The sequence below is a fragment of the Sorex araneus genome, chromosome 5, assembly GCF_027595985.1.
Source record: "Sorex araneus isolate mSorAra2 chromosome 5, mSorAra2.pri, whole genome shotgun sequence".
Lineage (NCBI taxonomy): Eukaryota > Metazoa > Chordata > Mammalia > Eulipotyphla > Soricidae > Sorex > Sorex araneus.
This window is the reverse complement of record NC_073306.1, coordinates 131,684,271-131,826,142: the sequence shown is the minus strand read 5'-3', so window position 1 is coordinate 131,826,142 and position 141,872 is coordinate 131,684,271. Positions and strand designations below refer to the sequence as shown.

General features: G+C 49.7%; 2 protein-coding genes across 14 annotated transcripts; one reads left to right on the top strand and one right to left on the bottom strand.

Annotated features, from left to right (window-relative positions):
• Nucleotides 1–27,842: 27,842 nt before the first annotated feature.
• STAU1 (staufen double-stranded RNA binding protein 1) lies at nucleotides 27,843–84,182 on the top strand. 11 transcript variants are annotated; one of them, XM_055140289.1, is made up of 16 exons: nucleotides 27,843–27,961; nucleotides 43,794–43,855; nucleotides 53,165–53,453; nucleotides 55,598–55,722; nucleotides 60,206–60,362; nucleotides 62,218–62,356; nucleotides 64,174–64,339; nucleotides 71,125–71,223; nucleotides 75,942–76,154; nucleotides 76,273–76,410; nucleotides 77,744–77,890; nucleotides 79,354–79,429; nucleotides 79,573–79,892; nucleotides 80,528–80,650; nucleotides 81,720–81,805; nucleotides 82,910–84,182. In XM_055140289.1, exons 3-16 carry the CDS (start codon nucleotides 53,249–53,251, stop codon nucleotides 82,923–82,925), a joined length of 2,010 nt encoding a protein of 669 aa, XP_054996264.1. In that variant the 5' UTR covers nucleotides 27,843–27,961; nucleotides 43,794–43,855; nucleotides 53,165–53,248; the 3' UTR covers nucleotides 82,926–84,182. The 11 variants fall into 11 exon arrangements, 10 of the variants coding, with proteins under 10 accessions (XP_054996264.1, XP_054996263.1, XP_054996262.1 ...); XM_055140288.1 differs by having other exon boundaries at nucleotides 75,924–76,154; XM_055140287.1 differs by having other exon boundaries at nucleotides 60,206–60,410.
• A 4,003-nt stretch (nucleotides 84,183–88,185) lies between these two features.
• Nucleotides 88,186–137,911, bottom strand: CSE1L (chromosome segregation 1 like). 3 transcript variants are annotated; one of them, XM_055140281.1, is made up of 25 exons: nucleotides 137,776–137,911; nucleotides 125,556–125,651; nucleotides 120,071–120,213; nucleotides 117,575–117,676; nucleotides 117,354–117,499; nucleotides 116,706–116,796; nucleotides 115,736–115,843; nucleotides 112,957–113,049; nucleotides 111,012–111,179; nucleotides 110,599–110,728; nucleotides 108,637–108,702; nucleotides 107,783–107,985; nucleotides 107,057–107,141; nucleotides 105,946–106,007; nucleotides 103,658–103,794; nucleotides 102,133–102,236; nucleotides 100,411–100,508; nucleotides 98,478–98,628; nucleotides 98,165–98,373; nucleotides 96,412–96,509; nucleotides 96,235–96,320; nucleotides 94,926–95,007; nucleotides 92,077–92,223; nucleotides 90,307–90,538; nucleotides 88,186–89,713 (listed from the first exon to the last, which is right to left on the bottom strand). In XM_055140281.1, the coding sequence occupies exons 2-25, from the start codon at nucleotides 125,638–125,640 to the stop codon at nucleotides 89,624–89,626; spliced, it is 2,916 nt and encodes a 971-aa protein (XP_054996256.1). In that variant the 5' UTR covers nucleotides 125,641–125,651; nucleotides 137,776–137,911; the 3' UTR covers nucleotides 88,186–89,623. The 3 variants fall into 3 exon arrangements, with proteins under 3 accessions (XP_054996256.1, XP_054996257.1, XP_054996258.1); XM_055140282.1 differs by lacking the exon at nucleotides 137,776–137,911 and adding an exon at nucleotides 121,133–121,295; XM_055140283.1 differs by lacking the exons at nucleotides 125,556–125,651; nucleotides 137,776–137,911 and adding an exon at nucleotides 124,814–124,870.
• Nucleotides 137,912–141,872: the final 3,961 nt, after the last annotated feature.

Genomic DNA, 141,872 nt, shown 5'->3' with positions numbered 1-141,872 from the left:
ATCCCAGCATCCCATATGGTCCCCTGAGCACCGCCAGGGGTAATTCCTGAGTGAAGAGCCAGGAGTAACCCCTGTGCATCGCCGGGTGTGACCCAAAAAAACAAACAAACAAAAAAAGGAAATGAAACATATATGTATTATACAAAGCTCAACCCAGACTTTGTTTATATCAGCATTTTCCCCCAAGTGACTTGCATAGGTACAATCTGGTAAGATTTGAAGAGGGAAAATTTTTTAAAAAATTTTTTTATTTGGGGGCTGGAGCGATAGCACAGCGGGTAGGGTGTTTGCCTTGCACACGGCCGACCCGTTTTTGATTCCCAGCATCCCCTATTACCCTGAGCACTGCCAGGAGTAATTCCTGAGCTCAGAGCCAGGAGTAACCCCTGTGCATCGCCAGGTGAGACCCAAAAAGAAAAATAAATTTGTTTCGTTAAAATAAAACTAAAACTGGGGCTGGAGTGATAGCACAGCGCATAGGGCATTTGCCTTGCACGTGGCCGACCTGGGTTCGAATCCCAGCATCCCATATGGTCCTCTGAGCATCGCCAGGAGTAATTCTTGAGTGCGCAGCCAGGAGTAACCCCTGTGCATCGCTGGGTGTGACCCAAAAAGCAAAATAAATAAATAAAAATAAAAATAAAATATTTTTATTTTATTTTATTTTAATAAAATTTTATTTTAATAAAAGTATTAAAATATTTAAAATATTCTCCCGGAAGAGAGCGACGCAGAGTCTCTTGCCCCCGCACCTGGCTGTCTTCGCCGGGGCCCCTTGGCGGGGGGCTGGTTGAGTTTCCCTCCCCGTCCCAAGCAGAGCCCCGGCAGCCAAAGCCCTCTGGAACCCAGCTACAGCCATGCTCAAGGCCCCTCTTCACATGTTCGGATGAGCCTCACGCATGAAGAAACTGGCAGAGGAACCCAGGTGTGCGGGACCTGGGCTGAGATCTCCAAGCCTGCTCAGATCAGGACTTGGCCTCCTCCACCCAGACCCCCCATTTTCCAGTAGCTTGGCTGTTACACCCACAAAGTGCCCCCGGCACCGTGAAATCCCATTAATGGCTAAGATCCAGAGACTATAAAATAAAGCTCCTAGAAGCACCGCAAGACCTCTTATAGCCTAGTTCTTCCTCTCAGAGAACCTGACAAGGTACCGAGAGCATCCTGCCCACACGGCAGAGCTTGGCAAGCTCTCCATGGCTGTATTTGATACGCCAAGTACAGTAACAATGATGGGTCTCATTGCCCTGACCCTGAAAGAGCCTCCAATGCAGCACTGCTGGGAAGAATAAGTAAAGAGAAGCTGCTAAAATCTCAGGGCTAGGACGAATGGAGCCGTTACTGGCACCCGCTCAAGCAAATTGATAATCAACTGGATGACAGTGATACAGTGAATAAAATAAATAAGATCACTCCTGACAGGACTCTGGGGGCTGGAGATGGAACCTGGTTTGGCTGAGTGTAGGACAAGAGCCTTACCTGCTACACCATATCTCCAGCCCTGGATATGGAAATCTGGACTGCTCTGAGCCAGCTTTCTGAGGCTCTCAGAGGCCAGTGATGGGAGGAACTTGGAGACCAGCTTCCCTTGCCTGTAAAATACATCTTAGGGGCCAAAAAGACGGTACAGTGGGAAGGGGCTTGCTTTTTTCATTTCTTTTTCTTTTTCCTTTTTTTTTCTTTTTTTTTTTGCTTTTTGGGTCACACCCGGCGATGCACAGGGGTTACTCCTGGCTCTGCACTCAGGAATTACCCCTGGCGGTGCTCAGGGGACCATATGGGATGCTGGGATTCAAACCCGGGTTGGCCACATGCAAGGCAAATGCCCTCCCCGCTGTGCTATGGCTCCAGCCCCAAGGAAGGGGCTTGCTTTACATGCAGCTCCCTCGTTTAATAGCTAGCATTGCGTATGGTCCCTGAGGTACTGCCAAGAATGACCCCTGAGCATTTAGCTAGGAGTAAGCCCTGAGCACTGCCAGGACTGGACCTCCCCCCCAACAAAGATCATCATCATCATCATCATCATCATCATCATCATCATCATCATCATCATCCCGTTGATCGTCGATTTTCTCGAGCAGCCTCAGTACCGTCTCCATTCGTCCTAGCCCTGAGATTTTAGAAGCCTCTCTTTACTCATCCTTCTCAGTGGTGCTGCATTGGAGGCTCTTTCATGGTAAAGAGCCCATTTTCCAGTAGCTAGGGGGTCACACCCAGAAACTTCCCCCAGCGTTGTGTAATCCCATCAACAGCCAACATTCAGAGACTATAACTCCCACATAGTCTAACTCTCCCCTTCGAGAACCTGGCAAGCTACTGAGTGTTTCCCCCAAAAGATAAACAGATAAAACCCGTCTTGTCTAGCTTCCACCCTCTCTTCTCCTCCCCCACATAATTTTTTTTATCTGCTCTTCATACTTAGGTCTGGAAAACAGTTGTTTATTGTTTTGTTTGGACGTCACACCTGGCAGTACTCAGAGCCTGCTCCTAGCTCTGTGCTCAGGGCTTACACCTGGAAGGGCTCTGGACACTGGACACCATCTGGGACAGTCACATGCAACACAAGTGTGTAAGGTGCTCTACTCTCTCTCCAGCCACCTTGTAGTTCTTTCTGGGTTTGGGGTCACATCTGGTGATGCTCAGGGGTTACTCCTGGCAGTACTTGAGGGACCATATGAGATGCTGGGGTTCAAACCCAGATCAGGCATGTGCAAAGTAAGCGCCTTACCAGCTGTATAATCTCTCCAGCCCCAACTACTCCTTTTTGTTTGTTTGGGGGGCTTACCCAGTGGTATTCAGGGCTTGGCGCGGGGGGAGGGTGCGCCAGGCTGTCTCCACTAGGGTCCCTCGGAGGGGGGCGGGTTGAGTTTCCCTCCTCGCCCCAAGTGTGCCCTGGCAGCTGGAAACCTCCAGAACCCAGCCACAGCCATGCCTAAGGCCACTCTCCACACACTCGGACGAGCCTCACCCATGAAGAAACCGTCAGAAGAACCCAGGTATGCGGGACCCGTGGCTGAGATCTCCAAGTCTGCTCTGATCGAGCCTGGGCCTCCTTCACCCAGATCCCCAGTTTTCCAGTAGCTTGGCAGTCACACCTACAAACTGCCCCTGGCGCCCCCATGTAATCTCATCAATGGCCAAGATCCAGAGACTATAAAACAAAGCTCCTGGAAGAGAGCAACTCAGGATCTCCTGGAGATCTCTCCCTCTCGGAGAGCCCGGCAAGCTGCTGAGAGTATTCTGCCCCTACAGCAGAGCCTGGCAAGCTACCCGTAGCATATTCAGTATGCCAAAAACAGTAACAATAACATGCCTCATTCCCCTGACCCTGAAAGAGCCCCCAATGCAACAGCATTGGGAAGGACGAGTAAGGAGAGGCTGCTAAAATGGTTTGATGCTCTTCGTGTTCCTGGAGCAAGCAGACACCATTGGGCTACACTAGCATGCGACAGGGACGAATGGAGACGTTACTGGCACCCACTCAAGCAAATCGATGAGCAACGGGACGACAGGTGATACAGGTGATGCAGGGCTTACTCCTGGCTCTGTGCTCAGGGATCACTCCTGGCAGGCCTCAGGGGACCACAGGGAGTGCTGGGGATTCAGCCCAGGTCAGGTGTGTAAAAGGACCCTGCCCACTAGACCATCTCTCCAGGCCCTGCAATTCTTTTTTCTTTTTAAAAACTTTTTGGGTCATACCTGTAGATGCTCAGCCATGTATTTGGCATCAAATCCTGTCTGCTTATGTGACAGCACGCATGAAAGACCCTGAAATGTTGGTGCCAGAGCAATAGAACAGTGGGTAGGGTTCTTAACTTGCAGATGCCCAACTCATGTTCAATCTCTGGCATCCCAAATGGTCCCCCAAGCACTGCCAGGAGTGATGAGAGCAGTAGATCCAGGAGTAACCCTAAGCATCACTAGATGCACCCCCGACACACACACACACACACACACACACACACACACACACACAAAGACCCTGAAATGTATTGCATCACTCAGAGTTCTTTGGCTGCAGGCAGCAGGAACTGCCCCTGGGAAAAGACGCAGGGAAAGACAGGAACTGAGACAGGAACTGGAAGCGTGTGAGACCCGAGGCAGGCTCGTGGCAATAGCTCATGCACACAATCAGTCAATGTGACTGACTGACCCCTATGGCTCAGAGGGAGAGATGCCACCGCAAAGTGTGCCAGAGGCACCACTGACCCCACTGCCCCCCACCCCCACAGCCCCTGGCATCACGGCAAACCTCAAAGGAAGGGGAAGGGGGACATTATATTTAAAATTAAATGTATGTTCATCTCGGGCAAGCCACTAGAACACTCTGCCTCAGTTTCTGCATCCATAAAATAGAGGAAATGACAGTACTTACTTCATCAGATTGTTGTGGGGTTAAATTAATGCAGGCAAAGCACTTAAAAACAGGGCCCAGCCTATAGTTAGTGCTCCGGAAATGGGGTTTATTATCGGCAACTGACTGGAAGAAGTCAGGGAGTGGCCCGTGCAGAATTTAAACGCAAGTCCACTGCACGCCGAAGCCCGGTTCCTTGCCCTGACGCCCCTGGCAGTAGTGGCTTCCTCTCTGCCTGCCCGCGGCGTGGATGGGCAGCAGGCCATGGCCGGCTCCCGCCTCATCACCACCAGGGACTTCCTTTTGCTTTCTCAGACAACTCGGAGCAGAAACTCGTCCGGCCGGCTCGTCCCCGTGAGAAATGCAGTTCAGGCCGACACCCTCCCCGAGCCCATGCTGCCCCGGTGAACTGGGTTTGCTCTGGGCGATGTTATTCTTTTAAGTATAGAGGACACTGGCCGTGAGTAATGCTGTCCCTGGGTTTTAATCTCTGCCGCTGCACCTGGGCTGTCCCGAGTTCGATTCAACCCCGACGTGATCCTCCATTATCTCAGTGGATGGAAACTGTCGAGCCAGCATTTGGAGGTAGGAGGCGGTTCCTGGGAAAGTGGTATTCACCGTGTTGCTTGGATGGTGTGTATTTCAGGATGTTTGGGCATCTTTCGTTTTTGGAGGGAGGGGGGGCAGACCCACCAGTGTCAGGGGTTACTCTTGGCTCAGGAAACCCCTGCTGGTGCTCAGGGGACCCTATGGGATGCCGAGGATCGAACCTGGGCCCACCGCATGCAAAACAATTGCCCTTCCTGCTGTCTTATGGCTCCGGCCCTCTGTTTGGACATTTCAGACAGCGGGAGAGAGGACCAGGGAGATAGATCGGGCATGAGGGGCTCAGGCCTTCACGTGAGAGGCCTACGCTCAATCCCTCACACTGTTGGCTCCCCAAGATTCAGCAGGGGCCGCCCTGGAGGGCCCTTGAGCACTGTGAGGTGGGAGACGAAGCCTTGTACACCTGTAAATCTTTTTTTTTTTTCTTTTTGGGTAACACCCGGCGATGCACAGGTGTTCCTCCTGGCTCCGCACTCAGGAATTACTCCTGGCGGTGCTCAGGGGACCATATGGGATGCTGGGAATCGAACCCAGGTTGCCCGAGTGCAAGGCAAACGCCCTACCCACTGTGCTATTGCTCCAGCCCCCTGTTTGTTTGGGGGCTCAGAGCTCGCCCCTACCTCTGCACTCAGGAATCAACTCTTGACTGACATCGGGACCAAGCGGGGTGGCAGGAATCAAACCTGAGTCAGCCTCACGCAGGGCAAGCGCCCTCCCTGCTGGACTGTCTCTTTGGTCCTGTTACTGAAGTGTCAGGAACCGTTGGCCAGAGGCCACCGGGAGTGTCCCTGGATCTGCTAGGCACTGCTTGGAGAGTACCTTCCCCCCAAAATAGACAGTTGGGAGAAGCCACACAGACACACACGCCGATACACACACAGACACATACACAGATACATACACACATACACACACGCAGACACACACACAGAGACACACGCAGTCACACACACACACACACACACACACACACACACACACACACACACACACACACACACACACCAGAGTTGCTCAGTTCTTAGAGCTAGCCAAGAGCTAGGAGTGTGTTGTTCAAGGGCAGCCCCCACCCCCGACCCGCCTCTAGCCCCAGCCACCTCCTTATTTAACTCCCATGCCATGCCCACATGGCCCCTGCTCTAAATCCTTCCAGGACTAGGTGCCAAGCAACTAGAGGTCGCCCCTCACTTGGCGCTCCCTCTGTCATTATTCAAACATGCCCCCCTTGCTTCCTTCACAGAGCGCCCCCACCCCCCAAAAGGCTCGCCTTGGGGCTTCCCCTGGCACTGGTTTTCTTTACCTGGACAGCTCCTGGTGCTACCCCAGTGGCCCTGCATGGTGCAGTGACCCCCTCCGGGGAGCCTGTGAGTACGACCAACTTTGCCCTTCTTCTCATTTTCTCCCGTGGCAGCACTAACCTTGCTACAGACGAGGCTATATCTATGTATTCACGTGTGTAAGCCATCCATCCACATCGTCTTACGTTTTTCATTTTGTTTTCTTTTGTTTTGTTTCGTTTGCTTTTGGGGTCATACCCTGCGATGCTCAGGGGTTACTCCTGGCTCTGCACTCAGGAATTACTCCTGGTGGTGCTCAGGGGACCCTATGGGATGCTGGAAATGGAACTCGAGTCAGCTGAGTGCAAGGCAAACGCCCTACCCTCTGTGCTATCACTCCAGCCCCCTTCTTAAGTTTTAGGAAGGGTGGAGGGAGGGTTTGGGCCATACATGGTGATGCTCAGTGGTTACTCCTGGCTCTGTGCTCAGGGAGCAATTTTGGTAGGCCCAGGGAACCATACAGAGTGCTAGAGAGAGGCAAACAACTTTCTTTTTTTCCTCTTTTTTTTTGGGGGGGGGGTCACACCCAGCAATGCACAGAGGTTACTCCTGGCTCTGCACTCAGGAATCACCCCTGGCGGTGCTCAGGGGACCATATGGGATGCTGGGAATCGAACCCGGGTCGGCCGCGTGCAAGGCAAATGCCCTCCCCGCTGTGCTATTGCTCCAGCCCCATTTTTCCCTCTTTTTCCCTTTTAGGCACTGTGGTTTGCAATACTGCTACTGAAAGGGTGTCATGTGTATCACTTTACTTCCTTCCAGCACTCACTTCTTGTCCAGAGTGATTGTTTCCAACAATCATTATCACAATGGTCCCTTCTCTGTCCTAACCATACTCTGTCCCTCCCCCGCCACCCCAACAAGCTTCCTTCTGTGAACCAGTCCCCCTGTCCTTCACTTCCACTGTCTTTGGGTAAACCCTCATATCTTTTCTTCTTCTTGGTGGGGTTGCATTTTGGGTCACACACGATGATGCTCAGGAGTTGCTCCTGGCTCTGCACTCAATAATTACTCCTGGCAGTGGTCGGGGAACCCTGTGGAATGCCGGGGGGATCGAACCTGGGTTGGCTGCATGCAAGGCAAATACCCTCCCCGCTGTTCTATCACTCTAGCCCTCTGATACTGTTTTCTTTCCTTTAAGCTGAGATGCAGTGAGATCCACCGGTGCCTTCTTACATCCCATGATGCAGTGCTTCATTCTCTGTGTGTTCTTCTCCCTCCACCTCATTTCACTAGAGGCTCACACTTTTCACTGTGTCATACCGGGTCTCGGAGCAAGGAAGAGGGACCACTCTCGTGATGCAGAAGCAAGGGATTTTATTGCTAGGGTTCAAGTCCATACCTACCCCACAGCTCCAAGACAAGGACTCTCGTTTCAGGGGACATTATACAGCACATGGCCACAGAAGCTACTCATTCTTGGCGGTTGACAAAAGACTGGCACGAGCATTGGTGATTGGCTGAGCCCACTTGCCGGGCTGAAGACTTTCCCAGGGGGGTCTTGGTTGGCTAGCTACCCATTGTTTCATTTCTGGGAAACCGAAATTGTTTCCGTTCCAGGAACTGAACCTGAGGCCTCGCTGATGTCTCTCATTTCTGCCGCCCGTCGTGGCGTTGCCCTGGCTTATGGGGCGGCTCATCCCTTCAGTGTGACAACATGCTCTCTGGCTGAGGCACTTGCCAAGATCACACACTTAGTTGTGGCAACGCACACACAGCTGGTTGTGTTACCCCAGAGATTGTGATTTCATCGTGGGGCAGGAGAGCCCGGACAGCAAAGCCGCGTGTGGAATGGTGCCAGATGGCGCTCGCCCATGCGCCGACTCACTCCTGCGTGTGTTGTTTCCTTTTGCCACACCCAGCTGTGCTCAGGGCTCACCCCTGCCTCTGTGCTCAGAGACCACTCCTGGTGGTCTTAGGGGACCCTATGGAGTGCCAAGAATGGAACCTGTGTTGGCCCCGTGCAATGCAAGTGCCCTGCCCACTGCTCCATCTTTCCGGCCCTTCGTGCATTCACTGTTGAAGGTACGCGCTTACCTGCTGTGCCCTCCCACGACGACAACGTTTTCGTTCTTAGGACACACATTACATATTGATTTGTTTTCTTAGTTTCTTTTTGTTTGAGGGTCACCCCTGGTGATGCTCAGGGGTGGACTCCTGGCTTTTTACTCAGGAATCAATCCTGGTGGTAGTTGGGGGACCCTATGGGATGCTGGAACTCGAACCGAGGTCAGCTGTGTGCGAGTCAAATGCCCTCCTCGCTGTGCTATCACTCTGGCCCCTGCATTGATTTATTTTCTTTAAAAATGTCTCATTTAGGGGGCTGGAGCGATAGCACAGCAGGGAGGGCATTTGCCTTGCATGCGGCCAACCCGGGTTCCATTCCCAGCATCCCATAGGGTTCCCTGAGCATCACCAGGAGTAATTCCTGAGTGCGGAGCCAGGAGTAACCCCTGTGCATCGTCAGGTATGACCCAAAAAGCGAATAAACAAATAAATGAATAAATAAATAAATAAAAATGTCTCATTTAGGGGGCTGGAGCCATAGCACAGCGGGGCGGGCGTTTGCCTTGCACGAGGCCGACCTGGGTTCCATTCCCAGCATCCCATAGGGTCTCCTAGCACCACCAAGAGTAATTCCTGAGTGCAGAGCCAGGAGTAACCCCTGTGCCTTGCCAGGTGTGACCCAAAAATAAATAAATAAATAAATAAAAATGTCTCATTTATAATTTTTTGTTAATGTTTAAAACATTTCCAATTTTTATCAATCATGCCTAACCAACAATATGTAGCGACCAGAGAGAGAGAGAGACTCGTGGGCAGGCCCTTGCGTGTGGCCAACCCGCGCCCATTCCACAGTGCGGCATGCGGTCCCCAGGCACCACTAGGAATGACCCCTGAGCACAGAGCCAGGAATAAGCAGTGAGCACAGCTGGGCGTGCCCTCCCCTACACCCCCCAAAAAATAATAAAAATGAAGTGTGAGGGGTAGGGGCTATGGCTCATGGTGGAACTTACATTTTGTATGCACGAGGCACCAGGTTCTATCCACAGCACTGCAAAAGAGTGTTCATATGCATGCATATATGCGTGTATCTATATTGTATATATGTTTGTGTATCTACATTTGTATAGCACAGCGGGTAGGGGATTTACCTTGCACACGGCCAACCAGGGTTCGATTTCTCCGCTCCTCTCAGAGAGCCCGGCAAGCTACCAAGAGTATCCCGCCCGCACGGCAGAGCCTGGCAAGCTCCCCGTGGCATATTCAATATGCCAAAAACAGTCACAATAAGTCTCACAATGGAGACGTTACTGGTGCCCGCTCGAGCAGATTGATGAACAACGGGATGACAGTGATAGTGACATATATATATATACATATATATATACATATATATAATACATATATACATATATACACACATATTTGAGAACGACAAGGGTAACTTGTGCAAACACCAGCCCTCGCCCCTCTCAGTGGGCTGAGCATTGGCCCTGCATGCTGGAGGCGCAGATTCAGTCCCTGACGTTGCCCAGTCTCCTCGATAGCCCCGCGCCCAGCCAGAAGTATCCCACGAGCAGCGTTGACTGTCGCCAAACTAAGAGGTCACGTGAGACTGTCGGGAAGAGGGAATGAATCACAGCTGAGAGATCCCCGTGAAGGGGAGGTAGAGATAGGCGCCACTGGGCGGGAGAGACACCAGCCACTCCTATTAGCAGGAAGAAGATGTGGGCAGATTGTGGCTTTGTTTGGGAAGACGGCTGATTTCTCCAGAATCTACGGTGACAAAGCAGAGAGCAAGGGCTTTGATAAACGAGTATAACCAACGTGCAAACTGTCATAGGGGTTTTTTTTCTTTCTTTTTTTTTTTTATTTTATCACCATGTGGAAAGTTACAAAGTTCTCAGGTTTATGTCTCTGTTATACCGTATTCAAACACCATCCCTTCACCAGTGCCCATATTCCACCACCAAAATACCCCCCGCCCCCAACCCCAACTGTATAACTGATGAATTTCACTTTGTCATAGGGTTTTTGAGGATTGAAGCGCCCTCTTGAAATGATGGACCACAGGGGCTGGAGCGATAGCATGGCGGGGAGGGTGTTTGCCTTGCATGTGGCCAACCTGGGTTCAATTTCCAGCATCCCATAGGGTCCCCTGAGCACCGCCAGGGGTAATTCCTGAGTGTAGAGCCAGGAGGAACCCCTGTGCATCGCCGGATGTGACCCAAAAAGCCAAAACAAAGGAAAAAAAAAAGATGGACCGCAGGGGCCGGAGTGATAGTATAGCATTTGCCTTGCACGAAGCTGACCTGGGTTCGATTCCCAGCATCCCATATGGTTGCCCAAGCACTGCCAGGAGTAATTCCTGAGTGCAGAGCCAGGAGCAACCCCTGAGCATCGCTGGGTGTGACCGAAAAAGCAAAACCAGAACAAAACAAAACAAACAAACAAAAATGATGGACCACAGGGGCTGGGGAGAGAGTGCAGCGGGCAGGGCACTTGCCTTGCATTCGGCAGAAGGGGTTTGATCCCTGGAATTTGTAAACCCCACAAAGAATGACCCCTGAGTGCAGAACCAGGAGTAAGCCCTGATCATTGTCAGCTGTAGCACCCCCCCCCCACAAATAAGACACAACCAAAAACGGATGGGCCATAAAAATCCTTGCTGAATAAAGAAGGGCACGAGGTGAGGAAACTGTCGATGGAAGGGTCAGATCTAGATTGGCAAATCCGCTGCCTAAGCACTGGGTCCTGAGTGCAGAGCCAGGTTGGTACCTGACCCGCTATCTATCTAGTTGTACCCTGATAAACTAGAAGTCTGAATCCTGGAATAAGGAAACTGGAAGCATTAGGGTCAGAATGTAGAACAGTATCTAGGTCAAATTTATTTTTTAGGACAAGCCCTAGTATATGGCCACGAGGATGTGTGACTATGGCAAATAGGGGAGAAAGTCTCTGGGGATGAGTCAGTTCTTCAACTGAGCAGCCAGGGGCCTGGAGAGTTTATCCGGGGTGGGGATGCTGGGGCCACCAGGATAGTGAGTTGACAGGATTTACATGAGCCAGTTACTTGGGTCAGCCACATGCAAGGCAAGTGTACTATTGTTCCAGCCTAGATACACACTTCCTTCAAAGGAAATCTTTTTTTTTTTTTTTTTTTTTTTTGCTTTTTGGGTCACACCCAGCGATGCTCAGGGGTTACTCCTGGCTTTGCACTCAGAAATTACTCCTGGCAGTGAGGAAATCTTTTTTTTTTGGACCATTTTTAGAGAATTATTTATAACAAGCAATACAAAATAATTATTTAGGGTCTGCTAATGGGGTAGGCTTTGGTGGTGGTTGGGAAAATTTGAAATAATGGTGGTGGGAAGGTGTAATGATGGTAGAATTGGTGTTGGAATGTTGAATGTAATAAATTACTGTGAATAACCTTATAAAAATAAAATAAAAAATTTTAAAAGAGAAAAAAAATAGCTGAGGCCCCGGGATTGTGCTAGGCACATGTGGGACCCCAGACATTTGTACTTATGACCACACACATACCAGGTACTCTAAGCTTCTGTGCGATTGCTCCGGGCCCTGGTTTCTTTGTTTATTTCAATAGGAATCACACTGGGTGGCCCAAAGTCACTCCTGGTGATGCTTGAGACGGTGCTGGGAATCGAACTCAGGGTTTTGTTTTGTTTTGTTTTTTTGCTTTTTGGGTCATATCTGGCAATGCACAGGGGTTACTCCTGACTCTGCACTCAGGAATTACTCCTGGCAGTGCTCAGGGGACCCTATGGGATGCTGGGAATCGAACCTGGGTTGGCTGCGTGCAAGGCAAACGCCCTCCCCGCTGTGCTATTGCTCCAGCCCCTTTTTTGGTATTGTTTAACAAATTATTGTTTATTGTTGTTACTGCTATTGTTGTTATTATTATTGTTTAATCAAATTCATGGTCAACATGCAGTCTGCCAATCCCCAGTCCTGCATTCTCGCTCTTACAGCAACACAAACACAACTCAAGACGGAAGTGCCCGATCTCTTTTCTGCTATGTAAATACAAATCTATGTTAAGAAACTGTGTGTGCTTTGGATAACTCTGGGGTTTAAAAACCCAGTGATGGGAAATTTTTAAATGCCACCATGAATTCCAAGAAGTGGAGCAGGGGGCAGATAAGGAGAGAAAAGGGAAAAGGATAAAAGAATGGCAGAGAAAGGCTGAGTGATAGTACAGCAGGGAGGGCATTTGCCTTGCACGCGGTCAACCTGGGTTTGATCCCCAGCATCCCATAGGGTCCCCTGAGTACCACCAGAAGTAATTCCCGAGTGCATGAGCCAGGAGTAGCCCCTGAGCATTGCAGGTGCTGGGTGTGACACAAAAAGCAATAGGTAAATAAATAAAATTAAGAAATATTCACTTTCAAATTAAAACATACAAGCAAACAAAAGAATGGCAAAGAAGAGTTGGAGTGATAGTACAGCAGGGAGGGCATTTACCTTGCATGCAGCAGACCCGTGTTCGACCTGTGTCAGTCCCTGGAATCCCATATGATCCCCTGAGCACCCCCAGGAGTAAATCTTTTTTTGGGGGGGTCACACCCGGTGATGCACAGAGGTTACTCCTGGCTCATGCACTCAGAATTTACTCCTGGCAGTGCTGGGGGACCCTATGGGCTGCTGGGAATCAAACCTGGGTCAGCTGTGTGCAAGGCAATCGCCCTACCCGCGTGCTATGGCTCCAGCCCCCAGGAATAATTCTTTTTTTAATTTTTTTTTATTTTTTGCTTTTTGGGTCACACCTGGCTCTGCACAGGGGTTACTCCTGGCTCTGCACTCAGGAATTATCCCTGGCAGTGCTCAGGGGACCATATGGGATGCTGGGAATCGAACCCGGGTCGGTCGCGTGCAAGACATACGCCCTACCCGCTGTGCTATTGCTCCAGCCCCAGGAATAATTCTTGAGTGCAGAGCCAGGAGTAACCCTTTGAGCATTGCTGAGCACTACTTTTGGAAAAGTGAAAACAAAGAATAACAACAAAAAAAATGGCAGAGAACTTATCCTGAATATTTTTCCTTCAACATTTTTAGTTTTCTCTCCCCCTCTTTCTTTCTGTTAAAGCTCGATGTTCCTATACTAAAACTGGTAGCCGGGGCTGGAGCAATAGCACAGCAGGTAGGGCGTTTGCCTTACACGCAGCCGACCCGGGTTCGATTCCCAGCATCCCCTACGGTCCCCCGAGCACCGCCAGGAATAATTCCTGAGTGCATGAGCCAGGAGTAACCCCTGTGCATCGCTGGGTGTGACCCAAAAAGAAAAAAAGAAAATAAAACTAGTAGCCGTGTAATTATCAGAATGAAACACTAACTTAACTTTGAATACATAATCAATTCTCTCCAAAAAAACACTTGTTCTTTTTAATTTGCACTGCAAACTTAATTTGTATTTGCAACTAAGAAGAGAGAAATGTTTTACTAAAAAATACTCTCATTTTAAAAAAAAAAAAAACAAAAACGGGGGGCTAGGGTGATAGTACGTATCTTACATGCAGCCAACCTGGATTTGATCCCTAGCACCACATATGGTCTACCAAGCCTTGCCAAGAATGATCCCCAAGGGGCCGAGAGATAGTATAGTGGATAAGGCACTTGCCTTGCATGTGGCTGACCCAGGTTCAATCCCTGGAGCCCTAGATAGTCCCCTGAACTGACAGGAGTGATCCCTCAGTGCAGAGTCAAGAGTAAGCCCTGAGTAATGCCAGGTATGGCCCCAAATCAAAAACAATCAAATATTTTAAACAGTGAGAGGCCAGAATGAGATGGTGTGTGGGCCAGAGGGAATCCAGGCGGTGGGGGGGGGGGCACTTGCCTTGCACGTGGCTGACCCAGCTTCTTTCGATCCACTGGCATCCCATATTGACGTCAGTGGGCCCCACGGATGGCTCATGGGAAGCGGGGAGGAGAAAGACGGTCACTTGCTCCCCATCTGTCTCTGCCACCCAGGACCCGGGGTTACTGGGTTCTTGTCTCGCTCACAGAAAGGAATTTCATGAGTAGACAAGAAATGAAGTAAAATAGATTTTATTTGGAGGGTTTTTGAGGGGGAGAGTGTGAGAGAGAAAGAGAGAGTGATGTTCTCAAGAGAGAACGCGGGCTTCTCCAAGGGTGGAGAGAGAGCCCCGAGACACATCCCAGCATTGGATAGGAAAGCATGAAAACACACATCTAAAGAGGGGAGATTCGGGTGACACATGTGCTCGGGCGACACATGTGCTCGGGTGACACGTGCTCGGGCACCTCGGCCACATGGGCGTAAGCAGCGCATGGGCTCGGGCAGCATCTGCACGCCCTTCCTTTGTTCAGGGTGTCTTTTATAGGCTCTTCCCGGGTTGTCTTCATCAGGAAGTTCTGGAGTCTTCTCGGGGCTGGGTCACATTTTAATCAGATTAAGGGAGAGGTCCAAGGGTTTGAGGAACTTCCTGGGGAGGGTCCAACCTCCTCAGGGTTGGCTGAAGGTCTCATCAGGTCTGTTTTCTGTACCCACAGGGAGGATCCGTTTTAGGATTTTCCTCCCAGAAGTTCTGTTGACCTAAGTTTCGTTGCCCAGGGCCTTTCCCTGCCTACCTGCCTACATCAGAGCACCACCAGGAGTAATTCCTGAGTGCAGAGCCAGGAGTAACCCCTGAGCATCACCTGGAGTATGGATGGCCCAAAAAACAACAACGGGAAAAAAAAAAAAGAAAAAGAAAAGGAAAAAAAAATCCATAAATAGGCAATGCAGGCCAGGAAAGGGGCCAAGGAAGTCTAGTCCCACAACCGCTGGCAGGTCCCGAGCTGAGTCAGGCTGATGAGAGCGGGACATGAGAGTGGCAGGAGCCGGCTGAGCTTCAAGGAAAGAGACAGATGGGCCGCCTGGTGCGTCTGAAGGCACGGAGAGGAGATTTCTATTTCCGTCCAGGTCTTGCAGATCAACTGGTGATAGATACATAGAAAACCTAGTGTTGAGTCAATTTGTGGAACAGATGGGAACGATTGGGTGTAGGCAGAAAACAAGTTTATTCTTGGAAACAGTTTATTCTTTGCCTGTTCAAAGAGTCCCCGGGAAGGCAGTTGTCCCTCTCCACCCCTGTTTGGATTCTAGGGCAGGTCCGGGACTGTTTTTGTTTTTTCTTAAATTGAGACTTAAATTGCCTGGGGAGGGCTCTTCATGCAGCTGACCCAGGTTCGATCCCAGCATCCCATATGGTCCCCAAGACCGCCAGGATTGATCACTGAGTGCCGAGACAGGAAAAAGCCCTGGGCACAGTCCAGTACGGCCCCAAACAAAACAAAGGAATCTCCACGTTTTAAAGAGTTGATAGTTCTACCGAAAAGGTCCTTGCCTTGCACGCAGCTGAGCTGAGTTGGATCCTGGCACCTTATATGGTTTCTGAGTCCCACCAGGAGTGATCCTGGAGCCCCTGAAAGAAGAACCAGGAGTAATCCAAGAGCACTGCCAGGTGTGGTCCCCAAAGAAACAAGAACCAACAAGATCATTTCTTTAAGGTGGAATTTCGCCCACAAGGCAGAGCCTGGCAAGCTCCCTGTGGCGTATTCGATATGCCAAAAACAGTAACAACAAGTCTCACAATGGAGACGTTACTGGTGCCCGCTCGAGCAAATCGATGAGCGATAACAGTGGGATAACAGTGACAGTGACAGTGACACCTCCCCTTGTCCTTAGACCTGCTTCAGAGGAGACCTGGAGGCCAGGGAGGTGTCTGGGAAGCTCCTTCCCCACCCCTTCCTGGAGTGAGACTGGACAGGACCAGCGTGGGCCCTGAGGCCTGGACGGGCCGCCCAGGGGGAACTCCACTCCATGTGCTCTAGACTTTTGTGACTTTCTTTGTGCGTGTCTGTATGGCCTTTTGGGTCACTTCCGGCGATGCTCAGGGGTTCCGCCTGGCTCTGCACTCCGGAATCACTCCTGGTGGTGCTCGGGGAACCCTATGGGATGCTAGGGATGGAACCCGGGTCAGCCATGTGCAAGGCAAACGCCCTCCCCACTGTACTATCACTCCAGCCCCAACTTTTGTAATTTTTTTTTTTTTCAGAAACAGAGTCCCACATCCTCATCCCCATATGCTGTCTGTTGAGTGGCACCAGACCTGATGCTTCCTTGTTTTGTTTTGTTTTGGGGTCTCACAAAGCAATGCTCACGGGCTGCTGCATGCAAGGCAAGTGCAGAACTACAGTGCCATCACTCTGCGGAGTAGAGCCCCATTGACAATCCCATCTTTTTTTTTAATTATTTTTTTATTGAATCACTGTGAAATACAGTTACAAAGTTTTCATATTTGATCCACCACCAAACCCCCGCATACCCCACCTCCCACTCCCCCTCTGCCTGTGTGGCAGACATTTTTCACTTTACTCTTTCCTTACTTTGATTACATTCAATTTTCAACAGGAATCTCACTATTATTATTTGGAGGTTTTTCTCCAACAGTCAGACATGCTAGATGGCATCAATAGATTGTATGTTTTCATTTTTCAGAAAAGGTCGTGGCTGCGCGATTTGGAGATGTCCCAGTCCCGCATCCCGGAACCGTGTTAGTAGCTGCTCAGTGTCGCTGGGGCTCCATCTGGAGAAGGCGTACCGGCTGTACCTCCTCCATCTGGCTCCCCAGTGTTGCTGGCCCGGTCTGGGGTCCAGAGCATTCTCTGGCCTGCGTGGCTTACTGGAATGCCCGGATTCTTCTTGACAATCCCATCTTTAGTACCCTGGAGTTCAGCCTCTTTCTTCCTCGTTTTTTTTGGGGCCACACCCTGCCTGGCCTGAGGGGCTACTCCCAGTTTGCTGCTTGGCGGGTTCTGTCCAGCACTTCTGTCCCACTACTTGTGGGACCTGGGCTCTGACTCCCGGACCCTTGCATGTTCTCCACCCTTTGGGCTCTCTCTCCAACCCCAATTCAACTTTTTGTTTTGTTTTGTATTTATTATTGTTTAGGGTCACAGCCAGCGATGCTCAAGGCTTACTCCTGCCTCTGCACTCAGGTTCACTCCTGGCAGTGCTCAGAGGACCATACGGGTTGCCAGGAATCGAATTTGCATGCAGGTTTGCTGCATGCAAGGCAAATGCTCTACTGCTGTATTATCACTCTGGCTTAACCGGGGATCTCCTCGCATCTCTGGGCAAACCTGTTCTTGGAGATCCAGTCTGGGTTGAAATGGGGCTTGAGCCCGGCACCACATATGGTCCCATATGCATCTTCAGGAGTTGCCCCTGATCACTGCCGGGTGTGGTCCCAAAAACCAAGATGGCAGGGGCCAGAGAGAGAGAGAGAGAATACAGGGGTTAAGATGCTTGCCCTAGGGGCTAGAGCCATAGCACAGCGGGTACAACGTTTGCCTTGCACATGGCCAACCCAGACTCAATCCCCAGCATCCCATATGGTCCCCTGAGCACTGCCAGGAGTAATTCCTGAGCACAGAGCCAGGAGTAACCTCTGAGCACTGCTGGGTGTGACCCCAAAACAAAAAAAGATAAGGACGCTGTACTTGGCTGTTCCTGTGATACAGCATATGGTACCCTGAGCATGGGGCCAGGGTGTAAGTCCTGAGTACCATCGGGTGTGGCCCCAAATCAAAACAAGCAAACAAACAAATGGCCCAAGTATCTTTCTCCACCTCTGCACATTCAGACTGGCTCCAGTTTGTGGACTGGTGGTTAAGACCACTGGTTTATACTGCAGCTTGGACAAAAGTCTAGTGACATTATCAACCATCGTAGGATGATGTGGGGCCATTTCACTGCCCTGAATATCCCTGTGGGCTTCCTCTTCATTCTTCTCTCCCACCCAACTCCTGGCAGCCACTGATCTTAGAAGTAGTCTCTATGGTTTTGCCATTTTCAGAATTTCCTTACATTTACACACATTCTATGTAGCTTTTTAATTAATTTTTTTGGGGGGGTTTGGGCTGGAGTGATAGCACAGTGGGTAGGGCATTTGCCTTGCATGCGGCCAACCTGGGATTGATTCCTCTGTCCCTCTCGTAGAGCCCGGCAAACTACCAAGAGTATCCTGCCTGCACGGCAGAGCCTGGCAAGCTTCCCATGGCGTATTCGATATGCTAAGAACAGTAACAATAAGTCTCACAATGGAGACATTACTGGTGCCCTCTTGAGCAAATTGATGAACAACGGGACAACAGTGCTACAGTGCAATGCTATTTCAGGGTTTGGGACCGCACCCAGCAGTGCTCGGGGGCTACTCCTGGCTCTGTGCTCAGGGATCACTCTTGGCAGTGCTCTAAGGACCGTATGTGGTGTCAGGGATTGAACTCAAGTCAGCCACATGCAAAATAAGTGCCTTATTTTCTGTACCAGCCCTGCTATATAGCCTTTAAAAAAAAATTTTTTTTTTTTGGTTTTTTTGGGGACACAAGCTAGCAATGGTCAGGGCTTACTCCTGGCCCTGCGCTCAGGAATTACTCCTGGCAGTGCTCGGGGGACCATACGAGATGCCGGGGATCCAACCCAGGTCAGTCCATGGAAAGCAAATGCCCTCCCCTCTATACTATCGCTCCAGCCAAACATTTTTTTTTTTTTAAATGAAACCTGCCTACGAAGATGTGAGGGGAGAAGAGAGATACGTGTTCAAGAGAGAACATGTGCTTCTCCGGAGTACAAAGAAGCAAGCAGACAAGCCAGCAAGATAGTGTTCTAAGGAGAACGTGGACTTGAAAAGCAAGCCCTTGCAACCTTTTTAAATTTATTTTTGTTTGGGGGCCACACCCAGTGATGCTCAGGGGTTACTCCTGGCTCTGCACTCAGGAATCACTCCTGGCGGTGCTTGAACAACCACTGGGATGCCGGCTACCATATGAGATACCGAAGATCAAACCCAGATTGGCTACGTGCAAAACAGATGCCCAGAGTGGAGGAGGGAACTTGGGGCCATGGGTGGTGGGAAACATACACTGGTGGAGGGACGGGTGTTGGAACACTGGATGACCGAAACTGGACCATGAACAGCTTTGTAACTCTGTATCTCAGGGCAATTCACTGAGAAACAAACCAACAAACAGCCTTACCCACTGTACTATTGTTCCTGCCCCAGGCAAGTCTTTTAGAATTTGAAGAACAAGGGTCGGGAGCTAGAGTGCAGTGGGTTGGGAGGGAGCAGTTGACCTGATTGGATCCCCAGACCCGATATGGTCCCTTAAGTCCGGCTAGGAGTGACGTCTAAGCACAGAGCCAGCACTCAGCCCTAATTACCACTGGGTGTGCCCCAAATCCTCCTCCCAATATAGACATAGTCTAGAGTTAGTAATATTTGAATATAACAAGAGTACTGCGTTGTTTTTTTTTTTTCAATCTTATTGAATCACCGTTGGGTCTCATTCCCTTGACCCTGAAAGAGCCTCCAATGCGGCATCGTTGGGAAGGATGAATAGAGGCTTCTAAAATCTCAGGGCTAGGACAAATGGAGACGTTACTGAGACCGCTCGAGAAATTCGACAATCAACGGGATGATGATGATGATGATGATGATGATGATGATGATGATGATTGAATCACTGTGAGATATAGTTACAAGCTCTCATGTTTGGGTTACAATCTCACAATGATCAAACACCCATCCCTCCACCAGTGCACATTCCCCACCACCAATATTCCCGGCATACCCCCCTTTCCCACCCTCCCCCTGCCTCCGTGGCAGACAGTATTCCCTATACTCTCTCTCTACTTTTGGGCATTATGGTTTGTAATACAGACACTGAGAGGTCATCATGTTTGGTCCATTATCTACTTCCAGCACACATCTCCCATCCTGACCGATTCCTCCAGCCATCATTTTCTTAGTGATCCCTTCTCTATTCCATCTGCCTTCTCCCCTCCGCTCATGAAGCAGGCTTCCAGCTATGGGGCAATCCTCCTGACCCTTGTATCTACTGTCCTTGGGTGTCAGCCTCAAGTGATGTTATTCTGTACTCCACAAATGAGTGCAGTCCCTCTATGTCTGTCCCTCTCTTTCTGACTCATTTCACTTAGCATGACACTCTCCACGTCTATCCATTTATAAGCAAATTTCATGACTTCATCTCACCAAACAGGAGCACGGAGATCTTAATGACAAATCCTTTGCTCAAAGTCTAAAATAATGATGCGAGCAGCCGAAGGAGCATTCCAATATCGCCAGGAGAAGGAGCCCTGGGGCTGGCTCCCTTGGAGTGTGGAAACACAGCTCCTGGTTCCACATAAACTGTACTGAGCTGTAAGTGCCCCGACCAGGTCAAATTTTTTTTTTTTTTTATTCTGACCAGGTCAATTTAAACTGCTATCTCAAGAGACTTCATTTTTCCTACATGTTTTATTTTTCTTTTTGGGTCACACCGGTGATGCCCAGGAGTTACTCCTGGCTCTGCACTCAGGAATTACTCCTGGCGGTGCTCATCCCATACGGGATGCCGAGGATTGAACCCAGGCCAGCAGTATGCAAAGCAAACGCCCTTCCCGCTGTACTATCGCTCCATGGTTTTCAATTTGAGAGAGAACCAGGTCAGCTAAACCAACAGGGGTTACCTTCTGGGCCTGGAATGATGCTTGATCATTTCTAATCTCACCCTGGAGCCCATAGACTCCGCATTTAAAATTCAGTCAACAGCGTTTTAGGGCTGTAGGTGAGAGAGAAAAACAAAACAAAACAAAACAAAACAAAACAAAACAAAACAGCACAGGGGCGTACAGCCTGTCCTTTAGCCCTATAATCTCTGAGAGGGCAGGGCCTGTTGGTCCCGCTCATTCCAGTCTTGGTGCCCGGCGCAGGTGTAATGCTTGGTAGCTGCCTAAGTTTTTCTCTTAAATGAATGAATGAGTACGTGATTCTGTGGCCCCCACTTTCCCAAGGTAAATGAGCCTTAGAATAAAATTCTCACGGGGGCCAGAGCTATAGTACAGTGGGAAAGGCGTTTTGCCTTGCACGCGGCCGACCCAAGTTTGATCTCTGGCATCCCATAAAGTTCCCTGCCAGTAGTGATTCCTGAGTGCAGGAACAGGAGTAACCCCTGAGCACTGCCAGCTGTGGCCCCTCCAAAAAGTATCATAAGTTATACCTATATTTTATGGATCTTTAAAAGCCAACAGCTGGGATAATCCTTTGCAAAAATAAAAAATAAAAAAGGTAAAGAGACTGGAGCGGTAGTACAGCTGGGAGGGCATTTGCCTTGCACGTGGTTCCACATCCAAACTGGGTTCGACCCCTGGCATCCCATTTGGTCCCCCAAGCACCGCCAGGAGTGGTTCCTGAATGCAGAGCCAGGAGTAACTCATGAGCATCGCTGGGTGTGACCCCCCCCCCCCGCCCTGCGCCAAAAAAGCCACGCCCCCTACCCCCCCAGCATAAAACAATGTATGTGTACCAGACAGTGTGTTAGGGGCGAGGGGTCTCTGGTCCCAGTCCTGAACTATGGTTGTTGACCACTTAGTCCTAGCCAAGAGGAACAAATTCAGCAAGAACATTCAATGACATCCCAAGTTCTAAGGGGCTATTAGAGTGAAGATCATTAATCCGGCGGCAACATCCCTACCCGAGGCTTCCCTGAGCCCCGGGACTAGTCAACTCACACATTGGCCCTCTCGCCCTAACTCTCAGAATTCCACACCCTCCCTTCCCACACCCGCATCAGGACCAGTGTCGGATTCTCCCGCCTTGGCAGATGGATAGGCTTGGGTCTCATGGGCAGCGAGTACCCCACAATGGAGGGCCTACGTCCCACCAAGTGCCCAGCACTGCACTGCTCTTGGGGATACTCACTCCTTTTTTTTTTTGGCAGCGTGGAGGAGGAGGTCTGCACACTGGTGGTGCTCAAGGGCTGCTCTTGACTCTGCTCAGGGTCACTCCTGCTGGTGTGTGCAGGATCACGTGATTCCAGGGTTCAAACTGGAGTCAGCCACATGCAAGACAAACTTCTGAACTCCTTTACTATCTCTCTACCCCCTCACTCTTTTGTTTGGTTTTAATTTTTGTTTTTGTGATACACTGGCTACTCCTGGTGGTAATTAGGAGATCAAAGGTGTGTGTGTGTGTGCGCGCGTGTGTGTGTGTGTGTGTGTGTGTGTCTGTGCTTTTTGGGGGGACCACACTCTATGATGCTCAGGGATTACTTCCTTTTTTTTTTTCTTTTTGGGTCACACTCAGCGATGCACAGGGGTTACTCCTGGCTCTGCACTCAGGAATTACTCCTAGGGATGCTCAGGGGACCATATGGGATGGTGGGAATCGAACCTGGGTTGGCCGTGTGCAAGGCAAATGCCCTACCTGCTGTGCTATTGCTCCAGCCCCTCAGGGGTTACTTCTGAATCTGCTTTCAGGAATCACTCCTAGCTGTGCTTGGGGGCACCATACTGGATGCTGAGAACTGAACCCAGGTTGGCCATGAGCAAGGTTACTGTCACTGTCACTGTCATCCCGCTGGTCATCAGTTTGCTCCAGTGGGCACCAGTAACGTCTCCATTGTGAGACTTGTTACTGTTTTTGGCATATCGAATACACCATGGGTAGTTTGCCAGGCTCTGTCGTGCGGGCGGGATACTCTTAGTAGCTTGCCGGGCTCTCCGAGAGGGACTGAGGAATTGAACCCGGGTCAGCCGCATGCAAGGCAAACACCCTACCCGCTGTGCTATTGCTCCAGTCCACGTGCAAGGTACATTTCATTATTAAGTTTCAGACATACCGTGTTCCAACACCAATACCTTGACTACTGTCCACATCCCTCCACCAATGTCCCCAGTTTCCCTCCCGTTCCACAGCTTGTCTCAGGAACAGGCACTTTCCCTTCACCATTGTCCTTGTATTCACTTCCCTAATCTATCCATCCCCTCTTGCCCACTCTCCCCCACTCCAACCCAGGGGAAGTTTAGGCAAGCTTCCTGAGGGACGGTTCTGTTTTTCTCTTCTATTGCCTCTGGGGTTTTGTTATTCCCCTCCTAGGCTTTTCATATCCCACATATGAGAGAGACCATTCTGTATCTGTCCCTTTCCCTCTAATTTTGCAACATGACACTTTCTAAATCTCTCCACAGAGCAGCACATGGCAAGGCTATCTTTTCTTACTGCCACGTACTATTCCATTGTGTATACTGACCATAGTTTCTTTACCCAGTCATCTGTTCTCGGGCACTCGGGTTGTTTCCAGATTCTGGCTATTGTGATTAGTGCTGCAATGAACGTAGAAGTGCAGATGGCTTTTCTGCATTACATTTTTGGACCCCTGGTGTATGTTCTGAGCAGTGCATTGCTGGGCTGTAGGGAAGCTCAATTGCTAATTTTTTGAGTAATGGCTAGATTGATTTCGCAAAAGACTGGATCGTTGTCATATTCCCACCAACAGTGAATTCCACACATCCTCAACAACTCTTATTGTTGTTCTTTTTGATGAATACTGGTCTCTGTGGTGTAAGCTGACATGTCATTGTTGTCTTGATTTGCATTTCCCTGATGATTAGTGATATAGCATTTTTCCTTCCCTCCCTCCCTCCCTCCCTCCCTCCCTCCCTCCCTCCCTCCCTCCTCTCTCTCTCTCTCTCTTTCTTTCTTTCTTTCTTTCTTTCTTTCTTTCTTTCTTTCTTTCTTTCTTTCTTTCTTTCTTTCTTTCTTTTTCTTTTTGGGTCACACCTGGCAATACATAGGGGTTACTCCTGGCTTTGCTTTGCAGTCAGGAATCGGGGGAGCATATGGGATGCTGGGAATTGAACCCAGGTGGGCCGCGTGCAAGGCAAATGCCCTTCCCGGTGCCTTTCTTTCTTTCTTTCTTTCTTTCTTTCTTTCTTTCTTTCTTTCTTTCTTTCTTTCTTTCTTTCTTTCTTTCTCTCTTTCTTTCTCTCTCTTTCTTTCTTTCTCTCTTTCTTTCTTTCTTTCTTTCTTTCTTTCTTTCTTTCTTTCTTTCTTTCTCTCTTTTCCCTTCTCTCCTTTCTATTTTCTTTTGCTCTACACTCAAGAATTACTCTGGTGGTGCTCAGGGGCCATATCGAATGCTGGCAATCAAACTCAAGTAGGCCACTTGCAAGGTAAGCACCTTACCTGCTAAACTATCTCTCCAGCATGCTCTGCCCTCCCCTCCCCTCCCCTTCTCTCTCCTCTCCTCTCCTCTCCTCTCCTCTTCTCTCCTCTCCTCTCCTCATTTTCTTTCCCACCAGTGGTACTCAGAGTATTGCTCAGCTTACTCCTGGCTCTGTGCTCAGAGATCACCCCTAATGGTGCCAGGGATTGAACTCAGATAGACTGCCTGCAAGGTAAGCACCCAATAGACTGTACTGCCTCTCTGGCCCCATATTTATTTATTTATTTATTTATTTTTTTGGTGCCACACCCAGTGGTATTGGAATCACTCCTGGTGAGCTTGGGGGACCATATGGGATGCCGGGGACCGAACCCAGGTTGGTTGTGTGCCAAAGCCAATGCTCTTCCTCCTGTACTATTCTTCTGGCCCCTTGACCTCATTAAAAAAGATATGATATGATATCATATAGCATTTGATTGAACATATGATATGATATATGATATATATATGATATAAGATATGATACAGGGGCTGGAGCAATAGCACAGTGGGTAGGGTGTTTGCCTTGCACATCGCCCTAGTGCATCGCTGGGTGTGACGCAAAAAAAAAAAAAAGATGAAAAAACCCATATTAGGAAATGCTGGAACAATAGCAAAGTGAAAAACAGACAAGAAAACAAAACGAAAGAGAAACCTCCAGGCCGCTAGCTTTATTAGAATGACTCCGAACTCTCACTTGGTTCAACCAAGGAATTTCATTGACCTGAGTCATAGGGTAGCCTGAGATTGGCTATTGGTCATTGAGATTAGTTTTTCTCTACTTGTACCTAGAGATTGTCAGTTAAAATTTCTTTCAAGGGGGCTGGAGCTATATAGCACAGTGGGTAGGGCATTTGCCTTGCATGCGGCCAACCCGGGTTCGATTCCCAGCATCCCATAGCACTGCCAGGGGTAATTCCTGAGTGCAGAGCCAGGAATAGCCTTGAGCATTGCCAGGTGTGACCCGAAAAGAAAAAAAAAATTTCTTTCAAGGACTTGAAGACTTCTAGAGTCCTGGAAAATAATTGAGAGACATTACTGGTGCCCGCTCGAACAAATTGATGAGCAATGGGATGACAGTGACTGTGACAGTTTTTTATAAATAAAATGGAATAAGAAAGTGTGGTCATTAAGTTAAATTCTGTGGGTTTTTTTTGGGTCACACCCGGCGACGCACAGGGGTTACTCCTGGCTCATGCACTCAGGAATTACTCCTGGTGGTGCTCGGGGGACCATATGGGATGTTGGGAATCAACCCGGGGCGGCCGAGTGCAAGGCAAACGCCCTACCCGCTGTGCTATTGCTCCAGTCCAAATTCTGTGTGTTTTTTTCCTGAAGATAAATGATATGTAAGAGTCTTAAGGAAGGGGAACATTACAAAGCTCCTAAAGCTACTCTGAATAATTATTTTTTTTATTTTTAATTTTTTTGCTTTTTTGGGTCATACCCGGCGATGCATAGGGGTTACGCCTGGTTCTACACTCAGGAATTACTCCTGGCGGTGCTCAGGGGACCATATGGGATGCTGAGATTCGAACCCGGGTCAGCACGTGCAAGGCAAACGCCCTACCTGCTGTGCTATCGCTCCAGACCCGTAATTGTTTTTTTGATCTAAAAATGATATTTTTTTATTATATAAGGTACTTATTACAAATTAGAAAATTAGGGGCTGGAGTGACAATACAGCAGGTAAGTCACCTGCTTTCAAGTGACAGGCCCAGGTTTGGGTCCCATCATCTTTCCGAGTACAGCCAAGAATGGCTTCTGAGCACAGAGCCAGGAGTAAGCCCTGAGCACAGACTGTTGTGGCCTAGAAAGTAAACAAACAAAAATTTAGAAAATGAAATGAACCATCAAACCATACAAAAATAGAGGCTAAAACTTGGATGATTTTTCTTAAGTGAAAGAGCCCAGTAGGAACGGCTCCATGGCCTTGTAACCACAGTCTGGAAAAGGCAAACTCTGGACATAATGAAAAATCAGTGTTTGCCTGGGGATTTGGAGACAGAGGACTGGAAGAATGTGTGACCCTGGGGGACAGGGAGAAGGCTGGAGTGCTTGCACAAGAGATCCAACCTGGGACATGCAGATTCCGTATCCCGTATGCTACATGGGCTCCTGAGTGACCACCAAATGCTGCCCCCGACACAAACAATAGCTAAAGGAACTTCCGGGGGCCAGAGTGAGAGTACAGCGGGTCGGGCGTTTGCCTTGCATGTGGTGGCTGACCCTGGTTCCATCCTCGGCATCTCATATGGTCCCTCAAGCACTGCCTGGATAATTTCTGAGCACAGAGCCAGGAGTAACCCCGGAGTATCACTGTGTGTGGCCCCCGAGCCCCCCCCCAAAGAAATTTTAACTGATCAGAATCCCTCCACCCCCAACATTTGTTTACACCTTTACTCTGAAGATTGTGTGTGAGTCCACAGCCTCAGTTTGGGGTTTAGGGAAAACCTTTCAGTTTGGATCCAATAACTCCCTTGTCTCCTTGGAAATTAAGGAGGGAAAAAACCCATTTTCAGCCAAGGGCTGAACAGCATCTGTAAGTTGCTTTGCACGGTCTTGGGTAAACACAGCAGGGAGAGGGAACGCCCTTTGTTTTTGGTATCCTGAGATTCAGTTTTATTGCATTTTACAAAAAGTAAAGGAGGCCGGTGCGGAGAAAGATCTCCGAGGTTGGCTGGGGCAGTGTCCCCAGACGCTGTTTGGAGAGGCCCTTTGGAATCAAACCTCAGGGCCAGCTGTCGGCCAGTGGGGAAGTGTTCAGAGCTGGCCCTGAGCGGGGCCTGGCGGTCTCGGGGCTCGGACTCCCAGCTCCAGACCCCACCCTGTCCTGTGTGAGGGCTGCTGGAAAACCACCCGCTGCTTCACGGAGAGCTGGGTGAGAGCAACGTGGGATGGTCATATCTTGACCCTCACCAGGTCCAGGTGCCACGAGGCCAGTGATGCATGCCACCGCCCGCACATTCCTCTTGGAGCTTTAGAGCTCACTTGGCACTCCACATAACAGACACTTATGGAAGGAGAAAGCGACATCGGTAGCAGAGAAAAAGAGGCTAGGAGGGAGATGGGAAAAAGGGGAAGGAGAAAAAGGCCCAACGCGGCCTTGGGTGTGTGTGTGTGGGGGGGGGGGGTGGGAACAGCTGAAACTACAAGTCCCAGCAGGCCCCGCGGGCCAGGGCGGGCGGGCCTCCGGCGTGACCCGGCGCGCGCCTGCCGGGCTTCCTGCGTGCCCCGCGCGCAGCGCCCCGGTGCCCGCCGGGAGTTGTGGTCCGGGCGCGGGCCGGGGGGTGGGGCCGGCATGGAGGCGGGCGGCGGCCGGGGGCGGGCGCAGGCCCCTCCCCCGTCACTTCCTGCCGGGCTGCGGGCGCCGGAGCGGCTGCTCAGCGTTTGCGCCGGCGGCTGCCGCGTCGGGCTCGGCCACCCTCCCCCGTGACCCCCGGCCCGGCGGCGCCCGCCTCCCGCGCCGCCGCCGTCCGCCGCCGCCGCCGCCCTCCCGCCGCCCCCCGCGCGGCGCCGCGCTTCCTGCCGCTCGCCCCGCCTCGCCGCCGCCCAGGACCGCCGGCCGGGACGCGCCGGCAGCAGCAGGCAGGTGAGGCGGCCGGGCCGGGCCTGCGGGGCCGCGCGGGCGGGGGGCGGCGGGTGGGGCCTAGGCCGCGGGCCCGCGCCCCGCCGGCCCGGCGCCCCCGCCCCGGCCCGCTCCCGGCGGGGGCCCGCGCCCCCCGCAAACAGGTGCCGCGCCGCGCGCCCGCGGCCCAGGTCCGCCCCCTCGGGCCGGGGTCCGGCGCGGGGCTCGACGCCCGGCGGCGCCCGAAACTCTTTGTGTGTGCGCGGGGGGTGGGGACGGCGGGGAGGGGCGGGCGCAGGGCCGGCGGGGAGTGCCCCCCCGCGAGTGTCCCCCCCGATTGCCACCCCCGGAGCGCCCCCCGGCGAGTTCCCCCCGGAGCGCCCCCTCCGTGTGTGTCCCCTCCCGGAGTGCCCCCCGCGAAGTCGCCCCCCACCGCGAGTGTGCCCCCCAAGAGTGTCTCTCGCAGAGGGTCCCCCGCGAGGTCCCCCCAAGAGTGCCACCACGGGAGTGTCTCCCCAAGAGCGCCCCCCTGCGAGTGTCGCCCTCGGAGTGGCCCCCGCGAATGTCCCCCCCGCGAGTGTATCCCGCGAGTGTCCCTCCCAGAGGGTCCTCAGAGAGTGTCCCCCCGAGTGTCCCCCCCGCGAGTGTCCCCCCCCGCGTGCCACCCCCAGGAATGTCACCCCCGCGAGTGTTCCCCCCGGAGGATCCCCCACGAGTGTTCCCCCCGGTAGTGTCCCGCAGAGTGTCCTCCAGCGAGTGTCTGCCCCCCAGAGTGTCTCCCCCCGCTAGTGCCCCAACGGGATTTTCCTCCCCAGGGAGTGTCCCCCCGGGAGAGTGTCCCCCCACGGGAGTGTCCCTCCCCAGCGAGTGTCCCCCCGGGAGAGTGTCCCCCCCGTCCCCTCGGAGTGTCCCCCCACGGGAGTGTCCCTCCCTAGCGAGTGTCCCCCCCCACGGGAGTGTTCCTCCCCAGCGAGTGTCCCCCCGGGGAGAGTGTCCCCCCACGGGAGTGTCCCTCCCCAGCGAGTGTCCCCCGGGAGAGTGTCCCCCCACGGGAGTGACCCTCCCCAGCGAGTGTCCTCCCCGTCCCCCCGGGGTGTCCCCCCACGGGAGTGTCCCTCCCCAGCGAGTGTCCCCCCGAGTGTCCCCCCCGCGAGTGCCCGGCGTTGCCGAGCGCGGGCCGGGGGCAGCGGGAGCGGACGCCGCGAGTGGACCGCCGAACTGTTGCGCGTCGCTGCCCACCGCGGCGCCGGGCAGTGTCGGGCGGGCGCGGGCGCGGGGGTCGCCTGGCCGCGGTGGGTCGGAGCCGTGCGCGACCCTGCGGAGAAATGACACCGGGCGCCACCCGGGAGCGTCCGGGCGGCCTGGCCTGGTTTTGTTTTTCTTTCTTTCTTCCCTTCCTTTCTCTTCTCCCTTCTCCCTTCCCTGCCGCCGCGCGGGCCTGTGGTCTCTGGGTTCCTGGGGAAGTGCCCGGCGGAAACGCCCCTGGAGCTGCGGGGCCGCCCCCGCGGGGGGCGTCGGGGGCGGGGGGCGCCGGGGGCCCCGCCCGCCGCGTCCCTGGGCCCGCGCCCGGCCCCGCCCCGCGCCCCCGGCCCCGCGGCCCGGCCCCCCCTCCGCGGCCCGCTTGCTTATGTGGAAGTTTTCCGCGGTTCCGGCCCAGACGCGCGCCCCGGGACGCCGCTGAGGTCACACGCCGCCCCGCGGGGGCCGGGCAGGAGGCGTGCCACCCGGCTGGGGGGCCCGTGCAGTTGGGCCTTTTAGGAATAAGCCTGCCGCTTGCCAAGTGTAAATTGCTGCTTGTTGGAGTTTAAAAACTTAAAAAAAAAAAAAAAAAAAAAAAAAGCAAAGCACAATCCAGTTGGACGGTAGAGGAAGCGAGTTTCAGGCGTCCCGGCCACAGGTGAGAGTTTTCAAACGGCTATTGGGTTGGGAACAGGATGACAGAACAGCGCAGCAGTTTCGGCATGTTGTTTTCCTTTGCTTCTGAGTAAATCCTTTGTTAAATTGAGTCTTGAGTTTAGATACGTTAGGAGTGTGTGCTATTGGATAATCCACGTGTCAATAAATCAGCTCACAAGACCAATACCTTTCCTTACGGAATGTAACTGTTACGATTTACACCTAAGGATTTCCTGATAAGTCCTTTTTTTTTGGGGGGGGCCCACACTGGGCAATGCTCAGGGGTTACTCCTACGGCTGTACACCCAGTAGTTATCCTGCTGGTGTTTGGGGGACCATATGGGACGCTGAGGATGGCACCGGGTGACCCTACCCATCGCTGTTCTGTCTCCATTCAGCCCTTCCTGATTCTTTATCGTCATTTCATTTCCAGTTTTATTTTATTTATTTATTTTGCTTTTTTTTTTTTTTTTGGGTCACACCCAGCATGCACAGGGGTTTACTCCTGGCTCATGCACTCAGGAATTCCTCCTGGCCGTGCTCAGGGCACCATATGGGATGCTGGAATCGAACCCGGGTCGGCCGAGTGCAAGGCAAACGCCCTCCCCGCTGTGCTGTCGCTCCAGCCCCTCATTTCCAGTTTTAAAATATTTGGATGAGTAATTAAAAACCATCCTAAACAAGCCTCACAAGCAGTTCCAGCCATATCTTTGTACGCAGAGTACTGGGAGTACTGTAGTGTTAGAGAAGTGGTATTTTAGTGTAACCATTTTTTTTTTTTAATTGGCCGCACCCAGCCACGCTTGGGGCTTATGGGTGGCTCTGTGTTTAGGGATCCCTCCTGGCAGCCTGGGGATTGAACCAGGCTCTGTCATCTACAGGTCACGAACCTTAACCCCTGTCTTATTTCTCTGGCCCTGGAAATGGTGGTTTACTACTGTAGTAGATAGCCTAAATTCAGAACGAAACAAACTTTTTATTTATTTTTTTTTTTAGCGGCTGAGAGTACTCAGGATTGAAGTGAGGGCTTTGTGCTTGTGTGGAGCCTCGGGCCGCCCTTGGCTGGTGGTCAGGGCTTGCCGGGGATCGAACTCCGGCCTTCTGCGTGCAAAGAAAGCACGCACCCCAGCCCTGGGAGCTGGTTCTGAGGACCTCGGTGAAGCATATGGTTTGCCACTGAGCTACATCCTCAGCCTTAGAAACCTTAACTCAGCACAGCGGGAAGGGCGTTTGACTTGCACTCTACGGACCCGGGTTCGATTTCCAGCATCTCATATGGTCCCCTGAGCCAGGAGTAACCCCTGTGCATCGCTGGGTGTGACCCAAAAAAAGGTTTTGTTAAAAAAAAAACCTTACTGTGCAAAACATAGAAAAGTCAAACTGCATAAAGAAACCCCAGGTGTTGGTCGTTTGGCTTTGAGAATCATTAACTCATAGCCAAGGTCAGTCTTGTTTCATTAGTACCCTCTCCCTCAAACTAGTTCTTTGAAAAAAAAAATTCCCAACATTTGATTTTACCAGCTTGCCCCAGACTGTTCATGTGTTTAATTCACTTGCTAACTGGGAGTTCTTATTTTGCTTCTTGGCTTTCCTCATCTCTCGGTTTGCACAAGATCACAGCATAAAAGCAGTGCAGCCACATTGGCTCTTGATCCAGTGCTTAACCCCCTCCCTCAGTGTCAAATTTAAAATATTGTTTTTCTTTGTGTGCAAAAGTAATACCTTTTTGGGGCGTGTGTGTGTGTGTGTGTGTGTGTGTGTGTGTGACTACCGTGACAGTGCTCACGGGTAGTGCTCCTGGGACCGAGGGGGGTTGGGCTCGTGCAGGGCATGTGCCTTACCTACAGTAGTCTCTCCCCAGTCCTGCCTTTTTTTTTTTTTTTTTAAATTTTGTCCCACACCAGACAGTGTTCCAGGCTTATCTGTGGTGTGCTCGGGGGCTCGTATGTGGTGCCGGGACTCCAGCTGGTGTCTGCCGTGTGCAAACACCTCGACCCTGTTCTTTCTCTCTAGTCCTAAAAGTATCAAAAAAGGCACGCATTGGGGCTGGAGTGATAGCGCAGTGGGTAGGGCTTTTTGCCTTGCCCGCGGCCGACCCGGGTTCGACTCCCAGCATCCCATATAGTCCCCCAAGCACCGCCAGGAATAATTCCTGAGTGCAGAGCCAGGAGTAACCCCTGAGCATCGCCGGGTATGACAAAAAAAAAAAAAAAAAAAAAAAAAGGCTTGCATTGGCACTGAGCTACACCCCTGGCCTATTACTGTTTTTTTCCCCCCTAGCCGTACCCTGCTTGGTGTGGGGCCTTGCCTGGCTGTGCCCGGGCACCCAATGCCATGCCAGGTTGAACTGCCACAGCCGCACGCTCGTCAAGCACCTTAACCTTTGTACCATCGTTGCTCTGGCCCCAAAGCAACAATTTTTCAGCTATTAGTGACTGTCATCGGAAAGCAATCACAAATAAAGATATCCCTGATCCTGTTTAGATGGGACCTACCTGTTAAGCCACTTAAATAGAGAATAACTCTATGTCAACGTTAAACGATAGTTAATAATTCATGATGAAACTTGCAAAGTTTCTTTGTAGTGGTTGTGTAAATATGCTATCACCTTGGTTAAGAATTAAACAAAGAATATTTGATTTCAAAACCCTCTGTTGGAAGTTGTTTTCCAAAGCCTCTCCCCACCCCACCATCTGCTGTATTGACAAACAATTCAGTAAGGATAGATGAATTGACAGCATGCTATTCATGTTTTTCTTGCTTACAAAAAAAAAGGGGGGGTGGTGGCTGGAGCAATAGCCCAGCGGGTAGGGCGTTTGCCTTATTTGTCTTGCACACGGCTGACCGGGGTTCGATTACTCTGCCCTTCTCGGAGAGCCCGGCAAGCTACCCGTGGTGTATTCAATATGCCAAAAACAGTAACAACAAGTCTCTCAACTGAGATGTTACTGGTGCCCGCTCGAGCAAATCCATGAGCAATGGGATGACAGTGATGGTGATAGAAAAAAAAAATCCTAGAGGCAGGGGGATTCATAGAACTGGAGAGAGCAGTGCTTTGCATGCTGAACTCCCCTGGCACATCAGGGTGCTCACTCCTCCAGTGCTCAGAAGCGAGAAGAGCTGGGAGCGTGGAAGGTGACAGTGGCATTGTGTCTTGTCACTTTCCACGGGTCAGGTCCTGGCTCCTTTGCAGCTTGTAGTCCTATAATCTCGTCATTTGAATTTTGTAGGTTTACTTTCAAGCTTTATCAGGTACAAAGAAAAACTATAAAAAAACAAAACAAACCTTGAGCACGTATCGTGAAAACGCAGGTTACCTGTCAGCCACTGGAGGGATCTGCACAGTCCTTTACAGTTAGCTTAGGGGAAGAACAACCGGGTGTTTAGGAAAGGATACAAAATGTTCTTTATATAAAGACTGCTTGGTTCTTTGCAATGGACCTCCAGTAAAACTTATCAGTACTTGGAATTACTATTAAAATAGTTTGCTCAAGGCTAAGTTGCACTCTTAAGGTTCCGTCTAAAATTTCATTTATAAACAGATCATGGACAGTTTAGAAATGGGTATGACTCTGGCAGCTCTCCGGCCCCCAATTCTGAAGTTGAAACCCATTATTATTACCGCATGAGGCTTTGTCTTCATCCACTATCTCCGCAGACATCCTGTGTCCTGTGGGAGAGAAAGAGTGGTCCCAGTCGGTGGGGTAGTGTCACTGGTGCAGTGGGTGAAATTCACCCGCAAAAAAATGGAAGTTTCAGGAGAAAGGATCCTTGTGTTTTGTTTTAGGGTTACTGGCAGCTTAGGGCTTACTCCTGGCTGGCCCAGAGGACCTTACATGGTGCCGAGGATCAAACTCACGTTTGCTGTGTGCAAGGCAAGCGCCCTTCCCGCTGTACTGTCACTGCGACCCAAGGTGGAAGGTATCTGAGTTGTCAGGAATGAGTTGATGCTAATTAGGGCCTTGTTTGTATGAACTTCCAAACTGGGTCATTTTATTGGATGTCATCTTCAGTGATACAGAACGGAAAATGGCTTCATTGGGGCAAATGTAAATTTCTCCCTCTCAGAGGAGCATTTTGGCTTAGTTTTCTTTCAGAATGAGGATTTTTTTTTTCTTTTTCGGGTCACATCTAGTGATGCTCAAGGGTTGCTCCTGGCTCTGTGCTCAGGAAGGTTATTCTTGGCTCTGCACTCAGGAATTACTCCTGGGGGTGCTTGGGGGACCATATGGGATGCTGGGGATCGAACCTGGGTCAGCCGCATGCAAGGCAAACGCCCTGTCCAGCCCACGAGATTTATTTTTTTGGTGGTGCTGGGGATAGAACCCAGGGACTTACACTTAAGGCATATATGTTGTCAGGAGGTACATTCCCTCAGAGCCAACACAGGTTGGCCTGCAGTGGTATTTAAGACAGTTGCCCTCCTGGCGGTACAGTCACTCCACAGTCTGTCACTGTCACCCCGTTGCTCATCGATTTGTTTGAGCGGGCACCAGTAACGTCTCTCATTGAGAGACTTACTGTTACTGTTTTTGGCATATCCAGTACGCACTGGTAGCTTGCCAGGCTCTGCTGTGCGGGCTCGAAACTCTTGGTAGCTTTCCGGGCTCTCCGAGAGGGGCAGAGGAATCGAACACGGGTCGACCACGTGAAAGGCGAATGCCAAACTGCTGTGCTATCGCTCCAGCCTATTTAATTCAATTATTTTATTTTATTTTATTAATTTTTTTCTTTTTGTGTCACACCCAGCAATGCACAGGGGTTATACCTGGCTCATGCACTCAGGAATCACCCCTGGCGGTGCTCAGGGGACCATATGGGATGCTGGGATTTGAACCTGGGTTGGCCGCGTGCAAGGCAAACGCCCTACCCGCTGTGCTATCACTCCAGCCCCTTAATTCAATTTTTTTAAAACCATACCCAGCTGTAGTCAGGGCTTACTTTTGGCTCCGTGCTCAGGGCTCAGTCCTGAAATATGCTCAGGGTATCGTATGATGTTCAGGGATTGAAACCAGGTTGAACATGTACCATGCAAGTCACCTACTCTGTCCTATTGCTCGCACCCTCCAGACCCTGTTTTTTTTTTTTTTTGCCTTTTGGGTCACACCTGGCGATGCACAGGGGTTACTCCTGGCTCTGCGCTCAGGAATTACTCCTGGTGGTGCTCAGGGGACCCTATGGGATGCTGGGGATCGAACCCAGGTCGGCTGTGTGCAAGGCAAATGTCCTCCCCGCTGTGCTATCGCTCCAGCCTAGACCCTTTTTTTTTTACCTTTTGGGTCACACCTGGCGATGCACAGGGGTCACTCCTGGCTCTGCACTCAGGAATTAGTCCTGGCAGTGCTCAGGGGACCATATAGGATGCTGGGATTTGAACCCGGGTCGGCCGCGTTCACACGCCCTACCCGCTGTGCTATCGCTCCAGCCCCTAGACCCTCTTTTTTAAGGAAATTGTTTTACATCAGTGTGTGCCTACTTGTAAATAAAATATTATGGACTCTTTGTTCTTGTTAAGGAAATAATAGAATTAGAAGGGTCTAGTGTCGTTGCTGTAGGACAGGAGTTCTTGCTTATCTTTTGCTGGTAACTAAATTTTTTGGCCCTAAAAACAAAGAAAACTGTTATTTAAAAAAAATGGTAAAGTAGGGCTGGAGAGAGAGTAGGGGGGTCAGGGGCTTGCCTTGAAAGTGGCCAACTCCATTTTGGTCCCTCCCAGGCACTGCCGACGTGAGCCTCTGGCAAGGAGGAGCCCCTGGGCACTGCTGCACCCACCAAAAACCAGAAAGAAGAAAACAAAATGTTAAAATGGAAAATTACTGAAGATAGCTTAATTTAAGGATACTTACCTTCACTTACTTGCGGACAAAGTTGATAGAAAAGTGATTCATGGTGGCTGGAGAGGCCGTATGACAGGCAGGGCACTTGTCTTGGCACGCGGCTGACCCAGATGGGCCTGAGTGCCCCTCCAGGAGTGATCCCTGGCACAAAGGCGGCAGCCAGCCCTGAGCACTGCTGGGTGTGCCACTGCACTTCCCCTCCCCCGCACCCCGCTCCCGTGAAACAAGGAATTTATGGTACAGAGAGATAGTAGATAACACCTGGTGTTTGCCTTGCATGCAGCTGACCTGGATTCGAATCCTGGCACCCCAGTTGGTCCTAAACACAGAGCCAGGAGTAAACCCTGAGCACAGCCAAGCAGGTGTGACCTAAAACCAAAACAAAATGGAAAAGATTTATGGGAGTTTGATTCCCAGCATTACATGGTCCCCCAGTGCAGACTCGGGGGTAGCCCCCACGTACTAATGGGGTGAGTCCCCAGAACCTAAATAGATCTGGTAAGAGCACTGAGTTATGCTGCCAGCGGGAGGTGGAAACATTCTGTGCAGACTCTGAACATTTTCTGGGATTACCCATCTTTCCGAAAGAAGTCTGTTGAGGCTAGAGAGACAGTACAGAGGGGCGGGGCGTTTGCCTTGCACATGTCTGACCTGTGTTCTGTCCCTGGCAGCCCGTATGGTCTCTTAAGCACCACCAGGGGTGATCCTTGAACACAGCTGGACCAAACACATCTGGGTGTGGTTCAAAAACAAAACAAACGGGGCCGGAGCGATAGCACAGCGGGTAGAGCGTTTGCCTTGCGCACGGCCGACCCGGGTTCGATCCCCAGCATCCCATATGGTCCTCCAAGCACCACCAGGAGTAATTCCTGAGTGCAAAGCCAGGAGTAACCCCTGAGCATCGCTGGGTGTGACCCAAAAACAAAACAAAACAAACATATATGGAAGGGCGCTCCCTCAGCATATATTTACGGAAAGCAAAGTAGAAAAATCCATCCAAGAAAGTACTTGCTTTCGATTAAACATTTGTCTTCTGTAAAATCTGTAGCCCATCTGCTGCTCTTTAATCTCCAGTCTAATTCGGGAGGGAAGTGTGGCGATGGTCTGTAGTAGTAATGGAAGCAAAACAGGATTTTTTGTTACAACACAGGTCAGAATTGTAGGAGATTTTGTCATGTGTCACCAGATTCTCAAGTTGAAGAAAACCAAACTAAGTGCCTGAAGGTCTTTCTCCCCTAAAGAAACAGCGACTGCTCAGCAGGTTATTATTGCGATTATTTTGGTTTTGGGGCCACCCTTTGGTGCTGCTGAGGGCTCGCCCCTGGCTAAGGGGCCCCTGTGGGTGCCGGGGATTGAGCTTGGGTCGGCTGCGTGCAAGGCCAGCTCCTTGCATGCTGTCCTATTGCTCTGGCCCCCGTCATTTCTATTCTTGATGTCGCTTTAGAAGTGGTTGTCCGTGAGTGGGTTGACTTCATCCGCATGTTCTGTTTCCTTGTAACCTAACAGCAGTTCTTTGGGGACTCGGGGATGGTCAAAGGGCTGGAGTGCAGGCGGGTGCCCAGGGTCTGACCGTTGGCCCTGCCCTGAATGGCCTTCGAGGCACACAGGGATCACCCCCGTGGGAACCACAGCTTTGCCACTAATCGTTTATTTTTCCTCTCCTTTGTTGTGATGATGACACGAGGTGCCCTGCAGATGACGGACTCTGTGGGGAAGCCAGGGCCCACGCTTGGGCAGGCACTGAGCTCATGGCCCCGTGCTGGTGCGGAGCTGTCCCTCTGTTAACTTTGAACACTGCATTTAAGGACGTAGATGATTGTATGACAGCATGGAATGGGTGCGTTTGCTGGACGCTGTGCACTGGGGTTTTGTGACTGAAAGCGTCTGGGTAGGGCAGGGAGGGCGCTTATCTCTCCTGCTGCCAGCCCGGGTCCGACTCCTGGCTTCACAGAGTAAGCCCTGAGCTCGGCAGCTCGGGGAGTCGCCCCCAGACCAGACCAGACCAACACCCCGTGCAGATGGGATGCCTTGAGTTGTTCAGCCCTGTCAGTGCCGTGCGCATGCCCTGAGCCTGGCTCTTTCACTGAGGTGTATCACACCTGGCGGTGCCCAGGGGATGCTGCCAGCAATGTTCAGGGCCCCCTGACGGGCTGGCCATCTAGCCAGGGCCTCCCCCCCTCACACAGCGCACGGGCTCAGCCTTCGGAGCATTCTCCAGCCCTGGGCATCACTCTTTACTGGGGCCCCCGCGTGCTGGCCCCAGTGCCCCGCACTGGCCGGGTGAGCCCTGTGATCCGGAAGCATTACCCTGGCCAGCGTGTGTCCAGCGTGGCAACTCAGGTGTCTCACCCTGCTCCGGGTTGCGTGTTACTTTACATCACCCCAACCAGTGTGGGGGTGGCAGGCCCACCTCCCGCCCTCAGGACAGCAGCAGCGCCAGAGGGGAGGGGGACGGAACCGGGCAGGACACATTTGCTGTTAGTTCCTGACCCCCGACCGCGGGCCAGGTGGGATCGCAGTGGGAGCGTTACTCGGCGCAGGTGAGGAATCGGAAAGCGGATTGAACTCGTCCAGCGCTCAAAGAAAACTGCTGTTTTTTTTTTTTTTCTTTTTGGGTCGCACCTGGTGATGCACAGAGATTACTCCTGGCTGTCACTCAGGAATTACCCCTGGCGGTGCTCAGGGGACCCTATGGGATGCTGGGTGTCGAACCCGGGTCGGTTGCATGCAAGGCAAACACCCTCCCCGCTGTGCTATTGCTCCAGCCCCAAGAAAACTGCTGTTTTTGAGCTCTATGCCCAGGCTTGAGGTGGATGACCCGGGGAGGGGCGGAGGGCACCGAGGGCACCGAGGCCTGTCCGGAGGCCTCAGAAGGAGTGGTGCCCGCAGCCCCTCTGCGCCACGCTGCGTCCCTAGCCCTGTGCAGGACGTGGGGCTGGGCACACGCTGGCAGCCTGGGTCTGCTGGCCCCGCCGGGAGGCTGTGTGTGTGAGGCTGTGCGGTGCGCGGACAGAACCCGGGCTGGGAATTCCCTCCGCACGCAAGGCTCCGGCCCTGAGTGCTCGCGCCCCGTCTCCCCTTCTCGTCCTGTCTCTCTCTTCTTTTGGTGTTGGGGAGCCGTCAGGAATTGAACTCGGGCCTCACACTTCCAAGGCAAGTGCTCTGCCGTGGAGCCACCCCTCAGCCCGTGGTGCTTTGGTTTAGGATAATTGCATCATCTGTGCAGCCTCACTGCTCCCACCCACAGAGGGAGGATGGATTTTGTGTCTTAGAACTTGAGACAAGTTGGAGTAATCGTTGGTTCAGGGAGCTTTTTTTTTTTTGCAGTGCCAGGAATAGAACCCAGGGCATCACCCCTGCAGACCGTGCCCTCTGTGTTGAGCCACATCTCTGGCCTGGGTTCAGTGACACTTAAAACTTTTAATTTTTTAATTTTGGGCCACACCTAGCCGTACTCAGGGCTTACTCCTTACTCTTATGCAGTGCTTGGGAGACCACTCAGTGCCAGGGTGCGAACATGAGCTGGCAACATCCAGGACAGGCTCCTTAGCTTGTTTAATTTCTCTAGCCCCTGTATGATAGTTTAAAAAAATGAACATTATTTACTATTCCTTTGAAATGGTTTGATGATTTCTGGTTTCCTTTTGTTGTGGCAAATGACTGTAGTCAAACTAAAATTTTAATTTTATTGTGTGTATCCAATCCATATCCAATACGCACGGGTAGCTTGCCAGGCTATGCCGCGTGGGCTCGATACTCTCAGTAGCTTGCCAGGCTCTCCGAGAGGGGCGGAGGAATCGAACTCGGGTCGGCCGTGTGAAAGGCGGACCCAATCGCTGTGCTATCACTCCCAAAAACAGTAACAATAAGTTTCTCAATGAGAGATGTTACTGGTGCCTGCTCGAACAAATTGATGAACAACGGGATGACAGTGACAGTGATTGTGTGTATCCATGGGGATTTGGGCGTATCTGGTGGTGCTTCAGGGCTGGCGTCTGGCTCTGTGCTTCGGACCCCTCCTGGCGGGGCCCAGGGACATATGGCCGGCAAGTGCCTTACCTGCTGTACTATTCACTCTGGCCCCATTTAATTTTTTGGGGTTGTTCTTGGATATAAATGAGCCCAAGACCTTATTTATAGAAGACAAGTGCTCTACCAATGGTGGCATCCCTGGCCAAACTAAAATTTTAAATTGACTCAATGGTTTCTGAGGGCTTTGAGTCAACTTAAAACTTGTGGTGTTTAATAAGATGGGGCAGAGGATATTTTTAATACCTTTTGAGTTGAAGGAGACTGTCTCCTCAATTACTGCTGTGATCCTTGGCATTTGTTAAAACTGATTTATTAACTATAGGAAAGGTTCTTGCAAAGGAAAAATTAATTTCTTTAGAGAATTTTACTATTCTGCTGTATTGTAAAGGAGTTACTCAAGTTTCCAGTTAACTCGAACAAGGTTAGGTTGTGGTTTTCTACTTTTCTTCTCAGCCTCTTTTATTTAGTGTGTGTGTCTGTGTGTCTGTGTGTCTGTGTTGTCTGTGTGTGTTTATGTAGAGTTTGGGCCGCACTTGGCTGTGCTTAGGATTTGCTCCTGGTGCCATCAAGGATCAAACTCCCCCCATCCCCCCTTCCCCCTTCCCCCAAGTCATTTCTTCATATTTTGTTTTTTGGGTTACATCCAGCAGTGCTCAGGGCTTACTCCTGCCTCTGTGCTCAGGGATAACTCCTGGCAGGCTTGGGACCATATGGGGTGCCGGGGGATAGCCGTGTAAGGGTCCGTGTTCTGCGCACCAGAGTGTCAGCCATTTCCGGTATCCATTCCCTGGCTACGGTTCTGGCAGTACTGGCAATATTTAGCGAGACTTTCTGCTTGGTACTGAGTTGCCTCCTGCAGCCTCTTTCCCCTGTGAAGTGGGGTCCCTCGAGCAAGAGGCCTCTGGCTCCCCCCGCAGACAGTGCTCAGCGCTCTGTGGCTAGTTTTGAATGGAAGAAATGAAATCTGATTTTGGATCTGGAGTTTTAGTAGTGTGATGAGGCATGAATTGCCATTCTGTTTCACCTCAACCACGGTGACCTAGTCTGTGGGTCATAGAATCACACATACAGGCCTAGACGTGGGTCTGTAGAATCACACATGTAGGCCTAGCCTGTGGGTCTGTGAGTCTGTAATGTCCGACACGTAGGCCTACATGTAAGCCTAGTCTGTGAATCTTGACTGTCACAAAAGTTACTCATTAACTATAAAAAAGTATTCAAAATGAAATTTTTCTAGGGGTGAAGTAAGCTGATGGTGCTTCTTAAATTGTTATTCTAGTGACTGCTGTTAGGCATGACCTGAGTAGATCTTGCCCGATTGTTGCGGGTGGTGGTGGTGGTGGTGTGTGTATGTGTGTTTGTGTGTGTGTGTGTGTGTGTGTGTGTGTGTGTACACGCACATGCATGTGCGCACTGGCTTTTGAACTTTGTACTTTCTCCAGATTAAAGTGAATACTGGGACTGGAGTGACGGTGCATTGGGTAAGGCAGGTGCCTTGCACACGGCTGACCCCAGCTGTGTTTGATTCCAGGCACCTCATCTGGTCCCTGAGCACTGCCGGGAGTGACCCGTTGAATAGCAGGCCCTGCCCCATGTCCCGCAGGAGCGACCCTCAGCGATCACAGCCCGGCACACTCCCCCAACACAGCAGGGCCGTTGGCTTTGTGCAGAATTCCAGGCAGTTCTTCTCTGTCAGAGAGAGAGAATTTTGTGTTGTATTCACTGTATCACTGTAGCACTGTCATCCCATTGCTCGAGCGGGCACCAGTAACGTCTCCATGGTGAGACTTGTTACTGTTTTTGGCATATCCGATACGCCACGGGGAGCTTGCCAGGCTCTGCCGTGCGGGTGGGATACTCTCCATACCTTGCTGGGATTGAACCTGGGTCGGCTGCGTGCAAGGCAAGCGCCTACCCGCTGTGCTATCGTATGAACCCAGGTGACTTGTTTATAGTCTTGGCTGCAGTTGTCGGGCCTGCTCATTGAGGTTCCAGATCTTTTACTAGCTGACAGTCAGATGTAATTAGAGGAGTTGCCTTCTGGCTCACAGGAAAGTAACCCTTTACGGCGTGCGGTCAGTGTAGCTGTCGGTGTGACAGGGCGCTGAATTTCCCATGAACTGAGGATGGTTTTAAAGTCCAAACGTTAAAAGGGTAAATCGAGGGACTGGAGGAATGGTATGGGGCAGGTGCTTGCCTTTCATGTCACTTCCCGGGTTTGATCCTTGGCACCTGGATGGTCCCCCCCCCCCGAGTTCCTCCAGCAATGACCCTGGAGTGCAGAGGCGGGAGGAAGCCCGGAGCACTGCTGCGTGTGTCCTCAGAGCCGAAACCCAGACCCAGGAAAAGGGTCAGTTGAGAGCAGGGGTGAGCTCCCCTGTGGGGTTCGGCCTTGCATCACAGAGGCTCTGGGTTCCATTCCTGCCGTCTCTGTCCCCCCAACTCCAGATCCGGGATGCTGCCCCCACAACAGTACTGGCCCCCCAAAAGGTTTAAAAAGTTTTCCGGAAGGTTCTCTCTGAATTGGCCACGACTTTTCCTTCCTCAGTGGGATTGGAGTGTCGCTGGTGAATGTTGTTTCATGACACAGTGAAGTGATGTGTTGCAGTGCACCGTGACTTCCGGGCCTCTGACCCAGGCTGTGCTCTCAGGCCCGAATGTGGTCCTGGGACTGGGCCAAGGTTGACAGGTGTAGGGCACGTGCCATCCCGGCTCTGCCGCTCCCCGACTTCAGGAGCCCAGGATTCCTTCTGGAATCATCGGACACTGACTTGTTTCCGTCTGTTAAGCCATAACAGTAGTGAGAACTCAAAAAGGATATAGTCAGAATATAGTCAATATTATGTGACAGAAACTCTTATCACAAAAGCTTTGTAACTCTCTCATGATGATTCATTTTAAAAGATAAGTAAAAAGAAAGTATAATTACTTTATGTTGTGAAAACACAAAGTGTACCAAGTCAAGGAAGTGGAAGTTTTTACTGACTGCAGCCATTTAAATGGGGAGGAAATATAAGAGCTGTGAGCTGAGAATGATGTCACCTGAAATTTAATCCTGGGAATGAGGATGATTTGGATTTACTAGAGGTAATGTGTTTTTCCCTAGTTTGCAGTTTGATATGTGTTTATGCGCAGATTGACTTTGAAATTTTCCTTTTAAATAAAGTTTCTTATGTAATAGCCTTTGCATTGCCAAGCATATAGTAAGTATATTTACGAGTAAAAATTATGTAGTGGGGCCGGAGCGATAGCACAGCGGGTAGGGTGTTTGCCTTGCACGTGGCCGACCTGGGTTCAATTCCCGGCATCCCATAGGGTCCCCCAAGCACTGCCAGGGGTAATTCCTGAGTGCAGAGCCAGGAGTAACCCCTGTGCATCGCCGGGTGTGACCCAAAAAGAAAAAAAAAATTATGTAGCCTCTGTTTAAAAGAGAAAAAATATACCCATAAATTTGAAAACTGGGATTATGCAGTTAGGAAATATGTCTCGTTTTCTTTTTTGTCCACATACCTGGGTGTGCTGTGGGTTCTGACGGGCGGTTATTGCGGTCACGGCGGGTCATGGGCTCCGCCGAGGGGGAGCACGGCCCTGCACTCGGCGTCAGTCCCCACGTCTCAGACACTCCCCAGGCACAGGGGGACTTCCTGAGTGCAGAGCCAGGAGGGGTCAGCCCCGAGCTCGGTGGCCCCCCAAACTGGGGAAAAAAACCCCAAAATCCAAGAAACCTAAAACACACCTGACTGGGATTCAACCCGGATTTACTCCAGGCAGGGAAGCAGGAGCAGCCCTGCGTGTCACCGGGCGTGGCTTCAAAATAAGAAATAAATTAATTCCCAAAAACTCACAGCTGTCTGTTCATGAACTGAGACTGGAAAAGGAACTTTCTGTTGTCCTCTGTGTTAGTGTCGCTGCAAGACACACCTTGGGCGGTGTGTCTCCTGGGGTCTGTCCTGCTCCTTCACGCTTGACACGTGCTCTCAGAAGCTTGCTCTCCTGTACGTTTTAGGTTGCTCCAGAACTTTCGCAGCGTATACTATGCCTTCAGATAAAGATCTACTTTAATAAATTGTCAATGCTTTTTTATTTTCTAGGGGTTTCCTAGCCACTCAGCACGGAGCCAGAACTGCCTTGATCCAGGAGCCTCTCGTTTAAGGTACACCCGGTTAGACTGTATGGTCCGCAGGCCCTGTTCAGAATCTGGTCCAGTGACTTGCATGGAGAATGGCTCTTAGCTTCTAGTTGTAATAGCAGAGAAACAAGTTTTACATGGTGTAAGTTTCTCTCTCTCTCTCTCTCTCTCTCTCCCTCCCTCCCTCCCTCCCTCCCTCCCTCCCTCTCTCTTCTTTCTTTCTTTCTTTCTTTCTTTCTTTCTTTCTTTCTTTCTTTCTTTCTTTCTTTCTTTCTTTCTTTCTTTCTTTCTCTCTCTCTCTTTCTTTCTTTCTTTTTCTTTCTTTCTCTTTCTTTCTTTCTTTCTTTCTTTCTTTCTTTCTTTCTTTCTTTCTTTCTTTCTTTCTTTCTTTCTTTCTTTCTTTCTTTCTTTCTTTCTTTCCCTCCCTCCCTTCTTTCCTTCCTTCTTCCTTCCTTCTATTGGGATTTCATTAGAAAGTTAGTGAGGGGAACCTGGTCGGTGAGAATGTAACACAAGGCCACACACTTCCACACTTCCGGGGCAGACGTGATGGTCACCCAGTGAAGTTGTCTTAACCGAGACGTGGTCAGAAGCATTGGAGCCACACAGACTTTCATGCTTGGAACTTTCAGGTGACGGGAAACTTGGTTTTCAAACTGATGAGCATGCAACTTTGTTTTTTGGGTTATTTTGTAACAAAGAACTTTTATGAATCTAGTTCCTTTTAGTGCTGGCCACTTAAGATCTTCTAGACCAGAGGTTCCGGAACTGATTTGGCCTGCCACCCCTGTCAGGAGAAAAATCAGTTTCCCCTAGGACATCAGTTTTCTTTAAGGGAACAGTGTGACTCCTAGTGCTGTAGCCCCTGGATGGACTGTCGGGAATCTCCCCGACCCCCAGTCACCCACTTTGGGAAATACTGGGCTAGACAGTGAAGTTTTATTAAGAGTATTAAGGATTTTATAGTCTTTCATCAGGGAAACCATACTACCTGTGTTGACATTGCGCTGTGTGTGTGTGTGTGTGTGTGTGTGTGTGTCTAGCACTTCTAAGAATTAAAAGCACATTTTCATGTCTCTGAGGTGGTAATTATTGGCTCAGTTAACCCAGCTTTCCTTGGGCTTGAGGAAATGGAAGTATAAGGAATTAGGGAAGTTGCACAGACTCAATGGGTGGAGTCTCCCTCACTGCACTGAATTTGTGTAATGCTTTTCTCTCCCAAGGACCAGTCACATCACCGTGCCTCAGAAGTTCTTCAGTGCTGTGATTCTTAAGTGTACTGCAACAGAAGCTTTGGCAAACACCCTGGCTCGGGGTGTTTTGGGGGGTCCTAAGGCACTGCAGTGGCCTTGCTAGAGCTGAGTGTACAGTTTGTCCATGAGTTTGGGCTAGAAGTGAAAGTCGGAAGATTCATCTGATTTAGTGTGATGGGATTAACGTTGGTGGCTGCTCCTTGGCGTTGGGCTGGTTTCTAAGGAACAGGGGTTTGGACATTGGTGGTTTTGCGTGGAGATGATGGTAAATGCAGTCGTGTGTTTAGTAAAAGGCACATGGCTCAAATTCTGTTTCCTGAAAGGAAAAAGGCTTGTTCGCTTATGCTGACTGAAGGCCTCCCTTCTTATTCGAGAACATGTCACGAAGTACAACTCTAAAAATTCCCCAGGTGGGGCCTGATGGTAGTAGAGCCTGTAGGGTGTATGTTTGCCTTGCCCACGGCCAGCCTGATCCGGGTTCGAGCCCCAGCACCACATATGGTTCCCCAAACACCACCAGGAATAAACCCTGAGGACCACTGGGTGTGACCCAAAGACAGAACCCCCAGTAAATAATGAAAATTTTGTTTTGGTTGGTTTTAAGGCATATGTCTATGTTTTCATACGCTTAGCTTTTAAATGTACTTAATTATAAAAATAAATGCTTGAGGTTATTTAGTTTTATTACTTTATTTTGAGTCACACCCAAAGCTCAGGGGTTCCTTCTGGCTCTGCACTCAGGAATTGCTCCTGGCGGTGCTCGGGGGACCCTATGGTTTGCTGGGGTCAGACCCTGGTCGTCTGCGTGCAAGGAAAACGCCCTCCGCACTATACTATTGCTCCAGCCCCTTGAAGTTATTTTAAAGAATTTCTTCCAGGGAAGGGAAAGACAGGAAAATAAAATTTGCTGCTTTTTACGCTGTGTAGGCAGTGTGGTTTTTTTTTTTTTTAACTTCCTTTCAGAATATGTGAAGAATTTTTTTTTTTTTTAGGATGAACAGTAATCAGTACGGAAGTATTTCATTTTATTGTCTTCTGTTCCCAGCAGTGTTCAGGGCTTTCTCCTGGTCCTGTGGTCAGGGGACTCTGTGGAACCAGGGATTGAACTGGGGTTGGCCGTGTGCAAGGCAGGCGCCTTCCCTGCTTTATTATCTCTTTGGCTTCCCGGAAAGAAAGATCCACCATCGCTCGCTTGGCATTGGACCCTGTGTGCACCGGGGCACGCTAGGTGACCGGCGCCGAGTGCGAGATCACAGACTCCCTGCTTTCCAGGCTCTCCTTCTGTCACGCCGTCTGGCACATGATCCTGTTTTCTTCAGGGCTGCGTGTCGTGTCTTTCCCTTCTGTGTCGGCTGCAGAGTTATGCTCTGTGTCTTTCTTCCCTTGACGTAGCCGGGCCTTCTCTTGAACCCTGCACTGTGTGGTGGTGGGTGGGCCTTCCGGCGAGTTCGGCCTGCTTGGCTTCATCTTTTTGGAGGTAACTGTGTCGGATGACCGTGTCTGACAGTGTCTGTGTGCGTGGCCGCGTGGTGCTTGGACAAGGTTTGGAGTCGTCGGTGTATCAGCTGTTTCCGGGGCCGTGGCTCGGCACAGAGGTGTGTGGGATGGTAGTGGGGATTGTTTACACCGTCACATTGCAATCAGGAAGATTTGTTAAGGGCCCAAGGGAGAGCTCAGAGAACTGCAGAACATGTGCTTTGCGTGCACCAGATGCTCACTAAGTTTCACTGTACCATTCGACTAAATGCCTGGCTCTGCACTCAGGAATTACCCCGGCCATGCTCAGGGGACCATATGGGATGCTGGGAATCGAACCCGGTTTGGCCTCGTGCAAGGCAAATGCCCTACTCGCTGTGCTATCGCTCCAGCCCCTCCCCCATAAGCATTTTTTTTTATGGGGGGTGTTTGGGTTTTGGGTCACCCAGACAGTGCTCAGGGGTTACTCCTTGCTCTTTGCTCAGGAACCACATGGGGCAAGTTTGGGGGACCAGATGGGGTGCTGGGGATTGAACCCATGTCAGCTGTGTATAAAGGCAGATGCCATCGTCCTATTGCTTTGGCCCCTAAATATTAAAAAGCTGTTTTAGGGGCCAGAGCAATAGTACAGTGGGGAAGGGTGTTTGCCTTGCATGTGGCCGACCTGGATTCGATCCTTGGCATCCTTTATGGACCCCTGAGCACTGTCTGGAGTCATTCCTGAGTCCAGAGCCAGGAGTAATCGCTGAGCTTTGCTGGGTGTGACCCAAGAAGACACACACACACACACACACACACACACAGAGCTGTGTTAGAAAAAGAACTGGGAAATAACTTGGATATAAGAGTGCAGAGGTGTAAGTGTCTCAGGTGTATTTCCGGACTGTTGTAAGATAGGTAGTTTTTCTGTAAACTTTTTGTTGAAATTTCTCTGAAGGTGGAACCTCCCATCTACAGAGAACAAATGAACAGATTCAAGTTGGTTGCGTAAAGACTCGTGTCTTTGTGGGAAAGTCTAAGGAGTAGATTCTTCCCACCTTTGAGACTGTATGTAGTACACAGGGTTGACACATGCATTCTCATTCAGTGTCGAGTGACCAGCCCCTGTCATTGCTGCGATACTGCTGACACTCTGACACGGCAGGGAAATGTAATGCCCGTTTGTACGTGTGTGCCCCCGTGACAGAAGATTTAATGAAGGACTTATGTTTTATTTTCTATTTGGGGGCCACTCCCACCTGTTGTCTGGGGCGGTTGGTGGTTTGGTGGGCGGCCGTCAGCCCTGGACGTCCCGGGTTCTGGCACGCAGGTTGTGTGTCCGTCCCTTCGCTCCCTGCCCCTGATGCTCCCAAAGGATTTGGAGGGGAGGTACTGGGTGCAAGGCCACTGTCTGAAACACTCGTCCGGGGACCCGAGTGATAGTGCGGTGGGAGGGGGACTCGCCTTGCACGTCGCCAACCCAGGATGGACCCCTGGAATCCCATCAAGCCCCCCGAGCCCCACCGGGAGGAACGCCTCAGCACACCTGCTGTGGTCCCGAAGCAGAATAAACAAAACCAAAGCTAGCCCAGAAAATTGCCATCTCTCTCTCTTTCATGGTCGAGTTTCAGACAAGTGTCCGGCACCCGGGCCTTCGCCAGCGTCCACTTGCGCCACTGCCCACCGTTTTCCCGAGTTGACCTCCTTTTTTTTTTTTTTTTTGTGCCACATCCAGCTTTGCTCAGGAAATCTCTCCTGGGGGGAGTTAGGGTCACGCCCAGCGTGGCTGTGTGCAAGGCGTCTTCCAGCTCTACGTTGCCCTGGCCACGATGCAGATGTCAAAAATGTTTAAAGTTCGTGTGCCTGTATTTCCCCCTTGAACTTCCTTGTGACTCGGTGGGAAACTCTGGACTCAGTAACATGGAAGCTGCCAGCTAAGATACTTTTTCATTTAAGAAAGAAGATTTTATGACTTTTTTTGGCTTAGATTTTGGGCCCTACCTGGCTGTGCTCAGGGATTGCTCCTGTTTGGGGGCCGCACACAGTGCCGAGGATTGAACCTGGGGAGGTCGCACACAGTCACGTGCCTTCCCGGTACACTGTGTCTCTGGTCCTCAAAAATACCCATTTTATTTTTATGGAGGGTGTACTCAGTGTGCTTGGGGCTGTTTGGCTCTGCCCAGGAGTGCCCCGTGGCCGTGTTTGGGGGGTCAGGGCGCGTGTGTGCCAGGGGTTCTGGCTGGGGTCAGTTGCATGCAAGGGTTTGTAGCTCTTGTATTCTCTCTCTCAGGCCACTCCTGGTTCTGTGCTTGGTAGCGGTGGTGCCTTGGTGGCCTTACGTGGTGCTGGGGAACCAGACGAGGGCAGCTTGCAAGGCAAGTGTCTGAGCGCCCGTCCTCTCGGCAGTTGGTTGGGGCTACGTCTGGCGTTCCTGGAGGTGGGCAGTGCGGATATCCGGTGGCAGGACTGAAGCCAGACTTTGTACTGGCTTTGCTTGTCGCTATAACGTGAGCCACCTTTTTTCCCCCCCCCCCTTTTCTTAGGCTTTTGGGCTCACACCCAGCGATGCTCAGGGGTTAACCCTGTTCTGCACTCAGGGGTCATTCCTGGTGGTGCCGAGGGACCGAGTAGGATGTGGGGGACGTGCAGGGCGAGCGCCCTACCTGCCGTACTGATCTCGCCAGCTTTGTCACTTTGTTTTCCTGAGAGCTTTATGTCACCCAGCCAGTAGTAGGATCTCAGTGGGCTTGGAGTTTGTAATCGGTTAAGAGCCACCTGGAACTGTCCATTAGCTAGTGGCGCTGTTCTGTGTTGCCGTAAGCCTAGGGTTAGAGTGTCAGATGAGCGTGTTTCCCTTCTCTGAGTCCTTGTGCTGGAGATGGGTGTCAGGAAAATAGCCGCACGGTGAGCCAGACTTGGTCATCCAGGCGGCTCCTGCCCTGGGAGGAAGGCAGGATGCCTGCTTCAAGCTTTTCCTTTGGCTGGTGGGGAGGGTTGGGTCACACTGAGGGGCTTGGGGCTGCGTCTTTGTACCCTGGAGCCCTGACTCTCCGGGAGCAACCAGGGTGACACTTGGGGGGACGAGGTCTGGCTGGGGTTTGAAACGGGGTCAGCCTCCTGCCAGGCAAGAGCCTCCCTACTTATTGCCCATCCTTAATTCTTTCATTTTTTTTTTCCTTTTTGCTGTGCTGGGGGCTGAACTCAGGTCTCATGTCCCTGCTACTCGGGTCTGTCTGCAGCCCTTGGGTGCCTTGAGACTCAGGGCCAGCTTGCTGCGAGCCCTAATCCCTCGACTGCCTCCTTAGCCCCCAGCTAGGCGGTTAAATCTCCCCCAGCTAGGCGTTTAAATCTCCCGTGTTCCCAATTCATCTGATGAAAACACCCCTAGAGGCTGGTTAAAGAGAAAAGTTCCCACTTACGGATTTGCACTTCATGGCAGAGCACTGTGGAGCTGCTCAGGTTCGAGTCCTACTTGCTGTTTTGGCCGTGGTTGGTGCAGGGGCTTCCCAGCAGCGCTGGGGCCCACCAGACCACGCTGGTGCTATGGGGGCCACGTGGTGCCTGGGACCGGACTCAGAACTGTGTTTGCCACGCGCGAGCTCCAGGCCTTTGGACTGTACCTGTGGCCCCCAGAGCTTACTCTGAGATAATGCCAGAATTTCGTGAGTCCCCTGAATGCCGCTATGATCTCTGTGAATAATAATAGTGAAAAGCTTTCATGTTTAAGAATTCTGTGGGTAAACAGTTTATTTCTCCTATTTTCCTAACTGCGATGGCTGCTTTTTCTTTGGGGGGAAAAAAACCCCAAACGTCTGTTTTGGTAAAATGTAAGTGTAATCCAGGGACTGAGAGTCTTACCTTGCACGTGGCCGACACTGGTTCAGTTCCTGGCACTCTCGTCCTCTGGCATTGCCAGGAGTGACCGAGCACACACGGTCCCAAAAAAAACAAAAAAGGGCTGGAACTGATTGTACAGCTGATGGTACAGGTCAGGCTCTTGTTTAGCATGTGGCCAACCCGGGTTCAGTCGCAGGCTTCCCACGTGGACCCCCGAGCCCGGAGAGGAGCACTCCCAGGTGTGATCAGAACACCAAAACAAATAACACAGACCCCAAGTCCCACACGACACCACGACCAGCCAGAGCGGGGGAGGGGGCGTGTGAGCCTTCTCAGGGGAAAGGGGCTTTTCTCCTCCTGCCGCACAGCGTCACAGTAGTGAGTTTCAGTCTGTGGGTTGGTCGGTGGGTGTGTTCCAAACAGTCTCGCTGGACCATCTGCCCTCGGGATGCCGAGAGAGCGTGCCCCCTCTTCGGCTCCAGACGTTACCCACCGCCCTTCTGGGTCGGCTCACCTGCTTTTGAGAACCACTACTTTAGATTCTTCCCAGAATCTTTCAGGTTGCTTTCAGACACATATGAAACTGTTAAAATTTGCAAATGATTTTATTCATGCATCCTTTTTAATTTTAATTAAAAATTTTAATATTAGGTTGGACATTTAAAGATTTTTGCGAAGTGCACAGCTATGTTAGGAGAGTTCAAGTATTTTATCTCTAGGCTCAGGAGACGGTTCAAAGGGCTGGAGCACGTGCTCGCATTCGCGCCTCGGGTTCAGTCTCGGGCACCCCTGCGAGCAGCCCCTGGCCACAGGCACCTTTCACTGACAGTCAGGAACGTAGAACTGCTCCGGATAAACTCGAGGTTAGCATTTGGGGGGCTTCTTGCTTAGAAGCCGGCTTGTTCTCTTCCTCGACTTTTGGAAACTCTGTATTTGGGTCTCAGGCCGGAGGCCCTGGCACGGGGCCTGCCGGAAACAGCAGCCAGCAGCCAGCTGTGCCCGCCCTTTCTAAGTTTAGGCCAGTCGCTGGCGTCTGACTCTCCGCGCCGGGGCGGGCGCGGGTGGCTCCTTCTGGGACGGGCAACAGACACTTGGCTTTGGGTCATGGTTTCACTTTATGACCTGTGGTCCGGGTGAGGGTTTGAGTGTGGTGAAATGTCTCTCAGGGGCCGGAGGAGGCGTAGGAGAATGCCCTCGAGACAGTTCAGAAAAAAGGAAGGAGTCAGATGGGGAGGAGATTGAGAGAAAAAGACTTGGATTTTGGTAGCTGAAGGAAATAAAAAGGAAGAAGTAAGTTCGTAATCAGGCTTGTGAGTGTTTCTGAACTTGCTTCCGAGCACCAAAACCTGCCCAGTAAGGCCCTTCTTGTGGTCTTCAGGGAATCTCCCTTTAGTCTGATTCTAGACGTGAGCAGGGAGCAGCGGCAGTCGTGCGGGTGTTGTTGAACGAGGTGAGACTTGGCGTCTAGTCCACGGGCAGGTTTCACAGTGAGCCGGGTGTTGTGTGTGTGTTTTGTCTTTCGAGGTTTACGATCCTTGTTTTGCTCTTGGCAAGAGAGGATGTGAGTGTTCTGGTCATTCATCTCTTTCTAGTTGATCTCTAAAAAATAATTTTAGTGGAGACTTAACAATTTTTTGTTTGTTTGTTTTGGGGCTACACATGTCAGTACTCAGGGCTTCCACCTGGCTCTGCTCTCAGGAGTCACCCTGCAGACTCAAGGGGTACCACATGGGATGGCAGGGATCGAACCGGGGTTGGCTGCACGCAAGGCAAAGGCGCTGTCTGCGCAGTCCTGTCACTCTGCCGAGACGTAAACATTTCCTCTAACCGTGTGTTACAGAATTTATGCTGTTTGCTGATTTTTGCCTTGGTTGGCTATTTCTGGTCTTAGTTGTTCTTGGTTATTTTTTTTAGTACTTCTGACTTGCTTGAACACTTGGAGATTTTGAAAATGAGCAGAACTGTTCTTATTTTTGACGTGTGACAAAATGTAAACGTGTTTAGAAGTAATGCCATCGGGACGTACAAGATGAAGTGAGCGATCTCTCCTGCCTCAGTCCACACCAGCTGCGGCCAGTCTGGGTCCAATCTCTCTTTCCATCTCCCCGTCTTACTTTAATGGTACAAACATCTTACTCTGTCCTTTGTCACTCAGATGGTTTCTCAGGACTGTGCGCTGTGCTAGGAGTGCAGCAGTTTTCTTGTTGGGTTCTCTACAGTGCTCCGTGAGCTGTGGAAACAAAACTGAAAGGGCAGTAGATCTTTCATCATCCTCAGGGGAAGGATGCCCAGGAGCGAGAAAGCCCCCAGCTTAACGGGCGGCTTTAGCGGTTCCAGTCTGGCCCTTCATTGGCGTCTGTGTTCACGTTCACCCGTGAACGCTGTGAGGGACTTAGCTTACGTTCAGCCTCTTCGGAACGAGAGATCAGAAACCTTTACAGTCTCCTATATACTATAGGAACCTTCTCCATATTTTCAAGTTTCCATTTTGGGGCATACAGTACGATTTTCAGTTCTCAGTATTCAACAATAAACGTAATTATGCCCATGAATTTTCTTAAACATGCGGAGCATGTGAGCCGTGAGTCAGTGAAGAACACGGAGCCAGTCAGAGGCCTCGAGAGGAACTGGCTGTCGCAGAGGGCAAGGCCCGTCCCGGGGCTCCACACAGGCTGTGCCCCGCACGGCAGCTTCCCGGGAGCACGTGACACCTGAGTGACTGAATATCGGCAATTACGTATCTCCTCTATAATTCACCTTTTTATTTTCTTTCCCTCGCAACTTTTAGGTAGCGCTTTAGACTTCATAGCACTGAATTAACCTGCACTGAAAGCTGTTTACCTGCAGTTGTTCACTTTTGTTGAAAGTGACCATGTCTCAAGTTCAAGTGCAAGTTCAGAACCCATCCGCTGCTCTCTCAGGGAGCCCAGTACTGAACAGGAACCAGTCTCTTCTCTCCCAGCCTTTGATGAGTATTCCTCCTCCTGCTAGCTCTCTGCCCTCTGAGAATGCAGGTAGACCTATCCAAACCTCTGCTTTACCCTCTGCATCTGTTACCTCCACCAGTGCAGCTGCAGGTAAGCACCGGAAACCAAGTGTCCTCTGTTTGGAATGTTTGCTGCGCTTGTTTCTGAGCGGACAGGTGACAGCTGCAGGGAGACGGCACGCGGCCGCGCGCGAGGGAGCGCCTGGTTGTATATTAACGGTGACGGAGGCCTCAGTGGACAGGCCGTTTCACGGTGTAAGGAAGGGAATTGAAAACCAAACCGTAAAACTGTTAAAAAGTGGTGGCTCGATGAAAGAGTTAAACAGTAAAGCCACTTTGGAAATTTTTTTTTATGTGGGAAAATTCTGCCAGATTTACTGGAAAGCAAAAAAAAAAAAATACATGGGCATTTAAATTTTTTTTATTTTGAACGAGTAAGTTTGAGATTTTAGAAGTAGTATAGCTGTTATATGAGGGACAGTTAGAAACTGAACAAGGCAGAGGTTCCCCGCCCCACAAACCCACATCCAGCTGTGCTCAGGATTCACTACTGGCGGCGCTCAGAGAACCACACAGGGTGCCCCAGGCGGGCCATGTGCAGGGCCAGCGCCTTCCCTGACCTTGTGTTATCTCTCTGGCCCCATAAAGCAGAGATTTTTGGAAGAGAAAATCAGTTGTTTTTTTTTTTTTTAAAAAAAACTGTTACTGTCATTGTCATCCTTGCTCATTGATTTGTTTGAGCGGGCACCAGTAACGTCTCCAATTGTGAGACTTGTTACTGTTTTTGGCATATCGAATACGCCACAGGGAGCTTGCCAGGCTCTGCTGTGCGGGCGGGATACTCTCGGTAGCTTGCCGGGCTCTCCGAGAGGGACGGAGGAATTGAACACAGGTCAAAAGCCCTACGGCTGTTCAAATATGATTTCTCCGAAAATGAGTTGAAGGTACTTGATTGGAAAAGACTCGAAACATTTTGGGTGGGGGGAGCGGAAAAAAAGACTAAATTCCACCAGCACTAGCACCAAAACTTCTTTCCCTCGATATACCCAAAGTGGCACAGCCAGTGCAAAGCCCTGGGGGTCCGCTGGGCGGCTGTGTGTCCATCACCTCAACGGTCTCTTCTCGCCCTTCCTTATGCCTCCCCTTTCCCTGCACTTCTCCTTGGTCCTCCTTTTCTTTCCTCTGTGAGTCGGGTCAGAGTGTGGCTGCTGGGCCCAGTCCCTGCGCCGTGCAGGGGCCCCTGGTGTCGGCACCTTCCCCAGCAGCTGGGGTGTGCAAGCCGGCTCCCTCGGCCCGGGGGAGCCCGTGTTCTTTGCTGCGCACGTGTCTCAAGCTGCCTCCGTTTCTCTCCCTCTTCATCCCCAGGAAACCTTTTAAAAAAATTTTTTTTGTGTGTGTCTGAAACTGTTCCCCTCTCACACTGCCAGCTGCCCGGCTTCCGCACCCCTCGACCCCCTGGCCTGAGTTCTTGTGTTTTGTTTTGGGGCCACATCCTGCGGTACTCAGGAGCTCTTCCCGGCTCTGTGCTCAGGAGTGAGCCCCGGGGGCGCTCTGGGGATCACAGGTGCTGCCGGGTTGAGGTTGGGGTACGAGACACGCAAGGCAAGCCCCTGACCTCCTGCACTCTCTCTTGACTTGGTGTGCTAGGGACTCAGTGTCCCCCAAATTTCCCATTCGAGACTGTCAGGAGAAGACAGCGGCAGAGACTATTTGGGTTCTTTGGGATTTATTGCTTTTTCCTCTGTCCCCATCCTCCTGCCTCCCACCCGCCCGCCAAGCCCAGTTTATTATTCATACTCACACAGTTGTCAGAAGTAGGTGGGCCGAGGGCCGTGGCCTCTGGAGAGACCCCGGGGGAGCCCAGGGGGAGAACCAGCTCACTGTGCGGGAAAGGGCGATTCCGTTGGAGTTGGTGTGAGAAGTGGGCGGCGTGTGCGGTCGTGTGAGCGGCCGGCTCAGACCGGGTGGGTCCCAGCACAGAGCCTCACCGGACTCCAGGTGTCGTTCGTTCGCCTGCCGTGGCTTGGTTTTATTTCTCTTCGGGAGACACATCCCCCGGCCTCCGCGGGGCAGGACGGGCCTGAGTTTTCTCCCCCGAGTGGCTGCAGTTTTGTTTCTCTGTTGCACTAAGTCTCTCGACCCTCCTTTTTGTCGTCTTTATTTTTACCCCCGTCGCCGGGAGAGCAGCAGACTCGTGCTTCTAGTTGACTTCAATGCTCTTGCATTATTTTTCAGTTCCTTCTAACACGGCACACCCCAAAGAGAAAACCCCAATGTGTCTTGTGAATGAGTTAGCCCGTTTCAACAAGATTCAGCCCGAGTATAAGCTTTTGCGTGAGCAAGGTCCAGCTCACTGTAAGGTAAATATTGTCCATACTGCTTGTGCATTTCTACCCACTAGGAATGTTCTCTGTCTTTTTATATGTTGACAGTGGTGCCGTCAGTCAGAATCTGTATTTTCAAACTCCTGAGGTGGTCTTAGGAAGCGAAGCCAAAGCATTGATTTGACTAGTTGCTTCCTTTTTTCCCTCATCTTTACTGAATGGGTCGGAGAAAAGATAAGCTTCGTGGAGGGGTCGGGGGGTGGGCTATTTGACTCTTTAGACTTCAGTTAGTGTGTGGTTGTTCAGGATTTTGAGTAGAAACAGTTTCCCCCAGTATCTGTGAGTTATGCCCCCTGAATTTTCCAGGCTCCGGGCCTCCTGGCCCAGCCTGCCTCTGGATCCTTCCTGCTTGTGGCGGGCTCAGCAGAGGGGCTCGATGGGAAATCAGTGTTGCCACTTGCTACTGGTCCAGGTTTGAACATGAGAGATTCGTTTCAAAAGTATTTTAAGATTTTCTCTGATTCTGGTTACCCTTGTCTTTCCCCTTATCTTAGATTAAAAGACTGTAATTTGAAATTTTGCTATTCCTTATTCAGGAATTTAGTCTTGTTTGGTATGTGCTAATGTGTATCTTGGAATTTAAATATTTGCATATGTAGCCTTATCTTTTGCAATTGTGCTATGAGAGATAGGAATTGAACCTTCTATTTCTGAGTCTAGCCTTGCAGTAAAGATAATAACATTAAGAATGAATGGTCTTTTTTTTTTTTTTTTTTTTTGGCTTTTTGGGTCACACCTGGTGATGCACAGAAGTTACTCCTGGCTCTGCACTCAGGAATTACCCCTGGCGGTGCTCAGGGGACCATATGGGATGCTGGGAATCGAACCCGGGTCGGCCGCATGCAAGGCAAACGCCCTACCTGCTGTGCTATTGCTCCAGCCCCTGAATGGTCTCTTTGGGGGGGGGGCAGGGGACAGCTTTTGGGCCACACCTGATGGTGCTCGGGGCTTACTCCTGGTTCTGTGCTCCAGGATCACCCCTGGGGGAGTTTGGGGGACCGTGTAGGATGCCTCAAGAAGTGCCAGCACCTGCCTGCGCTGCACTGTAGCTCTGGCCCCAGTGGCCGCTCCTAAGCCTTACTTTGTTTGACCTGCAAACCTCAAGCCTTGAATGATGACAGTTTTTTTTTTTTTCCCCCTTGTGGATCAAAGACACTTAAACCAATTGTGAGTGGCATTATAGTGTAGCAGCAGTTGAGGGAGCCTTTGGGGACAGATTCCGAGTTGGAAGCTCTTTTACTAGCTGTGTGACCTTGGGCAAGTTGTTGCTTTCTCAGCCTCAGTTTCCTCGTCTGTAAAACAGGATAATAAAGCCTACCACATGTCTAGTAAGAATTCAAGAGACTATACGTTGACATATGAGTGTACAGAGCCTGGCGCCGGCTGATGTTTCAGAAGTGGCAGCTGTCATGGTCACAGAACAGGGGCTGGAGAGCAAGGGGAGTGGGGCAGGGCTGGCCTTGCAGTAGGTGACCCGGGTCCCACCTCGCATCCTGTACACTTCCTGAGCAGGGCCTGCATGCAGAGCCACGAGTAAGCCCGAAGAATTGCCCCTAACGCCCCCCCCCAAAAAAAAAAAAAAAGTAACAAAAAAAACAAAACAACCAATCAACAAAAAACATAGATAAGAAAACCGTTTCTCGGGGCCGGAGCGATAGCACAGCGGGTAGGGCGTTTGCCTTGCACGCAGCCAACTCGGGTTCGATCCCCGGCATCCCATATGGTCCCCTGAGCACCGCCAGGGGTAATTCCTGAGTGCAAGAGCCAGGAGTAACCCCTGTGCATCGCCGGGTGTGACCCAAAAAGCAAAAAAATAAATAAATAAATAAAATTAAAAAAAAAAAAAAGAAAACCGTTTCTCACTTGAAAGTAGTTTTAATATTTGGAAGTATGAATATACCTGAGATTTGGCCAGCAGCTGGTCATTTTCTATAACTCTTTAAGCTTGTTTTCTACAGGATTGTCTTTTTCAGACCTTAACTTGGGGATTCCCTTTATTGACTGTTTTTGGTATTTACAATATGTACTTCCTTATTTAAATGTTGGTGCTTTGGGACATTGGCTGGCTGTATGTTCAGTCCTTTTTTGTTTGTTTGTTTGATTTTGGGCCACACCCGGCAGTGCTCAGGGCTTACTCCTGGCTGTCTGCTCAGGGGTCATTCCTGGTGGGGTTCGGGGCCATCTGGGGTGCTGGGGACTGACCCTGGGCTGGGTGGGAGGAAGGCAGGCGGCCCTGCCTGCTGTTGTGCTCCCTCAGCCCCTCGACAGTTGAGTCTGTGCCCAAGTTTATTTGGGTTTAATTTGCAAGGGAAAAGTTATTTCCCTTAGGTGATTTTTATCCATTTATTTAAGGCGTTGAGGCAGATTAAAAGAGTGCTGGTGTGCTTTGAATTGGATCAAGACCAAGGCTCTCTCTTGGCCCACGCCCTTGGGCACAGAGGCAGTAGCGGAACAGCATGGGGGGAAGAGCCTCTGAGGGAAGCGTTTGTCCAAGTGAAGTCAGTGCCTGCTTAAAAGGAAAGAGCATCACTCGCATTTCCCCTGCAGTGTCTTTTAACTGAGGGGCCCCGACCAAGACGAGGGGTCGAGGAGCATGGCAGTCTCTGCTCTTGGCGTCTCGGGCCCAACAGGGTTTGGTGTGGGGCGTCACTGAGTCAGTTCGGGAGCTGTGGCAGGGTCCTAGGAGACCCTTCGTGTTCGCAGAGGGACCCTGGCCTTGACATCTCCCCTCTGGCTCACGGAGGGAATCCTGAGGCTGAGACCCACGAGAAAACCCAGCTCAGAAGGCGGTTGTCCGTCCCCTCAGCCACCAAATTTAAGTGACTCAGATATGCTTCCTGGTTTCTCATGAAAGTTACTTGTAAATGAAATAAAGGGATATGGATTGGTAAAATCAGAAAAGTTAGTCAAATTGCCCTTGCTAAATTCCGAGTGGCGCGTCTGAGACTTGGGAGCATGTGGCACTCTCTCCGGGAGCCTGGTAGGACCCCGAGGTTGCGGGTCACTGTCTGGTGGGGGTCCGCCCCTGGGCGAGGGTGCTTGGCAGCCCGCGGGACTTGGGGCTGGTCTGCTGTGCTGAGGAGTGACCACAGGCGGTGCTCAGGGGACTGAAAGGGACATCAGGTGGGGGTGGCCGCATGCCAGGCAGACGCCTCACTTCCTGTACTCTCTGTTGTTCATTTGTTAGGCTTGAGGTTTTTTTTTTTGATCACACCCAGAGATGCACAGGGGTCACTCCTGACTCTGCACTCAGGAATTAACCCCTGCCAGTGCTCAGAGGACCATATGGGATGCTGGGAATTGAACCCGGGTCAGCCGAGTGCAAGGCAAACCCCCTACCCAGCTGTGCTATCGATCCAGCCCCCATTGTTTGTTTGTTTGGTTTTGGACCACACCTGGCAATGCTCAGAGCTTCCTTATTCCTGGCCCTGCACTCAGGAATCACACCTGGTAAGGCTCAGTGGACCAGTTGGGATGCTGGGGATTGAACAAGGGTCGGCCGGTGCAAGGCAAGCACCCTTCCCACTGTACTGTCACCTTGCCCCCCCATTTGTTAATTTAATACGGATAGTATTAAGTGATCTAATTTTAAGAATGAATGTGGTCTTGGGTTGCCTTCTATGTCTTATAAAGGAAAAGGAGAGGTAGTCCAGGGGGTGAGGTGCTTGCTTTGCGCATTGCCGACTTGGGTTCGATCCCTGGCATTCAGTTTGGTTCCCTGACTGCCAGGACTGGTTCTTGAGTGTGGAGGCAGGAGTCACCCCTGAGCATTTCCAGATTTGACCCCAAAACAGAAGAAGAAGGAAAGCAGGCTTGCCATCACAGCGCTCATCAAGGCCAAAAGTAGCTGTGTTGTACCTATTCAGAGCTCGAGCATTTTTAGATCTTTGATTGCTGTGGATCTGGCTTTTTTTTCCCCCTCTCCCTTTCTGTACAGTGGAGGCAGTGTCTAGTACAGTCTTAGGACAGTCGAAAGCAGCATTTCAGAATCTGTATGTCATTCCCAATTTTTTTCTGTTTTCTTAATGATGGTGTTTTCAGATAAAGAATCTACAGACACATGACAACATTAGAACAAATACTTTAGTTTGTGTAAGAAACTACTGTGTATCCAAATCAAGTTTGTTAACTACCTTTCATGAGAAATAATTGGAATAGAATTTCTGTTTGGTTGACTTCTAAATAATCTGTACCTAATATTTTAATTGATAAAAAGATACTTAAAAGTTTCAGTAGGTTTCTCCTGTCTTTCAAGGCATAGGTTTTCCATGGAGTGCTGTGCAGTGCTCATCAATGGTGTGTCTTGGTGTTTGTGAAAACCACAAACAGTGGGTGGAAGGAGAAATCACGAAGAGAATGACAAGGCCTTTTAAATCAGGACCGTAACCTCACGGTCCGAGTGACGTGTGACGCCAACGCCAGGTTTCCTGAATTGAGAGCTCACCATTTTCATTTGTAGGTGTTTACAGTACAGCTAACACTTGGCGATCAGAACTGGGAAGCGGAAGGAACTAGTATTAAAAAAGCCCAGCACACAGCTGCTGCCAAAGCTTTGGAAGGAACAAAATTTCCCAAACCTATAGTCCGCCCTTTCCGTAGCGAAGGAAGGAATCCAGGTATTACGCGTGGGCCCAGCCAGGTTCCTTTGCAGAGTGTGTCTAGAGGTACCTTCAGTATGTCTGAGTTCACCGACTGGCCGGTTCTGAATCACGGACTCCGCACTACCAGTGGCAAACGCGTCTCTCTCGCGCCCCACACCGCCCCCTTCCCAGTGGTTCCCAACCCCAGGGCCCCGCCCTCCGCACCCCACAGGCTCAGGAGCTGGTCCCGGGACGAAGACTTAGCGGGAAGGCATTTCCCCCTTGACAAGGTGGTCCAGAGAACACGAATGCGGGTCTTGGGGGGGATTTACTCCAACGCAGTGCGAGCAGACTGACCAGAGACCGTGACGGTCAGTCCCGCATCTCCTGATCACTGAAAAAGAACTAACAAATCTGTCGCTGACGCCTCTCGGATCCACACAGGGGACTGCAGCAGGGACAGTGCTCGTCCCCGAGAGCCTGGCGGAAGGTTGGGAACCACTGGCGGGGCAGGGCGAGGCTGGCAGGCTTTCCCGGCAGCGGGCCCAGCCCTGCGGGGCGCAGGGGTGAGTCTGGGGAGACCGGGTCACACCTCTCGGCCCCTTTCCTTTTCTCGCTGGTGATCCTCCTCCAGGTCTGTCTGTGCCTTCTGCAGAGACGCTGTCGCTGCAGACACCGTGCAGACACCTGGACGGGTCACAGCTGCTCTGAAAGTGACTCCGGTTGTATTTTAAAACGCAGCGATAGGAATTAAGTAAAAATCTGACTCCGAGGTGAGCAGGAGAGGCCGGTTCCTCGCTGACCCTCTGATTTTGCAGGCCCGAAGATGCTCTCAGAAAACTGATTCTTGCACTAAATTTAGGCCGACTAGTTACGATACAGAATTCAGTTATTTCTATTTTCCTCCGCATACACCCTTGAGAGGCATTTGAAAGTGTTCGTTTTTGTTTTTTTAAACTTCTGTGTGCGTGTATTTGAGCCCAACTTTGCCATTGCTAGTGCTGTTCTGTGTTTGATACAAAAGTGTTGTCTGTAAACGTCACTGTGTGCCCACTCCCGGTCTTGCCAGGCGGGCTTCGTAAAGGATTCTCGAGGGTTCATAATTGGGTAAACTGAGAGGGAAAATTTTGGAAAATGAAAAGCCTGTGTCACTTTCTAAAGCCGAACATTTTGGTATGTGACCCCAACTGTGCTTGCTCCCGCGGCAGGCTCTTTGCCCAGTGAGTCTTCCTGGAGGCCAGACAGCCTCACTCCAGAGACCAAGACCGGAAGTAAATCAGTACCTTGTGAACCTTGCCTGCGTTTTCCAGAATTTACTCGTCTCAGCCCCCTGGTCCTGCACGCGCTCTGCTTACGGTACACGTCTATCGTGGTGTCCTTGGTTGAGCTTGCTCGGAGCCCCTGGCCAAGAACTGTCCCTCTCGAGAGCTTCGCTTTGTGTCATGCATCTTGTTACTGGTTAATAAATGCAGTCTTAGGAAGTAGTTTGTACAGGCACACGTGGGCGTGTGCGCCAGTAACATACACCAGAAGGCGGTACAGCTTCCCTTACATTGGTTAAGTATTTCCCTAGAGAATTCGGGTAGGCTCGTGGGATTTTGTAGTCACAGCATTTGGGATGCCCCAGGACGCCTGACGGAGTGTATTGCTTTCACCGACAGCATCTGTGTGAAATGGTTGCTCCCTCTAAACTGGAACTCTTGACTAGAAGTCACAGCAAATTGTCGGGTGTCCTGATCTGATGCCTTATCGATGAGACCCGTAGGCCCTTTCATGGAGTGTGTCGTGAATCCATTAAGTAAAGAGCATGTTATTTTTTAATTTTAATAATGGTCACTTACATGTCAGAAAAAAAAAAAAAAAACAAGTTCTTTGTGTTTCTGTGTTGCAGAAAGCATAACTCCTACCGTAGAGCTCAATGCACTGTGCATGAAACTTGGAAAAAAACCAATGTATAAGCCTGTTGACCCCTACTCCCGGATGCAGTCCACCTTCAGCTACAACATGAGAGGAGGTGCCTACCCCCCCAGGTAAGGACGCTGGGAAGAGAGGCACGCTCTCGTGAGGAGCGATGGACTTGAGAGGTTGTGGAGGGGGACTTACGTGGCTTTCTTTGGGCCTGCCAAAAGTTCAAGTTAACTGTTCCGGGCACTTTGGAATCAAGTCTTGATGTATTTTTAATTCTCGTGACTGGAACCAGGGCATATTTCTCATTCATCAGTGTGCTGCGTTTTTCTGCCCCCAGTCATTGGGCCAAAGATCACCCTTTAAAAGGAAAAAAAAAGTGAAATAAAATAGTTTTATTTAAAGAAATTTACAAAAAAAAAAGGGGGGGGCTGGAGTGATAGCACAGCAGGTAGGGCGTTTGCCTTGCACGCAGCCGACCCGGGTTTGAATCCCAGCATCCCATAGGGTCCCCTGAGCACCGCCAGGAGTAATTCCTGAGTGCAGAGCCAGGAGTAACCCCTGTGCATTGCCGGGTGTGACCCAAAAAGCAAAAAAAAAAAAAAAAAAAGGAAATTTACTTAGAAATGTGGGGCCAGGGAGAGAGAGCAGTGGGTAGGGTACCTATCTTGTACAAGGTTGACCCGGGTTCGAGCCCTGGCATCACATATGGTCCCTGAGCACCACCAGGACTGTTTCCTGAGTGCAGAGCCAGGAGGAAGCCCGGAGCGTTGCCTGATGCGGCTCAGAAACCAAACCAGATGAAAGCCATGGGGCTGGGGGGTGGGGGGAGACTGGAGAGAGACCCCAGCAGGTCGGGAGCTTGCCTTGCTCGTGGTTGACCTGAGTTTGATTCCTGGCATCCCGTGTGGTCCCCTGAACACTTCAGGAGTGACTCCCGAGCATTGCTGGGTGTGGGGGCCAACCGCCCGCCTCCATACGCACGCACAGAGATGTGCGGAGGGTTCGGAGAGACAGCGCATATTAGGGCGCTGGCCGTGCATGCTGGGGACCCGTGGGTGGTGCCGTAAGCCCTGGACACCACCAGCCGCAGCCCAGAGCCAAAAAAAAAAAAAAAAGAAAAGGAAAAGAAAAAGTGAACATGTGCGGTGGGGGGAGAAGTGAGGAGAGACTTTTGGTTTTTGAGTGTCTGTGCTTTGCGGTGCAGAGTAAAGGATGGGCCGGAACCTAAGGGTGCCGTGCGTTACGGCCTGCTGGCGGCAGGAGATTTTTGATTGGGGTGTATGTCGTCATTTCCTTTCCCTGGGGGAGGCGGAGGGCCCTTTTGGAAACAGACTGCGGGGCGTAGGCCGGCAGGCTCCCAGAGCCCAGGGTCCTTTCTCTTTCTAAGATTCCCAGCCACTGCGGTGGGACTGGAGGAGGGCACCGTGGCTCGGGCTCTTCCCTCGCACGCCATACGGTCTCCCGAGCACTGCCGGGAGTGAACCCTGAGCACGGCTGGGTTCACTGCATTCCCTGTCCTGCGTCCACCTCATCCCCCCCAAAACATCCCGAACTTTGGGCTGGGGATGTGGCCCAAGTGGTGGAGCACAAGCCTTGCCTGTGCGTGACGCGGATGCAGTCATCAGTGCTGGTGACCCCCCCCACACACACACACTGCCGAGCAGGGGCCCGCAGCAGCAGTGAATGTGTAAACTCAGACTCCTATAGAGACTCGCAGGCACAGTGCTCAGGAGGAACCGCAGGCGAGCCTGTCCATTTGGGGTTTTGTTGAGCAGCTCGCGGAATCTAAGCGGTTCTCGGGTTTGTCAGTTTGAGTCGCTCAACAGTGCAAATCCAGTGTCGCTGGACCGACTCTGAGTCTGTTGGTCGGGACCCTGGCGCGGAGGCGTTTGCCCAGATGGTCCGTCTGACCGGAGTCTCCTCCTCTCCCGGCCTCCAGGTACTTCTACCCGTTCCCAGTGCCGCCCATCCTTTACCAGGTCGAGCTCTCCGTGGGCGGGCAGCAGTTCAACGGCAAGGGCAAGACGCGGCAGGCCGCCAAGCACGACGCCGCCGCGAAGGCGCTGCGGATCCTGCAGAACGAGCCGCCGCCAGAGCGGCTGGAGGTGGGTCTGGGGGACAGTGTTCCCCCCTCTTCCTCCCTCCTTCCCCTCCCCCTCCTTCCTCCTTCCCCTCCCTCCTCCCTCCCTCCTTTCCCTCCCTCCTCCCTCCCTTCCCCCTTTCCTCCTCCCTTCCCCCTTCCCTTTCTCCCTTCTTTCCACACAGTGGTGATTTGTCTCAGTGCCCAGGACTCCTCTGGCAGTGCTCAGGGGGCCATGCACCATGTCTTGGCTCACACATGCAGAATATGTGCCCCCGGCCCTTTGAACTATCCTCACCCAAAATATTGATTTGTTCATTTGTTCACTCACTTATTTAGGGTTTGGGGGTCATACCCAGAACACGAAGGGGCCGTTCTTGGCTCTGTTCAGGGGTCGCTCCTGGCAGCTGGGGGGATCGTGAGTGTGTGGTGCTTGGGACCAGGCCAGGGTTGGGCACGTGGACGGCGGGTGTCGCGATGCCTTTACCGTCTCTGAACCCCCAAGTTTTGTCTTTTCATAGGTTACTGCACTTCGTGCCCGGTAGCTCTCTTGTCTCCTCCCTTCAGTGTGTCTGATGGGCCGGGGGCGGGGGGGGGGGTGCCACGGGTCCGAGTGAGTGCCTGGCCGGGCAGTCCTGGGTCCAGTCCCTGTGACCGCCTGTTTGCTGAGTCCTGCAGTGACTCCCAGCGTCCCTTGTGAGCTGTCTCCGTGGGAGGGTCACATGGCTTCTCTTCACTCACGCTTTGAGTGGCACTTGGAAAGATTGTGACTCTGTCGGGCTGCGAAGAGCACGTGTGGGCCAGTTCCTCGGTGCAGAGTCTACCGTGGCTTCTAGTTGTGGTCGCAGAGTTTGCTGGCGCCAGTGTTGCCGGCCGTTCTCCTGTCTTTGGTGACACACTGTCGAGGGAAGGTGTGGTCTTCCCACCGTGCTTCCCCACGGCTCAGCTGCCGTGCACTTGGGGCCAGGAGCTCCCTGGGCCAGACAGGGACGCCTCACCCTCTCCTCTTTGCCCCTCCCGCAGCGGGGGCTCCTCTGGGGGCCGGAGTCTCCTTTCACTTCTTTGTGTGGTTGGGGATTGAACCCAGGGCCTCACCCTTTGAGCACATGTCCTCACTCCTGCCCGTCAGGAGTGGACGGAGTTCAAAAGAGTGAAAAGATAGAAAAGTGATGGGAACACAGTCGTCCTAGGGTCAGAACCCCAAGTCTCGTTTCTGTTGTCTCCATGACCTCTCGCAGTGACCCCCGAGTGTCCGGGCTGGGGGAAGCGCAGCTGTGAGCGTGCGCGCCCTCGGTCAGCCCCGCCCCGGAGGGCAGCGTCGCCTCCCCTTGGCCTGTTTTCCCGGGGCCTGTCGTGGCGAGTGAGGAAAGTGGGTCATTGACTGGGATGAGGCTTTGTCTCGGGGTCGGCGCTGGCCCCCAGCACACACCAACAACAGGGCGTTCTTTCTCTCGCAAGCTGAAGGAACGGGGCACTCGGCCTCCTGCTTTGATTTGCCGCCCCTGGTGGGCGGGCGACGGGGCAGAGTGAAAGCTGGACAGAGAGCCAAGTCTTATTTCCCCCAAGCACAGCGTGAACATGAGTGGTCTTTTATTTGAAAACAGAGGGAAGGCAGTGCTTTCCCCTGCGCCCTGTGTCTCGGCTGGAGGAGTTTCCGTCCGGAAACGCACCTGCACGCAGTACCCACAGGTGTCCGGGGGACCAGGTGCCGCTGGGGACCAGCCCCGGGCTCAGGCTGGCGAGCAGCTTCACAGGGGTGGCGGCGCTTGCCTGCACGGTTCGACCCCAGCACTGCACGTGGTTCCCCGGGCGCCGTCAGGAGCGATCCCTGAGCACGTGTGACCCACGCACTGAGTGAAAACAAAAACCGAAGCAAAACATGTTCTGTGTGCACCCTCCCCTCTGCCCTGGCCCTGTCAGTACTTTCCCTCCCGCCTGCCTGCCTTCCTCCCTCCTTCCTTCCTTCCTTCCTTATTTCCTTCCTTCCTTCCTTCCTTCCTTCCTTCCTTCCTTCCTTCCTTCCTTCCTTCCTTCCTTCCTTCCTTCCTTTCTTCTTTTGCCGGGGGACAGGGGGAAGGGGTCACACCCAGCGATGCTCAGGGCTGACTCTGTGGGACCCTGTGGGATGCTCAGGGACCCTGTGGGATGCCGGGGATCGAACCTGGGTCGGCTGTGTGTAAGGCAAACGCCCTCCCTGTGACTATCGCTCTGTCCCGCCCCCACCCACCCGCCTTTTTTCCTTCCTGTACTTTCTAGCAGTTGCAAAGTTTTCCGTTGTGTGAACACACCAGGTTTTTGGTTTGTTTCTTTCAGCAGTAAAGACTTAAGTTGTGTCGTCCTGCAGCTTTCTGCTGCGAGCGGTACGGGGCAGAACCTTTTGCAGTCAGGTGTTTCTGTGCGGTTGTGTCGTGATCTGCAGAGTGATGTGTGGCCACACTCCCCGCCCGGGGGCCGTGCTCGGCCCAGCCTGCAGCGTTAGGGGTCAGAGACCACACGTGCCCGACACTGCTGGGCGGGACCAGCCCACCTTCTCCAGAGCGCGGCAGGAGTTTCTGTTGGAGGCGGGTGTTTCGGGGGGCCTTGATGGCAGGCGTGTTCGGGTCCCGAATGCGGCCCGCTCCCTCCACCCAGTTGAGTGCAGCCGTCGGTGTTAGAATAGCAGCCGGTGCTGGGATGGAAAAGTAGCGCCTGTTATGTAAGTATGAAACGGTCCCGTTTGGGGCTGGAGAGAGTGGACAGGGGTCAAGGAGCTTGTCTTGCACTTGGCTGACCTTGGTCTGACCTCCGGAACTGCACATGATGCCATGAGCACCACTCTGCGTGATCCCCGAGCACACAGCCAGGAGTGGACCCCCCGAGTGCCGGTGGGTGTGACCCCAAAACAAATTAAAAAAGAGAAAAGGGTGAGTCCCCTTCCACTTAGAGTAACGGGGGCGCCGTCAGAATCTCTGCGGGCTGGCCCGGGACTGGGGAGGACAAGGGTGGAGGGGAAAGTTCAGGCCAGCGGAAGGAGCTGCTTGTGCAAAGGCCCTGAGTTGAGAAAGCGTGCGCTTGGGGCTGTGCGTCATAGAGTGTCCTCGTGTCCCTGCCTGAGCGTGGCAGGAGCTTCCGGCCAGTAGGAGGGAGGCGGCTGCTGGAGGGGCAGCCCCTCCCGTGTGGGGAGCCCGTGGGCCTCGGGAGGAAAGGAGGCCTTCGGTCTGTGGAGCAGGGAGAATAAAAATCCAGAGCCTTTGCTGTCAGTCTAGTGGGATTCTCTGTGTGTGTGTGTGTGTGTGTGTGTGTGTGTGTGTGATTCTGGGGTGTGTGTGTGTGTGTGTGTGTGTGTGTGTGTGTGTGTGTGTGTGTGTGTGTGTGCAGCCACGCGTCTCTGGGTGCTGCTCAGGACTCACTCCTGGCTCTGAGTCTAGTGGGATTGTGTGTGTGTGTGCAGCCACGCGTCTCTGGGTGCTGCTCAGGACTCACTCCTGGCTCTGAGTCTAGTGGGATTTTGTGTGTGTGTGTGTGTGTGTGTGTGTGTGTGTGTGTGTGTGTGTGTGTGTGTGTGTGTGTGTGTGTGTGTGTGTGTGTGTGTGTGTAGCCACGCGTCTCTGGTTGCTGCTCAGGACTCACTCCCGGCGGGCCTGGACCCCCCGTGGGTGCCGAGAGTGAGCCCAGGTTGGCGGGGGGCAAGGCAGACGCCCTCCCTGCCGCCCTGTTCCGCACGTGTTCTTCTTTTTTGCTTTGATTTTGGGGCCACGTTCAGGGCTTCCTCCTGGCTCTGTTCTCAGGGGTCACTCCTGTGGGCGTGAGGGACCATGTCGGGGTCAGGCTACGGCCCCAACCCCTCCCCCCGCCCCTTCTCACACAGATCCCGGCGGGGGTCCAGTAGCATCAGCACCGCATCCCGCCCCCGGCTTGCGCACCGCGTGCCGTGCCGTGTCTAAGGCCGAGCCCGGCTGGGCACACGCCGTTTCTTGGGTCGGCTTCCTGCTTTCATTGGAGTCAGGTGACAGGTCACCCACCCCTCGTGGCAGAGAGCAGAGCACTGACCGAGGGAGACTGACTCAGTGCTGGTGCTCGGGGCTGGTGCTGGCCTGGAGCCCGAGGCTTTCTTCGGGTGCGGGGCGTTCTCTCTGACCCGAGTGGTGTTTTGCAGCAGTCGCCTGGTGTCGGCCCTCCCCCATATTCATTTCTCCCTGTCCCCCAAGTGAAGGGGGCGCAGGTGAAGGGGCTCGTCCAGAGGTGGTCGAAGGGGAGCAGGTGAAACACTGAGTCCTACGCTCTCGATGTATGAATCTGAAACTGAAAGCTCTGTAAGGAGCAAGAGAGCCGTCGGGCCCAGCCCCAGCGCCCGGGGCCTCCCCTCAGCCCTCCCCGGAGTGCGCTCGGAGCACTGGGGTGTGTCCAGGAGTCAGACAGGTGCAAGGGTGCCGCTCCCTCAGTGCAGTTCCGTGTCTGTCTGAGGACTGTGCGCCTGGGCCGTGGGGCGCTGGGCCAGTGGGGAGGAGCTTCCTCGCGTGCCCGGCTGGGTTTGATCCCGCGCCCGGTAGAGTCCCTCAACCCCTGAGCCCAGTCCAGGCTCAGCCCCACCACGTGCCCCTGCACTGCCGCCAGTAGTTCTTAGGAACTGAGTTTCCTCTCTCTGCTCTCTGTCCGTCTGTCTCTTTCTCTGTCTTCCCCAACACACGCATGCACACTCGCGCACAGACACATGCATGTTCGCACACGTGCACGCACACATCAATGCTTAGGGGTTGCTCCTGGCTCTGTGCTCAGGAACCACTCCGTTAGGTGCTTGGGGACCATATGGGGTACTGGGGATTAAACATGGGTCAGCTGTGTGCGAAGTAAATGCCTTACCCACTGCACTATCCAGCCCCAGGATGACGTTTGTTTGTTTGTTTGTTTGTTTGTTTGTTTGTTTGTTTGTTTGTTTGTTTGTTTTGGCTATTTGAGCCAAACCCAGCGATGCTTAGGGGTTACTCCTGGTGGTGCTGGGGGACCATATAGGATGCCAGGGATCGAACCCGGGTTGGCCACGTGGAAGGTAAACGCCCTACCCGTTGTACTATTGCTCCAGCCCCCAGAATTATTCTTCAGTATTAATTTTTTTTAATTTTATTTTTTATTGAATCACTGAGATACAGTTACAAAGTTTTCATATTTGATCCACCACCAAACCCCCGCATACCCCACCTCCCACTCCCCTTCTGCCTGTGTGGCAGACATTTTTCACTTTACTCTTTCCTTACTTTGATTACATTCAATTTTCAACAGGGATCTCACTATCATTATTTGGAGGTTTTCCTCCAACAGACAGACATGTTGGATGGCATCAAAAGATTGTATGTTTTCATTTTTCAGAAAAGGTCTGAATGGCTAACACGGCCGCGCGGTTCGGAGCTGTCCCGGTCCCGCATCCCGGAGCCGTGTTAGTTGCTGCTCTGTGTTGCTGGGGCTCCATCTGGAGAAGGTGTGCTGGCTGTACCTCCTCCGTTTGGATCCCCGGTGTTGCTGACCCAGTCTCGGGTCCGGGGCATTCTCCGGCCGCGTTGCTTACTGGAACGCCCGGCGGCTTCTCTGTTGAATGTGGCAAGATGGCCTATTTTTTTTTTTTTTAATTGGTGAATCACCATGAGGTAGTTACAAACTTATGAACTTTCATGTTTGCATTTCACTCATACAGTGATCAGTGATCGTTTACATCCCTCCACCAGTGCCCATTCTCCTCCACCAATGTTCCCAGTATCCCTCCCACCACCCCCACCCCACCCTGTCTCTGCGTCAGGGCATTCCCTTTTGTTCTCTCTCCTGTTGGGTGCTGTAGTTTGCAATAGAGGTATTGAGTGGCCGTCATGTTCGGTCTATAGTCTACTTTTGGCACGCAGCTTTCAACCCGAGTGGGTCCTCCCAACATCCTCTACTAGGTGTCCCCTTCTCTGTCTCTGCTGCCTTTCCCCCCAGCATGTGAGGCCAATTAATGTTTTTTTTTTTAATTTATGTATTATTTAAAAAAAGATTGACTCTCGGTGAAGATACAGTTGCAAAGTTGTTCATGATTGGATTATAGTCATCAGGTTCCAACCCCCGTTTTTTTTAAATTTAGAGTTCAGTTAAATAGAACGTTCGTTTAAAATGTCCATTGCGTGCAGGCAGAGCCGTGCTTGGTGCACGTAGGAAACGCACAGCAAGAAAATCTTGTCCACTATCACACCTCCTGTTCCGTGGCTTCAGCCCTCCTGCCCATCAGGTCTTGTTCTAGTCGTGGAAACAGTTTTCCAAGTTCTCTGAGCTCAGTGAGAGAAAAGTAGAGCTGTCCGGATGCATTTTGGGGTGTTTTGCTGTCACTTGGTTTATTCCGGTTTAGTGTCTCATCCGTGAGCCCAAGGAACCCCCAGTCATTCTGGTCGTGATGGGGGCGGGGTGTTGCCCCTGGGCGCTGCAGAAATCATCTTTGTTCAGAGCTGTTTTATCGGTCTCCGTTCTGCTGTGAGCTCTGGCAGTTTCCAGTCTCCTAATGTGACAGGAATCCTCTTTAGAAAGTGGTTCCCAGGGGCCTCGTGCGGCTGAGGAGCCCGTGTGCTGTCACTGAGAGGCTTCTCCGGGCTTGCTGAGGCCCGAGTGTTTCCCGGCGGCTGGCCTGAGCGTTGGCTCACCGGGGCCCGGGTCTGCTCTTGGGTCGAGTCTGGTGGGTCGAGGAGCTTCCGGCCAGCCTGGGTTGGTGTGCCTGGCCTCTCGCCCCCAGTCAGGGCCCAGCTGTGAAGGGCCATCGGGGCGGGAGGGGGGCGGCGCTCATGGTTGGCTGCTGAGAGACACTTGTTCTCCTTTTAGGTGAATGGAAGAGAACCTGAGGAAGAAAACCTGAACAAGTCTGAAGTGAGCCAAGTGTTTGAGATCGCGCTCAAGCGGAACCTGCCTGTGAACTTTGAGGTAAGCTTCTTTTCCACGCTGAGCTCTGTGTTGACCACTCCCGTCAGGCTTCTCCAGAATCACTTTCTTCAGGTGCCGGAGACACGGTCCGCGGGTGGGGCGTTTGCCGTGCTTGCTGCTGACTTGGGTTTGGTCCCCAGCACCCCCCCACCCCCTGGGCCCTGCCAGGAGTGATCCCTGAGCACAGAGGCAGGAGTAAGCCCCGAGCACTGCCAGCGGTGGTCCAGAAGCAGAAAACAAAATGGACACTCAAATGAGCGTGATACCCCAGATGTGAAATTTGACCTTCGCCTTGTGGCAAGGCAGTGTGTTTCCCAGTGGGCTCTGAGACCCCCGTCCTCCTCCCCTCCTCCCTGCCCAGGATCGAACCCAGGGCCTTAGACACGCCAGCACACACTTGCCACCACATTTCTGGTCCCGTCGAGTGATGGCTCACTGTGGCCTGGTCACTGCTTACGGCGCCCTCACGCCTCTGCACGGGCTGTTCTCTCGGCGACGTGGACCTGTTTCCGTGACCCCGAGAGGCGTTACGTGCCCCTAGAAACGCAGTCCCTTCCGGGGACCCTAGAAGGGTGCAGTTGTCTCAGGACAGCGTTTGCTACTGTCCAGTCCCGCCTCCCAGGTCATGCTCAAGGCTAGTGACCAGCATTTCAGATGGGAGCTGAGGGACAGTGGCTGCATGTCCTTGTGGGAGGCTGTCCACTGCCGAGTGCCAGGGCCCCAGCTTGGGAGGGCTCCTCTCCCCCGACCCACCTACTGCGCCCAGTTTTTTTTTTTTTCTTCTTTTTGGGTCACACCCGGCAATGCACAGGGGTTACACTCCTGGCTCTGCACTCAGGAATCACTCCTGGCGGTGCTCAGGGGACCCTATGGGATGCTGGGAATCGAACCCGGGTCGGCCGCCTGCAAGGCAGACGCCCTCCCCGCTGTGCTGTCCCCCAGCCCCTGTGCCCAGTTTTGATTCTGCTCCCCTCCTCCTCCTGTCACCGTCGCTGTTGCCAGCGTGGCTGGTGGGTGCTCCCAGGGGTGCCCCGTTGTGTCACCCACCCCGGTGGGGCTGTGCTGGCTGGGGTCTCGCACCACGGTCGCCGGGCTGCCTGTCCGTTGCCATCTGCTGGCACCCTCGCTCCAGTGTGGTGCTGGGGGGTGGGGGGGCGCAGTCACACCTCCACAGGACTGGAGTGCTCAGCCGCCCAGTGCCCGCCTGCAGGGCCTTCCCGCTGCTGTGGCCTGACGGTGTCGCCCCACTGGGCCGGTGCTCGCTGGGCTGTTGTGTGTCGTGGCTGGGGCCCCCCGGAGCCCGCGTGCTGCTGGCACTAGTGTAGTGCCCAGGGCGGCATTTAGCAGGGGCGGGGGTCGCGCCTTAGACTCATTCTGGGTCAGAGCGGCCTTGCCGTGCCTCCCAGGCCGCTGGTACTTATGGCTTTCTTCTCAGAACTCATTCCAAAGTGCTCTCATCTGTTCAAGGTTTCTTCCCGTCTTCTGCTGTTTTTCTGGAGAGTTTTTGCACCCCTTTCTGGAGCTTGTGACGGTCCGCGCCGCTGTTGGCCGGCTGCTCGCGTGTTCCCCCGCGGCTTTCATCTCACCCACAGGCTCTGGAGTTCTGTGGTTTCTGTTTCTGTCGCTTCCCCCTGCCTTCCCGTGCTCGGCGTCTTCCCTTGGGCTCCCCGACACCCTCACGGAAGAGTCTGATGTGCGTAGCTGGGCACACCCGGGAAGGGTCTTACAGCTGTGGCCTGCACTGGCTGTGTCTGCGTGTGTAGAGCCACTTGTCTCGGTGGCTCTGGCTGCAAGTGTCAGGGCTGCTGCCCGGCGCTGTGACGTGGTGGCTCCCGCTGCCCCCCCCCAGCCCCCTGCAGGCACCTTCTGGCACTTCCTTTATTCCCTGTGAAAGCCATTTGGACCGGACTTGTTGTAACTAAGTTGTGCAGTCAAACATACTTCAGGAAGGCTTTCGGTGTGTCTTTAGTCACTGCCACTGTCATTGTCATCCCGTTGCTCATCGATTTGCTCGAGCGGGTACCAGTAACGTCTCCATTGTGAGACTTGTTGTTACTGCTTTTGGCATATCGAATACGCCATGGGGAGCTTGCCAGGCTCTGCTGTGTGGGCGAGATACTCTCAGTAGCTTGCCGGGCTCTCCGAGAGGGACGGAGGAATCGAACCCAGGTAGGCCGCATGCAAGGCAAATGCCCTACCTGCTGTGCTATCACTTCAGTCCTTAATAAACAGGTTTTTTTGTTGTGTGTGTGTGTGCGTGTGTGTTTGTTCCAGCATTTGAGGCAAGATCACACACTGCATTTAGTTGACCTGTTTCTTTCATCACCCTTAATCTTTAACATTTCCTCAGCCTTTGTTGTGATGGTGTTGACTTTCTTAATTGGCTTGATTTTTGGGCCACGCCTGGTGGTACTCAGGGATCTCTCCTGGCGGGGCTCGGGGAACCAGGTGTGGTGCCGGGGATTAAACCTGGGACAGCCACGCAAGGCAAGCACCTCTCCACCTTAGGTCTCTCCAACTCCCAGAGTTTCTGTCTTATGTTGGGGGGTTGTGGGGATGGTTTTAAGTTTTTCTCTATATGTCAAAGAGCCCCTTTTTATTGTCAGAAAAATAATTTTAACTGAAGCACCATGATTCACAAAGCCGTCAACCCTAGAATATCTCACTGCTGGTGACACCACCGGGGCAGAATCCCTCCAGCAGCCGCCCCGGGCTTCCTCCCCCCATCTCACCGGCCCGCGTCTCCCCGGGCACAGTTTGAAGTTGAACTGTTGTACTTTGGGCTCCATGCTTATGCTTGTTGGAACTTGGATAAAGACAACTATCATGCAGCGAATTGCATGATTTCATCATTCTTTGTGGCTGCATAGTATTCTACTGGGTCCATATACTACAGGAATGAATGTTCTTCTATCTTTGGCGTAGACGCCCCGAAGTGGATTGCTGGGTCATATGGAAACTTTCTTTTTATTTTTTTTTTCTTTTTGGGTCACACCCGGCGATGCACAGGGGTTACTCCTGGCTCTGTACTCAGGTACGATATAGGATGCTAGGGATTGAACCCGGGTTGGCTGTGTGCAAGGCAAACGCCTTACCTGCTGTGCTATCGCTCCGGCCCCAGCTTTTTGTTTTTGGAGAATTCTCTGTTTTCCATAGGCCTGAACCAGACAACATTCCCATCAGTGGAATGCAGAATATTTTTTTTCCACATCCTTGCCAACGCAGGTTGCCCCTGCTCTCTCCGGTAGGTGCTGTTCTCACTGCACTTCTCCACAGATAACATCTCATTGTTGTCTTGATTTGGATTTCCCTGAAACTAAGTGAGTCGGGCACTTTTTCATAGACTTACTGGCCGTCAGGCGCTCTTTTTCAGAGGAGTGTCTGTTTCTTTTCCTTCTCCATGTTTGGACGCAGTTCATAGGGGTTTTGGTTGCTGGTCTTTGTGCTGTTGTAAGCTGACCAAAGGTCTCTTTATTCTCTTTCTCCCTCTTTATTTTGTTTTGGATTTATGGTCACACCTGGTAGTGCCAGGGTTTCTCCTGGCTCTGCGCTCAGGAACTGCTCCTGGTGGTGTTGGCTGTGGGGCCGTTGTATCTGGTGCCGGGGGTTGAGCCCGGGTTGGTTGAGGCAGAGCAAATGCCCCACCTGCTGTGGTACTGCTCTGGCCTTTACAAACTTGGTTGAGGTGCTTGATGGGGTGTAACACTTGTGCTTCAGTACTTTTGGGGGGACGAAGTGTTTTGGGGCCACACCCGGGACTTCTCAAGGATTACTCCTGGCTCTGCACTCAGGAATTAGCTCCAGGAGGTGCCCAGGGGACTGTATGGAATGCTGGGAGTCAAACCCCGGTTGGCTGAGTGTGGTGCGAGTGCTGTCCTGTCCTGTTGCTCCTCGCCCCTGGCCACCATGTTTTCAAAAGGAATTTTAGGCACCGTGGCTTACAGCCCAGTAGAAGGGTTTCATGCCTACAACATTCTAGCACCACACCTGCTGGCACAGTGCCTGCCTCCCCTCCCCCCATGCTCCCCTTCCCCGTGCCAGGATCCGTTTCTTACTGAGGACCAGAATGAAGACATTTCTTCTTCTTCTTCTTCTTATTTTTTTTTTTTTTGGAGGGGGTCCCACCCGGCGGTGCTCAGGGGTTACTCCAGGCTCTGCCCTCAGGAATTACTCCCGGCGGTGCTCAGGGAACCATATGGGATGCTGGGAATTGAACCCGGGTCGGCCGCATACAAGGCAAACGCCCTCCCCGCTGTGCTGTCGCTCCAGCCCCAAAGACATTTAACACAGAAAAAAGCTAGACCATGCGTGTGCCCAGCCGTGCCGGAGACAGTGGATGTCCGAGAGACTGACCTTCTCTCCGTGTCGCTGAGGCAGCTGTTGGACAGACACAGCCGTGCTCTGGCCCCGGGTGGCGCTCAGCCGTGGGCAGCCGCCGACCTGTCCCGCAGACGGGCGAACACAGGGCGTTGGCCGGCCTGCGCCTCGTTCCCCTTTCTGAAACCACGGTGACTCCCCCCGTTGGGGGCCACAGTGGCTGTGCTCAGGGGTCCCTTCTGGCTGTCCTCAGGGCCGGGCTGGGGAGGGGGCCGAGCTCTGGCCCCGGCTCCCTGTTCGCCGCTGACTCGGGTCCCGCCCCTGCCCCCCGGAAGCTGCGCGCGCCCGTCCGCTGGTGGAGCGCCCGTCACGCTTTCACTCAGTCTTTCCCTCTGAAACAGGTCGCCCGCGAGAGTGGCCCGGCCCACATGAAGAGCTTCCTGACCCGGGTGTCTGTCGGGGAGTTCGTGGGGGAGGGGGAGGGGAAGAGCAAGAAGCTCTCCAAGAAGAACGCCGCCATCGCCGTCCTGGAGGAGCTGAGGAAGCTCCCGCCCCTGCCCGCGGCCGAGCGGGCCAAGCCCCGCATCAAGAAGAAAACCAAGGCCATAGTCCGGGTAAGCGCCGGGGGTCTCGAGAGGCGCGGGGCCCGCACAGGACCGTCCCGCCGAGGGACAGGAGGGCCTGGCAGAGGCGCGCGCCACTCAGGGCTCCCGGGACTTGCCTCCACTGCAGAGCGGCCCCGAGTGCGGCCAGGGCATGAACCCCATCAGCCGCCTGGCGCAGATCCAGCAGGCCCGGAAGGAGAAGGAGCCCGAGTACTCGCTGCTCTCGGAGCGCGGCCTGCCCCGCCGCAGGGAGTTCGTCATGCAGGTGCGTCGGGGGCCGGGGCCGCTTCTGAGTCGTCCCGTGCTGGTCTCCCCAGGTCCCACCCCCGAGAGCCAGGCTGCCCCCGTGCCCCTCCCCCGCTCGCCCTGGCCGCCTGTTGTTTCTGTTTGTTGTTTATTTATGGGCCCCACCGGGCGATGCTCAGGGGCCACTCCTGGCTCTGCGCTCGGGAATTATTCCTGATGGTGCTTGGGGACCCTGTGGACGGCCGGGGCGTGAGTTCAGGCCAGCTGTGGTCAGGGCAGGCGCCCTCCCCGCTGCCCTGTCGCTCCAGCCCGTGTCCGTCCGCTGTGGGAGTCTCACTGGCAGTTGGGTGTGCGTTTCCCTGCTGACAGTGGCGGGCAGCCTTTCTCCTTGTATTTTTGCACCCGTGGTCTGCTTTGGAGACTCGACTCTTGAGTGCTTCCGTGTCCATTGTCTTTGGCGGAGGCTGTGTGAGCTGGGGAGCTCTTGGTTCGCTCCCAGCTGGGCCTATGGGGAGTGTTTCTTCCCTGCCCGAAGGGTGGTCTCAGCTCTCGAGGCAGGGTTTTTTGTTTTGTTTTGTTTTTGGTTTTTGGGTTACAGTTGGTCATGCTCAGGGGTCACTCCTGGCTCTGCACCCAGGAATCACTCCTGATGGTGCTCGGGGGACCCTATGGGATGCCAGGTATCAAACCCAGGTTGGCCGCGTGCAAGGCAAACGCCCTCCCTGTTGTGCTGTCACCCCGCCCTTGCAGTAGTTTCTTGTCCATCTTCTACACCTGCGCCGTCAGCAGCGGCTGCTCTGGAATCACCGACCAGCCCACACACGTGGCGAGGCCTGGCTGATGGATGTTTCCGTCTATTAACAAGTGGCCTGAAAGGGGCCCGTGGGGTCACGGGGCTCCTCTCGTGCTGTTGCACCTCTGACAGCTCCACGAGGGCTCCGTCTCTCCCCCGGGCGGGCCGCAGCACGGTGACCGCAGGTGTCCGCTCGTAGCCCCTCCCGTCTCTCACGGCACATGGACCCCTCACTTGTGATGTGACAGGTCCCGGCAGTGCCGCCCCCCCCCCCCCACCCCAGTCCTGACAGGCGGTGAGGGACAGCGGCAGGACCCCAGCGCCTCGGCAGAAGTGTCTGAGGAAAGGCAGAGCTTCAGGCTCCGCTCCCTGTTAATGAATGTAATTATAAGCTTGGGTAATTGGGTGCTTAGTAATTGCGACCTCGAACCACGACTGCTGGGTAATTGGCTCTGGCGGCCTGGTGCCAGCCCGCTGCAGGGCGGCGCTGGGCGGGCCCTGCCTCCTTGCTCGGGGCCTCTCGGCCAGCTCCGTCACCGTCCGGCCCTTCTCCCTGCAGGTGAAGGTGGGGAACCACACGGCCGAAGGCACCGGCACCAACAAGAAGGTGGCCAAGCGCAACGCGGCCGAGAACATGCTGGAAGTCCTGGGCTTCAAGGTGCCGCAGGCGCAGCCCGTGAAGCCGGCCCTCAAGTCCGAGGAGAAGGTGACTGGGCGGCCCTTCACCCCTCCTCTGCCTCTGCCGGGGGCGGCCTGCGGCAAGGCCGGCGGGGAGGGCCGGGTCAGCTAAGGTTTCGCCATCGAGACCGCCTTGAGGGTCAGGACCAAGTGTGGGTGTTTCTGGGGTGTTCTTGGTGTGCGGGGAGATGCCCAGAGGTGTGCTCTGCCCCCCGCCCGGCTGGTCTGGGCGCGTCCCTGGCACCCCGTATAGTCCCTTGATCCCCGCAGGAGTGTCCCCGGAGGCATCTCCTCGCCAGTCCCCCTTCTGAATTGGGACCGTCCGTGCTTTCGCCTGCTGTTGCGGGCCCCAAGGCTCCGTGTGGGGGCAGCTCTCGGGCCTGCAGCCCACACGGGCCAGCCCAGGGCCCCCATCTCGCACTCTGGACTGTGTCACCCCTGCAGGGGCACGGGGGCCCCTCTGGGGGGCTTAGAGGGCCACATGTGTTGCCAGGGATTGAACCACATGAAACTTGGCCACACGAAACACTCCAGGCACACTGTCAGCCTCTGCCCCGTTACAAAGGGGACCCGAGCTGGCGGTCTGCGGCCCTAGCGCGCTCCTGCTCAAGTGCTCCCGAGACGGGGACTTCAGGGGGCTGGAGTGATAGCATAGCGGGTAGGGCGTTTGCCTTGCTCGCTGCCGACCCAGGTTCAAATCCCAGCATCCCATATGGTCCCCTGAGCACCGTCAGGAGTAATTCCTGAGTGCAGAGCCAGGAGTAACCACTGTGCATCGCTAGGTGTGACCCAAAAACCAAAAAAAAAAAAAAAAAACCACAAGATGGGGACTTCAGGCCGCATCTTTCACTTGGCTCTCAGCGCCAGCAAAGCTGGTTTACTCAGTCAGCAGCTGCTTCCCTAAGCACGGTCTAAGGGCGAGGAGGCGCGGGATGGGAGAAAGGGAGATGCGGCAGACACCCCGCGGGGCCCCTTGCACTGCACAGCCCCGGGCCAGGCGGCCGAGGGGCAAGGAAAATGCATGTTTGGAAAGTTTGCATTTCAGTTTACAGTCCTGTCCTCTCTTTTGTCACTTAATCCCTGTTTTGTGACAAGATGCAGCAAGGTCAGGCCGCCGTGCACAGCCCCCTCGCCGCACCATTGGCGCAGGGACGGCAGCACGTTCTCAGTTCAGATTTCCTGTTTCTGTGTCCCTGTCAACCCTGTCCAGAATGTGGTGTGACCCCGAATGGGGTGTGCTCAGGGCTTACTCCTGACCGCTCTGGGGGCAGGTGGGATGCTGGGGCAGAGCCAGGCACGCCCGCCTGCCGAGACACCCCCACTTCCCGTGAGTGCCCGGCGAGCTCGGGGCGGCTCAGCACCCGGGGAGCCCCGCAGTAGGAGCCCGCCTTTCAGAAGCTTGAGCACAGCTCCTGGAGCGCGCAGCAGCAGACGCAGTTTCCAGCCGTCTACTTTGTGCTCACGGTCACCGTCGTCTTCTTTCTCTCTAAGACGCCAGTAAAGAAATCGGGTGATGGAAGAAAAGTAACCTTCTTTGAACCAGGCCCTGGGGAGGAGAATGGGACTAGTAAGTGCCACGTTCGCGCCATCTCCCTTGGAGGGGGCTTCGGGGAGCAGCCGGGCCACTGGGTGCCGGGGTCGCTCTGGTGGGCGCGGGCCCCCCTGTCTCCCGGGGGGCGTGTGTGTTGATGTGCCCCCACCCCTTCCCAGGCAATAAAGAGGAGGAGTTTCGGATGCCTTATCTCAGCCATCAGCAGCTGCCCGCTGGGATTCTCCCCATGGTGCCCGAGGTCGCCCAGGCCGTGGGAGTCAGTCAAGGACATCACACCAAAGATTTTAGCAGGGCGGCGCCAAATCCTGCCAAGGCCACGGTAACTGCCATGATAGCCCGTGAATTGTTGTATGGGGGCACCTCGCCCACCGCCGAGACCGTTTTAAAGAGTAACGTCTCTTCAGGCCCCATGTCCCACGGACCTCTAACGAGACCCTCCGAGCAGCTGGACTATCTCTCCAGAGTCCAGGGCTTCCAGGTAACTGTCAGGCCCGCGCCCTGGGCCGCTGCGGGTCTCTGCGCTCGCTTCTTGGCCAGGATGGATGAGGCGGGCGGAGAGCCGTTCAGTGACAAGCGTGGAGGGAGGGAAAGCCCTCGTCCTTCCGTAGCAAAGTTCAAACAGTTCAGTCTAGTGGGGTTTATATATATGACTGTCACTGTCATCCCGTCGCTCATCGATTTGCTCCAGCGGGCAACAGTAACGTCTCCACTGTGAGACTTTTGTTAGTTTTTGGCATATCAGATACAGCACGGGGAGCTGGCCAGGTTCTGCCGTGTGGGCGCGATACTCGGTAGCTTGCCGGGCTCTCCGAGAGGGACGGAGGAATCAAACATGGGTCGGCCGCGTGAAAGGCGAACGCCCTACCCGCTATGTTATTGCTCCAGGCATTATATATAATACATACACACACACACACACATATATTTTAATTCAGAAAGTATTTGAGGAGGGATAAAGAAGAGAAAGGGGAAAGGGCGAGACACCACTCGTCTCTGAGGTGTCTCCTGGGCCGGATTCCTGCATCCGTGTAGTCAGAGGACAGTTTCTCCTGCTGGTCCACTTCATATCCTTGTTTCGACCCTCGCTTGCCTCCCTTTTCTGTCTCCTTCTAGGTTGAATACAAAGACTTCCCCAAAAACAACAAGAACGAGTTTGTATCGCTGATCAATTGCTCCTCTCAGCCACCTCTGATCAGCCACGGCATCGGGAAGGACGTGGAGTCCTGCCACGATATGGTGCGTGTGCCAGGAGCAGGGCCGCACTGCTGGCCGCTGGGGCCACACCCAGCAGAGCCTCAGGGGCTAGATGGGGCTCGGGAAACGGTACCAGGTCACCATGTGCAAGGCAAGCGCCTTAATCTGAAGACTGGTTTTTACTCCCTTGATTGGATCTTTCTCATCGATGGTCAGGCTTTGGCGCCCTGTCCCTTCCCCTGCTGACTGACTGGGTTCTGCAGACCCAGCGGCTGCCAGCTGTGGCAGTACCTTATCTTGGCATCCTGTCCCCGTCAAATTATGTTTTGAGGCAGCCAGGAATGTATCTCAGTGGTGGATCACTTGCCTTACATGTGTCTACCCCATTGGGTTAATCCCTGGCACTGCCGCTAAAAAGAAACACACAGAATCCAGGAATTATATCAGTGAACAGGAGCACTGTGGAATGCAGTGCTTCCTGCCAGCTTCTAAAGACAGTATTTCCCAACAAGGAAACATTGGTCGAGTCTTTTTTTTTTTTTCCGTTTTTGGGTCACATCCGGCAATGCTTAGGGGTTACTCCTGGCTCTGCACTCAGGAGTTACTCCTGGCGGTGCTCAGGGGACCCTATGGGATGCTGGGAATCGAACCTGGGTCAGCCGCCTGCAAGGCAAACGCCCTGCCTGCTCTCCTATTGCTCCAGCCCCGAGTCTTGTTTTAAAACAGGGTATGTAATCACTTGTTACTACGGGGAAATACTAGGAGCTGAACCTGAGTGAGATGAGTTAACTGTCCATCAAAGCCATGAAGCGTAAAGATGAGATCCGAACTCAAATCCTAGAGGCCAGGTTGTTCATCAACTCTAGCCCATGTGGAAGGACCTGATTCGATCCTGGTGCTATGGACAAATCAGTAGAAATTAGAAAATGTGCGATAAAACAAGCAGTTGTAGTGATTTAAGATAAACCTGGGTTTTAGTTACTTATTCCTGAATTTGTACTTGAAATGTGCCTCTTGTCGTGCTGCGGGGAGCCGGGGCCCGTGTCTCGCTCGAGTCTGGTTCTGTGTGCTGAGCACTTCCCGGCGCTCACCTCTCTCTCCCCCCTGCTAGGCCGCCCTGAACATTTTAAAGTTGCTGTCCGAGTTGGACCAACCAAGTACAGAGATGCCAAGAACAGGAAACGGACCAATGTCTGTGTGAGTGAAAAGGCAGTTCTGCGCCTTGTTTGTGTTGATTTCACATTTCTGCTTAGTGAAGAGTTGTGACAAACACCCGTATCAGTCACTTCCTGTCATTTCCTCCTACAAGGCGTGGGCTTTTTTTTTGTTGTTTTTAATCAGAACAGTAACACATTCACATGGTTCAAAATAAAATTTTGTTTCTTGCTTTTTCTTTTTGGGTCAAATCCAGCAATGCACGGGGGTTACTCCTGGCGGTGCTCAGGGGACTGTATGGGATCCTGGGAATCGGACCCAGGTCGGCTGTATGCAAGGCAAACGCCCTACCCACTGTGCTATCATTCCAGCCCCTGTTGCCTTTTCATTGTTCTTCCCCTGCCCTTGGCTGTGCTCAGGGCTCCCTCCTTGGCTTGTGGCCCAGGAGTGCTTATGTGGTGCTGGGGATCGAATCCCGTCAGCTGCATGCCTTACACGTTATGTTCTATTTGGCCCTGCAAAAGTGAAGGGGTATACAGTTGGAGTATACTGTTGTATTTTTCTGCCCCTGGATTCCCCCTTCTCCCATTCTGTAGCTAGCACATTTTTATTCCTTTGTGTTTTCTTCCCTGTATCTTTTTTGGGGGGTGCCACCGGTGGCACTGGGCCACAGCTGGTTGGTGGTGACCTGGCGCTGGAACCCCAGTTTCCTGCATGTGGAATATGCACATCAGTCCTTGCAGCTCTTCCTCCAGCTGTTATTTCTCCTTTTTGGTTTTGGGGCCATGCCCAGCTGTGCTCAGAGGCCTGGTATAGGTTTGCCAGGAATGTGAGGCCTGGTTGGCCACAGGCAGGCCCGGCGCCTTTTCTCCCGCACTCCTCGGCCCCGAGTAGCTTTCCTGATGCAAATACTGTATCTTTCCCATTTCTTTCTCGTACGCTGAGATAACGAGCTGTATACACATGCTTTTTCCCCACGACAGCCCAGTTACAGTACATTCTCGAAAACCTGTATTTCAGTCTCTCATCAAGTCAGGCCAGCCTGTGCTCCGGGCCCCTCCAGTCAGCGCCTGCTCACTGCTTGCGTCCTAACGTGGAAGTGATGCTCATTTCAAAACTGGTTTCCTTTTCATTTCTCTCCTAAAGGTGTGGGAGGTGCTGAACCTTTTATGGCCATGAATCATTATTAAAAAAACCCAACCTATATACTGAAAAAAATTGGAATTTGATACCTCCAGTGGGCTGAGAGACGTGACGGGGGAAGAACTGGAGACGGTGGAGCCGACGCGGACTCGGGAGGCGCAGCGGGGCGGGCACCTCAGCCGTGAGGGGATCTTTGGGTTTTTTCCTGCTGTGTGGAAGAAGAAACAGCTCGACCCCCTTCTCAAACTGGCTCGGTAAACGCTTTGGGACAAACCCTGGACGCCCATGTCGGGGAGAGAGGCTCTAGCTCGGCCCAGAGCAACAAGCACCAGAGAAAATCAAACGCTTCCTACTCGGCGCAAGCTAATCTTTCCTGCGCTAAGGCCCGCCTCTTGACCCCTGCTTTCTCTTCCAAAAGATAATCTTTCTTTCATTATTTTCTTTTGATTGAAATGACACTATATAAAGTTTTAGTTTCGCAATTGTATCTAGTTCTGTAGCAGTTTAGAAATTGTCTCCACAACAATAACCTGCAGAGATCATATCCCGTGTATGTGCTTTCGCAGTTTTACTTGGTTGGACTAACCCAGGACCTGCGATACAAATTGTGTGCCCTCTGGCAGCTGAACCGCCCTGGCCTTCTCAGAAACTGAGGAACTTTCCCAGTTGTATAAACTGGACACTTTGGGAATTTTAAACTTTACATGATCATTTGGTTCTTTTTGTATTTTATTAATGCAACAAGACTTCAACCGGTGGACTTTAATCTTTGTCTCAAAGATTATAAAAACATTCGTGTGCATGTCGGTAGGGCTCCAGAGGGCACGTCGCTGGCACTACACCCAGGATATGATCTTGTAGTACAAGCAGTCCGAGTCCCTAGCGTGCTTCGTACTGTCTGCCATCTCTGTGTAGGGCTGAAAGAAGGACCCGTGTCTCTCTCGCCCTGTGTTCCGCTCTCAGTGAGCACAGGGCCGTGGGCATGGCCGGGCAGCCGAGTTAGCACTGCTTCCATTTGTTGTTTACGCTGGAATTTTTTTCTCCCCATGGAATGTAAGTAAAATTAGTGTTTGTCACCAATAAATGGTAATACTAAATTTTTTTTGTTAATTTATTTACAAATGCCACTACTGTTAGATTGGTTCCCTTCCACTTGCCCCCTTTTATTATTTTTAAGAAAAACCTTTGTATTGCTTGTGAGTCCGTCTGGGCAAAATTCTAAAGATTTGAACTTTATATGAAACCATTGATCAATAAACAGAAATTCACGACTCTTGTTCCTGTGAGCAGTAACTGACGCTGTGAGGGAAGCTGAGCGAAGGCACAGGAGGCGGAGTAGCGTGGGCCTGGGAAAGGGGGGAGAGGACCCTACCTGATCTGGACGCGGCCACGCCAGCACTGGCCCCGGGCCTCTCCCGCAGCGTCTCAGGCGTCCCCAAGGTGTGCGCGGGACTAGGCTGCGTAGTGGCTGCGGCTTCAGGATGGCAGGGGAAGCGCTGGTGAAAGTTGCTCAGAATCCCTTCCTCAGTCCTAGGCCTGGTCCCCTTCTGTACGTGACATTCAATTACTAGCTAAGGGCTCGGGGTGCTCCTTGCCGCTGGCGTTGCTGGGATGTGCTCTTCATGTGCGTGCATTAGCGGCCATGTCCAAGCCAGTCTATAGCCGAGTCTTACACCGGCGCCCTGCATCTAGCCTTCCCTTCTGGGTCATTCAGTTTCACTGGGAAAAATGTAGAGAAATGGGAGGAGAGAGAAAGAGGCACGTACTGGGCTTGTCCAGAGGGGAAAGTGAGTCCAGGCTTTCGGTGGACAAATGCTCGTCTCCAGGGTGGAGAACTGTGCCTTCTGGGCTTTTAGAAATTCTTCCAACACTGACTGTCCTCAGTCTCCCAACCTGTCACCTCCTGTTGCTGCTTTTGGTGGTGGGGGTTGGTCACACCCAGCAGTGCTCAGGGATCACTCCTGGCAGACCATGTTTGTGGCATGGCAAGCTTCCCTCCCTGCTGTGCTGGCCTGCCTCCTGCCATTTCTCCCGGATTCTCAGTTACTATCTCCCGGCTCTGCCTTCCCACTCCCCCCTCCACATTACAGCCCCAGGGAATTCTGGTTGTGGACAGGAGTCAACAGAAACATTTCCTGGGAATGCGAGTGTTCTGCAGTGCTCAAGGGCCTACATGGTGCTGGGGATCTGGACAATTGGCAGGACAGAGTTCAGCGCCTCAGCCCCTGACAACTAGCTTTAGCTCTGCCGGACTCTCTGATGAGGCCTTTTGAGGTGAAGAAAGTCGCCCATCCACCAGGAGGGCCTGGAATATTTGCAGGTCAGGAGTCGCCCCTGTAAGCGGGCCTCTGCCAGCGGCCTCCCTCGCCTGCACTGTCCGAGCACATTTCAACATGGTCTCTACTTAGAGAGTTCCCAGAGCCTTTGGGGCAACACCAGGTACTCCCACCCTTGGGATGATAGGTCCTGTCCTACTCCCCAGGCCAGAGGCGGGTCTGAAATGAGATCCAGCAGGTAGATGACTAGGTCCTCGAGTTCTGAGAGCTGGTCCTTGGAGACTGCTCGGAGCTGGCTTCTCAGTGCTCTGAGGTCACCCCTTGAGGACTCGGGGGACTTCATGGGGTGCTGGGGATCTAGCCTGGATAGTCGTGTGATGCTAGGCTCTGGCTGTGAACGCCCACAGACCTCTGGTTTGGCTAGGAGCCCAGAGCCGCCTTGGGTGGGAGCGAGCCTGGGAAGGGTGGTCAGCAAGAACAGGTGAGAGCCGTTTCCAAGGAATGGTAAACCGCCGCTTGCTTCACAGGCACCAGTGCGACTCAGCAGGTTATGACAACCAAGGAAATGACGTGGGGTGGACACTGAAACAGTTTGTGATGAACTTCACTGCCATCTCTGGCTCTCAGTGCTCGTAAAAACAGACAAGCTGAACTTCCCAAATCCATCAACAAGGTATGTCAGGCAGTTACAGCAAATAGGAATTGACAAGGACTCACTCAGTTTTCTGTCAGCTAAGTGTGAGGCGGGAGGCCCAGAGAGGACAGCAGGTCAGGCACTCGCCATGCATGCAGCTCACGACCTAGCTCTGGCTCCGCAGCACGTCTGTTCATGCCCTGAGCGCTGCCCGGTGGGGCACACGGGTGGGCAGCAGAGGAGCTTCAGGAAGAAGACTGGGAGGCTTTTAATCCAGGAAGTAAACACACCCATTCTCGTAGGGGCCTGGGGGGCACCGGGAATCTTGGTATTGCTCAGAAGCAGCCACGCACTGTCAGGGCTCAAGCCAGTCACTGTGCCCCCAAAGTTAAAGGAACGGCTTATTCCTGTGCAGCCACCTGGTCAAGGCCCAAGACAGACTTGGAAGGAAGCAGATACCTCAAGGGGGCATGGGGGCTGTCTGGCGCCCAGCCTGACACTTTGTCTTCTTCCTTCCTGACCCACTTCCCGACTGTCTAGCTTAGGGAAGTGTGGTGACAGATGGAAGAAGAGTATGACTAGTTTTCAGAGGCCCATGGCTCCCGGAAGGATGCCCTGCCAGAGTAGTCTTTTGTCTGCCACCCTTTGTGCCAACAAGCCCACACCCCTTCACTTACCTATGCTAAAACGAAATCTGGGTTGGGTGTGGGCTTGTGTGATCAAGGGCCGGCCGGGCATGGCCCGAGAGCACCCTTTAAGAGACGCTTGAGAGCACAGTTCCCAAGTGTCCTTTGCAGGGCGAGGCAGTGTGGGAGGGTTCCCATGTCACACATGCCTCACCCTGGCATGTTGAATCCGCTGAGCTGACTTGGGGGCTACACCCCGCAGTGCTCAAGGATCACTGCTGCCATGTGGGTGACGTCAGCACAGGGACGGGGACTGGCTGCTGCCGAAACATAATCCCAGTCTCCTCCCCTGCTGTCGGGCTGTGAATCTGCTGCTTCCCCCTTAGCCTCTGAAGCAGGAGGATTGGGCTAAAGGTGCATTTCTGGCACAGAGGACAAGGCAGCCGAGGGCATCTGCTCTCTGGAGCGGGGAGGCGGCTCAAAGTGCGGTAGGGCACTTTTGCATATAGGAGCCCCAGACTGACCCCCAGCACCACACTTGTGATGCGCACTGCTGGGCATGGCCTGGAGCCCTGGGCCTGCTACTGTGAGCCCTGAGTTAGTCGGCTTTCCTCAACAGCCACACAGGAATGGCCCAGGGCTGGCAGACTACAGGCAGCCCCCTTAAGGGAGACGGTTTGGATTTGACTTCCTCCTCCTCCCCTCAGCAGCAGGTGCTCCGGTGGGGGAAGGCAGGGCCCCGGCGCAGGCCCCTCCAGCCTGGAAACACTGACCGTCTTCACGCCTGATGTCCGCAGCAGACCAGATAAGCCAACTACTTCTGTCCTGAAAGAGCTGTGCGGGGAGGGGGCGGGGAAGAGCGCAGGATGAGTGCCCTGCATGCAGCTAGCCTGGGTTCGATCCTGACATCCTATGTGGTCGGCTGATCACCAGGAGTACCCCTGACCATGTTGGATGTACCAAAAAACAGAAACAACAGGAAACAAAAGGGTGAGAGAGGCCAGAGACAGTACAGCAGGTAGGCGCTTGCCCTGCACAGGGCTGATCTGAGTGATCCTTGAGCACAGAGCCACGAATAAATCCCAACTTCAAAAATAAGAGGTTGGATATGGCCAGGGAGAAAGCTCTGAAGGTGAGGAGAGTGCCCTGAATGTAACACATCGAGTTCAATTCCTGGCACTACTAGAAGTCTGGGACTTGAAGGTAACCTGTATTCATTAAATAACTTATTTTTTTCTTGGAAAAAAATTGAACTGAGTCTAATTTAGAGATTTTATCAAGTTGGGGAAAAGAAAATATGAGACGTAAGCTCTGTCACCAGCCATGATCCAGACTCAGAAATGAATCCTGAGAGATCCCGCACAAGGCCGAGTTGTCCCAGGGCAACCCGTAGGGAGGCAGACGAGCCCCGTGCTGCCCAGACAGATGCCAGCAGCTGAAACCTGCACTCCACAGTCACTGCCTGCTCCCTGCCGGCTCCACTGCTCACAAGAGCCTCATCCAGAAATTAATTTGTTGAAAAACACAGGGATGCAGGTTTGGTGACTGAAATCTCCAGCTTTCACGGGGTCAGCGATGGGCTACTTCCCTTGTGCTCTGGAAGCCTGGCAGTCACACACACACCCCAAAGAATCTAACTCCAGCTGTATCACCCCATTTGAAACTTTGGGCACAGTGGAATGTCCAGCTCCAGTCACGACTGCGGCATCTCAAAGTGTAACACTGATAACCAGGAGTAGCACACCAGATTGGATGGGATGTAATGCAGAAGACAGTCTAACTCTCTACTAACAAAATATAAATACAGAAGGCGTAACCCGTAACAACATTTTAGTCATCTCTTATACAAGGGCTTAAGGACTCCATGGTGAGATACAACAATCTTCACTAACTTGCTTCTGAGGAAACATTTTTTGACCATTCTTTCAGCAAATTATCTGTAACAAGCAATGTAAAATAAATTACTGAGGGCCTGCTATGGGGGCAGGCTCAAGGGGTAGCTGGTATGATGGTGGCGGCAGAGATGGGCCGGCCCTTCCGTCTCCCGGCCTGCCTGGGTCCCGGCCGTCACACCCATGAACTGCCTCTGGGCGCCAGCTCAGTACCTTAATGGCCTTGACCCCGAGACTCAGCCGCCAATGCCGGGAGACAGCAGCTTGCCAGAGGTCTTTCTGGACTAGTGCCACCTCAAATGGGGGGGTGTTTCCTCCACCCACTCCAGTTATGAGCCCCCAGCGGCCACAAAATTCCAGAAGAAAAACGCAGGTACTCAGGAGCAGGGACTGAAGACTCGGCAATCCTTCCCGTCTCTCTGTCTGCTGGGGGTCCCGGCTGTCACGCCCACCAACTGCCTCTGGGCGTCAGCTCAGCACATCAACGGCCTTGACCCAGAGACTCACAAATGAATCTCAAAACAAACTTAGCTCCCTACAGAGATGTCTCTGGACCCCAACCGTTTACAATTTAGAATTCCAGGAGCACACGGTCGCAAAAGCGGCCCTGCAGTCTCTCATGATGTTCAAAATAAGCAATAGATAATAAAGTATCCAGCATCTGCCCGGGGCAGGGAGGCTTGAATGGTGGGGTAAAAATCGGAAATAATAGTGGTGGGAAGGTGCAATGGTGGTGGGATATTGAATGTCTGTAACTAAACTAATGACTTTGATGAAGTTATTTAAAAACAACCTGTGAAGTATGAGAGCACTGGAAACCTGTCCTTAGGATGTTCCTATATGTATTTTAGGGCTCTTTTATTACTGATTATAGATTTAAAACTATGAAAATACATTTCCTGGCAACTTACAAGTGATTCTTCACTTACATTCCCAGTAAAAGTGGAAGGACAATACAAACGATGAGAAATACAGAGGAAGACAGATGCAAAACAGTGTCCCTCAAAACTTTTAAAAGGATCCGAACAGTGCAAATGCTAAATTGAAATCCGTGTCATACACTAAACTACAAATCCTTGTCCCTTGAATCTGCAAACATCACCCACTGATGATAACACAAACCACCTAGTTTGCTTAAGATTCAGCTTAAAGCAACATTTAATATTTTACAAGATGGAGTTTGTGACAGATAAGTTCAAAAGGAAACTTGCTTTGTCTTTGCACAGCTGTGCTCAGGAATCTCCAAGACTTCCTCAGGGCTCACTGGCTGTCCACTCAGAAGCTGCAGGTCAAAGCAGCGTCACACTGGCTGCCTGCAGGTACCCTTGCAGGTACTGAAGCGCTTCTGCATTGAGGCTGGTGCTCACCATTGAGGGAACCTGCAGCGGATGGGAACACACATGATCGGACACTGGAGATTGTAACAGTCTGACAGAACTCTGGATACTTCGGAGATCCAGAGTTCTTGGGAACGCTGCTAAGGGGATTCCCCAGAACTTTTATTCATAAGGAGTTGCTACTGCTTGGTATGAGCAAGGTGGCTTTGATTTTAATTTCTTGTTTTAAGGAAGTGAGGCATAGGCAAGGAAGAGTTCAAAAGCGCTGAAACAGAAGCAGGCGGCCCGGGATCGACCCTCAGCACTGCATTTTTCCAAGATTCTAAAAGGTTCTGGCTAATATATAGCTATTAAGTTTTCTACAAGATTCATTATTTGACTTATCCCTGTTTATGAAAATTAACAGCCAGACATGTGACTCAGCACTAGAGCACAGTACATATCTTCCGTGATTACCCAGCTCCACAAAAAGAGAAGGAAAAGACAAAACAAGAAAAAAAATGAATCAGCTTCCACTCCACCCCCAGAAGCCGCCCTGTGGAGCACTGCCAACAGCAGCAGCCTGCCAGTGCTCTCCCGGGCTGCCTCCCCACACACCTGCCCAAGGGAAGTCTCTGGACAGGGCAGACACTTACCCGCCCTGGACAGGCAGTAGATAATTTATGCAGTGACTGTGCCAGATGAATTTTGGGATTGTTCACCATTTGGCCTACAGGATCATGCTCTTTTTTGCCAGCAAAAGCCAACTGTGAGAAGGCAGCCTGGTACCCTGGTGTATCCTCTATGTCAATAAAATGCTCTTCATCAGGAATGGTGTCATCTTCAGGTAACTCGAAAAGACCAATCAGAGACTGCAGTAAGGGAGTCCTAAAATGAACAAGGCAAAGTTAAATTAATTAAACTTAATTGAATCAAGTTAAATTAATATTCTTAAGATCTATAATAACAACTTTAAAAGAAACGAACCAACCTTTTCCCGAAGGGAAATTTCTCTGTGCATTTCCACCACATCACCTGCTATTTCCCTCCCCTTCCTCAGATACTTAATTCAAGTACAATCGACCACTGGTTTGTCTTGTTGGGTAATCAATTTCACATCCTTAGGAGAAGCCAGTACTTGGACTTATTTTGCTTGACATAATTCCTCTTTTTTTGGGGCTTTTTTGGTTACACTAAGCAATGCTCAGGGGTCACTCCTGGCTCTGAACTCAGGAATCACTGCAGGCAGTGCTTTGGGAACCAAATGGGATGCCAGGGATCGAACCTGGGTTGGCCATGTGCAAGGCAAACTCCCTACCCACTGTACTACCCTCCGGCCCCTTAACAATTCCTTTGCTTCAAGTTTCACCTTCAAAATAGCAGAAGAGGGGGCTGGAGCGATAGCACATAGCTAGTTTGCCTTGCACCTGGCTGACCCGGGTTCGATTCCCAGCATCCCATGTGGTCCCCCAGGCACCGCCAGGAGTAATTCCTGAGTACAGAGCCAGGAGTAACCCCTGAGCATTGCCAGGTGTGACCCAAAAAGAGAAAAAAAATAGCGGAAGAGTGTATAAATGTATATCTTTTTCAATCTTACCTGTCAATAGGCATTTCTGAATTTTAGTGGTTCTAAATACCAATGAACAAATTAGGGATGGCTACAGGTTTTGTTTTTAGGACCACAACTGGCAGTGCTCAGGGCTTTACTCCTAGCTCTGCACTCGGGCCAATATGGGGCAATGAGTATCAAACCGGGGTTGGCTTTGTATAAAGCAAATGCCACATCGCTGTGCTATTGCTCCCCAGCACATGGGTGGATGTAGTTTGGATCAGTTTCCTACGCCTGTCAGCCATCCAGAAACGTCCTTCGGATTTGCTGTACAGATGGGGGAGGGGAGGCAGAGACATACACAACTGTTGGTACTCAGGGGCTCTATGCTTGGTGTTGCTAAGGAAACACAGAGGGTGCCAGGGATACCCTCTGTCCATGTCATTCTCCAGCCCTTCACAAACATTACTTTTACATACAAAGATCTCAGGAGTAATACACCTTTTATCTCAGGAGAAACAGGTCTTCCGGTAGATTCTCATAGTTCTATGATTACTGCGTGAAAAGTTCAGATTAGGAAACATTTCTAGGACCACAAGGAATCCACACAGAAGTAGTGGATCTGATGGTTGCCTGTGGAGAAGTGTCATTAAACCATACTCAAGGATGAACCATGTGGGAGCTGCACTGGCAACAGGCTACCAATGAAGTCAGTAAGGAATGAAGTTGTCATTTCCCAGAAGTCAAAAAAAAAATTTTTTTTTTTTTGGTGCTGGGAAAGAAACCCAGGGTGTCCCACGTGCCTGGAACGTGCTCTGGAACTGCACTGTATCTCATGAAGCTCTCCAATTACTTCTGAATGATTGCAAAAACTCACCAGAGTTTGGTGTACTCAGTGTCCATCATCGGAGGGCATTCTGTTAGCAACTTGGTTATACCAACTGCACAAATCTTCTTCTCTACATTTCCAGATACTTTCTGAATTTCAGGAATAATGATTTTTTCTAAAACCATTCCAAACATTCTATTAATCAAGACAAGATAAATTTACTCAATATTAAATTAGATCACTATTATAATTACAACAGATAAATGGTTAGATGCTATTTCCAGTCACGGACAGCTTACAAAGAAAATAACAAGCCAGATACTTTTAGTTAGCTAACAAGAGGTAAAATCTGTAATCTCTGGCAACTTAATTTTTTGTAAATAACATTGAAAAATAATGATTAAGAAGAATCTTTACAGCCATTCAATTGGTTTAATCTTGGGCTGTAGCCATAGTACAGAGGAGAGGGCATTTGCCTTTCATGCAGTCAACCTTGGTTCAATCCCTGGCATCCGATATGGTCCCCCTAAGCCCCACCAGGAGTAATTCCTGAGTGCAGAACCAGGAATAACCCTTGGGCGTCGCTGGGTGTGAGCCCTATAAACAAAAATAAATAGATTTGATCTTGTGTATCTAAAAAAAATACTCATATCTGAAAACACAGAAATTAGATAAATTTGGGAGGTTTCTATGCTAACATTCTATGAGAAATATAAATGTTAATATTAAAAGTTATTTGGGGTTATTTATATTGTTGAAGTTTCTCTTGATTCTAAATGATTAAGAGGTCCTCAGTGTCTACTTGAATGCTGGGGGCTGGGGGCGGAGACAGGCCACCAGGAGGAGTGCATACCTAACTTACGTCCACCCCAGGTTCAATTCTGGGCACTATGTGGGACCCCAAGTATCACTGGGTGCCACCTAAGAGTCCAAAGCAATGCAGGGACTGAGCCCCCCCCAGTACTCTGCATCAAACCATGATTGAGCTGGCCAAGAACTGCCAATGGGTTGTCACTGGGCCTACTCACCGCCGCTTGAAAAGCCCCCAAAATAAAAATAAAACACTGGGGCTGGAGCGATAGCACAGCGGGTAGGGCATTTGCCTTGCACGCGGCCGACCCGGGTTCGAATCCCAGCATCCCATATGGTCCGCTGAGCACTGCCAGGAGTAATTCCTGAGTGTAGAACCAGGAGAAACCCCTGTGCATCGCCGGGTATGACCCAAAAAGCAAAACAACAACAACAACAAAAACAAAACAAAAAAAACAAAAAAAACAAAAAAAAATAAAAATAAAACACTGTGAACTACAGTATGGCTTGCCTCGATATGTTGTAGAAAAACCACACCAGGCTTGCTCTTCAAAACTGTGCTCTCTCTCAATCATGCACCTTGCTTTGCTTGCTTATAGTTTTTCCCACTGCGGAGAACCCTGTGTTTTTCTTGAACACAATTTCCTCTCTTTCTCTCCCCTCACATCTTTCTAATCAAGTTTTGTTCAATTAAAAATCATCTGCTGGTGGGGCCGGAGCAATAGCACAACGGGTAGGGCGTTTGCCTTGCACGCGGCCGACCCAGGTTCAATCCCCGGCATCCCATATGGTCCCCCAAGCACTGCCAGGAGTAATTCCTGAGTGCAAAGCCAGGAGTAACCCCTGAGCATCACTGGGTGTGACCCAAAAAGAAAAAAAAAAATCATCTGCTGGGGGCTGGAGTGACAGCATAGCGGGTAGGGCGTTTGCCTTGCACGCGGCCGACCCAGGTTTAAATCCCAGCATCCCATATGGTCCCCTGAGCACTGCCAGGAGTAATTCCTGAGTGCAGAGCCAGGAGTAACCCCTGTGCATCGCCAGGTGTGACCCAAAAACAAAAACAAAACAAAACAAAAACATCTGCTTTGGGGCCAGACTGATAGTACAGCAGGTAGGGTGTTTGCCTCACATGTGGCAGACCTGTGTCCTAACCCCAGCATCCCTGAGCACCACCAGGGTGTTGACAGAGCCAGGAGTAACCTGAGCATTGCTGGGTATGACCCCAAAAACCTAAAAACAGCAAAAAAAAAAAAAAAAAGAAAGAAAGAAAGAAAGAAAGAAAAACCACCCAACAACAACAAAAACCCAAACCATCTTGCTTCACTTATAAAAATAAAGAAAAAAAATCACGCCAATTCAGGAATAACGGCAGTGGAAGAAAGTGCATTTCCTCCTCACCATACTCGCTGTGGGGAAGCCTGTGTTCTGGTGTGACCCTGCAGGCCAACTCATCTTTTATGTTTCAATTTAGATTTTTTTGGGGGGATAGAGGAACTAAGGATCTAGCTGGGTTTTTGCCACATTATTGTTCTCCAATCTTTTCTTTCCTCCTTTCCCTACAAAAAAGGGAAATGTAGTCTATAGGTACGTGAAAGTCAAGAGTCAAGTTTTCCTGATGCCAAGCCCTCCTGTTTGAGAACTGCACCGTTGCCCGAAACACAAGCCGGCTCCCGGAGCGGACAGTGACCAGGCACTGAGCAGGGCACTGGCGGGTCCACAGGAACTGTCTCAACACTCCTGATGTTTACCCATTAGCTGGAGTCAGATTAAACACAGGCCTCATCCATGGAAGGCAAGGACTCCGCCGCCCATCCACATCCTTCCCTTCCCTCAGAAGAATCTGTTTAAAACTGCAAAGATACTATCACTGCACCAAGAACCATGAGAGTATCTATAAAAGTGTTCAAGAGGGCCATGATTTCACTTTAAAAAACTAAATAACTGGGGCCAGGGAGAGAGTTCAAAGGGCTGAGTGCATGTTTTGCACAGGGATTCGATCACTGATACCCATATGGGTCCCCCAAGTACTGTCAGTGTGGGCCAAACGCCAAAATTTTTTTTAAAAAAGTATATAAATAATAACTTACTTTGGTTGTATACCATCGAATATTTCTTGCAGTGCCAGTGCCCCATATTTTATACAATACAAATTAATAAAGACTAAGAAACCTGTTGAAGAAGATGCAGAGTATCAATAGAGAAGTCACTGTCACCAAGGCTTCACTGAAGGCTGCTGAGTGAATTATTTGCATTCATTAAAATACCACAGAAATGCCTTGCATACGTGGGTGACCCTGGTCTGATCCCCAGCACCACATATGATCGGTTGAGCAAAGAGTGGTGTGCCCCATTACCCGCCCCACCCCCACCGAAACTAAGCCTGGTGTGTCAACTCACCATCTCAAACAATCTGAACAAAGGGCTGATCTCAGAAGGCCTGTATAGACACGTGCCTGCACGCTGAGAAGCCCGGCTCAATCCCAGCACCACATGGCCCGGAGGGTTGAGAACACTCATCTCACTGGCCCAAGGACCCCCAGCGCACGGGAGCTGAGCAGCACCGCCATTCTGCCAGTACTGAACCACTGGCCGTGGAGCAAGAGCCCAAGGTCCTCTGGACGCCTCGGAAGGCATCACTCCAAAAGAAAATGATCATGTACCAAGTATGAAACAGTAATGTCAATACTATCATAGACGATGATACTTTAATAAAAACTAATTTGAAAAATTAAATATTCCTATGATACAGAGAAGTATTTGAACAAGAGAGGGAGCTCAATGGACCAAGTGAACACTTTGCGTGCATGAGGTCTGGGTTTGATTTGTAAGCAATACCAGGTGTGGCTCACAAAAGGCCATTAAAAAAAATTTTTTTTAAATACCATCTTCCTATACTGATTTTTATATTTCTAGATGTTTTCATATCTAAGCTTACAAACTGAGATGTGTTATCTAGTACCTTGGGTAGGGCTCTTGTCTTGCATGCAGCAACCTAAAGCTCGATTTCTGGCACCTCATATGGTCCCTGAACATTGCCAGGAAGAATTCCAGAGGATAGAGCCAGGAGTAGTCTCTGAGCACCAATGGGTGTACCCTCCTCCACCTCAAAAAGCGCGTTGTCTATATAAAACTAAAAACTGGTAGTAAAAAGTTTATAAAGGTTAAGAGTTTTAGTTACTTTCATTCGTTTTTGTGTTTAGGCATGCCCAGCAGTACTCAGGACTTACTCCTGGGTTTTGTGTTCAGGATTACTCTTAGTGGGCTCAGGGGACCATACGGGGTGGCAGAAGTCAAATCCAGGTTGGTCACATGCCAGGCAAATGCCCTACTTGCTGTTCTATCACTCTGGCCCCTCACTCATCATTCATGAAGGAACACCCACCCAATTTTACTTACTCTTGATAAACTTTGTTGTTTTGGAATTCTGAAGTCTTTGGAATAATAGAATAAAGATTTGCTTCCTGTACTGGTCAACTGACTCACTAAAAGACAAGACAAAAGCAACAATCAAGTGTTTTTTTGGAGGACCTAACAGAAACCTTGAATAAATGAAGGTTTTAACATTCTACTCACGGAGGCATGTGCTCAATTATACTGTTCAGAAGGTAAAAACCTTGATGGTCATTAGCTTTGGATGCAATCAGCTTCTGGAAGACACCTAATAACCCAGGCTACGACAAAGCAGAACAAAGAATAATCTGTTACAGAAGCAAGGACTGAATGCTTCCAAGTTATAAACACAGACTGATGCTGGGTCCAAGAGATAGTTCAGGGATTAAGGCACTTGGTTTTACTGCAGCTGACCTCGGTCAGATCCCGGGCACTGCATGGTCCTCTGAGCACAGGCTGAGGAACAGCCCCCAAGAACCAGGCCGGTGGCTTGCCCCCACTGAAGGAATCCAAAACAAAACCAAACCAGATTGAGGCTGTAATGTCTCTGCCTTTAGCCATCCATTCTGAAGCCTAGGAATGATGCTGTGCCAGAGAACACGCACTGCACCTGGGAGCCCCAGGCTCAATCTCAAGCACTGCACAGTTTTCTGAGCATGTCGTTGAGAAGAGCCCAAAGGACAAAAATCAAATCAATAAAATCCACAATAGCACTGTTGTCCCATTGTTCACTGATTTGCTTGAGTGGGCACCAGTAACGTCTCCACTGTTGAGACTTTGTTACTGTTTTCGGCACATTGAATACCACGGGGAGCTTGCCAGGCTCTGCCGTGCGGGACAGAGGAATCGAACCCAGGTGGGCTGCGTGCAAGGCAAATGCCCTACCTGCTGTGCTATCACTTTAGTCCAAAATCCACAATAGGGCCAGAAAAAATGGCTGGAATCCAATTACTTGCCTTGTACCAAGCTGACCCTGGTTCAAATCTCTGGTACCACATATGGTCCCCTGATCACAAGGGGCCACTAATGAGCACAGAGCCAGGAACAGAGTGTGAACACTATTTGGTGTGGCTCCTCATCAAAATTAGTTTTTCTGTTTGGAGGGAGAGAGAGAGGAAAACCAAGGCTCAAACACAGGGCACACAGGCGTGGCTTCGGCAGCATAAAGAGCTCTTCTGTTTCATTTTTGGACCACACCTGCCCATCCTCAGGGCTACTCCGTGCCTGGGACAGATGAACCACGTGGTGCAAGGATGAACGTAGCTTGCTCCCACGCAAAGGAAGCACTCCAGCCCTCTGCTCAAAGGCCTCAACCCCATGCTCTGGAATTCCCCGTTAACTTCCCCCTTGTACTGGTGGGTTGGAACTGGAGCGGAAGCACAGCGGGTAGGGCATTTGCCTTGCATGCAGCCGACCCGGGTTCAATTCCCAGCATCCCATATGGTCCCCTGAGCACTGCCAGGGGTTAATTCCTGAGTGCAGAGCCAGGAATAACCCCTGTGCATCGCCGGGTGTGACCCAAAAAGAAAGGTAGAGAGCGTGCCTTGCAAAAGGCCTACCTGGGTTTGATTCCCAGCTCTGCATATGGACCTGTGACGAGTGATATTTGATCACAAAGCCAGGAGGATGTCCTGAGCATCTCTGGTATGTCCCCGAGCTCGGGAAATAGCTCCAATGGCAGAGCATATGCTTAGCAAACGTTTTAACCCTCAACATGAAAACCAAGAATTTACAGGTGTGGCACAGATTAAAAAATAAATAAATAAATAAAAGCCAACAAATGCTAGGGCTGGAGAATAGCTCCGTGGGTTGAAACAAATGTTTTGCATGCTGGAGTCTTGAGTTTGATCCTCACTGCACGATCTCTGAAGTCCCTAAGTACTGCCAAGACTCTGCTGTGCCCCAGTTCCACTAAGCTACTGTGGCAAATACTTACGATTTTATCAGCCGCAGCACTTGCTATTGTACCGGAACCACGTTCTAAGAACGCTTGGAGAAGCCTCACTAAAGCAGGGATGTTGCCTGCCCTCTCCCACAGCACTGGCTGAAGGAGATGAGGAAATAAGGCCATGTAGGAAGATGGGATATCAGTTTTATGTGTTTCCAGTAGCAGTGACATCACTTGAAAGACATATGGAATAAATTCTGTTGGTGAAAGTAAAATCAACTTCAGAATTAATGGCTGACACAAAAGTTGCAGTTTATAACTACTTTAAAATTTAATTAGAAATTAACTGCTTTGAACTTACCCTGCACATCATTTTGTAAAATTTCAGTGAACACCAGAAACAAAGCCTCCTCAAAATTGACAACAGCAGCAGGGTTCGCTTTGCAAGTTATTCTTATAGATAAGCAGATAGCTTCAAACATGTAGTGATTAAAGTGAGGTTTGCTCGGGTTCTGAAAATTTTCAAAAAGTGAATTACCCTTTAACAACCCCAGTGATTGCATTGAAAACAAGCACACTTTTCTAAAAACATTAAAAGAGAATGTCATCTCTTTAACATCAGTGTCAAGAAAATAATGTCAGTTACACTAATGTCTGCATAAAACATTTCCCATTATTTAAAAATTTTGAAAATAAAATAGTATTTTTCAGGTGACTGAATTATTTACTATGAAGAAAATACTTCATAGTAAAGAGTGCAAGAGATTTCAGAAGCTGCTACTCCCAGCACTGTAAGAAACTTGTCACAGAAAACTGTATGTTCTGCCTGCTATCAATAGAAATAAACCAGGGAAAAGTAAGTGGCCGGTTCTGCCAGACTTTGCTGGCACAGGGTCTGTGGCAAATCTTCGTCTCTGATCGTTACAGATCTATCTAGATCTGTAAAGTGACAGCTCTTCATTATCAATGGCTTTCAACTTCTTTATTTTTTTGTTTTTAGGGTCACACCCGATCATGCACAGTGGTTACTCCTGGCTCCTGCACTCAAGAATTACTCCTGGCAGTGCTTGGGGGACCATACGGGATGCTGGGAATCAAACCCAGGTTGGCTGCATGCAAGGCAAATGCCCTCCTCGCTGTGCTATTGCTGCAGCTCTGGCATTCAACTTTTTTTAAAGCTACAAAAACCTTTTTCTTCTACTAAAACCTTTCCTGGGAAAAAAATCTAAAAGGAATTTTGCTGTGGCTGGAGAGATAGAACAGCAGGTAAGGCCTTGCATGTGGCCGACCCTTGTTTAATACCCAGCACCCCGTATGTTCCCCTTGAGCACCACCAAGGGTGACCCCCAAAACAAAAAGCAAAGAAACAAAACAAAAACAAGCCTTTGTCTTAAACTGAGAAATATATATATATATGTAAAAGTTTTCACCATCAGAAGACTTCAAACTTTATAAATTCTGGGAATTAAAGGAAGGGAAAAAAAAAAAAAGACCTTTGATTACTACTTCACAGATGTCCAAAGAGCCTCTTTTTTATCTAGGTAATGCAAAGCCTACTTTCCTCCATCTAAGATCATTTCACATCACCTGCAGTTTCAAAGGATGTTTTTAAATGAGAATAAAAATGTATTACATCAGGCTGGAGTGATAGCACAGCGGGGAGGGCGTTTGTCTTGCACGCGGCCCACCCGGGTTCAAATCCCAGCATCCCATATGGTCCCCTGCGCACCGCCAGGGGTGATTCCTGAGTGCATGAGCCAGGAGAGACCCCTGTGCATTGCTGGGTGTGACCCCAAAAAAAGCAAAAAAAAAAAAAAAAAAAAAAGTATTACATCTCTGAGGTTGTAACTACAGGTGATTATTATTATACCTCCAATCTGCTATAGCCACCATAGCAATATAGAACTGTTGTTCTGTTGTTCACTGATTTGCTCACGCGGATACCACTAACGTCTCCACTGTGAGACTTGTTGTTACTGTTTCTGGCATATCGAATATGCCACGGGTAGCTTGCCAGGCTCTGCCATGCGGGCGGGATTCTCTCGGTAGCCTGCCGGGCTCTCCGATAGGGATGGAGAAATTGAACCCGGGGCCGGCCATGTGCAAGGCAAATGCCCTTCCCGCTGTGCTATCACAGAGTCTATCGCCACCATATTTTCAGGAAAGTGTACTACCTACTGCCAAGAATACAAAGATTTCTTTCCCCCACACCATCCTTCTCCTTAATCATACTGAAGCTCCTTGAGTTTGGAGCAGAAGTTAAACAACTTCAGAGTCAAAGTTAGTTTTATTACCTTACTGACAGCTAATAGCTTCTGGGTAAGCTGGGTAATAAGAGTAGGGATATAGGGAATTATGGCTTCTTGTAGGAGGGAAAAACTTCTCATAATAGCTGTAAAATATAAAGCATCAAAAATAAACATTTTAGTAAAACCAAGAGTGAACAAAAGAAAAAACCTTATTAAGTAAAATAATAAAACAACCCAAACAATGCTCAACACATTTAGAACTGATCTAAAACTTTAAAATCCCTTTTAGTCTTTCTAAACTTAGGTCATGTTTGACAACAAAAATGTATCTGGGAAACATAACTTGCAGAAGACCCGAGGTTTAAGGTATAAAAATGAAGTAAATAAAAAGGTTAAGAGGAGAACAAAGAATCAGTGAACTAGTGGTAAAGGGTTTCCTAGCACAATTTTGAATTACTTTCACTTAGTTTTATCACTTGCCTGTTAGAACAAGGATCACAGTTTTGCAAAAATAAAAATGTTACATGCCCATCTGCTCTAGAATGAGGTTAAGAACCAAAAAATCCAACTAAACAATGTAATAAAGGGGTCTTATTGTACAAAAACATTGCTCACTAAAAGATGCCTAAAAAAACTTTTTACTTGGTAACAAATATATTGTAGAAGGGAAAGTCTTCAAGACTAGACAGCTCAATGAGTCGAAGCACATGCTTTGCACACAAGAGACTGGATATGATCCGACACAGTACGGAACAAGCCTTGAGCACGGAGCACAGAGTAGTCCTTGAGCACTAACAGGTGTGGATCAAAAAACAAAGGGACTAAAAATAACTTTTTCCAGAAATAACCATTCACAAAGCATTGTGCTTACATATTATATGCCAGACACTCTCTTGTCACCTGAACTTTGCAAAGATGTCTCAGCTGTCTCTGTACCTGAGCCAGAGTGGTCCTTCACTTAGCTAAATGCCCACCTCAGCTCAGACATCACTTCCCAAAGAAAGCCTCACTCAGCCAGGCTGAGAGGATTAGAGGGTGGATCACCCTCTGGAGAATTAAAATATCCTTTCCTTTATTTGTATTTATTGAGAAGGTAGTACACAATGCAAACGCTTGTATAGCCTGGGAACAGAGCAATGGAAACTCCAGACCAGCTAGCTACCTCACAAAAATGAACATTAAACATGGATTACTCATCACTGTTCAAAGAAGCATAGTGCTTAAAACACAAATACATTAACTTCAACATACAAACACATATGTATATATACACAGAAATTAGGGGCAATTTCTTAAGAAAATGGTCCCCGGTAAGTCAGATGCAATTGAGTAAGACTAAGGTGTCTCTGAAGTCGTAGCTGGCACCAGGACAGCCTCTAGTGCAGGTTCCCGGCCAAAAGTTACAGCTATACCCATGGCAGTCGTCAGGACCTGAATAGGGTCCACCATGCACAACGTTTCAAAGCTAAGCAGAGCATGTCTTTATCTAATCTGACCCATACTCAAGAAAATTCAATCTAGTAAAGAAATAAATGCATTTGCTTCTCTTTAATAAGAGATTTCATACCAAGTTAGGATAAAAGATTTTCTGAAAACATAGTAAACAAAGCGACACTTTTCAATTTAAAATACTTAAGCCTGCCTAAGTCTTGCTAAACAGCATCTGTTCCACTAACTACTAAGGAACCTCTAGTATGATTCTAAAGTGCTTATCTTTGTAGTCTGTATTTATACACTTATAGGCGATACACCAGGGAAACATCCTACCTTTCATAATATATTCATTTTCTGATGAGCCAGGAAGTGTGAGAGCTTTGAAAAGGTTTGTTAGCAGAATCTCAACAAACGGTGCAATTTCTGCAGCTGTAAAGCTATAGACGAAAAAACAGCTTCAGTCACTGCAACTCTTGAGGCTGTCACAGTGGAACACCCCTGGAAACTACTACATCAAGCCTCTCATGAAACAAAAGCCATTTCCTGCCACTATCCGCAGATAAGCTAGGAAAGCATTTATACTCGCTCATGTGAAATCCTGTTAGAACATCTGAGATCAAACACCATCAAACAACAAACCCAGCAAATCTACAATTGTCTAATGTTTGAAAGGTGCCACCTGGTTCTCATCGATCACTGAGAAGGATTCTGCACTCTCAGGGAATGGTCACCTGACCATTCTGTATACATTCTGAACCAGAAGATACTGCTTGAGTCACCTCAAGGAACATCCTTTCACCCTCTAATTGGCTATTAAGAACATGTGTACATGTGTACTTCCAGTTCCTAATGAAGAAAAGGCCCTAGAATTGCTTCCTACCTCTTAACTAAAGCTCAGTTTCAAGAACACTGCTGGATGGCCTTAAAGACATGTCAATCATCCTTCATGTTTTATACTTAGAGCAGGTCAGAAAGATCTACTGGATCTTTCTTGGAGCTTAAAGAATTACTTTTGGGGCCAGAGTGATAGTACAATGGGTAGGGTGTTTGTCTTGCACGCAGCTGACCCAAGTTCGATCCTCCACATCCCATATGGTCCCTGGAGCACCACTAGGAGTAATTCCTGAGTGCAGGGAAAGGAGTAACCCATGAGCATCACTGGGTGTGACCCAAAAAGCCAAAAAGAAGGGGGGAGGGGGAAGGAAAGAATTACTTTCATTCAGCTGCATCACATTTAACATTAAGATTACCAAAACAGCCGGTGAAAATACCTGTTGTGTGTTGCTAAGAATATGCTCTTACACAGTAATCCCAAAATGAAGATCTACTTCTAAGATGCCTTAGGAGTAAATGTTTTAATTTTAACACCAGGCACTGAAATTTTAGTTTATCAGTGTCCTTTTTTGCCTTGGCTGCTAGGACACTTCATATAAAATCCGTAACTACTGTACCAAATCCTTTGACATTCATTTTTATGTATTTTTGTTCATTTGTGGGAGGGGGCTTGAGCCACACCCAGCAGTGCTCAAGGGACCGTATTGGGTGCCTGGTATTCGAACTGAGGTCACTGGAATGCAAACAAAGTGCCATAATGCCTATAATCACTCTCTGGCCATACATTTCTATATATTAACCTGATTACTTTCATTTCACAAAATTTGTTCTTCTATCATTGTCATAATATACTCTGCTGCCTCAAATTCTTTTGGAAAAAAAGAACATAAACATCAGCACATACACCATTTATTTGTATAGCTAACAGATAATACATTCAGATAGGTCTGACTGGTACTAAACAGTCCCCATCATGAGCTTAAAAAGTGCTTAGTACATAGTGCTTAGTACGTCAAATACTTACAGAGTGGCGTTGTTAGGCCCTCTCATAGTGAATAACCTCTCAAGAGCATGTGCCGCATAAGTATGAACAACAATACTCTCAGCTTGAAGATGATTAATTAAGAGAGGAATAGACACTAAAAGATGCTCTTTTGGTACCTGGAAAAATAACAAAATACATGCTCTAATTTAACAATGTATCCTTTGAGTAAAAGAGTGTGCTGGGCCAGAGTGATAGATAGTAGGTAGGCTGCTTGCTGTGCACAGAGCTGATCACCTGGGTTTAACACCTGATACCCTATATGGTCCCCCAAGTTACCCCTGGAAATAAGCTCTAAGCACTGCTGGTTACACTCCCAAAACAACAAAAACAAACAGAAGGGTTTGCTGATGATAAGTCTCATTGGTCTGTGTGTTTGTGTTTCTAGATCACACCCACACACCCAATGGTGCTCAGCGTGCACCCCGGCTTCTGTTCTTAAAATTTACTCCTAGCGGCGCTAAGGGAAGTATATTCAGTGCCGGGAGCTGCAAGCAAGGCAATTGCCCTTCTCAATCTACCATCTCTCTGGTCTTCTAAATTTGTTTCTCCAGCTATTACAGTGTGAGATAACACTGGAAAGAACTAAGAATTTCTACCTTCAGGGGCAAGAGATGTAGCACAGGCACTTGGTCTTGCACGCGGCTGGATCCCTGACATTCCATACAGTCCCCTGAGAGCCACCAGGAGTGATCCTTGAGCACAGAGTCAGGAGTAGGCCCTGACTACACTGGGTGTGGCCCAGCCTATATTCTACTCCACGTATTGCAAAGTTAACATTTATTCCTCAATTCTTTTTCTGCACATGAAATTCTGACAAGTTCCCTCAAGTACTGCCAGGAGTGATCCCAGATCACCAACAGATGTGACCCTAAAAAACAGTGCACATGGCACTGTGTCGCATGCTGCTGACCAAGGTTCAATCCCTGGTATCCTATATGGTATCCTGAGCCTTGAAGGGAGTAAACCTCAAACATAGCTGAGTGTGGCCTAAAAAATAAACCAAGACACCCCAAAACTAAAACCAGGGCAAGGGCTTAAGTATGAGCCAGAGATAGAATAGCAGGTAAAGCGCCTGCCTTGCACGCACCTGACCTGGGTTCGATCCCCAGCATCCCATATAGTCCTCTGGGTGACACCAGGAGTGACTCCTAAGTGCAGAGCCAGGAGTAAGCTCTGAGCATAGCAGGGTGTGGCCCAAAAACAGGAACAAAAAAGGGGTTAAGTCTTATAGTTAAAGTAACAACATTGGGGCTGGAGCAATAGCACAGCGGGGAGGGCGTTTGCCTTGCACCAGGCTGACCCAGGTTGGGCCCCAGCATCCCATCGGGTTCCCTGAGTATACCACCAGGAGGAATTCCTGAGTGCAGAGCCAGGAGTAACCCCTGAGCATTGCCGAGTGTGACACAAAAAGCTTTTTAAAAAAAAAAAAAAGGATCAACATCAAAATAGTATCATGGAGAGCAAATAATTCATTAACCATTTTTTATGGGGCTGGGCCTGCCCCACAATAATGGGGTCATCAGTCAGTGACAGGGATCAAATCAGCGACCCTGTGAAGACCAGGCAGTTCAATTCTATGAGCTGTCTCCCTGGCCTGAAATATTCATTAAACTTAGGAATTCATTAGCAGATCGATTGAAAAACTATTTGCGTCCTGAAACTCTACAAGAAAAACAACTGGTTTATCTAACAAATAATGGGGATAAAAAAACAGGAGGGCCCACTTGACTGCACAGTAAGAGATTCAGCAATCCAATGGCTGGCACCATTCCAGCTTGTCTGCATCAGCCCCTCTTCTGCATGGTGCTCAGGGCTATGCCCAGCGTGTCTGTATGTGAACAACCATGCAGTGCTCCTGCTTGCCAAATGGTCTTTTTGGTCCTTGATTTAGAATTATTAATAAAATGATAAATGATATTTTTGAGGACACTGAGGAAAATTAGTGAGGTCTGGACTCATTAGTAATAAAAGTCAGTAAAGTCTAATCAAAAACTTAAAAAAAAAAGTTATTGCTGGTACAGAGAGAGTATAGGGGTCATTAAAATGCTGGTTGACATGCAGCCAATCCCTGCACTGCATATACTCTGAACCCTGCTAGGAGTCAACCCCGATCACTATTGGAGGTGGCTCCCAAACCAAAACCACATTCCCACAAATTTACTGTTAGTTTTGTTATGAGCAGATGTCAAAGACGATTTGCAGAGAAGGGGAAGAGAAACTGAAACACAATAAAACAAATGGCTTATAACGTCAATGACGAGACTTACTTGATTTCTGAAAATCATAATGTATTTGATACCATCAGCTTTAAGGACAGGAAATTCATTAACTATTAGGGAGATAAAAATCAGCCGTAAGTACTTATAATTGCTACTCTCAAATTAGTAACATTATTAGATACTTAAAAACATGATTTTGCATCAACTAATAAGGATGTATGTACATACTGCTATGCTATTTATAATAGCTAAGGTCTAGAAATAACCCAAGTATTGAATAAGTGGGTAAGTGGATAAAAGAGATGAAACAGATATGCTATGGAATATTACTAGGCTATGATAAAGGATGAAATCTTGTATTCTTCAACTTGGACGGACCTGAAAGGTATCGTGTTAAAGTGAAATGAATCAGAAGTAAGACGAACACTAGATCTCACTCAAATGTACAATATAGATAAATGGAATATATAATGCCTAAAGAAAAACTCTGATATACTACAAAACAAAACAAAAAACCTATTTGTTTCTCTTTTCCCTTTTTAAAAAGAGAGGCTGACTTAGAACAGGGGTAAAGACAGACCGTAAGACAATGATGGATGGTTACTGGCTCACACTCATATCTAAGATGTGGGCCCATCAGGTCTCACAGTCTTTGTTCACAAATCTTTTGGTGTGATTTAGCTGAATACTATTGTTGGGGTGCAGTATGTTTGGTACCATGTCGGTAACACAAGGGATCAAACTCACGGCCTCATGCTTGTGAGGCAGGCTCCTTATGCTGCCAAGGATCCCAGATCCCAAGAGCCATCAGTTATGACTTATACCATGCTATTGTGGTAATTTAAAACAATGCAAACAAAAATTGTAGGTACAGAGTTTTAAATCGTATTAAAATTTTTTCATAAATCTCTTGTAATTCAGGTGATTCATTAAAAAAAAAAAAGGCTGGGTGCAAGAGACATAGTACAGCATGTAGGGTGCTTGCATTGCACACAGGAGACTCAAGTTTGATCCCAGCAAACCTACACGGTCCCCTGAACACCACCAAGAGCGATTCCTGAACGCAGAGCCATGAGTAACCCCTGAACATTGCTGGATGTGGGTCCCAAGCCAAAATAAATAATAAAGGCTGAAAAAAAATGTTTTTCACAGATCTTACCATTTGCTGATTTTAAATCAGGAAGAATATGATTCACAAAGAATTCAGTCAGGTTTACAAGTTCATTTGCTTGTGTAATTCCATGCTGAAAAACAAATTAACAGGGTAAAACAATATGAAAAATCTACATACATCTACACTAGAAATGTAAGCAATTTTTGAAAACCAGGTTAAATGGAGATAATTAGATACATACACTGCTACAAAACGTACTGAAGTATAAAACAAGTCTTTAAAAAGCTAAAGAAACTCCTCTAAATTAATTTTTCTTAAATTTAGCATATTTTATACAGAATCCAGAGACAAAACCAGAGTAGCATGCCATTGTTTTCTGTAAGAAACTTAAGTGCTTCATTTATCAATGAATTCATTCTTAGAAATATAAGAATTTAATCAGAGCAGCAGAATAAACAGTATCACCAGAATAAGCTGTATTGCCAGAAAGCTACTGCTTTTTTTTTTTATTTGTGTCTACTGATAAGCTCCTTTTATTTTTATTTTTATTATTATTTTTTTTTGCTTTTTGGGTCACACCCAGCGATACTCAGGGGTTACTCCTGGCTTTGCACTCAGGAATTACTCCTGGCGGTGCTTGGGGGACCATATGGGATGCCGGGGATCGAACCTGGGTCGGCCACGTGCAAGGCAAACGCCCTCCCCGCTGTGCTATCGCTCCGGCCCCAGATAAGCTCCTTTTAGAAATAAAACTATGTTGAAAACACTCACCTTCTGTGTTTGGGCTTTTGATGCCAGCGATGTCACTAGGTAAATGGCTGCATCTTTATGTTTCCAATTGACAGATGGATTTTTTGCATACTCCTGCAGCATGGAATTAACATAACCTGAGAAGATTCCTGTCACAGGACCCTCAAAAAACTTGCATAATCCTCGAACTAGATCACAAGCAGCCCTGCGTCTAGTATCAATATCTAAAAAAAAAGGAAAAAAAAAAAGTGGGAAACGTATATAGGAGGAAGTAACTACCATCCATATGAGGAAGTTTATTAGAAAACAAACTTCACATCCCCTAGAAATCAGCAACAATGTAAAGAATTCAGCTCCCCACCAAGAAAAACAAAATGAGGATAAAACCACTTGATAAAGAGGATATGTAAATATCTGGGGAAAGTATAAATCCACTGTATACTGCACTGGTATGCTACATCTCAGTAAGAGCTGCTTTTTTTTGGGTGTTTTGGTCACACCCGGTGATGCTCAGGGGTTACTCCTGGTTCTGCACTCAGGAATTATTCCTAGCGGTGCTCAAGAAACTATACAGGATGCCAAAGATTGAGCCGGGTTAGACAACCACGTGCAAGGTAAACACCTATCCACTATACTATCACTTCAGCCCCTAGAGCGGCGTTTTACTGTGTGCAAATAAGAAAACATTTTTATAACAAAAGCCAGCTAAAATGACTTTTTCTAAGAGTGTTTTTTTGGCATCATATCCCACAGTGCCAGGAATCAAACTGGAGGAGTTAGGTACCCCACCTCCTACTCCTGCCTATCATTACAAGGTACCGCAACTCTAAAACCAGTTTATTAGGAGACCAACTGCTCAAAACCAAAACACATACCAGATCCTTCCAAATCTCTTCTTATGTATTCCTCAGAATTATCTTCAAAAGCTTCTTCATCAGCAGCTATAAAGAGAAGTGGCGGTTTAAATCACCCCTCAAAAGGAAGAGGACAAGTACTTTTACAGCTTAGTATATAGGACAGTATGTATATGACTGAACACTGCCAGGAGTGACCCGAGACCCGAGTAGTATACAGACTCAGCAGGGTTGAGTCTTAACAAATGACAACTCAATCATCAGTTAGTGCAGCCAGCACTACGCTGAAAGGATAGAAAATAAAAAAATAAACAGTGTGTTCTAATACCCCACCCCCCCCCCGCCCGCCATGGTATCCGTGTTCCTAAAACTGGACACTATCACCAACTTTCACATGTCCTGAAAAAAGCTAAGAATGCCAACCTGTTAGCCAGGTAGACATTAAAACCTCACATTAGGGGCAGGAGGAATAGTTTAGTAGGATTTGCTTTGCACAAGACTGACCCAGGTTCCATTGCCAGCATCCCAGACGGTTTTCCAGAGCACTGACAGGAGTAATCCCTGAGTGCAGTCAGGAGTCAGCCTTGAGCACTGCCAGGTGTGGCCCCAAAACAAAGAACAAAACCTCACATTAGATTGTCCATTTGGAGGTCAGAAGGGAGGGTTTGGGCCACACCTGTTTGTGTGCAGGGCTTACTCCTAACAGTGCTCAGGGGACAGTATGTGATGCTGGGCTTTGAACCAGCTTGGTCTTACCTACTACACTATCTTTCTGCTCCCAGACTGCTGAGACCACATACCTAATGATTTATTTCATAAACAGAAACTCTTCATCATTTACTATTTAACTGTTTGTATGTAATAGAGTTAACTTTAAGTACATTAAGTACATACAGGTGGACTTCAACTCTGCATTCAAAATCTATCACCTTTACTGTCAACCTCTTCAAAACAGCCGTTTTTCAAAGAAACTATAGTCAAACAAAACCAAAAGAAACCAAAAAACCCCAAAAATCTGGGCCACAGCAGGTCAGGGCTTAGTCTCATGGCTCTGTGCTCAGGAACCACTCCTGACAGGGCTTTGGGGACAATATGGGTGTAAGGGACTGAACGCGTGTTGCCCTGACCACTGTCCTGTGTTTCTGGCCCCCCAAAATAAAATTCTTACTTATCCTAAGCTAGTATCTTGAATAGTTTCTTTCTTTCTTTCTTTTTTTTTTTTTGCTTTTTTTGGGTCACACCCGGTGATGCACAGGGGTTACTCCTGGCTCTGCACTCAGGAATTACTCCTGGCAGTGCTCAGGGGACCATATGGGATGCTGGGATTTGAACCAGGGTCAGCCGCGTGCAAGGCAAACGCCCTACCCGCTGTGCTATCACTCCAGCCCCTTGAATAGTTTCTTTCTTCTCAACGATAGGATTTTAAAAAATCCCGAGTAATAAGTTATCAAATACAACATTCGACAACTGCCTTTGTACCATTTCTCTTTGTTAAGAAGAGCTTTATTTTAGTGTATGTGCTATCAAAATAAGCACAAACTTGACTGATTTAGCAATCAGACAGCTGGAGAGACACTACAGTTGCAGAGTGCACACAGCCAACCATGTTTCAAACCCGGCATAGTAGACGTCATCCCTCAGTGCAGGGCCAGGAGCAAGCCCTGATGAGCACAGCCAGGTATGGTCCAAATACAAAAATAAAAACAAAAAAAGGGGGAAAAATTAGACTGAAGAGGTCACAAAGAACAATATGAACACCTAATAATTTATTATTAATCTAAGCTACAAATCTGAACACTCATTGCTACATTTTGGAGTCCCACCTAGCTGTCGTAAGGGGCAACTCCTGGTGGTGGTCCATATGTGGTGTCAGAGACTGAATCGGGATCAGCTGCAAGGCTTAAGGCTTAACCCCTTTACTGCCTCTCTGTACTAACAACAAAAATATATAGACATCAAATTTTTAAAAGTTGACATAATTACCTCTAAATTCCATGTTAGGCACAATAACCTTTTCACAGATACTCGTCAACGTGTTCTGGTCCTCAAACAAATTCTTATAATGAGGTCTCTCACAAACTGAAGCCAGGAACTGAATTGCATTACTGACCAACTGGAATGAAAGACAGTAAGTATATTTTAAGCAAAAAGAAGAGCGGGAGACAGGGGATGCTTTAATGACCTATCTCCAGTACCATCTTTTTTTTTTTTTTTTTGCTTTTGGGGTCACACCCAGCGATGCTCAGGGGTTACTCCTGGCTCTGCACTCAGGAATTACTCCTGGCGGTGCTTGGGGGACCATATGGGATGCCGGGGATCGAACCCGGGTCGGCCGCGTGCAAGGCAAACGCCCTACCCGCTGTGCTATCGCTCCGGCCCCTCCAGTACCATCTTACCAAGTCATATTTAACCTCTTGGCCTGTTGTGACGAGTAAGTTCCAGATGGCTGTAACAAACCGAGGAAGGTAGCGCTGAAACTCTTCGTCATACTTCTGTGCGTAGAGAGCTGCATTATCACAAATCTGGGACTTTAAGAGCTCCAATAAGCCTGCTTCCTCTTCATCCTCACGTAATAGAAAACAGAAAATACATACAACTACAACTACACTGTTACCATAAATGTTAACCGAACCAGAGGGTGAGGACTGACCCTGAGACAGAATTGATGGGTATGGCCCCAAAAACAAATGGAAGGGAGACAGGGAGAAGGAGGACAGACATGCTCTTTAGCAAACATAGTAAGACTAAAGGAGAACACTCCCAGGCGTCCTCAGCTGTCTGTACAAAGCACCATAACCTTTTGACTCCAGTCACTGCAATAACATCAATAATGAAAGGAAGCTGGGATTAAGAGAAAAAAACGGACTGGCGGGATCTGGGGGAATACGCTCCCATAAATGATGCTACTGGCTCAATCCCTGGCGTTTTACTTTGGGGCAACACTCAGAGTTGCTTGGGGGACCATTAAAGTGGTATGTGGACTATACTGTGGTTGGCTGCTTGTAAGGCAAGTGCCTCATCACCTGTCCTATGTTTCAGTCCTAGAGAGTAAATTCATCCTGCAAGTCAAGCCTATGCTAATAAGAGCAATTCTGTACATTACAAATACCTAAATACATGAGACCCCATATAATTGAGTGCTATTTGCATGGAAATAATTTTAGTATTTCAATGAATTCTCTTTACTAAATAGCACAGCAGGTAGGGAGTTTGCCGAGCACGCAGCCGACCTGGGTTCGATTCCTTCGTCCCTCTTGGAGAGCCCAGCAAGCTACTGAGAATATCCCACCCGCACAGTAGAGCCTGGCAAGCTACCCTTGGCGTATTCGATATGCCAACAGTAACGAGTCTCACAATGGAGGTGTTACTGGTGCCCGCACGAGCAAATCGATGAACAACGGGCCAACCGTGCTACAGTTCTTTATTAGCACATGTAAGTTTTTTTTTTTTTTTTTGGTTTTTGGGTCACACCTGGCGATGCACAGGGGTTACTCCTGGCTCTGCACTCAGGAATTACTCCTGGCGGTGCTTAGGGGACCATATGGGATGCTGGGATTTGAACCCGGGTCGGCCGCGTGCAAGGGAAACGCCCTACCCGCTGTGCTATCACTCCAGCCCGCACATGTAAGTTATTTTGAAGAAAGCAGAAAACAATTTTTTCCTCTTCAATTTTTTTTCTTTCCTGATTTTGGGGCCAAACCTGAAGGTGCTCAGTGCTTATTCCTACTTCTGCGTTTAGGGATCACTCCTGGCTGGCTCTGGGGGACCATTTGGGTCACCCATGTCCAAGGCAAGCATCTTACCTGCTATACTACCACTTCAGCCCTAATTTACTTTTTTAACTGATCACCCACCAAGATTGCAAAATAATTTTTTTTTTTTGGCTTTTTGGGTCACACCCGGCGATGCACAGGGGTTTACTCCTGGTTCTGCACTCGGGAATTACCCCTGGTAGTGCTCAGGGGACCATATGGGATGCTGGGAATAGAACCCGGGTCGGCCGCATGCAAGGCAAATGCCCTTCCCACTGTGCTATCGCTCCAGCCCCGCAAAATAATTCTTAATTTAAAAAAAGGCCACTTGTAGGTGGCAGGGAAAGAGCTCAAGGGCTGAAGCACATGCCTTACACATGTGAGGCCACAAGTTTAACCCCCCAAACAACAGATGTAGTAGTGGTGGCCCCTACTACCACCACCTAGGTAAACCATTTTCAGGGCCCCAGTACCAAACTGTCAAGCCTTAGGCTAAGTTTCAGAGGAAGCGGCACCCGGGCCCAAGGGCACAGCTGGAGCAACACCACCACCTCGGGAAGACTTGGGATACTTTGTAAATAGTACTTACATCCGTTTGTAGAAGCTTGTTATCTAATGTCAAGAGGGTATGAAAATTGTTCATCCAAGTTTCCATATTATCTTCAAAAAATTCAGGGAGATCCTATGAAATAAATCAAAACGCTTGATTACAAAATATAAGTAAACAATTTTAATTTGATTTTTCCCACTATGATGTATTTTCCAACAAGCGTACAAACTCAGGCTTCATTCTGAGTCAAAAAATATTTTGAGGGGCTAGGGTGATAGCATAGCGGGTAGGGCGTTTGCCTTGCATGCGGCCAACCCAGGTTCAATTCCCAGCATCCCATATGGTCCCCTGAGCATCATCAGGAGTAATACTTGAGTGCAGAGTCAGGAGTAACCCCTGGGCATCGCCGGGTGTGACCCAAAAAGCAAAAAATAAATAAAATAAAAAATTGAAGGGGCTGGAGTGATAGCACAGCGGGTAGGGCGTTTGCCTTGCACGCGGCCGACCCGGGTTCGAATCCCAGCATCCCATATGGTCCCCCGAGCACTGCCAGGAGTAATTCCTGAGTGCAGGAGCCAGGAGTGACCCCTGTGCATTGCCGGGTGTGACCCAAAAAGCCAAAATAATAATAATAATAATAATAATAACAATAACAATAATAATCATAATAATTGAGGGGCTGGGCGATAGCACAGCGGGGAGGGTGTTTGCCTTGCACTCGGCCAACCCAGATTCGATTCCCAGCATCCTATATGGTCCCCTGAGCACTGCCAGGAATAATTTCTGAGTGCAGAGCCAGGAGTAAACCCTGAGCATCGCCAGGCATGACCCAAAAAAAGAAAGGAAAAAAATTTTTTTTGAGGGGCTGGAGTGATAGCATAGTGGGGAGGGCGTTTGCCTTGCACTCGGCTGACCCAGGTTCGATTCCCAGCATCCCATAGGGTCCCCTGAGCACCGACAGGAGTAATTCCTGAGTGCATGAGCTAGGAGTAACCCCTATGCATAGCTGGGTGTGACCCAAACAGAAGAGGGGGAAAAAAAAAAAGGGAAGAATATCTGCTTCACTTGGGTATAACAGTTTAATAGAATTATTCTGAAATCTGCTTTGCATGTGTTTATTACAAATGCCAGTTCTAATCTAGATCTACTTGTTCCTTTCAAGGTTCATTAAGACTATGTGAAACATTTCCTTACAATACTCAGTATTACCAATAAACTTCTCTTCCTTTCTGTTTAACTGCATTTATTATAAGACAATTACTAAGTCAGACTCAAACTCAAATGTCCTATAGTTATTTTCCATGAAATAATGCTGCCTTAATGAGAAACAAGCTGAGGATAAAGATGATGCCTCCCTTCCTTCGGTCTGACAAATTACACCTAATAAATTACTAAAGTAGGCATTATTAAATGCCTAACAAATTGTTACAGTTTCATTATACCAAAATGCTAGGAAACAGGATCAAAAGAAAGGGTAGGAAAAATAGTATCCTTTAATAGCATAAATTCCTGAATAATAGTTTAGTTGTATGCTGATGAAAAAACTAATTCCACGAAGTCCTTTTGGGGGAATGCTCTCCCTTCCCATTATTATAGTCACATTGTGAGGATAAAATCCAAGTGCTGGCTCTGAGCAATGAAAAGGACAAACCTTTCATCTTACATCTCAATGTCTACACCAGTAACATGCCCACACACACCCCAACTCCTGCTTGCTCTTGATCCTACAGCTCTGATCCTTAAAAAACATTCAAGACTCTCCGCAGCTGCACGAGCGTGAATCCAGACCCAGCAAAACCTCTTTCGGCATGGGCAACTCCTCGCAGAATGTCTCCAGCCTAAGAACTAAGCCTCGGCCCCATGCCCGCCCAGGAGGGGAAAGGTATTTCTCTCGCTCGCTTCTTTCTCTCCGGGAATGAAGGGCGCGGTGTCCGCCATATTATGACAACCACAGATTGGGTTTTCAAGCCTGCAATGATCCAATATCTGGAAGAAATCTCCCTGGACTTAGTTGTTAAATTACAGTAATTCAAAACCGCGCGGCCACTACTGCAGACGTGCGACCTCATTTGTCTTCACAGTAGGTCTGACTCTAGTGGGGTACTCCTAACAACAATAGTGAGGTTTGTGTTGAAATATTGAATGTAACCAAAGTAAACAGAAAGTAAAATGAAACTTACCAGTTACAAGGCAGGGGGTAGGGGGGGGCGGGATGGGAGGTGTACTGTGTGGGTTTGTTTTTTTTTTTGGTGGTGGTATATGGGCACTGGTGAAGGGATGTTTGTTTCAGCGTTGTATAACTGAGACCTAAGCCTGAAAGCATTGTAATCTTCTACATGGTGATTTAATAAAATAAAATTTTTATTAAAAAAAAAAAACACATTCAAGAAAAGAATGACAAGAGATCACTGTATCTCAGGAGTAACAAGGTGAGCAGGGATATTCTACTGTAAGACTTTAACTGTTATTTCTGAATCTCCAGGATTCTTACTATCAAAGCCAGGTGATTCCTTTTTTGTGCCTATTACATGCTTTCCTTTCTGAGTCAGCCAGTGCCTTCTAATCGAAACATCGACTTTCCCAATGTTAATGCTATTTAACATGAACTGGAGAGGAAGACTTGAGCATACGATTTTTTGGTGCCTTCAATGAAATAATGAGGACAATGGTTTTCTTAAACAGTTACTTAGGATGAGAGGTTTCCTCAATGAAATACAAAAAATGCTACTTTTCTCCATAAAAAAAATTCACTGGCATCTCTATACAAGTACAACACTGTTAACAGATAAATAATAGAGAAAGTTGAAATAAAGCTTACCTGAAAATTTAAGCTGTAGAACAGTTTCGAGATCAAGATCAGGGAAGAAAAAAGAATCCTCAGGGCAGAAACATCATTTGCATGGGTACTACAGAGTTCAATAGTAGCCTTGGGAAATAATTCACGAATGTGATTTTAGTGCACCATAAATTCGACACATAAACATTAAACATTCTTGCTTTAGGTTGAAACTATTATTTCTAATCCAAAATACTTCCCCCCCCCTTTCTTTTTGGGTCAAACCTGGCGATGCACAGGGGTTACTCCTGGATCTGCACTCAGAAATTACTCCTGAGAGTGCTTGGGGGACCATATGGAATGCCAAAATTGAACCTGGATTGGCCTCTTGCAAGACAAATGCCCTACCCACTGTGCTATCGCTCCAGCCCCCAAAAATATTGTTTTTAAATACTAATATAAGTCATTTTAGAGGGGCTGGAATTATATTACAGTGGATAGGTCACTTGCCTTGAATGCGAATGAACCAGGTGAATACCTGTTCACCACATATGGTTTCCCAACCTCCACCAGGAGTGATCCCTGAGTTCAGAGACAGGACTAAGTCCTGAGCACCTTAGGGGTCACGGCCCCCCAAACAAAACAAAAAAATAATTTCACTTTAGAGATTTTGAAGAATGTTAAGTGTACTATTATTTTTAAAATTTTGAGCATCCGGAAGTGCACACAGCACTATGCAGTGACAAGTACTGAACCCAGGCCTCTTGTGAAAAGCCTAGTGTTAATATTTCTAATTAGATGTTTTTGTGCTCATCTATGCATGATATATTTACACAAAACTCTTTGTATTCACTCATTAACTATTTCCTGTCAGTTTAGCTGCCGGATGCTTGTGACTGCTGATAGCAGTAACAGCAATGAACAAGCATATCCCAGGGGTCAGAGATGTGGCATTCTCTAAATAAAATTTAAACAACTATTAAGCAATTTTAAACATCACATTATCCCATACCTTAAATAGATTAGTCAAAGGCAAAGCAAAGGCATCCAGAACAAGTTTAATTTCAGTCCATAACTCGTTTGACTTAAACTCGTGGCGGTATCTAGGAAATCAAAGTCAAACATTTAAATTCATAATTTTTGCAAACTGACTAGGTCTTCAAGGATAGATGGACATGAGAAAAGAAGCTAGAGCTTCTCCAAATTCAAAGAAATTCTTAATTTTCTATTGTCAATCCAAAGGTGTGACAATAGTCACCCAAACATTACTACTTATACAAACAATGTTGTTTTGGGGGTGCTTTAAGGTCATCCTGACAGTGCTGGGAAATTCTCCTGGTTTGATACTTGGGAGATTTAAGTCCCACAATAACAGGGACTTAATCTGGCTTCCTGCATGCATGGCATGTGCTTAGTTGAGCTCTCTATCCAGTAGAAAGAACATTTCAGAACACCATCCAAGAGGCTGACGCGACAGTACAGTGGGCAAGGAACTCATCTTGCACGTGGTTCAATCCCTGGCACTCCCTATGGCTCCCCCTACCCCCTCGAACTCCACCAGGTCTGAACCCTACATGTAGAGTGAGGACTAAGCCCCGAGCACCTACCTCTGGGTGTGAAATAAATTCTTAAGTATTAAAAAAAAAAAATCTATCAATACCTTTTAAATAATGAATGTGCTGTACGAAGGACTCCATTAATAACATGGAAATCTCCACTCTGAAAGCGATTCACCATTTCTGTTAATAAGTCAGGCCATTTCTGAGGAAAATCTTCTCTGCCAATAATACTAATGGCATCACTTAACTAGGGAAGAAAAGGAAGAAATGAACTAACTGTAACCCACGCACAGCGGAGCCCCCAGACAGGGCCTTTCATCACCTGCTTCTGAATCTGCTCCGGGCTGCTCAGCATCAGGTGCACAATGTTGGCCTTTATGGCTACTCGGTCGGCTTTACAAATTTTGTTTGGTTCATCTTCAACCTAAAGCAAAATATATTAAGTCAGCATAAAATTCATTGGTCCTAATAAAAGGAGAAATCCTTTCTCCAAAAAACATACATTCCTTCTTGAATGCAGGGCCACAGGGAGTGGGAGAGATAGTACAGGTGTTAAGGCTCTTGCATCACCAGGGGTAGCCCTCGAGCACTGCTAGGTGCGGCGCAAACTGCCACCCATTTCCCAACCAAATGAAATTGATTAAAATCCATCCTGTACAACATTGCCCAACGAAGTTCTGGAATTGTCACTAATGGCTCAGAAACATGAGGAAGAGGGCCAGCATGACTATAACAGGTGGTGGTCTCAGAAACATTCTAAGAAATACCAAGTCACCTCTTCACTCCGCATGGAACAGTTAACTCTACAAACTTAAAAAGAGTATTTGTGACCTGCACCACATACCCAAACTTGAACACCAAACTATCAGATCCACAGAGATGGGCTGAGCAGTGGCAGGTGGAGCGGTGTCTACCCTCACTCCCCCTCAGAAGCAACAACAACAAAGAAACAGTATTCACTTTTTTGGGGGGAGTTGTTCTTTGTTTGGGGGCTATACCTGGTGATGCTCAGGGATTACTCCTGGCTCTGCACTCAAGAATAATTACGGGCAGGACTCAGGGTACCAGGGGATGCCGGGGATTGAACCCAGGTTTGCCACGTATAAGGCAAACACTCTACTTGCTATCTTATCACTCTGGCCCCAAGCATTAACTGTTTTGTTGTTTGTTTGGACCTACAAGCAGTGCTGATTGGGGGCCACACAGTCCTGGGGAGTGAACCTGGGTTCCCTGCAGGCAAAGCATGTACTCCAGGTGGCTGAATTAGCTCCTTGGCTACTTAGTATTTTTAAACTTGCTAATGAAATGGGGAGAAAAGGAGATCTACATTGTAGGGGCTGGAAATACAGCTCAATAGTACAGTGTGTGCTTCATATATAATGAAAATGTGGGTTCGATTCCTGCAACATTCCTCCCAACCCCCCACCTTCAAAAAACTTTGCATAAACAAAAAAAACTGACCATTTCTGCCAATGTTAACACATTCTAAATGACCAGTACTATCACCACAAAATACCTCTCATTTTTTCCTTTATCCTAAACCAGGATTTCTTAATATGGACTTTGGTATTTTGGGTTATCTCAAGCATGGCTGGTCTCCAGCATCCCTGGCCTTGACCCAGTATGTCAATAGTATCCCAACTCACCCCAAATAAGAAAACTGAAAATATGCTCTAGCGGGCATAATCACCCCCAACTGAAAACCATTGTCCCGGGCCAGAAGTATAGTACAATGGGGAGGGCATTTGCCTGGCAAAATGACAACCCAGGTTCTGGGATTCCCAGCACTCCACATGCTCCCTAGCCTGCCACGAGTAATCCTTGAGCGCAGAGCCAGGAGTAAGGCCTGAACCCAGCTGGGTGTGACCTAAAAATCAAAAAGAAAAAAAAAACACTGTCTATGACAAGACTGGAGAAATGCCCGTGTAGTTTGGGACACAACCTGTGACGCTCAGGACTTACCCCTGGCTTTGTGCTCAAGGATCACTCCTGGCAGTACCGGGGAACCACATATGGTACTGAGGAATGAACTACAGTGGGCCATGCACAAAGCAAATGCCTCAACTCCTGTCCTGTCTCTCCGACCCCAAAGCCAGGAGTGACTCTGGAGCCCAGAGCCCAGAGTAACCCCTTCAGCATCACCAGGTCTGGCCCAAGACCAACCAAACAAAAAAATTTCCTCTCTACTCTACTATGAATCCTTTATTTTGTCAAATATTTTTTATACATCTATTGATACCATGGGGATCAGGTGACTTTTTTACCACCAGTATGATAAATTACACTAATTTCCTTTTTTTTCTTTTACAGGCATCAATCAAGGTTAGGGTATCAACAAACGCAAAGCATGATCTCCATCACTAAGCAAAATCTTAAGACCAACATTAATTTTCTGATGCTAAACCAGTCTTATATGCTTGAGATTCAAGTTTTACTTCATCATGGTATATAATTATGTTTATCCTTTTTTAAAGATACAATTTGCGGGGCCGGAGCGATAGCACAGCGGGTAGGGCGTTTGCCTTGCACGCGGCCGACCCAGGTTCGATCCCCGGCATCCCATTTGGTCCCCCAAGCAACGCCGGGAGTAATTCCTGAGTGCAGAGCCAGGAGTAACCCCTGAGCATCGCTGGGTGTGACCCAAAAAGAAAAAAAAAAAAGATACAATTTGCTATTATTTTGTTAATGTGGCTCTTGCTTAATTTTATGTTTAAGCTATGAATCTTTCTTTTAGAAATATTGAAAATACAACTTTTATACTTATGTGTAATTCTTAGCTTAACCAGGGTGTTAAATTACATATCCACAAAATACTTACAATTCTCCAATTTCTTTTAATGTAGTTCTTGAATGTTACTGAGGCACATACTTTGATGACATTATCCTGGGATTTCTCCAGTAATGTTAAAAGCAGCAATGGGTAATTCTGATTTCCTTCTACAGATTCAAGAAATTTCTCAGCTGGAAAATATTTTTCCATGTTAGAAGATGCTATTATAATAAAAGTCTTGAGCACAGATAAACAAGCAGTAACACTCTTGTCTTGCACATAGCCCCTGGTTCAAATCTATGGTACCATCTCAGTTCCCTGAGAACTGAGTCAAGAGTAAGCCCTGAGCACTGATAGGTGTGACCCAAAATTAAAACAAAAGAAAAATGAAATTTCTTCTGTTTCTAGGTAGAGAGATAGTACAGCAAGGTAGGGTGCTTGCTGCTTTTCACACGAGCAACCTGGGTTTGACCCCCAGCACTCCATAAATTCCCCTGCGATCCACTGGGAGTTATTCCTGAGTACAGAGCCAGGATTAAGCCAGGAGCATCCAGGTTTGCGGGAAAAAAAAATTCCCTTGTATTTTATCTATATGAACTGTATATGAAAGAAGCATCAAAAAAATTAAACACTGGTATATCTTTCCATAAGAAACCCACCACTGCTTTAAGAAAAATCTAATTAGATTACATATGTTACACTAAATCTGCATGACACTTGTTTTTAAAATCACTTCATCAACTATTAACCCAGCTGACTCTCACTAACCTAAAGCAGAGGGTGAATCAGAGGACCACACCATCTGAAGAAGGTAAGGCTAAGAAATGTAACTTCAGGACACAAAAGTCATCCCTCCAACCTTGTTGCATAATTATTATTAGTAATTAATGATGGCAGTAATATTTCTTTTATAGAACTCTGTAAAGACTAAATGAGTTCATCCCGGCTAATACAGCTTACTAATCACTAATCACACACTGATGTATACTATTCCACAAGTATTTTTATTAAAGTTGTCACCACTACTTAGGAGTAGCATCATCCTCATTTTAAGACAAAGCTACTGAAGTTAAGTAATTTGTCAAAGATTATACAACTATTGAGACTCACAGTGAAAATATTTTAGTCTAGGGCCTGGAGCACTAGTACAGCGAGTAGGGCGCTTGCCTTGCATGCAGCTGACACGGGCTCAATCCTCGGCATCCCATATGGTCCCCTAAGCACCGCCAGGAGTAAGTCTGAGTGCAGAGCCCAGTGTAACTCCTGAGCACAGCTGGGTGTGGCCCAAAAAACAAAAAAATGAAAATGTTTTAGTCTAGTACTTATCTAGAGGATAGCCATGGCTTTCTTTTTAAATGAAACTTCTTTTAATACAAAATAAATCTATATAAAGATTTTACCTACTTATTTTCAATTCATGCTACATTTAGGTATAATAAACCACTTATTGTTAAATTAGGCTTACTGTTAAATGAAGAAAGTTTCTAGATTTCTCTATACCTCCCTCCTTTTCACTGTTCTGAACCACATCCAGTGGTTCTGGAGAATGGGGTGATGCGGTAGAGAAAAGGAACCTGGGCAACTACATTCAAAGCACACATTCCAGTCCAAAGAGCTATTTCCTTAACCATCTTTTCCCCAATCTTTTTTGTTGTTGTCATTGATGTTTTGGGGCCACACCCAGCAACATTCTGGTGCAATTCCTGGCTCTGCACTCAGGATTCACTACAGGGAGGCTTGAAGAACCATATGGGATGCTTCGGATTTAACCTGGGTCAGCCACAGCAAGGCAAGTGCCCCACCCATTGTACTATTTCTCTGCCCCTTTTTATCCCCAGTCTTAAAGTTCATAAGACAACATGCTTTTTCTTCCTTTTATGGGGGTTCTTAGGCCACACCCAACACTGTTTAGCTTACTCCTGGCTGTTTAGGGGCCCATATGTAGTCAAACTGGGATTAATTTACTGTATTAAGGCAAGTACCTTAACCTCTGTACTATCACTCCTATCCTGGCAACAGCCATTTTTTAAAAAAGTAAAAAACAATCAACTTTATATAAGTTTGATTTGGGGCACACCAAGTGGTGCTCAGATGTAGTGAGTATCAGGGAAGCTTGGAGATCAAAGCTGGGTCGCCTTCTGCAAGGCAAGCACCCTACCCACTGTACTATCGATCTGGCCCCCACAGCAACACTCACTTTAAGGTGCCAATATTTTAAAACAAAATTTTTAAAAATTCTGCCATATGCATTTATTCTTTTCTTGAATTTAATAATTTAACACCTTCTTATTCCATTGAATTGAGTCCCACTGAATTGAGTTTAACTTCTACCCTCAAACCTTCCCTATTTTCTGTCTACCATATCTTTGATAAAAGAAGGAATACTAAACTAAAAAAAAGTCTTTCGCACTGGTTTTGTATGAACCTGGAAGCTGCTTCATTTCAGAGGTGAGCATTTCGTACAAGGCAAACGCTGTATCCACATTATTTGGGGAAAAGCCCAGTTTAGGTCTCTATTAAACTATAATCAATATCCTGTAAATAATCTCTTGCATTTGGGTGCTCACTTCATTTTGGGTGCTCACTTCCTTCAACCTGCTCACAGAATATTCACACTAAGTTTCAGTAGAAACCACAACATTTCTCCAGTTCATTCAGTCCACATCTTGGTAACTTAGGAAGCACAGGGAATGTATGTAGCCTAGACTGCAGTACACGTTTCCATCTTCAGGTCCTTTAAAGACACTGAGTCAGTGTAGTACTATTCCCTGATGAGTATTCTACTCTAAGCTCCTCCCAGAAATAGTTTATCCTTATTTTGCTTAGATTTGTCAGACAACAGACCCTCAGCACACAAAGATAAATTTAAGACACCAGATATGGTCTCTTAGGCACTGCCAGGGACGACTCCTAAGCAGCCAGAAGGAGCCCCTGAGCACTGCTGGGTGTGGCCTAACCACCTCCTCCCACATAAGCAAAGATAACATTTATTTTGGTTGGTGGGGGGTGGGGTTAAATCCAGGATCACCAACTAATATCCCTAGCCTAAATTAACTTCTAATAGTGTTGGAAGAAGTTTTCTTGGAAAGTGTAAGAAGATTAGGGTCATTAAATTTCCCTTTATTCAAAATCACACTACTTCTTTAAACACTAATGAGAAAAATCACAAATTTCACTCACTGAACAAAAGCTTTCCTAGGACAGATACATTAAAATGTTCATAATTCAACATATCTAACAATAAAAGAGGCAATCAGTTGCTTGATTCACCCCTGTGATGTAAATCAATCATTCTTATTCCCTCATTCACCCACTCCACTAATTTGATTCGTTTTCTTGAATATTTTGCCCAAGAGTTTGTAGTTTCTATAGTTTACTTGATTTCAAATTCTCCATTCCTCCAATGAAATACAAAGATAAATACTCAGTCACTTAACTCTTATAGCACAAGTATTCTTTCTTTCTGTATAAGTATTCTATCTTGCTGCATATCACATATTGGTTTTTACAAAGTGTTCCCATAACTTTGCACAGCTATATTTTTCCTAAATATTTTGTGTTAAAGAGTAACTTTTGCCTTGGCAATCACTTTGCTCCAAAATGGGAAGCCATTTCAAGTAATTATCCTTTGGGAAAATTTTTTATAAATTTGTTATTTTGAAGCACCACATCTCACACACTGCCCAACAGGGCCATCTTTCCCGAAGCATGGATGCTTTGGACTCTTCCAAGCTAGATATTGGGTGCTAATTTTCAAGCTGACTGGTTTCTGTCTAGCTCCTGTTGTAACTAATCTGACATTGTCAAAGACAGAGGTTCATGACCAGAGTGAAGCAAATTTGAAGAAACCCTGGCAGGTGAGCAGAATTAGCTCTAGTGGTTGGGTTGCTAGGATGGTTCCAGGCAGCAATGGAGAAATGATACAACAGCGGGTAGGGCGTTTGCCTTGCATGCGGCTGACCGGGGTTCGATTCCTCTTAGAGAGGTTGGCAAGCTACTGAGTGTATCTCACCCGCACGGCAGAGCCTGTGGAGTATTTGATATGCCAAAACCAGTAACAACTCTCACAATTGAGATGTTACTGGTGCCCGCTCAAACAAATCGATGGATGGGCAGTGGGATGACAGTGATACAGTGACAGTGAATTCTATTTATATAACACACTGATATATGATGTCTAGACACATACAGATTTGTGTCTTCACAGCATCTTTTTTTCCCCTTGCTTTTTGGGTCACACCCGGCGATGCACAGGGGTTACTCCTGGCTCATGCACTCAGGAATCACCCCCACGGTGCTCAAGAGACCATATAGGAAGCTGGGAATCGAACCCGGGTGGGTCGCATGCAAGACAAACGCCCTATCCACTGTGCTATTGCTCCAGCCCTTCACAGCATTTTTTTTTTTTTGCTTTTTGGGTCACACCCAGCAATGCTAAGGGGTTACTCCTGGCTCTGCACTCAGGAATTACTCCTGGAGGTGCTTGGGGGACCATATGGGATGCCGGGGATCGAACCCGGGTTGGCCACGTGCAAGGCGAACACCCTACCCGCTGTGCTATCGCTCCGGCCCCCACAGCATCTTTTGATAACCACTTTGTAAGTCTTCACATATCTAAGAATTTCTAGTTAACCAGGCTTATAGACCAAGGATTTCTAAATGACCACTGACAAGAACTATCTTACTCCCAATAGTTAAATATGCTCAGTTTTTCCAAATAAGTCTTAAAGAATTGAAAAATGTGCTGGAGCAATAATGTGGGTAGGTCACTTGCCTTGTATACCAGCCTACCTGGGTCCAATTCCCAGTGTGCTATATGGTCCCCCATGCTCCACTAGGAGTAACTCCTGAGTGTAAAAAGAGAAGGAAGCCTTGAACATTGCCAGGCATGGTCCCAAAACAGCAACAAAAACCAAAATTGCTAGGGGCCAGAGAGATACAACAACAACAACAACAACAACAACAAAACTGGGTCAAGAAAATGTTACAAGGGCTACAGCATATGCTTTTCATGTGGGAGACCTGGATTCAATTGCCAGAACCCCATAGTCCTATAACCCCAACATGACATCTCGGAAGAGACCAAACACAGCTTCCAAACATTAATTAAATCAAACCCAGCAAGTGGTTAAGAGACAGGGACCGATTGATTTTATTTAACCATTTTCAAGGCAATTAACATTTCTCTCTATATATGCCTGATTATTGTATCTCTAAAACAGGAAGGTGAACGATTTTCAGAAAAGTTCAGGGACATTCAAAATATTCTACACATACTAGCACTTTTTACCGCAGAAGATGTCAAATCAATTTTACTGGGAGGTCAGGGGGACCTAAAAAAATATTCCTACAGTATAGCAACTGTAAGCAGTCAACCACACCTTTAATGACGAGAATGAAAAATCATGGATTTTCATGATTACACTGGAAATCCCAAGTGTAAAACATTTTTTAATCTACAAACTACACAAAGGTTTTCATGACCTATCCTTAAAGAATAAACCAACCACAAAATAGTATTTGTTCTCTTTACCTGGACGTCTAATGGCAGGATCAGGATCAAGAGTTTTCTTTAAATATTCTGTTAGCGTTTGCAAATTTGCATCACTGAGCTCCATTGCTATGAAACCTAAAACAAAACAAAAGACCGAGGAATTGGTCACTTGGAGATATTGTGATTTATATAAAATAATCCTATTTTAAGTTTTCCCATCTCTGAAAGTCATCCCATTTGTCTTGTTTTAAATCTGAGTGATATCTCTAGCTGAAACAAGATCCCAACAGATGAGATAGGTTATTTTTTTGGGGAAAAAATGGGGAGATAATTTTGAAGTAAGGAAAAAAGAAAATGATTATGCTAAACACGTTTTGCATGCAGAAGGCCTGGGGCTTCAATTCCCAGTACAGAATGGTTCCAAGGGCAACTCTGAACAGCCCCAAGTGTAAAGGGGGCTTTCCCTGTCCCCTTTAGGAAGGGATGGGGAAGATAGCTCAACAGTCAGGAGCACATGCCTAGTATGTTCAGCATGTCTGGAAGCAATCTGAACATCACCCCCTGATGCACAGCTTCACAGCACTGCAGGTCCCAAACACCACATCAACGGGCCCACTGAACCACCTGATCCAGTTGGACCCATGGCCCCTGTACCCAGTGCTATCACTTGAACTTAAAAATTTTAATAAAAACGGGAAAGCACTGGGCTGGAGCAATAGCACAGTGAACAAAGCGAGTGTGTCTGGCATATGGCCTATCAGGCTTGATCCCTGACACCCTGTATGGTCCCCTGAGGTCAGCAATAGTGGCTCCAAAACAAAGCAAAAAAGGGGCTAGAGATAGAACAGGAGATAAGAATTTTGCCTTGTACATGGGGCTGCTGCAACTGGTTCGATTTCTTGATATCACATATGGTCCCCGAACACAACGGGGGTCACTCGAGCACAGAGCCAGGAATGGCTACTGAGCACCTCAGGTGTGGTCCTCCCAATAAAATTAAAAATAAAAATTATGAACAGAGGGGGCTGGAGCGATAGCACAGCGGGTAGGGTGTTTGCCTTGCACGCAGCCGACCTGGGTTCGAATCTCAGCATCCCATATGGTCCCCTGAGCACCGCCAGGGGTGATTCCTGAGTGCATGAGCCAGGAGTGACCCCTGTGCATCGCCGGGTGTGACCCAAAAAGAAAAAAAAAAAATTATGAACAGAGGAAGGGTGGATCCAGATTGCATGCCCTGCATGTGAGGAATGAAGTTCAGTCCCTGACACCATATGGTAACCACCCATCACGAGCACCACCGTTATACCGTAGCCTGTTAGATACTGAAGTAATAATGAATCGGTAGAGAAAACACCGTTGGGGCAAATAAGGGTTAAAAGTTTCCCCCTGAGATTTATGGGCACCCATCTGTGCTCCAACTCCCTGCTAGCCCCTGAACTTGGCCAGCAAACACACCAATTGGCTCCCTGGTAAGTTCTGAGAAAGTAAACAGTTCTCTGACCCTGAACAGTGGAACAGTATCTTGATCCCCTTCCATCTCAACATGATGTGAGTAATGTTTGTTTATTACAGACTACATCAATCTTGCATGATCTTAACTGACATACTGGAATGTATCACTTTATCACTGTCATCCCGTTGTTCATCGATTTGCTCAAGCGGGTACCAGTAACATCTCCATTCGTCCCAGCCCTGAATATTTTAGCAGCCTCTCCTTACTCATCTTTCCCAACAATGGAGGGGAATGAGACCTGTTATTGTTACTGTTTTTGGCATATCGAATACGCCACGGGGAGTTTGCCAGGCAGCTTTCCATGACCTCGAGTAAATAAATGAAATCGCATAATATTATATAACTGACTTACAAAGTTCACATGGGGGTATGGAGCTGCCAGCAGGTCAACCAGTATTTGCGGGGCAAGCACATCAGCAGCCTGGTGGTGCCTCCAGGCTTCCTGATACCCCCAAAACTGTCACTGTAGGGCCGGAGCGCTAGTACAACGGGTAGGGCACTTGCCTTGCATGTGGCCGAGCCGGGTTTGATCCCCGGCACTGCTAGGAGTAATTCCTGAGTGCGGAGCCAGGAGGCTTCCAGGAGTAACCCTGTACATTGCTGGGTGTGACACACACACACACACACACACACACACGCGCGCGCGTGCGCTGCTATACTTCTGACCAGACCAACAACTCTGGACCAAGTTTCCCCAAAAATTAAATGGCCAAAAATTAGGTATATGGGAGCCACACCCACAAACTACCTCCACCTCAGGTATGTAAGCTTATTTATCAACCTTGCTTCAGAAACTCATAAATAAATGTCAAAAGAGATCAAAAGACTGAGTTGACCATGCAAGTCTGAAGAGATCAGGGTAAACCGAAAGGGGCATGTCAGCTGGGGGCAGTTCAGCCTTGTGCATGTCCAAGCAGAGACCCTCGCAGCCACTTGCTTCCACAGTCCAAAACTGCAACCATGCCCCGGCTGGACCACACCATCTCAGGACGGACCTCACCGAGAAATAACCTGTTGAAAACTCGGACATGCAGGTTTTGTGACTATAGTCTTCAGGCTTTCTTGGGGTTGGGATGGGCTACCTCCCCCAACCTCCCTGTACTTCTGGAAGCCTCAACAGTCATATCCACACCCCAAAGCTGCCACCCAGTTAAAAAAGCCACTCCAGCCTTACCTTCCCAATAAAAATACTGAACACCCTGAACAAACATGATGACCTCTAAGTACCTGCATTGCAAATTATAATGTGAGAGGGAAGGGAGAGAATGCCTGCCATAGACACAGGATGGGTGGCAGGGGTGTTGGGAGGAAAATGGGGGACACTGGTGGAGGGAAATATACACTGGTGAAGGGATGGGTAATTGTATCACTGAAACCCAATCATAAACAGCTTTGCAATGGAATGGTCTAACTCATGGATATTCAATAAATTAAAAAAAAAAGTAATGAGTAATGTGGAGTTCATGCCAGTTTCAATCAGCTTAATCAGTGGCTGAATAAATAGCAATAAAAATACATTAAAATATAATCTTAAATACATTAAAAAACAGTAAATAAATAAAAAGTTCAAATCTAGTCCAGGAGATAGCTCAGAGGACTGGAGTGCATGTTTTGCATGTAGGAGACCTTGGACATAACCCCAACACAGCATGATCCTCTAAGCACCACCAAGAACGAATTGCCAGCACCACCAAGTGTGGGTCCCCCCCCCGCAACAGAAGAGATTCTGATCTAACATATATAAGTAAATAAACTACATACTTGTAAAGCTAAGAATTACACACATGAAAACAGTATATACATAACAGATGTGTGACCACATGAACTCATGCATCACCACCAAACCAACCAAAAAGCTTCACAACACAGCATTATGGCTTCAATAGCTGACAAATAAAATTGAAACAAAAGAGAAAGCTTTTGGGGTAATATTAGTGTGCTAAATATGGACCTTGCTGACAGATGGACAAGGGTATCAATTTACCAGCAGTCATTAAAAACTACATTTAAAAATAAAGTAGGGGGGGTGGAGAGATAGCACAGTACACAGGGCACTTGCCTTGCATGCTGCCACTCTGGGTTCAACCCCAGCATCCCATATGGTCCTCGGAGCCCGTCAGGTGTGATCCCTGAGTGCAAAGACAGAAGTAACCCCTGAGCACTGCTGGGTATGGTCCCAAAACCAAAAAATAAAGTAGGGTTTAGAGAGAGTTCAAAGGAAAATCTTAAAAAATAAAAATAAGAGGCTAGAGAGATAGCATAGTGAGTGGGTAGGGCGTTTGACTTACATGTGGCCAACCTGGGTCCAATTCCTAGCATCCCATATGGTCCCCTGAGCACCACCAGGAGTGATTTCCTGAGTGCAGAGCCAGGAGAAACCCCTGAGCATTGCCAGGTGTGACCCAAAAAGCAAAAAATAATTTTAAAAAAATCATGGTAAATTATGTATCAGTAAAGTTTAGGTACCATCAAGCAGTTGAACAAAGTCCCACAGTGCAAAATAACCCAGTGCACTGCAGTTTTGGAGGAAAACTATGCACTAGAATATGACCTTTTCTTACACTGATGTAGAATCAAGTACGATGTGGGGAACTTAGCTCAGAGGTTATAATATTTTTATATTTTAAAAATGCCCATAACAAAACACTCCTACCCTCAAAAGATGCCAGTTGGAAGAAAAGATACTAAATTGCTAACAACAGGATTACAATCTCTTTCCTGCAGTTTTTAAAAACTGTTTAAAAACATACGAACATTTTTTTTAAAGGCTGGAGTAACAGTGTAGGAGGTAGGACACTTGCCATGCATATAGCCAAGCTGGTTCATCCCCAGCACCACAAATGTCTTTGAGTACCACCATTTCTGGGCACAGAGCTCGAAACAGTTCCTGAGTACCGCTTAATATGTTCCCAAAATAAACATTTCCCCCCCAAAAAATATTTTATTACAAGTTTTCAATAAAGCTCTATTAGTAGCAATTTGATTTAGCACAAAACCTAAATTTCCTGAGGCTATAGTCTTAAAAACCGTTGTAGACAGACCTAGCTGTGCTTGAAAGAGGACTTGTGCTTTAGCACAGCGCCACAGTCTCTATTTCCATATGTAAATATGTTTCACTGTATCATTGTCACCCTGTTGTTCATTGATTTATTCTCGAGCGGGCGTCAGTAATGTCTCCATTCGTCCCAGCCCTGAGATTTTAGTGGCCTCTCCTTACTCATTTTTCCCAATGATTGGAGGCTCTTTTCAGGGTCGGGGGGATGAGAACCGTTATTGTTACTGTATTTGGCATATTGAATACGCCACGGGGAACTTGCCATGCTCTTCCTTGCAGGCAGGATACTCTTTGGTAGCTTGCTGGGCTCTCTGAGAGGCATACATACACACACACACACATATATATATGTATATGTATATATACATATGCATATTATTTCCCTTTATAGTGATTTGTCACACGGCTGCTCATGTGTGAGGCTCGGCCTGAGCATGTGGAAGCAAAAATTAAATTCTTCAAATATGTTTCATATAATGAAATATGTTTCATTAAAAAAAATTTTTTTTTTTTTTGCCTTTTGGGTCACACCTGGTAATGCAAAGGGGTTACTCCTGGCTCTGCACTCAGGAATCACCCCGGCGGTGCTCAGAGGACCATATGGGATGCTAGGAATCGAACCCAGGTCGGCCGTGTGCAAGGCAAATGCCCTCCCCGCTGTGCTATCGCTCCAGCCCCTCATTAAAGAAATTTTCAAAAAAAAAAAAAAAAATTCATGTCTTTGATTACTGTATGCGACCCCATTGGGGATGCTGCTTAATTTTACAGTGTATATACCCCAAAACACTGAATTCTAAAAGAAATGTTTTACCTGGAGCTCCTAAAAGCACCCAACAGATCTGAAACGGAAACCTAACTGCTATGTTTAGAAGTGTGACTGGGCAGGAGCAGTACAGCAGGCAGGGTACTTGCCTTGAATGCAGCAGGATGGGATTGATCCCCAGCACCCCATATGGTTCCCAAACCCACCAGGAGTGAGCCCTGCAGAGCCAGAAATAGCTTAGAGCACTACTGGTGTGCCCCCACCCCGTCACCCCCTCAAAGTGTTACTGGGGGGTAGGATGGAGAAAGGTAAGGCACCAGAGATTTGTGCATGGCTGACAATGAGTTGGTCCTTGGCACCACATACAGTGGGTCTCCTAAGCACACCCAGGAGAGTCCTAAACACCAGACTAGGCGTGCCCAGGGCCTAAAGAGTTGTGGCCCAAACTATCCTCTCTCCCTGCAAAAAGAGAAGTAGCTGGGGGCCAGGGATATGGCTCATTGACAGTCTTGTGTACATGAGACACTGGGTTCACATGCAAAAGGTGAAGGAAAAAAATGCTGACTTTTTTTTTCATGGGGGAAAAGATCATGTCAATGAGCCAGGTCTGTATCTGAATTACATGCTTTATAGAATTTCACTTAACTGTTCTATATAGCTGAAACAGTTCAAAGGGTTACTGCATAGGTTTGGATGCCAGAGGCCCACATTTGATCCTGACCCATGGGAACAGACCAATGGTTAACTGTGGCCCAAAAGAACAAATGAAAACCCAAACCATTTTACATACACGGAAATCATTTTACAAACACAAACGTAGATGAACTTGCTCCAAGTCACATACAGTTAGTAGAGACCAGATTCAAAGCAGTCTGCCTACAATTCTACCCTAGTAAGGCACTCTATTACCCAAGGCTCTCTCACATGGAAATTACAATGAACTAGAGTAGAAGCACTGGGAAAAGATAATGTGGGAAAGGGGTAGTCAGACAGGAAGTTGGAAGTCAAGAATGAGTGAGACTTTGTTTTTTTTAACTTTCTTTTTATTGAGCCAACACTGGTTTGGCTCTGATATTCTGAAAACTGATCCAGGGCCAGAGGATCAACAGTCTGAGCACATGCCTAGAGGCCTGGCTCCCCAAGCACCATGGTGAGTGAATCCTGATCAAAACCAAACAGAAAATGAACACTGTTCCAAAGAACAACAAAAAAGGCATAACCCTTTACCTTCATGATCGAAGCAAAACAAAACAAAACTCACTATAAAAGAAAAGGGCTGGTAGGGGAGAGTACTTGTTTATTTGCTAGCCTTGCATTCCGCCAATCTGGGCTTGATTCCTGGCATCCCATATGGTCCCCGGGCCTGCCACAGAGCTGAGCACTGCCTGGTGTGCCACCCCCACCCCCCAAAAGAACAAGAAAGGAAGGAAAAGAGACAGAGACACACAGAGAGCGAGCAAGAGATATCTAATGCTATGTGTATTCTACATGTTTCCTCTAGTCAGTCAGAAAACACCTTTTAAGGAGAGTCATCTGTTAAAATTTTCCTAACTATTTTCCTTACTACAATCCTTTTCCTTAGCTAGAAAACTTTATCACAGGAAAGTCGTTATCTTGACATACACACATAGAGAATATGAGCATGGGTACTGGGGGTACCACAGAAATTACTTTGGGGGTACATACCCAATGCTCAGGAGCCACCAGGGTTATATGCAGTGGTGCTGGGAATTGAACCCCCATGTCAGGAATGGTCACAGAAATCAAACAGACCTTCGTCAAAACTTTAAAAAAATACACTCCTTGGGGATGGGAACAGTAAGTACAGCCTGAAGGTGCTTGCATGGCACTCAGCCAGCTGACCTAGGTCCCTAGGCCTCCCCAACCCCAAGTGATATCTGCGGGCAGAACCAGGAATAAGTCCCGAGAACCATCAGATGTGGTCCCCAAGTGAACAAAAATACACCCTTGAGTCAGAGGGATGGCTCCATGAACTAGTTTATGCTCTGCACGCACAGGGCCTGGGCTCAATCTCCAGCACATGATCTCCTGGGCACTGCTGCAAGTGACCCCTGAGTGCTACCAGGCCCACCCCAAACTTCCACCCCTCAAATCCAAGCTATGGGGCCTGGAGATAGCTTAGGGATCAGGGGCACAGGCCTTCTAGACTGGATTTAGATCTCTGTCACTACATGGGATCTGGTACATCAAGAAGCCTAAACACTGAACTGCCAGAATTAGTGGCTCAGTGACACCAAGACACCTAAGCACCACTGGCAGTCCATCGCTTCAAAAAAGGGCAACTGGTGCTGGTTTGGCATCCCACCAACCCTGGTTTGAATAATATGACACTGCCAGGGGTCACTACTGAGCACAGAGCCAGTAGTAAGTCAGCCCCTGAGCACCACCCTAGGTGGCCCCAAAACAACCCCTCTTACCGTGCCACCAAGTTTTGGTCATGGTTCAGCAATATGGAGCCCATAATCTAATTTCTTAACTTTCTTTATACTTATGTTCCAGCTATAAAACATGTTTCTGCCATGAAAGGCTTCTTTCTGCTCCTCAATTTAGTCAAGCCAATTCTCGATGGGGTCAGAGGTAAGGGATTTGCCTTGCACTGACTGACCTGGGCTCACCGGCATCCCATACAATCCCCTGAGTATCACCACGAGTTAATTCCTGAGTGCAGAGCCAGCAGTAACCTCCCAAAAGAGAGTTCTCTGTGTCTGATAATGCTATTCCCTCTAACTCAACAGTCACCATCATTCAGCTGTCAACCTACTGTCAATGCCTTAACCCTTGAGAGGGTTGCCACCACGGCTATTAACTGTCTCGTCCCAGTTATACTGTTAATAATAATCCTCACCTGAATTACCTGTGACCTACCTCTGGGCACACTAGACTAAAGGAGTGCCCATGGGCAGATAGTTTCTCGGTCATCTCCATAAGCACATAGGGATGCACGCTTTCTTTATAAGCAGCCAACCCAGGTTTGATCCCGACACCTCACATGATCCCCCATGCCCTGGTGGGAGTGATCCCTAAGCACAATGCCAAGACTAAGTCATGAGTAACACTAGGTGTGGCCCCAAAAACAAAACCAAAAGAATTTACTTTGCTTTTTATTCAGTCTTCTGCCACTGAACTGTCAGCTCTGACAATATGACTTTGTGTTTTGTTCACTGCCATCTACTTAGTCTTAGGACAATCCTGGGTACCTACTGCATATCTGTTGTACTATTTTTAAAAGCTATATACCCTTGTCGGATTTTTGTTTTCTCATCAAAAGCACTATTGTTCTTCCCACTTATTCTAGTCAATTATTACAAAAGAAAAACGATGACAACTGAGTCCAAGACACAAGAGAATATAATCCTAAATCAGAAAATTTCAGTGTCAGGACAGGATTATTTTTATATTTTGTTTTCTGGAATCTTGCTTGTTTTTTCAATGCTTACTTCTGAGTCTGCCTCAGGAATCACTAGTGGCAGGGCAGAGAGGATCATATGAAGTCCAGAGGATCAACCCTGAGTCCGCTGCACGCAAAGTAGGCATGTAACCTGCTGTATTATCTCCCCAGAACCTATTTTAACGTATTTTTTTTTAAAGTGTGGATCCCAGGGGCTGGAGCGATAGCAAAGCAGGTAAGGTGTTTGCCTTGCACCCGGTCAACCCAGGTTCTAATCCCAGCATCCCATATGGTCCCCTGAGAACCGCCAGGGGTAATTCCTGAGTGCATGAGCCAGGAGTGACCCCTGTGCATCGCCAGGTGTGACCCAAAAAGAAAAAAAAAAAAAGATAAAAGTGTGGATCCCAAAAGAGAGAGGGGGAGAGGTAGAGGAAGGGAAAGAGGGAGAGGTAGAGGAAGAGAGAGAGAGAAAGGGGGGGAAGTTCCTGCCATAGAAGCAGGCTGGGAAGGGGGGCTGTTGGGGGGGAAATGCACTGTTTGCCTTGCACACAGCTGACCCGGGTTCGAATCCCAGCATCCCATATGGTCCTCTGAGCACCTCCAGGGGTGATTCCTGAGTGCAGAGCCAGGAGTAACCCCTGTGCATTGCCAGGTGTGATCCCCCCCCAAAAAAAAAGCTGTAGGAAAAAAAAATAAAACAGAAGAATGGGTCTGAGTGTAGGTAAACAAATTTATGCATGCATTAAAATATTATACAGCTCCAAGAATTTTAGGAACTTTAAATCTGTAAACAAACTATTATCTTCTTAGTAATAAAGTCTACAAAACCAAATTGTAAACCTAAGTCTTGATTTATGAAAGCATCAGAGATTTCTGGAGAACAATCCACAGGTATTTGCAATGTACTAAGTCTAATTCAGTCATCGTATTTGGCCACAGGTGAAAGTACTCTGACTTAAATTAATGTAGCACTGTAGTCCCGTTGTTCATCAATTTGCTCCAGAGGGCACCAGTAGCATCTCCATTGTGAGACTGTTACTGTTTTTGGCATATCGAACACACGACGGGGAGCTTGCCAGGCTCTGCGAGAGGGACGGAGGAGTCGAACCTGGACCAGTTGTGTGCAAGGCAAACGCTCTACCCGCTGTGCTGACGTAAATTAATAGCAATGTATATATAAATGCAAAAAAAAAAAAAAATGTTGATTTTAGAATAAAGGCAGACCAGAAGTGGAACACTCATTCTCTCATTTTTAGGGGAGTGGTAAAACTTTCTAGTTAACTCTGGAGCTCAATCAATAACCTCTTAAAAATAAAGCACAGGTACCACGACCACGATGACGACAACTCCTCTAGCCTCTTGCAGCCCCTCAGTTACTGACAGAGACTTTTGGAATCAGAGCTCTGTTTTCCAAGGCCACCGCGCAGAGGCATGTGTGACATAAACCGATCCAAGATCCGCGGTGTTTTCTTTAGGTATTTCCTCCACGTGAGAGGATCACTCCTGAGGCTTCTATCTGGAGGGCGGGAGGGAGCCAAGGCTGAGACCTCTCCTGCACACACAGCCCCAAACCAGACTTCAGCAGCTTACATCCTGGGAGCAAACCCTAGCGCTCTCCGTGCCTTAAAAAATCCTCTATGAGGAGCTGGAGTGATAGCACAGCGGGGAGGGCGCTTGCTTTGCACGCGGCCGACCGGGGTTCGATTCCCAGCATCCCATATGGTCCCCTGGGCACCGCCAGGAGTAATTCCTGAGTGCAGAGCCAGGAGTGACCCCTGTGCATCGCTGGGTGTGACCCAAAAAGAAAAAAAAAATCCTCTCTGAGGGGGCTGGAGCGGTAGTCAAAAACTAAATTTAAAAAAATTTGGGGCTGGAGCGATAGCACAGCAGGTAGGGCGTTTGCCTTGCACGCGGCCGACCCGGGTTCGATTCCCAGCATCCCATAGGGTCCCCCGGGCACCGCCAGGAGTAATTCCTGAGTGCAGAGCCAGGAGTAACCCCTGAGCATCGCCGGGTGTGACCCAAAAAGCAAAAATAAAATAAAATAAAATAAAAATTAAATTAAAAAGTCCTCTATGATTTGGCCCCGGACCGCTGGGCCTCGTCCTGCACCCTCGGGGTCGCGCCCCCCCAGTCGGGCTACAACACTGCGAATGAGGGTCTGTCCTCCGGTCTCGCCCCTTCTCGCTCCTCCGTGACAGCACGCCCGGAGAGAAGACTCGTCCCCCGACACCGAGCACTCTCCCGGGGAGTGGGCAGCGCCCAGCTGGACTCCGTTGCTGGACTCCTCGCCGCATCCTAGAGATGGGGGGGGGGGTGCGCAGCAAAATGACCCACTCCCCCGCGGAAGGCGGAACAAGGACGAAATCCACAGAGCCCACCCTAGACCCTCCGAGCCCAAACGCGCCCGCGGCTCCCTCTGCCTCAGTTTCCCACCTGGGAAGCGATCAGAGCAACCCGGGTGGAAGCCAAGCCCACCCCGTGGAGAAAGGGCCTCAGGAGGGAAGAAGAGGCGGCGAGGGCGCGACCAAGAGGACGACTGGAAACCAGGGGCGCGGCGGGGAGAGGAAATACATCCTCCTAGGGCATGCCGCCTCCACACCTTCCCGAACCCGGCCAGGATCCAAACGGACCGGGTCAGGACCCTCGCCCCACACGTCAGGAAGCCGGGGGGCCCCTAAGCCGGAGACCCTCACGATGGGCGGTAAACTGGGGGTGGGGGGCGCACGGCGCGTGTGCGCGGGAAGCGGGGCCCGTCAGGTCGCCGACGCGGGCAGCACGACGCCGCCTTTCGGGGTGTGGGGGGCTCCGAGGCAGGAAGCGCCTCGCCCCCCGCCCCGCCGTTCGCATTCCAAAGTTCTCGCTCCGAACCGGCACCGTTCCCTCCCCCTCCCCGCTATAAAGCGGGGGATTCCCCCTCCCTCTCCCCACCCCCACGTTCCGGGACAGGTGCAGTGCTCCCCTCCCCCCCGCCGCCGCGCGGGGTCCATGCGGCTGTGGCGGGGCGCGGCCCGGCGACACGGCCCGGCGAGCCGGCGCGGCGCGGGGCTGAGGCGGGGGCCGGCGGGGCGCCCAGGCCTCGGCGCCGCGCTCCGCGGATCACGCCGCGGCCGGCCCGAGCGCCGACGACCGACACGCGGGCGCGGCCAATGGGCGGGCGCCGTCCCCGGCGGCACGGCGGCGGCCGGGCCAATGAGCGCGGCGCTGGGGGGGAAGGGGCGGGCGCTCGGGCGGCTCGCGGTAGGCCGCGCCTCGGCGGCCCTCGCCCCTCACGGGGCCCCGGGGCGGCGCGGCCGGGCGACACGCGTGGGGCGCCCGGAGCCCCGGGCGCGCCCGCGGCCGGCGGCTGCACAGGCCCGGCCCGGGGCCGCGGGCCCGGCCACCGCTCCCCCATTCCGTTCTCGCCCCGAGGCGCGGTCAGACTGCCCAGCGCCGGGAAACGCCGGGGAGCGTCCATGCCGCGCCCCCGGGGAGGGCCCCAGGAGACCCCCGCCAGGCCGTGAGCGCCCCGCGGCTTACCCTGGAGGAGCGAGGGAAAGAGAAGGGGATCTCAGCCGCGGACCGGAGCCGGCACTGCCCACTGCCGCCGCCGCACCGCCTCACATTCAAACCCCGGCAAAATGGCGCGGCGGCGAGCCTGCGGGCGGGGCGCATGCGCGGCCGCGGCCCGGGCCGGGGGCGGGGCCAGATGCGCTTCGGCCACGCCCGCTTTCGAACGTCCAATCGCGGCCCCGCTCTGTAGGTGGCGCTGACGTCACAAGCGACCATGCCCTTGCGCTCCAGCGTTCTAAGGCGCCCGCAATCCGCGTCTTCCCACAAGCCCGATCGCCGCGTGAGCCAGCAGCGGGTCTGGTCCCTTTGGGTCCGACTTTGATGTCCGGCGCAGAGTCGATCTTAGGTGGCTGTTGAACGGAGCGTGGACGAAGAGAAGCTCCCGGCCCTCACGGGATTTTTTTTTCTTTCCTGGGATTATCCGAGATCTTTATTATTATCCGAGATCTTCAAGGCTGCTTGCTCGGATCAGGACTGGGCCTCTTCCACCCAGATCCCCCATTTCCCAGTAGCTGGGCAGTCACACCCAGAGACTGCTCCCCGCGCCGTGTAATCCCACCAACGTCCAACATCCAGAGACTATAAAACCAAGCTCCCGGGATTGCGCAGCTGCAGTGTGGCCACAGGGCAGCTAATAGTCTTGTCCTCCCTCTTGGAGAATCTGACAAGCTACTGAGAGTCTGTTGCCCACTTGGGAGAGCCTGGCAAGCTCCCCGTGCCATATTCATATCCAAAATACAGTAACATATATATCCCTCTTGGAGAGCCCAGCAAGCTATGGAGAGTATCCGCCCACATGGCAGAGCCTGGCAAGCTACCTGTAGTGTATTGATATGCCAAAAACTAACAATAGGTCTCATTCCCCTGACCCTGTAAGAGCCTCCAATTGTTGGGAAAGACTAGGAAGGAGAGGTTGCTAAAATCTCAGGGCTGAAAGGAATAGAGATGTTACTGGTGCTCACTCGAGTAAATCGAGGAACAACAGGATGATAGTGATACAGTGATTACTGGGTAGTGGGGCACAGCAGGCAGTGCTCTGGACTCCAGACTGGGGAGTGGTTCCTGGGGGGTGGTTAATAGGACCCTGGGGGCACAGGGTTGGCAGCATGCAAAGCAAGCGCCTTCATGCCTGTACTGTCTCTCCAGCCTGAAACTGCTTTGGAGGCAGCCACAGACATTAACAAAGGCCCAAAATATAGTGTCAAAATTAGGATATTTGCATGCAGACCCCAATGGTTCCCCCCTCCGGTCTCCTCCCTCACAGCCCTCCTCCCCTTCACTCCCTTCCCTTTACTCGCTTCCTCTCGCCTGTCCTCCCCTCCCCCACCTCTCCTCCCCTCTCCTCTCACTTCCTCTCCTCTCTCCTCCCCTTCCCCACCCTCCCCTCCGATTTCCTCCCCTCTGCTTTCCTCTCCTGTCCTCTCTGTCCTCTCCTCTCCTCTCCTCTTCCCTCCCCTCCTCTCCCCCCTCCCCTCCCCTCCCCTCCCCTCCCCTCCCCTCTCCTCTCCTCTCCTCTCCTCTCCTCTCTTCTCTTCTCTCTTGTCCTCTCGTCCTCCTTCCTCCACCTGGTGGCCTGGGAGTTCAGGCAGGGAACAGAGATCTTCAAACCAGAACCCCCAAGAGACACCAGGACCCCCAAGAGACCTTTGGTATTTTGAGGACTGAGGCCAGCGGGTGTCGGGCTTCTTTCTGGCCCCCAGGAGGGCTGCAGGGGAAGTGACAGCTGTGCCTTCCAAAGTTGGCAAGGCAAAGCAGGAATGAAATAGCTACTCAAGCAGGCCTAGGAACGGACCTGATTCCCTCAAGTTTGGGAGCCGGCCCCTGGCAGCCGAGGCCTGGGTGGGTCTGAGGCGCTCAGAGTCAGGTCACAGTCAATGGCTGGGAGTCTGAGGATTGGGGGTCCAGGGAAGACAATCCTGGCACCTGGCCTTGGTGAGCCTCTCTCAATCCCAGTTTCCCTATCTAGAAAATGCAAGTCCAGTACTGTTGCACAGGGCTGCAAGTTTCCTATCTGCATAGCACTTGCTAAAGGTGTCAGGAGGTGCTGGAGCGACAGCACAGCGGGGAGGGCGTTTACCTGGCACGAGGCCGACTCCGGTTCGATTCCCAGCATCCCATATGGTTCCCTGAGCACCGCCAGGGGTAATTCCTGAGTGCAGAGCCAGGAGGAACCCCTGTGCATTGCCAGGTGTGACTCAAAAAGCAAAAAAAAAAAAAAAAAAAAAGTGTCAGGAATACTCAGGAAAGGCTAGTTCTTTGTTTCATTTATTTACTCTGGGGCCTCCCAGGCCATGCTGGGGCGGGTCATATGGCAGTGACATGCAGAGCATGCTGTCCAGTCCTTGGAGCCATCTCGCCTTATGTGCTTTTTTTTTTTAATTTAATGCCTTACGTGTTTTTTAAAAAATGATATAAGGGGCTAGAGTTAAGCACACAGGTTAAGGTGCTTGCCTTGCATGCAGCCCACCACAGTTTGGTTCCTCACACTGGTCCCCTGACCACTTCCAGGGCACGCTGCTGAGCATAGAGCCAGTAGTAGCTCTTAATACCACCCAATGAGGCTCCCAAAACCAAAAATATTTTTTCTTTTTTTTGGGGGGGGGTTTACACCTGGTGATGCATAGGGGTTACTCCTGACTCATGCACTGAGGAATTACTCCTGGCGGTGCTCGGGGGACCCTATGGGATGCTGGGAATCGAATCCGGGTTGGCCGCATGCAAGGCAAACACCCTGCCCGCTGTGCTATCACTCCAGCTCCCCAAAAAATTTCTAACTGAAAAAAAGCGACACTAATAGCCTCTTGCTGCTAATGCCTTCACAAAGAACCAGCACAAATCTTTTTGCAGTTTCTCCCACTGAGCTTCTGTGATTTTTTTTTTGTTTTTTGTTTTTGTTTTTGGGCCACTCCAGTGATGATCACTCCAGTGATGCTCTAGATAACTCCTGACGCTGCATTCGGGAATCACTCCTGGTGGTCTTGGGCACCATACAGGATGTCCGGGATCTAACTTGAGTCAGCTGTGTGCCAGGCATACGCCCTACCGCTGTACTATGATTCTGTCCCCGAGCTGCTGTGATTTTCCCACAAGCCTCCCCGCTAAAGGTGGGTTTTTTGTTTTTGTTTTTTGGGTCACACCCATCGATTAGCACAGCGGTTGGGTGTTCGCCTTTCACGCGGCAGACCCAAGTTCGATTCCTCCGCCCTTCTCGGAGAGCCCGGCAAGCTACCAAGAGTATGGAGCCCGCACGGCAGAGCCTGGCAAGCTACCCGTGGGTATTGGATATGCCAAAAACAGTAACAATAAGTCTCTTAATGAGAGACGTTACCGGTGCCCGCTTGAGCGAATCGGTGAGCAACGGGATGACAGTGACAGTGACAGTGACCCAGCGATGCACAGTGGTTACTCCTGGCTCAGGAATTACTCCGACGGTGCTCGGGGGACCACATGGGATGCTGGGAATTGAACCCAGATTGGCCACGTGCAAGGCAAACACCCTACCTGCTGTGCTATTACTCCGGCACCAGCCTCCCCACGAAAGGTTCTTATCTACTTGGAAACCCATAGCACTCTCGAGAAGAAAATCAATATGTCTTTTATTTAGGTGGGGTCTCCCAGACGCTCGGGGGACCAGGGGACACTCAGGGCCATTTCTGACTAACTGGGCCAATGGTTGGTTGTGAGAGGGTTCTGCTTAGGACCTGTGATGCCAGGGTCACGCTGGCAGAACTCAGGGGTCACAGGTCTACACTGGGCCAGGGTCAGTTGCATGCAACGCTTGTGCCATAATGCCTGTGCTGATTCCCAATATGCCAGTTTATTTTTTTTTATCTTTTAACGGTTATTTTTTTTTAATTGAGTCACCGTGAGAACAGTTACACGGCTTTTAGGATCAAGTCTCAGTCATACTATGATCAAACACCCATCCCTTCACCAGTGCACGTTCCACCACCAAGAACCCCTGCATATCCCCTCTCCCACTCCCCTTCTGCCTGTGTGGCAGATGGTTTTCACTTTATTCTCTCCTTACTTTGATTACATTCAATTTTCGACAGAAAACTCAC

What these genes read in the sequence shown, in the direction of transcription:
- CSE1L (XM_055140281.1), bottom strand. Translation starts at nt 125,640, where the DNA reads ATGGAGCTCAGTGATGCAAATTTGCAAACGCTAACAGAATATTTAAAG. An exon ending in TTTACAAAATGATGTGCAGG is followed by an intron (nt 98,374 to 98,477) that starts GTAAGTTCAAAG and finishes TTTCACCAACAG; the next exon opens with AATTTATTCCATATGTCTTT. An exon ending in ACTGAGTACACCAAACTCTG is followed by an intron (nt 90,539 to 92,076) that starts GTGAGTTTTTGC and finishes TGTTCATTTTAG; the next exon opens with GACTCCCTTACTGCAGTCTC.
- STAU1 (XM_055140284.1), top strand. Translation starts at nt 53,249, where the DNA reads ATGTCTCAAGTTCAAGTGCAAGTTCAGAACCCATCCGCTGCTCTCTCA. An exon ending in AAGGTCCAGCTCACTGTAAG is followed by an intron (nt 55,723 to 60,205) that starts GTAAATATTGTC and finishes TTTCATTTGTAG; the next exon opens with GTGTTTACAGTACAGCTAAC. An exon ending in GCAGGGAGTTCGTCATGCAG is followed by an intron (nt 76,411 to 77,743) that starts GTGCGTCGGGGG and finishes TTCTCCCTGCAG; the next exon opens with GTGAAGGTGGGGAACCACAC.